General features: G+C 41.8%; 1 protein-coding gene across 1 annotated transcript; it reads right to left on the reverse strand.

Annotated features, from left to right (window-relative positions):
• Positions 1 to 24,380: 24,380 nt before the first annotated feature.
• NETO1 (neuropilin (NRP) and tolloid (TLL)-like 1) lies at positions 24,381 to 83,060 on the reverse strand. Its single transcript, XM_006892748.1, has 6 exons — positions 83,024 to 83,060; positions 82,779 to 82,906; positions 64,045 to 64,273; positions 31,710 to 31,823; positions 25,469 to 26,027; positions 24,381 to 24,464 (listed from the first exon to the last, which is right to left on the reverse strand). The coding sequence occupies exons 2-6, from the start codon at positions 82,851 to 82,853 to the stop codon at positions 24,404 to 24,406; spliced, it is 1,038 nt and encodes a 345-aa protein (XP_006892810.1). The 5' UTR covers positions 82,854 to 82,906; positions 83,024 to 83,060; the 3' UTR covers positions 24,381 to 24,403.
• Positions 83,061 to 123,829: the final 40,769 nt, after the last annotated feature.

Here is a 123,829-nt window from a genome sequence, read left to right on the forward strand (position 1 = left end):
CCCCCTACCCCCAAATATAATCCACTTTACAGCAAGATACAAAACAGAAGCTATCAGAGCATTGTAGCCACATACAAACTACCTGCAGAAGGGTGGCAAACTCACGCAGAAGGAGTGAGATGTTTGCATGAAAAGTGAGGGCCCAAAGTTGGTACTGGGGTCCTGGTCTACCTTTCCTTTGCACTCTCTGAACTTGAGACTTTGGCAGCCACTGACAAGCATGTCACCCTTGTCACCACTTGGGTACTTCGCTGTCCAGTCTAAGAAGTATTCTGTCCTCACGTCTGTCCCCTCAGCCTGCAAAATCAGGACATCCCTCGGCTTTCTAGGACTGCTGACAGGAAACACTGGCAGGCTGGCTCCACGGAATTTACAATAGCACAGCACTGTAGGACATCGTCCAGGTGGCATCACGTGAATCCGTGGCCTCCTCACGTGTTCAGGTGGCATGGAGGAAGGACCTTGTGACTTCATTCTAGGACAGCGTGGGTGTGATGTGTCCTTTCGTTCATTCAGTTGTGGTGATGGCGGAGCAGGGAAGGAGGGATGTCCAAGTGGAAGAGGCACCACACTGAATCCATAGAGTAGCTGAATGCAGACAGTGTGTGGCCCGTCTGGCCCCAGATAGACACTGCCTGTGGCAGGAGGGAGGCCAGGAAGCAGAGCGAGCCTCATCAACAGCAAATTTCCCTCCTCCCAGATCAGAAAGCTTCGCCCTTCTTAGTTCACAGAGAGAAACTCTCTACATTGTAAGCACTACCCCCAATGTCCCTGCCCTGAGGTATCCCATGACCTTGAACACAGGTCTAGACAGAGCAGGGTAAGGCAGCCAAGGCCATGCCTGGGGATTGTTTGGGAAGTAGCATGGACTGGATGTGGAGCTTCTCCCCTTTTACTGAGCATCCTAGGATCATCTTCGGGACATTTCACTTCACACCGAAAACCTCTGCTGCAGCCACCAGCCTCTAAGATCAGCCATAATCCTATTTCCCTGACAGGTATTCCAAGATTGTGCAAAGTCAAAACATAATCACATCCATAACTTAGAGAGCAGTTAGTCCCATGGAAAGAACATTCACCCTGGGTACCCTTAAAATACCATTTGGTGTCTGTTGACCAATTGAGGGACACCAACAGCCTGTAAAGCGAGAGCAGATGCCAGTCCGGCTCACTGAGGATCTTGCGTTCTTTGCTAGCCTTCTACTTTCCCCATACAATTCTGTTCTACCAAGGACTGGCGACATGCCACAAGTATGAGATACAGCTCTACCAGCCTTACCTCTCAGGAGCACCCTGGCTGCCCTTCCTCCATGTGATCAGGCTGGACCTGCCCTGACGGGGCTCCACGGCTGTCCTTTGCAGAAGCGGAGCCTCAGCTCCTAACTTTATTGGTTACAGCTGAGCGCGTATCATGCTATTTCTGGAGTAAAGAGCTCGACCTGCTCCCAGGGCCGTGAACTCAGGGGGAGGTGGAATTGTTCCTTCTGAGTCCAAGAGAGATTTTCTTTTATGCTCTTAAGAAGAAACGGAGTTGAGGGGATGGAGGGAAGACTCAGAAGAGGAAAGGGCAGGAATCATAGTACGGGAAAAGTTGTGAATATCTCCAACTTAAAAGTTAAAATGACATAAAACTCCTGTTATGTGATTTTAAATATGTTCAACTTCTTGTGATTCTTTCTTTTATCATGGTAGATTCTTTTCAAAATTTGAGTGCATTGTTTTCAAGACCAGATCTTTCCATTTCTCCCACCCCTACCCATCAAATAATACATCCCCATGATTAACCCCCTCTCCCCTCACACATCCTCATCCCTCTGTTTCTCCCCCCCTCCCCTGCCTTGGCTCCTCATACACACCCTACAATAACGGCTTTATACAATATTTGTCCTTGTGGAACTGAGTTAGTTTCTTGTGACTCTTAACAGCTACATAAATTTATTTCACCTGCTCTACTTACTGGTGAGTCTTAACTGCTATGTAAATCTGTTTCACCTGGTCAACTTACTGCTTGTAAGTCTTTGCTCCCCCCTAAGTTCATTGCTGGGGAGTCTGAACCAAATCACAGCTCACCCCCACTGGTTTCTGAGGCTGTCAACAGGACAGGGGGACATTCCTCAGCTTCCCTCAGAGGTGCATTTGAACATCCAGAGATGCAGTCACTGCCTTTGAGTCAGCAGGACAACTCCCTACCAACTCCACCAGCCAAACTCTCCAGTCGCTCAGTAAGGTCTACTCACCTGCCAAATGGGACAAGAAGCTGTGCTGTAATCTCGAAGGCACATGGTTCGAGGCCACCAGCTGCTCCACAGGAGAAGGATGGGCAATCTCCTTCTGTGAAATTAGCTGCCTCTGAAAACCCGCTGGCGGGTCATCTGTGGGTCCCTTCTGCTCTGACTCTATGGTACACTACAACAAACCACAACAATAAAATATGGTCTCAGGACTGGAATCTGTTTGCTGTTGTGTCACAGTTGACCTGTTCCCTCCTGACAGAGGTGCTGCCGTTGGACTCTGACGTTCTGTATAGAGCTCCCCGCCAGCAGTCACTACATGGAACTGATCTTTCTGCTCTGTTGAAAGTCTCCGAGGACATCACTTACACTCCCTGACCCTCAGGCTGTTTTGATGAAGCCCAAGTTGGGATAAGGCGGCCTCAGACTATGTTCAGCTACCATCACACCTGCTGCCTATGGTAAAGGCGTGACCCTGCACCCTCCAGTGCAACAGGAGAGTAAAGCCTCACACACACCACGCAAATCATTTCATTTAGGTTCCATTTAGTAAAAGGCAAAACTGAGAGGTCAGACAATTAGATAAATGGAAGTGAAAGAGTTGAAACAGAAATATGAAGAAAGTTGTCACAAAATTTGAAGCATGTTGGTAACGTCTCTGACCTCGAACCTGCTGAAGGCAAGCATGTATGGCCGTGCGTGTTCCTGGCAAAACTAAGATATTGAAAAAAATAAATAAAAAGAAAATAAAAAATAAATACAATAAGATGAAAGTTTCATTTAAGTCCTGAAAGTGTCAGGTGAGTTCGTTTTTATTGTTCAATAAAATTGCATGGTTTTAATGCATCAACAAATGCAGCCTTGAGAAAAACAAGGGGGGAAAAGTATCCCTTTAAATAATAGCCTCTCCTAAAGCAGACTGAGAAACAATTGCTCAAAAAGAAAGCAAAAATGTGAACCTGAGTATGATCTGGAATAAGATCTTGAAGGGATGTGATTGGACACTCGTCAGCAGCCTGCCACCTTTGCAGGGTTACCTGGGGTGTGCGTCCCTGCATGCGTGAACACGTGAACACACTTGCATACACACAGGCAAGTATCCAGAACCACTTACCCTAGTGTCAAGTCCGATTCCCAGGGGTCCCTGCAGAGAGGTGTGTGCTCTGTATTGTTGTCAGTGACAGCTTTCTAGGAGGTAGAGAAGTATTCTTTTCCAAGGCATTTATTTAATGATGAACTAGAAACACCACCGTTTCAATTCTCAGTTGCATGCGTTAGCTAGTGATACCACCAGGAGACTCCTGAGCGGCACACATTGTCGTTGTTGGGTGCCACTGAGGCACTTCTGACTCACTGTAAACACTGCTCAGTCTGCCCTGTGCTCACGTCCGTCACACACACACACACACACACACACACACTCACTCCCGCTGCACCTGAGCTGTCACTGCAGCCACTGCTCTTCATCCCTCACCATACACTTCACCACACCTCTCACCTTCCTCCAGGGATCAAGCTCCCTGGATGACAGACCCTAAGGACGTAGGACAAAGTCTCACCAGGCTCACTCTCAGGAGGACCCTGGCTGTACTTGGAAACCGTCTAGGCTTCATTCTCAATAGCATGTGATTATGCTTCATTCTGGGATGTGATGTATACCAGAGCAGGGCAGGGCGAGATCCAGGTCTGTTGTTGATAGTTCCTGGTAAGTTGTGGGTGACTCGATGGTACCTAGCAACAACTGCATGGTGTTAACGATGCAGGATTCCAGGCGGCTTTCTTGGTAACGTGCATTTTATCCATCCCCAGGAATAAACAGGTACATACTCATTCCTGATGATAGATAAAATGTACTACAGATCAAATGCCCATATACAAAATATTTGTGAACTGGATGTGGTAACTCTGAGGTGTAGCAAGGTGGGGATTTGGGGCCCAAGAAGAGATTGTGAAAAGGTAGAAGTTACTAAGAAACATCCCAGGATTATTTATACTTGTCCTAAGAAAGAAATGGTAGTAAATGATCAATATGTGAGCCCTACATTAATGAATTAGAAGATTAAATGGCTTTTCTAAAGGAAAGAAGAATGCTTTCATTTTCTTGCCCCTTTGTGTCATAGATAAATTAATAAAAATGAAATAAATTAGTAAAAATAGAAAGGAGTCATATTAATAATCCAAGGACCTGAAGATTACAAGTTACTAAGAAAATTACTTCCATTTTTCATTATTTTTTTTTCCTTCTTCTTCATATCTCGTTCAAGCTGCATCCTCTGAACTAGGAGTTTGGGTTTGTTTGTTTGTGGTCCAGATTCTAACTATGTTTACATAAAGGAATGTTACAAATTGACACTCATTAAAATTTCAGCCACGTGGGGAAAGCATTTGTAATTGAAATTCATGTTCTTCTAGCTGGAGAGTCACAGTTCCAAAAGGGAGGAGAGACCTCCTTACTTTCATTTTGGGGACACTTCATCACACAGGGACAAACAGATGCGACAACTCCCTTCTGCCCAGAGATACAGCTCAGACAGGTTCATTAAATAAACTGCTATTCATACATACTGCAGGGCGATTACTAATACAGTCAATTTTTTTCACAAAGTCTCGCCTGTTTATTACTCAATCTTTTAATGTGAATGCACAAAAACAAATGTTTTCCCTTGAAAGTGATCAGATCGTGACAAAATTTTAGTCTTGAAATGGCAGCATGTCGGCCAAGTTGACACGGTGCAACACTAAGGAACTGAGGTGGGTATGTGTCACCATGCGTGCGATCCAGTAGAGTCCCTGCCTGGTTCTTCTCCAATATCTGCTCTTGGAGTTGTACCTGGTCTTACTGCCAGTTTTCATTCTAATCCATTGAGAATGGGACTGTTCTACTTTTCTTTCTTGGCCAGGAGCATCTTGATCCATAAAGACTCAGTGAAGATGGAACCATGGCACATTCATATAATGGCAGAGAGAAAGAAAGATATAAAGAGCAGTCTGTGAAGAAAAAGGCAAAAAAATAAGTCACCTAGTAAAATTTATATATGAAAACTATGTGTAGACCCAACTGTGTCTCCCCAGAGTATGTGACAACTTGGGAATTACCTTTTAAAGGCAGAATACAATTTAGATTGTTATGAGCCAATTCCTTTTGAGATACAAAAAAAAAAAAAAAAGATGAGATGAATCAGCAGAGAGCAGAGGGTCCTACTCCTGCCCCGGAGAAGAGCTTGGAATGGCGTGCGTTCTTTGGATCCCGTTTCCTTCGCTGAGAAGCTCCTGTGCTCAGAATTAGATTAATGCCAAAGCACATGGGTGTCCCAGAAGGGGATTGGGCCCCTGGACACTGAAAGGAGTGAAGGACCTTCCCCAAAGCCAACAGAGGAAGAAAAGTGGTGCTCTGCTTGTAGACTTAGAGCCTCCTAAAATGTGAGAGAATAAACTCCTGTTTGTGAGAGCCGCACACTCGTGGTACCGCTGTTACAGCAGCACCAGAGGAAGCAGACAGACTGAGTGAAGGAAGTTTCCTTTCTCATTTAAAAGAATTCATTCGTAAATTCTGCAAATGCGTGTAAGACACACTCTGCAACTTTGCAGACAAAGCCCTCTTGCCATTAGAATATTAGGAGATAAAGAAAGTCTCTGTGTATATAGATATGGCAATTTCATGAAATAAGTAGCTCCCAGTAGCATTATGGATAAAGAGGTGTTTTCCCCAGAGACAAGGCTAGACTAGAATAAGAATAAATATAGTCTAGGAGGGAGCAAGGGCTGTTAATCTCCATTTCCTGGATAATGATGGATAGGCTGAGTCTCTTAACGGTAATTGTGGTGGACACTTAATAGCAGGTTTCTTTTTCAAAGGAGCACCTGCATTAGTCTTTATGTCAGCAGCATGACAGTGCTATCATTTCATACATTTGGTTTTGTCTACTCTGCACACGGAAGGGCTTTGTTTCCCTTACGTGGTAATATGTTTCCACAGGGTGCTCAGATTGATGCCTTATGTTTATCACAGCGACTGCAAAACCGAGACGGTGGAGATGGATGCTCACCTGCGAACCATATTTGCACAGTTTTGCACCAAACTTACCAGGACAAAAAAAGCGTGGCTTAGAAACTCGAGGGAGCTTCGACGGCAGAGTCCGCAGGCGGCTGTGCTGCTGACACAGGCTGAGCCTCCCGGCTGGCTCTAGCCCTCCGGCAGCTGTGCAAGAGAAAGGCGGGACATCTCCTCTCCTGCAGATTGCATCCTTGGAAATGCAGCGGAGGGTCAGCGAGGAGTTGGTTCCACCTCGAGAGCTTGGAGTGTGTGAGCTTAAATTGTGCATTTACTCAAGTTTCACTCATTTTAAAAACAATGAAAGAAGATTCTCTAGACAGGGTCACATTTCCAAAAAAACCATAATATAAGTATCACTTATTGACTCTTCCATTGCTGTCGAGTCTGAAGTGACCCTTAGCTGACTAAAAAACCTTAGTAGGTTTTAGGGGACACTGTCCATCTTTATTCTGTGGAACTGCTGTCAGATTTAAACGACCAGAGAAGGACCATGTTAGGGTCAGCAGCCCAACACCCTTCCAGACTGTACGTCAATCCAACACGGATCCAGTTAAGTCCTTGATCGGAATATTGACTCAGTTTCTGTTTTCTGATGTTGAAGTCCTTTCGCACATGAGTTTGCAGCCCACTCACCTCAAAATCAATTCTGGTCATTATTCTTTATTCCGAAATAAATGCTTGACCAGGAAAAAAAATTAGGGCTTATACATTCATCTATTATTCTACATTTCAATCCACATTTTTATGATTTCTCAGATCCTTTCTACCCTTCTCCCCATCATCAACTGCATAGAATTAAATATAGTATTTTTTAAAATTTTTATTCCACATGTGTGTCATCCTATGCCCTTTCTCTTCCTTTTGGGGAGGAATCACAGCACCTGCACCAGTGACTCCAAATTTAGATCAGGGCACAGGGCACATTTTCATTCTGTGTCAGAATTTCTACAGTCTTATGAGGATAAGGGACTGATGTTGTTGTTAAGTGCCGTCGAGTCGCAGGCGACTCATAGCGACCCTATGAAGGAGAGTCCTCGACACTTGCATGACTTTCATCCTCTCTCCAGGTTCATAGGGTTTCAGGAGGCAAGCTATTACAGAAGTGGATGCCACTCCTGCTTCCAAGCTTGTTTTAATCGGGGAGCTCCACCCCAAAGGGACTGATACAAGAATTAAAGTTCCCACAAATGTGGGAGGAGCTGAGGGAGGAGAGTTCTGGAAGGCAGTGACTAGAAGATGAGAGAGACAGGACGAGGGGGCTTTGACAGAAGCAGCAGGAAGAGCAAGGGACTTCCAGGAGATCTGTCTGGTCACTGCCATGGTACCATGTCTGTCTCTGGGTGCCTGAGCGCCAGGCGCTGCTATCAAGTAGCCCAGCCCAGACGTTGAATGGACTGAGAGTGTTCCTGTGAAAGAAGCAAAGAGCATCAGAGCAGGCTCTCAGGGCTTTGTTGGCCTTGCAAGGCTGCTGTTGCAGACGCACCATACCCAAAATGCTCTGTCAGACAGCTTTTTAGGATTTGACAAGAAGAATGATCTGTCAACTTAGAAACGATTATACTTAGAAATGTAAGTGCCTCTTACAAGGAAAAAGAAAACCAGCGTAACGATTCAATTATGCTTGGGGAACCAGGAGAAGAATATAAATCTCTAACTCTTTTTTCCTGTAAGTCCATCATGAATAGGTGAAAGATTGTGATAAAAAAAAACCCCTAATTGTAAAAAGAATATGCGGAAGATATTTTGAAGCTACTCTAAGCCTGGTTATGCACCACACACAATTTTTGCTGTCAGTTCTTATTTCTCCTGAATATTTTCCCCTCCCTCACATCTTCCTCTGCAAACTCATTCAAACTCTGATTACCATGTGAATTCCACAGGGTCATTTCGCTCATGTTGGCCACATGTCCACGCACTTGTTCACCTGTGTGACTGTGCTAGCACCCAGCAGTTTGCCCAATAATGATCCTTTTAATTTTGGGAAAAGTTTTTCATTCATTCAGGTGTTTACTATACATGCAGAATACTTCAGGAATGATGCTAGAATCTGTCGATGGAAAAGGATTTCCACTAGTCCTCAAAGAGTTGGCACTAATAAGAAGGATAGATATCAAAGGTAATGAAGGAAAGAAAGAATGATTGAATCAACAAATACAATTTATTTGAAGTAGATGCCTGCTTACAAAGGACACCTTAAACATTTTTATTTTTTTTTCCTTTCTGCTTTGGTCTAATGAGTGAGAAGTTGCTATTCCAACCGAAAGACAATTGGTTTCAATCTACCAGCTATATCATGGGCAAGCTCTGTCAGTCTGATTGACAGCCTCTGAAAAACCACTGGAGTTTCAGATACAGGTTTGTCTCAGCATGATGGTACAACACCAAGCCATTAAGTGATTAATGACATCTAAAAAGATTTCACTTAGTGCTGGGGGTGGGGAAAAAAGTTAATTCCACCTTTTAAAAATATTTAGAAGGTATACAACATAAAAAAACCCCCAGAAATACAAGTAGATTAATTATCAACATCACAAGAGAGAACATATTTAAGTTGCCAAGGATTTTTCATTTTAGTTGCATCCACAACTAATACCCATGGAAGCAGCAGTCAAGCAATGGAGTAACTGGGAAAACTTGCTGCAAAATTCCTCTTTAAAATGTGTGGGAGCAAAGAGGTCACTCGGAGGACAAAAGTAAGGCTGGCACAATCCACAGTGTGTTCAAGTGTCTCATACATGGAAAAGCTGGACAATGAGTAAGTTTCAACAAGTGATTCCTCTGAATTATGGGTTGGTGAATAATACTCAGTGCACTACAGACAGCGAGAGAAGGAACAGTGTGTAAGTACAGCCAGAAGCATCCATAGAAGGGAGGACAATAAGCCTTCTTCTCATGTATTCTGAACATATTGTCTGTCTGTCTGTAGTGTAGAAATCATATGCTCGTCCCATTCAGTCTCACCAATCTACAAGGAGATCGTCTAGTCTCGCCAATAAATTGAGCAGCTCTAGCAGTAGATTAGATCTTCCCCCACCAGCAAAGAAGAGAAGAAGCAGTAAGTAAATGCAAGGTGCTCTTCAGAACCAGACATTCTTGCTCCAGTCACACCTACAGAAGCAGCCCCCAGAGCCAAAACCGAGGACCAGATCGATCTGACAGGAGATGGAGCTGGCTGCTATCCTCCTCCACGGACAGAACCAGAGCTAAGCCAAGAGCTTTTGTCCAAGTTTGCTGGACAATTAGGGATGGAGGTAAAGAGAGCCAATATTGGCAGGACTGAGAACTTTGCAACACTGGTTTAAAGCCGTAAGAGATGCCAGTGTGTACATTTCAGAAGCTGTCCTGACTGTAGTTTATTATGAATACAGATGATAAGCTTTTAACTTACCTAACATGGTTCTGTGTGGTCTGTGAGCTATCACATTGGATTTCGGATCCAGTAAAGCAGTTAAGATTGGTGTTGCTACAAGTAAAAAAGACGTATTGGGGCATGGGGACATGTCTAACTTCATAGGAACTGATTTTGTTGTTGATTCTGTTAACGGGAATAGTTGCCTTTTGTTAAGTTTATAAGTGTCAGATAGAGACATTCCCATGTCATCCTCACTCTTTTTACAGGTGTCAAATATGGATTTAAATACACTTAAACTCCTGACGTCTTTATTTTCCCACACCCCGTTTATCATGATGTTGCATATTGTTCAATTATGAAGATGTTTATTTTCTTGATGTTGAGGCGTAATCTGGACTCAACAGTCCTGCATGCTCAGTATTTCAACTCCTCTTTGTTCTCAGTCAGCGAAGTGGTGTCATCTTCCTATTGCCACTGTTGTTAGGTGCCATTCAGCTGACTGTGACTTAGAGCAACCCTGTGAATAATCGATAGGAACCCTGCCCTATTTCGTGTCATCATCCTCCTCTCTATTACGTGCAAGACTCTACTGTAGCCACTGTGTCAATCTCTCTCCTAGAGGACTTTCCTCTTTTTCGCTGACCCTCAATCTTTCCCATAATAACATCTTTTTCTAATGTATGTGAGACACAAAAACCAAAGATTTCAGTTTAAAGACTAAGGTCAACTTGATATAATGAATGGTATTTTCAATTGCTTTGAATGTATCTGAAAGTCAGGCATCTACCTATGACAGGTTGTTAATGAGTTCTGCTGCCTCTTCAGGCTCCATCTCATACACATCTAATTCAGATGCCTTGGTCTTATCAATATAATCTAAGTTCTCAAGTTATTTGCTCAGCAAACACATTAAATAAATATGGTGAAAGGATATAAATTTGACACATATTTTTTTTTATCTTAAGCCATGTAATACTGTTTTAATTTGCTCATTTCTCTATCTATGCTTTCATCTCTTACATTAGGAAAATAAACAAGATTTATCCACATTTCTCCAATTACTTTTTTATCCTTTTTGTAAATATTTAATTGGATCTGTAGGTAAACAACCATTAATATACATTATTAGTTTTTTGAAAAAATATAAAATTGGTTACATATGCAAAATATTTATGTAAAAATTGTGTAGTCTAACCTTCAAATTTTCAGAGGGTTGAAGATTTTTCTGGGATGGTCTAACAAACATACATGTAAAGCCAATCGTCAAAAGGCAATAGGGAGAAATAAAGATGTCTTCACATTAAAATCTGTTTCCCTTACCCAGCTTCCCTATGGTCCAATTCTAGCACTGACATGCTGATGCAGACATCAGCTGAAGCAATCTGCTACATGTGAGCGCTCCGGAACACAGCTTATTCATCTTGTTATTTACCCAAGTGTATCAAAAGGACCCAGAATAGCAATCAAAAGAAGGCACACATAATTATCTGAGTGGTAAAAATGTAGTGAAGAGTGCGTCAAAGAAAATGTCATCAATACATTCATTGGGGCACCGTCTACACCTACCCTTTCACACATACTTCCAACAACAGGTCGAATTATTTATACACAGAAGTACACTTAGGCTTGTTACATTTAGACAGAAGTGTGAAAGAATCAACTTTTTTAAAATGAAAGAATAATTGATACACACATTCAAATTGAAGCAAAATGAACAGGTGACTTTTATTTAAAGGATGAGTAAAACATGAGGTTGTTAGGTGCTGTTGAGTCCAGCAGAATTCATAGCGACCCTATGAACAACAGATCTGAACCCTGTCCTATTCTGTCCCATTCTCATCATCTCTGACACACTTATGTAAATTGCTGCTGACACTATCAACCCACCTGGCTGAAGGTCTTCCTCTCCTTTGTCATTTGTTGTCATTATGTGCTGCCAAGTTTGTACAACACCTCTGAACCCTGCTATATCTTGAGCTAATTTTATTGTCTCCAATACACGTACCCTCATTACCCCAGTCACTGAGTCAATCAATTCTCATCCAGGGTCTTCCTCTCTTGCACTGTCCCTCCACATTTCCAAGGATAATGTTCTTCTCCAAGGATTTGTTCTTCCTGGTAACATGTGCAAAGTATGTTAGGTGGAACCTCCAAATCCTTATCTCCAAGGACCACCCTGGTTTTATCCTCCCCAGGATGGACCTGTTTGTTCTCTTAGCAGTCCATGGTATGTTCAATACTCTTCTCTAACACAACTCTAAGGCATCTATTCTTCTGTCATCTTTAGCTATTGTCCAGATGTCTCATGCATAGTAAGTGAGATGACGATGGCTTGGATCAGGTACACTTTATTCTCTACATTGAAACTGCTCTTCAATACTCTTGAGAGGTCTCTCACAGCAGATTTTCCGGATGCAATCTGTCTTTTTATTTCCAGTCTGGTGATACCAAGTGTGTTGATTATTTTTCTAGTTAAGGAAGAAATGGAACACACCCTTTGCCACAGGTGAAATCAAAGTGAGGGAAGAGGAAGGAGAAAGAACAAAAGATAGACTGATACCTTGAGTATCATTACAAATCAAACCCATTTTGTCAACTTGATTCCAACAAGGGCACTTTTCTTTGGGTACCCAGGGCTGTAAATCTTCATAAGAGACTGCCCATCTGACTCCTTGGATAGGAGCACAGTACAAACTACTCTATGCCACCAGTGCCCCATTGAATGTTACTGCTGTAATCCACATGTGTGTGGCAACAGGATTAGAGGTGGACTCACCAACAATCTGCGTCACGCAGATGACACAACCCTGCTTGCTGAAACTGAGGAGGACCTAAAACACTTGCTGCAGAAGGTCAAGGACTCCAGCCTTCAATATGGATTGAAGCTCAACATCAAGAAAACAAAGATTCTTTCCACTGGCTGATAGGCAGCATCATGATAGATGGTGAAGAGATTAAGATTCATCTTTAGTTTGCTTGGCTCCACAATCAACACTCTTGGTACCAGCATCCATGGACTACTAGGAAAAAAACAAGTTCATCCTAGAGAGGGTGAGACCCTGCTGCTCCTTGGAGGCAAGGATTCTGAAGCTTCATCTGACATACTTTGGACATGTTGCAAGGCGAGACCAGTTCTTGGAGAGGGACATCATGCCTGGGAGGGTGGAGGGACAACACAAGAGGAGACCCTCCAGGAAATGGACTGAATCAGTGACTGGGATAATGGGGGAGGGTGTGTCAGAGACAGTGCGGTTGGCACAGGATAGAGCAGGGTTTAGGGCTGTTGTACATAGGGTCGCTACGAGTCGTGGGCAACCCGATGGCACCTAACAACAACAACAATCCACGCATGACTAGTTATGAGGTAATTCAATGGAACCTATAATCTAGTTGAAAATGTATGCAAATACAATTATTTTCTTCTTTACAAAATGATTTTTGAGTCATAGAACAGAATGTATGTTTAGTTTTTATTCAACTTCAACTAGTCAAGAAATATTGTCTGTTTTCCCACCTCCACTTCGTGGTGGTGACGCTGCACGTTCCTTTGACAAGCCCAAGTGGGTGACACTACTTTTAGCACGATGTGCTATTTTTATTACTCTGGTAAAAAAAAAAAAATTAAAGCAGTTTCAAATTCTCCAAGATAAATCTTGTCTTGATGACTGAAATTCTAAAATATGACATCAAAGCTCAATTAGATCTTAATTGATCAACTAGAAACATCTGAGCATTCCTCCTTCTAATCTTCATTATTAAGGGGTTTGTTATTAATTATAAATAATAGATTGAAAAGAATGAAGAATTCTGTCTTGGAGAAAGTGGAGCCAGATAAAGCTTTGCCTCACATTCCTCTAGGAGGGGCTAGTCCTTGGAGAGGGACACGATGCTCAGAAAGGCAGAAGGTTGGTGAAGGAGAAGATGACCTCTGTCCAAGTGGATTGACACGGTGACTGTCACCATGGGCTCTAGGGTATCAGGAAGTGTGAGGATGGCACAGGACAGGATGGGGTTTAGATCTGTCGTTTATAGTGTCACTATGCATCATACCTGCCTTGACGGCATCTAACAACAACAAGAGGAGACTGGAAGTAGAGTAGAAAGTACTGAGGTTCCAGGTTAAAGAAATCTACTTTTAGAAATGATTTTTAAACTATTACTTATGTATTTGTGAGACAGAAGTGAAATGGAAATATTTAGTGCCAGATTTTCAGTGTGAAGGTGACTGCCACCTCTACAGGTGCACTGCCAATCATCCTGAGTGAAAGAGCAAAAGAGGTGACGGAATATAGTCAGTTACATTTTCCCCTTTTGTTCCCGGGGGAAATTGAGTTTGCACAGCACTTTTAGATTCTGCTGTATCCGTGATACAATGAACAGGGCGTGTGCTTCTGCCTGTAAGACTGTCAGGCTGTCCTCTCAGATGGTTCTGTTATAATGGTGACTTTATCAATGGTTTGAGCAGCGTATTAAGAAAACATCTGGTAACACTGTAAATAGAAATAATTAGTATAGCTCCATAGCAGTTCAGAATTTAGGAATCCATTCTGGCTGATGGAAAAACTCCCATTGCAGAGGAAATGTAACCCTGCAGTAATTACATAGAGTAGTTACACAGGGCAGCAAGACACTTTTAGGTGGTAACGTTATAAATAAGACTCCCATATAATATACTTTTTTAAAACTGTTAAACATTCTTTATTTGATATACACAAACCACACTGAAATGCTTTTAGTTACTACTCGGCAACATTTTTGATACAGGGAGTTTGAATTTGATTAACATAATTAAAAGCAAAATGATAAAGTCTTTGCTACTTTTTCTCCAGCCCTTGCATTTAAACAAACTGATAAAAAATGAAGCAGGTGAGTTGTGTTCTGTTCCATAAGACAATTAAGAGACATATCAGTATTTAAATTAGGCTCATATAATCAGTTACAGCAGCCTAAATATAAAAGTCACCTCCTGTAGACTGTGAGACGGCTTCCATCATCTCTGTTAAAATCTGGGTATGACTAATCCATCAAGCCTCAAGTCCAGTCATCTCTTTGGGAGGGAAAGTAGAGACTAACACTTAGTGAGTGGAAATGACTACCAAATTTTTAAAAGTTTGATCATAATCATTGAAACAGAGTAATCTTACTAAATTCAGAATTGTCTAACAAAAATATTCTATGACCCATTCATGATCTAAACTCTGGTATGAGGTCAATTTAAATATGGTATGTGAAAAAATGTCACCAGACATTTGCATTTTGTAATAAATAGGGCAGTGGCCAGCTATGGCACTCATCGGTAGCTTTCTTAAGCTACCAACTCTGACCTTTCTGTCGTCTTCTTAATGCCAGCAAAGAACATTTTTGTTCCAGGGATGTATTTCTTGGGATTCTGCAGACACTCCATCAGTGGACTCTCTCTCCAGGAGATGTCTTTGTTCTTATTGGCATCTGCGTCGAAGAAGCCAGGGCCTTGACCAGTCTTCTGATCAAATAAACCACACAGATTCGGCCCAGTCTTGTGCTTGTCGCCCTTTTCCGAAGTGTGGCACTTGGTACACTTCTGCACAAAAATGTTCTTGCCCTTCTCAGCATGACCAGTTGAATTCACTCTGTGGTCCTGTACAAGTTCAAGTTAAACACTAAGGAGCTGATGTCCTCTCTATACGACACCTTTTGTGAATTACTGCCTTTACATTTAGACTCTATCAATTACTGATATTATCCATTAGAATTTTGCAAACTGATAGCTAAATATCAAACTATTAATTTTTTTAAAAAAATCTTATTTTACTGTCAAAATTTTGTCTTTAATAAAAAATAAACAATATTGTCATCATTCAATGCTGCATCTACCTCTTGTCTAGCATCAAACTATCACTTTTAAAGAGGTGTGAGAGTTTTCTTCTATTCCTTAACACCATATAAAGAAAATTTAAAAAATTTAGTATCTATTTAAAACATTTATAAAGGTAGAATTTAATTTACTGTGCTTAAGCATAACTTTGTGAAAAATAAAGCTGTATTTGCTTTGAGAATAAAAAAGATGTTACATATATACAAACATTGCCAAACTTTTTAAAAGTAGAGAACAAAAATTCAGAAGGTTAGCATTTCAAAGAAGTGCATACCATGATTTTTATTTTAAAACAAAGTCAAGAACTCGATTTTTTTAGAATAATTCCTTCTCTATGTCTTTGACATTAACAATTATTAATTTCCCATTTTGTTAACAATTAGTTAAAAATAGATCCATAAATAATACAGGAAATATGTGCGGTCAAGTTGACTGACTCACAGAGACTCTGAACAACAATCAAAACCGTACCGGATCCTGTGCCATGCTGTCTCCATCATGTTCAAGCTCATTGCTGCTCTCTGTGTCGGTCCATGTCACTGACAGTCTTCCTACTTGGCTGGCCCTCTCACTTTTCTAGGTTTGATGTCTCTTCCGAGGACCTGCCCCTCCTGACACCATGACCAAAGTAACAGCTTAGGGATCTTATCCCTGCAGTTCTGCTTTGTCCTACCTGGTCCTACGGGTAAGAGCAGACTTGACAGCAGTGTGGTTTTTGCTTGTTTGCTTTTTTTTAATGGCCACATGACTTGAATACGTAGGGATCCATTTCCGTAAGCACCCACTTGTGTGCCAACTTGTGAATAGATAGAAAAACGGTCTGAGATTTCAAAATAGGATAGGCTTTCATGTGTTGCTGTTTTTGCATACGATGGCTGATTAGGACTTTGGGGTTTCATTTGGAGCTGCGACGGCTGGTACTATTAAATAAGATGATACAGTAGAATATGGGAGAGCCCGTCATCCACATGGAACCAGAATCAGCAGGTTCTGGAGGGTGTCCACTTCACCGTAAGCTTCAGAGTAGGGTGATGTCATTCTCACATCACATCTCACATCAAACAAATCACGTTTGCTCCAAGAAGGTGAGAAAATGAAGTTTGCACATGTTTTTGGAAAAATATAGTTTATTTTCATAATGGGCTGTAATACATAAAAGTATCTCCTAATGCATTGTTATTTGATCCTCACAAACCGTAAAGAGAGGGAGGGGCTCCAGTCAATGTTTTTATGGAGGCAGAAACCAAGTCTGAGGAAGAATTCACTTCTCTCAGTGAGGGACACTCTGCTGAATTGTGCATGGGCTGTGTCCTTCTCTCTGGTTAAGTGGGCTGGCTGGCTCGGAGGTGAGTCAACCCGAGTTCAAAACTAGACCCATTCCTTCCTCCTGCTCATCTCAGAAAGGTAAATGAAGCATCCTCCAGCTTTCTCATTTGTAAAATGGAGTACTGACAACAATACCAAATATAATAACTGGTCCTAGTATTGCCAAGAAGATTAAGGAAATGCTCACCAGTAAACTAATCCAAATGATGTGTGCTAGCTGGTCTCCCACTACTGAAACTATACACCAGAGTAGAAAATATGGAAATGACACATGTTGTTGTGCATCTCTGATAATCCATCAGTAATTAAAAAAACAGCAACAAACAACACAACTTTGTTTCTGTACTGTTTTGGTTTCCTTCTTTCTATGCTAGTCCCATTTACGTGTTTCCACTCTTAAGCCACACTTGGATTAGACACTAAAACACATGCTTTTGGGAACTTGCTTTGGCTAACAGTCAATATTCTCAGATATCATGATCTAAATCCCAACTTAATATTTCAGATGTTTCTGATTATTCTACCACCCTTATTCCCCAAAGAGAAGTTACTTTTCAAGCCTATGCTCCATCTAGTTCCTCTGAAAGGAATGTACCCTTCCACCTTTACTGGGAAATGGTCAGACCTGTCTTATTTACAAGAGCAATTCACTAGGGAGCTCTGGTGGCCTAGTGGCAAGAAGCTGTACTGCAATCCCAGAGCTATGCGGTTCGAATCCACCAGATACTCTGCTGGAGAAGGAGGGGCAATCTCCTCTTATACCAGTCAGATCTGATTTGATGGTACACACACACACACACACACCCCAAAATAATAAAAAATAATAATAAGAGTAATTCACCATGAAACCATCCTACAATCCTTAGGGAAGAATTGCCCAGCTTCACACTACTACCTTCTCTATGATGAAACATATGTTCTGCACGGTACTCTCTTTTTGACCAACTGTGTTTTATCATCTCTACTAGATACTAGACTGTGAAAGAGTTAGGACTGGTCATCAGGTTTTCAAGACAGTCAGTAGTAAACAACCTCCAAGTTCCTTTTCCTGATTTAGCTCCGTGAAACACTTCCCTTCTCAAGTCTCTTGGACTGTTTCCCCCTGGACTTGTTTTTTCTGTGCTCATCCCTCAAGAAGGAGGCCTGAGAATCAAATGCACTGAATCAGAAAGAGGGGGCTACACTGGCAGTGAACCCAGCTGAAGAGAAAATGAATGAAGAGCAAAAAAGTCATAATGTGTTACACACCATCATTTTATGTTAAGTGGCTTACATATTGTGTTTCCTGTTAACTTTCAGTGGTAAAGAGTTGCACTGCCAACCCAAAGGCTCGTGGTTTGAACCCGCCTGCTGCTCTGAGATAGAAAGATGGACCATCAACACCCACGTGAACTACAGTCTCTGAGGATCTACTGGAAGGTCAACTATGAGCCAGTCTAGCTCAATGGTAATGTGCTGAGTTTGAGCTGATAAAGAGAAAGGCATACAAATAATTTTCATATAACCAATCACTGAACAACGGCATGTTTTGGAGGCTGGAGAACAAACGGGGCATGCTGCCTACATGACTGCCCTTCACATGGTTACGAAGCAATAGCTGGACTAGAGCGTAACAGCAGGACAGGGATAAGGACCTTACAGAAAACCTGGTCAGTTAGGACAGTACCTGGGACAGGCAGAGTTTGTAAATCCTACTGCTGGGGGTTGGGGAGCAAGGCTATTAAAAGTGCATTTGCCTCTTTAACTGTATTGAGACTATGAGCAAAAATAACAAGATGCTTGATGTGCTAGAGGTCTTGAGGACGGCACAGGATAGGGTAGGTTTCAGGTCAACTGTTGACAGCATTGCTGTGAGCTGTGTTTGACTTGATGGCACGTAACTCCAGCATACACATGCTCAGTACGTAGGTGAGTTACTCTGCTAATGAGACAGCACCTCTCCGGAGGTTCAAAGGAACCAGAGGCTCTTTGGGGGGGGGGGAAACATGGATCGTCTCTTCCTACATGATTTACAGCCTCAGAAACCAAGTAGAGTCAGTTATGATGAGTCACTTCTGACTCCATGACAATAATGAGTGTGTCCACCACTCACTGCCCATACTCACTATAAAATTAGTCCTACTTATGTGGATACCGTTATTCACTTAAAGGACTCTATTGCCATTGTTGTTAAGAATCATGGAGTCAGAATTGACTCACAGCTGGTTTTCTAGCGGGTTCTCAGGGGCAGTAAATCACACATGAGGTGACTGCTCACCCTTTTCCTCCAGAGCAGCTGGTGGATTTGGACTGAGTACCTCCAATACTGCAGCACAGCTTCTTACCACTAGACCACCAAAGCTCTATAGTGAAATTAAAACATATTCACTACTTAGAATCAATCATGATATTCCTATGTTAACAAAACCTTCAAGAATTACTAGAAGAATTGGCTCAAGCCCTATTCTTTCACTTTTCTTTTTAATGGTGGGTGCAGTTATCCCAGGACTGTGAAAGACAGAATGGGCATAGGGAACAGAAGGGGTGCACACATGACTTGGACTCTAACTTGCCTCAGTGAAGCCAGTCAAACCTTGGTTGGGCTCAGTGTTCAAATGAGACACATTTAGGATTCAGAACACTGAAGAGATGTTGTGTGTCTAACTTCCCTCCAGAGCAGAAATCCAGCAGGATGTAGTATTTCCCTCAATGGACAACATACATTTAATAAGAGAAAAGCTATCTATTTCCCCTGTAAAACATCAATAATCCACCATTCCATTAATAACATGAAACCAACTATCATATTTTGTAATTTATTATACTGTGAGGTCAAGGTAAATTCAAGCATGGAATTTTAAAAAATTTATAAAATTAGAAGAAAAGGCACTTCCCTAAGGAGGAAATACAGAATAGTTAGAATGAATTTTTTAAATTATGTTGAAAACTTCACTTCAGTAAACACTGAGAATCAAGCTGATGTGATCTGTTGGAATTATTAAAATATTTTTAATAGGAAAGAAGCAAAAATTTTTTTTAAAAAATTAGCATCTTAGTGATATTTGACAGTCAAATATCACTTTGACAACTCAAATGCACTAATTTGCAATCATGTCTTTAGCTGTGGTATAGGGGTGGAGTATTGAGTTCTAGATAAAAGGCCTGTGTTTTCAATCAGCCACTCTGCAAGAGAAAAACTGTTCTCACTTAAAAGATTTGCAGCCTCAGGAGTTTCGCAATCCACTCTCATAAAGTCTCATGTTGTTTTTGCTGTTTGCCGAGTTGGAATCAACTCATAGCTGACCCTCCAGTGGGTCTTCAGAGGTTGTAATCACACAGGAGGAGACTGTACATCCATCTCCCATGGAGCCGCTGGTGATTCTGACTGCATGCCTTTGAGAAAGCCTCAGAAATTTGGTGTGAAGTCCAATAGAGGGTAACCATGGGTGGGAATCAATTTGATTACATGTAATCAAATCACGACTCGACAGCACATAACAACAACAATCAAATCAAAATCATGGTGATTCAAATGTTGCATCTATCTTACAGTATTAAGCATACATATAAGGGGTCAATCAGATACAAATCCATCTGACTTTTAATTCATCACACCTAGCTCAAATAAGGTTATTTTGTTGATGTGGTCACATTAGGCCATAGGATGCAAATAAATGAGAAAGGTGTAAAATCTTTAATCTGGAGTTTAAAAGGCATTACATGTAAGTATGACATCCTTCAAGGCCTTGAAAAGTGACTTAAAATATAGTCAATATGAAAATAACATTAAGTTACTACTGTGCATTAATATAACAACTAGTTAGACTGATTTATGGAATTAAGGGACCATTTGCATATTAGTGGTATTTGAATTGACTTCCTCAAATCAATGGAAATAACTCTGGACAGTCTTGAAACTTATTTATTCTTCATGTATGTTTGCCTTGTCATTTCAGTGCAACCCAAAGGTTCAGGTGAGGTGGTTGGTGGAGCCAGGGGACGACTCCATTGGAATCTATCAATTTATCGTGTTGGTAGACTTCAAGGCTGGCTTTTAGACAGCCACACTCAGGACCCATTATAAACCTCTTCTAGGTTCCCTCAAGGTTCTTCCCAAGACCCAGAGCTCAGAGTTCTTCACAGGACCATGGGGCATCCTAGCACTTAGTTCTAGCACTGCCACCATCTTCCTTCCTAATTAGTGTCAATGTTGCATGATTTGTTGTCAAATGTTCTTAGTATTATCTGTATTATCAGTAGCATCTGCCATTTATTAGCAACATCCTTGCCACCCATAGAGATGGTGTGAGAGTTGTGTCTTGAATTTTTGTAAGCTACTTCTCTCCACCATTATATTTTCCTTATTTTGGTGTACTTAAAAAATAATAATTTGTGACTAGGTGGAGAAAAGCTCTCCAAAGCAGAGAACCGGCAAGCTCCAGTGGGATCTTAGGCTTATTAGGACATTTTAGTAGGAAAGTCTGCACAGGGAGTTCTGCTGCTACCCCAGGAGCCACACCTTTCTGCATGCTTGAATCACCCCGCAGATGCAAAGGAGAAAGAGGAGTAATCTCCAGTCATGGGATCTAGTCTCAGAAAGCCACCGCGGCGCCTGCTAGGAGTCGCTTCCAATTCAATGGCAATGGGAAGGAGGGAGGCAGAGAAGCAGCAGAGGAAGAGCATTTAACTAGTCAGGAAAGAGGGGAGGCCCTGGCCAGGCTGGGGCAGCATGAGGAGGAACGTGTTGTCTGAGATCCCCTGATCAATGAGGAAAGGGTCTGATGGTAACTTCCAAATAGAGAAAAGGGCATAAAATGCGCTTCCTCATTTCCTAAAATAATGCCTGGCTACTATAGCTTTGAAATAAAGGGAAGATAAGTTAACACGGCAACAAGGAAACCAGGCAGCTCCAAAATACAGGTGAATATTAACAGTAGCAAACTGTACAAGCGGAAAAACAACTTTACGAATTCATTAGTTTGTCAAACTCATGGGATGGTTAAGTGACATATTCAACGTGGAATATTCAGAGTTGATAAAGCTCTTTTTTGCATTTCCATTAACTTGTATGTATGTATACGTATATGTATAGTGTGTGTGTGTGTGTGTGTGTATATATATATATATATATATATATAGAGAGAGAGAGAGAGAGAGAGAGAGAGAGAGAGAGAGAGAGAAATTACATTTCTAACAAGGAGCTGTATGTCAGTAGTTGATAAGTTTGGCTTATAATGTCTGTTTGAGTTACAAGGTTAGAACTGTGGTAGTCTAGACTGCTTGGTTGTTTGAATGAAAAAATTCTTACAAATGGCAGAATTAAGTAGTTTTGAAAATGTTAGTAAGGGTATATACAATGTGTCTGTTTTCTAAAAATGTATTTCTTAACAACACACATTCAGTATGTTTAACAAGTGCCCACTGACTTAAATGCGACTTGATAGAGTGTATACATATAATTCAACAGCAATTAAGTATATTAAAGGATTTACTTTATTTATATGAAACAATCATGATCAATATACTTTCAGTGCCACATGTGTGCCTGTGTAGAATATTGATTCAAAATGAGGTTATTTGGGTCATAAAAAGAGTTTGTGGTTGTAAAGTACTTAAAAAACCCCCACTATTTCAAAATGAAAACAAGTCCCATAAAACTAAGTATTTGAGGACATATACCTCAATGTTGGAGACTATCTGTTCACCCAATAGGTAAAAAGTGCTTTTATGTATGTATTTCTGATAGGTGCTTTTCTTTCTATAGGGAAAAAAAAACCATTTCTTTAACTCAGGTTAGGAAATTATTACACATTTTATATATCTTTATATAAAAAGTTACAAGTAGCAAGCATATGACATAAAGAAATGGGAGAGTCACAGCAGTATCTGAGAATGCATGCTTTTTACAATGTCTAATAAAAAGGATATTTTTCCCAACTCAAATACCCAGTACTGACATGCAGGGAGTTTTCTCAAACTGTCAAGTCACTCATATTGCTAAGTGCTGGATCAAAAACAACAAACAAACAAACATACATTCCCACTGAAGGGCACTGATGACAAAGTACCTGACTTCAAAACTATTTCTGAAACTCAGTTTCTTTCCTTGATATGAAACAAAAGTGAAAAGAATTTTGGGGTCTACCAGAAAGACAGAAAATTTGTCATTGTTTTTCTTATTGCAATCTAGTCATTTTACTCATTACTTTTATCTCCATTTAACCATTATATAACCATAGATGTTCCTTGTCCATAAACCCTGTAGCTGAAGTTTCCATGGTCCATATTTTCAACTTTCTCTGTAGCGTGTTCATAATCACACAGGAACTTACTATTCCCAAGCTGTCTATACAATAAAAACAATGTATTTGAAATGTAAAGTTTATCCCCAGACATATTTTTCTTTCTTTTTTCTTCACATCTCACAAAATACAATGATATAACAATGACATAAAACAACATAGAAACAAAAGTGGAACTGACTGGAAAAATAAAAGTTGGGGTAGTCTTAATCAGGAACTAATTTCTTCTTCAAGTTTCCAGTAAATCTCAAAGCGTATTTAGAAACTAAGGAGCACTTGGTGACCAGCAACCAAATTACAAAATGAACAGATCACTGCGCAGCGGGGATGTCTTGCCGGAGTAACAACAAATGTCTGTGATTCTTACGTTTGGATAAAGGCAGTGGAATGGATTTAGAAATACGTCCACTTTTCATAATTCACTATAGAATGTCCTTTGTCACAGTCCCCATGTTTGTATAAACAGTTCTTCTCTGAAAATAAAACACAGTTAAAACATTTTCTCCCAATGAAAACTGCATACAAATACATCAATTTATCAAGGTAAAGATAGAGCATGGAAATGCATTCACCTAATTCAAGAATAGTTGATAGGCTTGAAGAGCTCTGAAGAAATTAGCTGTCAAGCAAATGTGATTGGAGACAAATTAGTCTTATGAAAGACTATCATGTGCAAAAAGTAAAGCCATTATGCTATCCAAGGATAAAATAGGTGTACACATAGACAGCCGGCATTAGAAATATTTCATGTTATCACGCATTCAAATTTTATCTGATAAAATTTGACATAGCATGCTGCATTTAATTTTGATGAAAGAAGCTACACATCCATGCAAAAATAAGAGCACACACTACAAGCTCTACCAAATACTGAGCGTAAGAGTTACGTCAAATATTGACAAAATACATCCATAAAGTAACTAACAGTATTAAGTCCTGACTTCAGTTATAGTAAAACTGAATAGTCTTTATTTTTGTTTTCTAAAATGTTGGCTTCATCTGATAATTTGTTGAAGAGTTCACTCTTTCTAGTAGGTTTACTTTTAAAAGGTATGCTATTATGAGGTCCTTGATGGTCAGATATCAAAATTCATTTCAAAGACCTGCACACTGAGACTCCTCCCTTACAGAGGAGGTCACTATCGCTCCAGTTGTGAAATGCCACGACACACCACGTATTGGAGCAAAGCAATGGGTACAGAGCACATTCCCTTCAGACTACGGGACAATTGCAACAAGACAAACAAACAGGGAAGACACAGGAGGGAAGGGATCAAGGGCATTTGCTTACCTTGAACGTTGTTTTTAGACCCTAGTTGTGTTGTATTCTGATTCATGTTTGCTTAGAGACCCAATGAGGCAGAACCTGGAATGTTACGGCTAGTTCATTCACCAAAGCAGTATTTGCACAGAAACACATATATGCATACAAATATTTACTTAAAAGCATTCTTGAATTATTAAAAAAACCCAAAACCAAAAAACCTAAAAAAATAGATTTCCTTTTCCCATCAGCATGCAAACTATATGGTCAAGTAAAATTATTTTAGGTTTTGAGATTGCATAAGTGCACTGATAAATTATGGGAAATTAGAAAACAGACTAAATGCTAATAAACATGCAGAACAAAATATAAGTAGGCTGGATATTTGAAATGTAAAATAATGTTACTCATTAATTTAAATATTCTTTCACCAAAACTTTTATCATTTTAGTGCTCATGTGACAACACAAGTAATTATTACTTATGAACTAGAGAAAAGAAATTAAACTTTTCTATTAGTTATAGGTACATTTAAATATTGAATGATTAATATTTAGCATATTATGGCACCAAATGCAAATTTAATTGTAAGATTTTTGTTACATGTATTAGAAAAGTATTTTTATTCTAGTACCAAAAAAATAAAATGTTATATTTTTAAAGATATTATTTTTATATTAATATTATTCAGTAAGATGGGCTAACCATCTTGATAAGGCAACTGTATCCAAATGTCAGGTGATGTCTTAAAACATGGATAAGGTTGAGAGTGGTATCCATGACCTTTTTTAAATCTTTGAAAGTCATGTGATGATAGAAAATTTGTATTGCCAGCTACAATATGCATGTTTTGTAGGAATAAATACAGCATGCCGACAGAAATCAGCATCTTTGGTCTGTGTGTGTGCTTGCTCATGCATGCGTCCACGTCGTGTGCATCTGTCATGTTTAGGAGGAGTAAGGAGAGTTCTGAGAAGGAAAATGCTAAGGCACCGTGGCTAAAAACACTAATAAACTGAAAGGTGAAGACAGACTAGTACAAGACACTGTGGAAGCCCTTCGGTCCTCAGGTTATAGTTGTCATCAAAAAATCTAGGGATACTGACCGCTGGACGGCTTTGTCATGTCTGGACAGCCTGTGACTCGTGGTGGGCACCTCCTCGATCTCATCGATTTCACAGGCGTCTGCAGCGTCTTGGGAGTAGTTGTGTTTCATGACCAGGATGTTCCTCCTGTTCATGGGTGGGAGGAGGGGTTTGACGGGCTGGGCGGGCATTTCCGTCAAGACAGAAGCATCTCTTGTGCTGAGGTTGCCGCGGCTGCCTTTCGTGCTGGACAGCTGGGATCCACAGTGATGGTCATGAATGCATTTGGAAGACGACCTCCGCAGTTTATGGTAGTTCTCAAAGTCGTCCGCGACGTCTGCAAAGTCGGCTGTGGCCCCCGGCCCTCTGAGAGTGCATAGCTCATACTGTGGAGGCTCAAACACCTCCTGGAACACCGTCTGATCCAAGTCCAGCTTCCTCTGGACGTACTTCTTCCGAGGCTGCTTGATCTGCACGATGACAGAGACGATGATGAGGATGATGACGATGCAGGAAGTCACGCCGATCACCGTCCCACTGGTGTTGGTCAGCTGGTCCAGAAGGTTGGCTTTCCGCTTTTCTGCAGTTGGGGAGAGGGGGGACCACAAACGGGACAGAACAGAAAGGAGCCACCGCACGTCAGACCTCATCAGCAAGGGGACTCTTCGGAAGTTTCAAACAATGTGGGTTGAGCATAGATTGTACAGACTTCAAGCCCCATGAATAATCATAATCATAACAGTGAATCTTTACAATTCTAGCCTTGAAAATAGACCTTCAGTTGTCCAACACCTCTACGAGAAAACACACACACACAAACACACACACTCACACACCATTTGGAAGAAGTTTTGTTAGGATTTTAGAATGACATTTGGGGAAGAGCTGCTCATCCTTTGAAATAACAAATTATTTTCTTTTCCTAGGAATAAGAAAATTCCTCAACGTCATTTCTTGAAGTATCTACATATACTTCTGTATCAACAGAACACAGGCAGAAACCACAAGGTCGTCTCAAGAGACACAGAAGATGCATTTTAAAAAATGAATATTCCTTCATGATAAAAATATTTTTTAAAAACTAGGAATAGGAGGGACAGCCTCAATGTGACAAAGGACATCTTTTAAAAAAACCCATAATCGGTGACAGAATGTTTTCTCCCTCTGGTCCTGAACAATCAAGGATGTCCACTTTCATCACTTCCATTGACACTGCACTGAAGGTTCTACTAGGACAAAGTAACATCATGAAACACATTGAAAAAGGTGTAAAGCTATTTCTATTTTCAGATGTGATAACACTGTACAGAGAAAACCTTAAGAAGTCCACTAACTTATTATGGGAAGTCATATATTAGTTGATTATGGTTGTAGGATACACAATCGGCAGCATTTCTCTAGCTTACCAATAAAAATGCAAAAATTAAGAAAACAATTTACAGGAACATCAAAATTATAAATACTTAGGGATCAATTAACAAATGATGTTAAAGCTTCTGCTACCAAGCCTTTGACAGAGATTTAAAAAGACTTAACCACATGGGGAGGCATTTCCTATTCATGGATCAGAAATTTTAATATTAGTAAGGTGCTAATTCCCTACAAATTGATATCCACATTTAATGCAACCCTTTCAAAATTTCAGCTTATTTCTTTGCTAGGATTGACAAATGTAATCTCAAATTCTGCTGGAAATTCAAAGGACCTAGAATCACCAAAATAATTTATGAAAAGGGCAAAATTTAAAGACTTCCATTTCCTTACTTCTTTATTTCCTACTACAAAGTCACCATAGTAAAAAAAAGGGGGGGGGAACTGTCATAAGAATAAATATACAGATAAAGAAATATGGTTGAGAGCTTAAAAATGAACCCCCACAACTATGATCAAGTGACAAGGGTTCCAAGACTATTTAAGAGATAACAAAGAGTCTCTTCCAAAATGATAATAGGACAGGTGTGTATCCTCGTGTGAAAGAGTGAAGCCGGATCCCTCTTTCATACTGTGTACAAAATACGTGAAATTATAAGGACAATTCAAATGTAACCACTATATACTTGGATGAAAATTGCAGCATAATAGTTTCTTAGATGTAACAATGCTTTCAGAAGTAACAACAATAAATAGGTAATTTGATGTGCCGTCTCATCATCTCTGACACACTTGAGTCCGTCCCGTCACTGTGTCAATCCATCTCATTGGGGATCTTTGTTTTGCTGACCCTTCACCTTTCCAAGCATGAGTCCCCTTTCCAAGGAAAAGCCTCTTGGCCACCTGATAACAATCTCTCCTTGCCGTCAGCTTAGAACTAATAGCTGACCGTCCAGCAGGTTTTCAGAAGCTGTAAATCACACCAAAAGAGATTGTCCATCTTTCTCCCTCAAAGCTGCTGGTGGATTTGAACCACCAGAGATGGTGCCTTTGCATTTACAGGGTAGCTCCCTACGGATTATTCCCCCAGAGTTGCCTAGATCAATGTCTAGGAACCAGAATACATAAATACTCTACAGCAAAAAGGCAACCAATTAATAAATATTCAAAGGATCTAAACGGTTATTTCTTTAAAGAAGAGCTAGAAATGGCCAACACGCACATGGGAAGATGGCTGATGCCTTTAGTCACTGTCCAAATACAAGTCAAAACTGCGGAGAGCTGACCTTCACCCCATCCCAGCTATCAGCTGGTGCTGTGTGGATTCTGACATACGTGTCAGGGTAGAACTTCGCTGTGCTGAGTCTTCAGTATCGCCTTGAGGCTGTTACTCCTCTGCCCCACCCTGAGCATTTCTGGGGAGACTCACTCTCCAAACTTTCTACGTGACCCAGGGACACCCTACTTCATCCCACTCAAATAACCACAATAAAAAAAAAGTTCATAATGAGGATTTAAAAGGATGTGAAAGATCTGGAAACCTCATTCTGTTGATGGATATAAAAAATGCTGCATCAGCCTCGGAAACCATTCTGGCAGATAAAACAGGAGAATTTATATAGACAGCTGCCAGATCGCCCTGCAAATTCACTCCTAGCTTTACGTCCACAAGATAAGGAAAGAGATCCACACTAGAATGTGAAAATGACAGATACACAGTAACCCCAAAGTGAAAACAGCCCAAATGCCAGTCAGTTGATGAGGGGGTCAGCACACAGGATTCATGTTGTACCCATCCAATGGACTATTATTACACAGCACAGAGAAGGAATTGCTGATGCATACTCCAAAATGTGAGACCCTGGAAAACATTACACTAGGGGGGAAAAGCAAGTCACACAAAAACCACAACAAATACACCTACTTTATGATGCCCTTTACATGAAAGGTGGGGAACTCTGGTGGCGTAGGGAATTGTATGGCTAACTCAACAGTGGCACCTCTCAGTTGGTTCAGATCCACCAGTGGGTCCCAGAGGACACAGGCAGTCTCCTCCCATATGACTTACTGTCTTGGGAACTTTTTATGCATCAGTTCCTACTTGACAGAATGAGGTTTTTGGTTTAAGTCACAAAAAGGTTCTTAAGAGGCAAATCTAGAGAGATGGAGACCCATGCATTGGCTGCCTGTGATTGGGCTGAAAGTGGTCAGAGAAACGGCTTCTGCCAGTGCAGGGAGCTCGGGCTCCTGGCAGCAAGGAGCTGTGGTGCCGGCCAAAGGCAGGCAGCTTGAACCCACAAGCTGCTCTGTGCAAGAAAGAAGGGCACTCGCTCCCGTTCAACTCACTGCCTCTGAAAACCCAAGGAGCATCAGCTATGGCTTGGCTCTGACTGACGGTGCGTAACAACGGCTTTGAATTTCTTCTTAGGGTGCTGAAATATTGCAAAATTACTGTGCCAGTGATTGTGGGTCCCTGAACATACTAAGAAATACTGAGTTATAGCTTTTAAATGGGCAAATTAGGTAATATATATATGACATCTCAAGAAAATGGTTCTACGTCAAAATGATACACTATTAACCACGAATTTTATGAGTATCAGCATCATTCACTCATTATTCTCAGCCTTTTTTCTTGGTTCTCACGGAGCTGCCCCCACTTTCCTTTTCTGCTCTTCCTGGAACCCCATAACTGGCCTCTTCCTCAGCCTGCAGGTGGCAAGGCATTCAAACAGAATTAAATGAAATGGAATCAGCTAGGGAGCAACAAGTCTAATCATAGGTTATGAGGACATTCTGCTTTCCTTGTATTTTTTTGCAGTAGAAATATGGATTGGTTTCTCCTTTGTATATTATTATTTGATTAAAAAATTAGTAAGAATAGAATGCATGAGGAAACGTTCCCTGTTTGAACTGAATTACAATGTGGCTTTGCTCTCATTTCGAGGTTGTTTTTCCACGTCAAGTGTCAAGTGTGTAGTTTACATGGATTTCTGCCCTGGGACCTCCCCCCACCCCAGGTTTGCTGTGTGAAGAGGAGCAGAGGAGTTCACGATGCACTCAAACTCCCTGCGTTTGTTCATGAGGTTCTCCTGCCAGCTAGGCTCCACACCCCTCAGGAGCAGCATCGTGTCAGGGGACAAAACAAACCTCAAGGCTCACTAATCTTGAGTGGATTTTGACTCCACAGCAAGCCAGCAGAGGGCAGGGCAGGACTCAACTCGAGAGTGCCAAGGCTAGCACTACAAGGTAAATGCTGGGCTGCCACCTAATAGGTCAGCAGTTCAAACTCATCCAGAACTCCACGGGAGAAAGAGGAAGCAGTTACGGCCTCAGAAATTCAACGGAGGGTACTTGTGAGTTAGCGTCCACTCAATGATGCCAGTGGGGTGGGGTCTGGATTAAGTTCTAAGGATGCAGACTGCTTCACCTTTGTCCTTCAGAGTGTATATAGCAGGTAGATTGGAACTGATCATTTAACCACTGTCACTGGGACTCCTTCAAAAAGCAGCTGTTGTTGTTAGGTGCCACTGAGTATGACTCACAGGAACCCTCTAAACAACAGACCCTAACATCAACAGTGCTGTAGTAAGATCTTTCACAAGCTGATTTCCTGTACAATCAGAAATGTCTCCTTGGACACAGAGCTAACCAACCATCACCAGTGGCTAACAACGAACATAGTTGAACAAGGGTCTCCTTTCCTTGAAGGCCTGAAACCACACCAATTGCTGCAGTGCTTTTCCTCCACAGAAGGCTTTCAGTGGACAATACTGTGATCTGTAGAGTTACAGCCCATTCTGCTTTCTTCTAAAATTGTTAATATTGGCACTTAATACAAGGATATCTCTGACTCTTCCAATTTAACTGAAACACACAACATTCATAACCTAACCAAGAATCCTTGTCCACATAAACATACTTTTGTCTTTGGCTGAAGAAAGAAGGAACTTGGAAATGATTTTCACTGGAAAGAAAACTGTATTTTTAAAAGGCAATTAAGTTAAGAGGCTGCAAGTTCTGTAACTCACGCGTGTTCCTTGCATACACTTTGTCTTTAGAGGGTGCACGATGCCTGACAAGGACAAACAGACATAGAGGAGAGGGACATGGGGACACAAGGGAGAATGTGCCTGGAGGGGAGGGAAGTAACACACTCTCCTGATGCTCTCACTGCCCCTCCCTGGAACAGAGAAAGCCCTCAGTGGTAAAGACGCTGAGCTTCGTTTCCTGGGCACTAATCTGGGGAGAAACTTCAGGAAAACTAAAGGCAAAGAAATGCTTACTAATTGACCAAAAACACCTAGACCTCAAACCATTTTACACTATCATGTGGAAATAACACTTTCATTTTTTTAAAAAATAAAATTAAAATGCAATACCCCCAAATCCATTGCCACTGAGTCCATTCAGACTTACAGAGCAGAAGTACCATGAGGAGTTCTCACACTCTTATCTTTAGGAAATCAGATGGTTTTGCTTTTCTTAGCAGGAGAAGCTGTGGGTCTCAACTGCCCACCTTCTGGTTAACATCCAATTCCTTAATCACAGAGCCACCAGGGCTCCTGGAAAGGGACACGGAGCTCATAAAGCTCACTCCTGCTGTGATCATCAGATGTGATTAAGGTGATTCTGACTCTGAGGCCATGTGAGAGCACAATCACCCACTGTGGCAAGTTTGCAACCCTTTGGGGAGCAAATTTCTGGATCCGGCTCCCTTTGAGCTGTTGGTGGGTTCAATTCACCAACCTCTCAATTAATAACAAGGTGCTCACACCATTGCTTCACCAGAGCCCCTTTAACAGTCTTTATATACTGTTTCTAAGAACACTCGTTACACATAAGTATTGGAACAAGCTTTCCTCCCACCCCATGGAGGAATCATTATTACCTTTACAGTGATTTTCATCCCATGGATACACGCAATTCTGGTGTCCATTGCAGACCAATGTATTGTTAATGCACATGTTACTATGGCAGAAGAAGGTGTTGCCTTCACAGGGAGCTAAGAACAACAAACAGAAAAAGACAAAGAGGGGATAAAAAAAGTATAATTGAGGCTCAGAAGCAAGTCCTTCTTATTTCAAATCTAAAGACAAAAGCATGAGAATGGCAGTTTGCCTTTAAATTGAGATAAAACATCTGACATGAGGGTATCTAAGGTGCCCAGCTATGGTGTCCGCTGGCTTCCTCGGGCGGTGCTCATTGTATACAGCTGGTAGTGTGTGCTTCCCATAGTAGAAATGATGCACATTATCCATAAAGTTGGGCTTTTTAAAAAATAATGCATTCATTTAGCAAATACTTCTCAGTGCTTACCACATGCATAACATTATGCTTGGCACCGAAAGTCTGTATGCACACAGTCACGATCACTCTGCCTAAAGATTTAATGGCAATATTGCAATAATGTGGAAACACAGATTCGCCTGCCAAGTGCAAATTAAGACAAGTATATATTAGATCAAACTCTACAATATCCCCTATGTGTATCAAACAACAAATACAATGAAGAAAATTCAGAACCAACCAAATAGGCATCCTGAATAAAACAAGAAAAATCTCCAATGTATTCATCCACTGAATATATGCACAGTAATGAAATTAACTGCCTTTACATGTATTTCACATAGTCTACCAATTTCAGGCATAATGGTTCCCAGCTCCGAGGTTACAATGCACATTGAGGGCTCTAGGAAGAAAAATAAGGTATGCAATCTGGTTAATAATTAGCAAAAAAAGGGAAGAGTTAATACAGTAAGATTCAGTATTAGGAAAATCAAGTGTCTTTCACTATCTGAGTAACAGGATATAGAATAATATTGCACTGTGACGGAAAACTCAGAGTACTGGAATATTAACTTGTGTTAATATTAACTTGTGTTTTCTCTTTGCCATAACCCCATAAGTCTTATTAAGTATAACCTGCAGGCTTTTGTTTTTCCCTGCTATGATGTTGGGTCACTGTTTTCAGCACAGGGAATATTAATGGCCTCCTAGTCCACACCAAGTGATGCTGCTAACAAAGGCCAGTCCTCTTTGGAGGGTCAAGTCCACCAGCGGCTCCGATTCATGTTCAGCTGTAGGAGACAGAGATGAGCAAACTCTTCTTACATGATTTACAGCCTCCAAAGACCTGCTGGAGGATCAATTTTGAGTTGTGTGCCATCAAAGGTATTCTGGCTCACTGGGAACACAGAGGGACAGAGTGCAAGGTCCTTCCTCAGCTGTTACCCTGGTGGGAGCTGAATGCCAGGACTTTTCTCCTGTCCCACAGCTGATGTAGTTAACTGCTGATCTTTTGATTAAGAACCAAACATTTAACTACTGCTTTCTAAGATTTATTAATGATCAAGATTAACACTTCAGTTATTCCCTGACTCCTCACTGTGCAGTGGTTAAAGTACTTGACCACTAACCACAAGGTTAGAGATTTTCTTTTACTAGGAGTTGTCTATGGAAGAAAGCTGTGACCCTCTGGTTTTGTAAAAATTACATTCTTGGAAATGCTATAGGGTTGCTATGAGTCCTACCTCACCATATAGCAGTCTGATTTAGTTTTATTTTCTAACTGTACCATTACATACCTTTTCAATCTGTACACAGAACAGATCATTTGGGAAGCAGGCCTTTAGAAAGAGGACTGTAGCATCAAGACTGGAGGAAGACTCATCAACAACCTATGTTATGCAGATGACACAACCATGCTTGCTGAAACTGAAGAAGGTCTGAAGTGCTTGCTGTAAAAGATTAAGGGCTATAGTCTTCAATATGAATTGAAGCTCAGCATTAAGACAGATTCTCACCACTGCTCCAATTGACAGCACCATGACAGATGGAAAAGAGATTGAGGTTGTTAGCAATTAAAGCTTGCTCAGAACCACAATCAACACTCCTAACACCAGCAGTCAGGAAATCAAAAGATGAATTGCATTGGGAAAACCTGCTGTTATGGACCTCTCCAGAGTGCTGAAAAGCAACGATGTCAGTCTAGAGACAAAGGTGTGCCTAATCCAGGCCATGGTTTCCTCAATTACTCGTTATACTTCAAAGAGCTGGACAAAATAAGGATGACAGAGGAAGATTCAATGTCTTCGAGTTGTGGTGCTGGAGAAGAGTCTTGAACATACCATGGACTGCCAAGTAAACAAAATTAAGTCTGAAAATTAAAATTAAGGGTGAAATCAAGTCTCTCCTAGGAGGCTAGGATTTCAAAGCTCTGCCTTATATACTATGGGCACACGGCCAGGAGCGACCGTTCTTTGGAGAAGGACATCATGCTTGGAAGGGTGGAGGGACAATGCAGGAGAGGAAGAATCCAGATGAGATGGATTCATACAGTATCTGAGAAAATGGGGATTTGGTGTATTGGAATTAGTGAGACTGGCTCAGGACAAGGAAGGGTTCAGAATTGCTGTACATAGGGCCACTATACCTCTCAGGGGACTCAAGGATACATCACAACAACAACATACTAATTGGTTGGGTTGTTGTTGTTGGGTTTGTTGTTTTTTTTTTTTATTTAAGCCGCTTATTTAGAGTCACTAAGACCTTGAGGAGGGCCTTTGTATTTAAAGTCGGTTGTTATATTTGGGAGGAACATTCTTCTAAGTGGTACAGCACTCTTCTGTCAATATGCTGTACTGAGGTAACCTGGGTTTGCTCTGATGCTGAACCTTGTGCCACTGGGGTGTCAAATGCCATCATGGTTACCCATTGTGGACAGTGTTTGATACATCTTCCAGTTTTAGAAGCAGTAGTGGCACCCACTTCCTAAACAATATGCCGCTGGAAACTCGATGAACTTTGATAAATGTCAATTAATTATATAAAAACCTTAGGCTCAATAAACACCTCTTCGGCCACCAAAAAAACAAAAACAAAAACAAAAAACAAAACAAAACAAAAAAAAACTTTAGGCTCAACTCGACAGCAATCAATAACAACATACTATAACAGATTATTCACTTTAAAAATTATGTACTAGAAAGTTACTTTGCTTAATGCTTAATGTACTTGTTACCTTAGCCCAAACTTTCAGGAACACACTTAGCACATTTGTAACACCACAAAGAATCCTTTAAAAAAAAACCAAACAAAACCTGAAAAAAAAAAGTGGGGGGGGGGGAAGGTAGCTAAGTCAGGCAAAAGCAAGCCTCCTGCCTTCCCACAACCTCTCTTCTCCCAACGCCCCTCGTCTAAGAGAATGGCTTCTTTTCTTCTGTGCTGGTCTGATTCCAAGTTCCCGGTTAGAGTTTGCTATTGTGGTAGAAAGTTTGGGGGAAAAAAGGAGTGAAAATCATGGTAACTATTTAAAAAAGAAAAGTATCACAGCTGACACCTTCCTGGGTTAATGGTTTGTAAAACACTGCCTAAAACACAATTTAAATGCTGACAATCCAATATTGTATTGAAAAATATGCTGTTTAGTAAGGAAGGAAATTTGCACTTTTGTAGTTAGTCATAATAGCTTTTGCAGAACTGATTAGTGCAGCAGATGATGAACTGTTGAAATATGCACATCTATTGTTGCAAATAGATGTAAATGGCTGCAACATATTTGAGCTAAAACTTCTAAATTATCTGATAACCTTCTGTGGTTTTGAAAGTTGTTATTTAACAACTAGAGAAAAGCTTAAAAAGAACATTCATATTAACCAATCTTCCACAATGAATCAGGAAATGACGTGGATGTTGTTAATGTTTTCCCATTGACTATGACGCTGCAAACTCTATGAACAATGGCTTGTGAAACAGTGTGAAGGTGCAAAAACATAAGGAAAGGGGCTTGGCACATTATAAATATCATTTTAGAAAAGAGTCTGTAGGAATCATGAAGCTTTGGATTCCAAATGTAATATTTTACCCACTTTTGTTGTTCAGTAATTATGAAAATGTCTTATAAACTGTACAACCGTGTAAGTTTTACACAATTTTGACATTAATATGCTGACTGGGGATGTAACAGACACACTATAAAAGTTGTATATTGCAAATTTTATAAACAGACATATTATTTTAAAATATGCTTCTTTATAGGGAATTTGCAAAAAAAATTTGCATATCTTTTTAGTCATAAAAGGAAGGCAATCAATTATCTCCTTGACCCACTTCTTGGTATTGAATGCCAATGTGCAAAATGGACTCATCTCAATTTTTTCTTTTATCTTTCTAGATACTGTTCCTAGCTTTTATCCCTTACTTTTGCAATCTCGAGGGTTTCTATGAAAAATGACAAGTACACAAACAACAAAACCCACAAGCTCTGATAAAGACAAACTAGTGAACGGTGAAATGTTTGTCTTACAAATATTTGTGGGACCAGCTATTTTAATAATTTTTCTTGATAAACCTTTTTGCAAACCTTTAATCTAGACCTCTAGTTGTTCATTTTATGAAAACTCAGTCTCACTTTCTAAACTGAAACATCTGTCTGTGATTCAATGCGTGATTTTACATCAGTTCTGCTATCAGAAGAGGTAGCACACTGACAGGTAATATGACAAGTTAATTTTATAACTTAGATAAATGAAAGTTCAATCTTTTTACCTTGTTGTTATGTGCTATCAAGTTGCTTGCAACTCATGGTGAACCTATGTACAATAGCTCTGAGCCCTGTTCTATCCTGAGCTGGTCTCACTGATTCCAAAACACTTAACCCCATGACCTCAGTTACCATCCAAATCCACCTTATCTGAGGTCTTCCTCTTCTGCACTGTCCCTCCCACCTTCCAAGCATGATGTCCTTCTCCAAGGACTGATCCCTCCTGCCCATGTGTCCAAAGTATGTGAGATGGAGCTTCAAAATCCTTGCCTTCATGGTTTCATCCTCTCAAAGACAAAACATATGTTCAATATTCTTCTTGAGCACCACAACTCCAAGGCATCAATTGTTTTTCTGTCATCCTCAGTCCCTGTCCAGCTCTCTGATGCATAGCAGGTCACTGTGAAGACCACGGCCTGGGTGAGGTGCACCTTAGTCTCTAAACTGGCATCCTTGCTCTTTAGCTCTCCGGACAGCAGACTTCCCCAATGCAAATTGTCTTTTGATTTCTTGACTTCGTGGCTAAGTGATTTCTCTAAGAGAGTATATTCTTTTCTACACTCATGTTTAGTGCAAAATATCATTAAAAGCTCAATTCTTAAAAAAAAGAGGAGTAGAGAACTTAAGAATACTGAGCCCAACGACAGATGCCGTTTCTTCATGTGCTCGTATCACGCACTCAGAGGAAGGATGCAGATGTACAGTATTTGCCTGCCGTGTCCTCTCCAGCAAGACCAAAAAGATGGCGTGTATCTTTCATTTGCTTTTAAGTAAAATTTTTCTTTTATACTGGTTTGCTTACAAAGTTCATAAACATTGCCTTTCACACTGGATTTTTCCCATTTTCTCTCCTCACCCCTCCCTTCACCCATCAAATTGTACAACCCTATGATGACACCCCTGCCCATTCTCATCCCTCTGCTCCCCACCTCCCCTCCTTGGATCCATGTATGTGTTTTACCAGTTATCCTTCTATTTCTACAATAATGCTCTTATACAGTATTTGTCCTTATGGAACAGAGTTAGTTCACGCAGCATAATGCTCTCCAGTCCCTCCCAAGTTAGGTAATGATGTTCAAAATCATTGCTCCTGCGAGCTGCATAGTGTTCCATCATGTGAATATACCATGATTTCTCAATCCATTCGATTGTGGTTGAACATCTGGGCTGTTTCTATGTTCTCTGCCTGCATTTTTTAACTAACCATTTACGATATATAGAGAGAAGTCTGAGTACTGAAATGGAAGCCGTACGTAGACATGCACCAGTCTCGGCCTTCTGGCCCCCACATAATTCCCTGAAGTGTTTCCCTAAAGTCTCTAGTGACTGTATGAAATCAAGACTTGGGAAAAAACAGCACAATGCTGTCTCAAAGCTGTGGCACAATTTTTAGAACAGAGGAACATAATGCACTGAAGTAGATTCTGTGATTATGTAAAGGTGGTGTTCTTGTTGGTGTTAGGTGCTATCAAGTCGAGTGTGACTCACAGAGACCCTATGAACAAAAGATCTGAATCCTGTTCTCTCCTGCACCATGCTCACACTTCCCGACACACAAGAGCCCATTGCAACAGTCACCAGGTCATGTCAATCCACCTGACTTGAGGGTCTTCCTCTCCTTTGCTGACCCTCAACCCTTCCCAGCATCAATGTCCTTCTCCAAGAAATAATCCTTCCTAGCAACATGCTCAAGGTATGTGAGGTGAAGACTTACCATTCTTGTCTCCAAAAAGCACTCAGGCTTCACCGTCTCCAAGACCTATCTCTTTACTCTCTTGGCCATCCATGGGATGTTCAGTGTTCTTTTCCAACAAGACAGCTCAAAGGCATCAATTTGTCTTCTGTCATCCTTATTCACTGTCCAGCTCTCAGATGCATAGCAAATGAATGGAAAGATTATGGCCTGAATCAGATGCACTGTAATCCTCAAACTGGCATCATTATTCCCCAATAATTTGGAAAGATCCCTAAACGAAGATTTTCTGAGTGCAATTTATCTCTTTATTTCCTGACTGCTGGTACCAACAGTACAATTGTGGGTCCAAGCAAGATGAAGCTGTTGACAGTTTCAATCTCTTCTCCATCCATTATGACTTTGCCTATCTGTCCAGTGGTAAGAGTCTTTGTTTTCTTGACATTGAGAAGCAATCCATACGAAAGGGGCCACATTCCTTGATCTTCTACAACAAGTGTTTCAAGTCCTCCTCACCTTCAGCAAAGTTGTGTCATCTGCATTAACACAGGTTATTGGTAAGTCTCCTTCCAATCCTGATGCCGCACTCCTCTTCACAGAGTCCAGCTTCTCAGATAATTTGCTCAGCATATAGACTGAATAGGTATGGAGACAGAATACAACCCTGACACACTCCCTTCTCAGTATTAAACCATGCAGCATTCCCCTGCTCTGTCTGCACAACAGCCTCCTGGTCCAGGAATAGGTTCTGCATGAAGATAAATATATAGTTTACTATGCAGGGAATGAAAAACAGAAGAACAACGGCGTTGTATTCATAGTCAAAAAGGCAATTTCAAGTTCTATCCTGAAATACAGTGTTGTGAGATACACATACAGGGAAGACCCATTAACACTACTATTCTAGAAATATATGCTCCTATGTCTGGAGCCAAAGAGGAAGAAATTGAGAATTTTTAACAAAACTTATAGTCTGAAATGGACCAAACATGTGATCAATATGTGCTAATGACAACTGGTGTCTGGAAGGCAAGAGTGAGAGAGAGCGAAGAAGGGATAGTAGCTGGAAAAATACGGGCTTGGTGACAGAAATGAGGCTGCAAATGCAATTACTGTATTTTGCATTTACCATATTTGTTGCAAATACCTTTATTGAAAGACACAAATGATGACTTTACACATGGATCTTACCTAATGGGCTGCATATATTAGTGGAAGAAATTGCTGAAGAAGCTTAATATTAGCCATCAAAACTAGGTCAAGTGTGGACTACTGGTCAGACCTTTTACATGGAAGTTCAAAGTGAGGCTGAAGAAAACCAAATCAAGTCCACAGCAACCAAGATATGATCTTCAATCAATTCCATCTGAATTTTTTTTTCCATGTGAATTTTAAGATCATCTTGGGAATAGGTATGAGGCATTTAATACCAATTATTGAAGACCTGGTGAACTGTGGTATGATATCCTTGATATCATCCTTGAAGAAAGGAAAAGGCCCTTACAAGAGGAGAAAGAAAAAATTAAAATGGATGTCAGAAGAGACCCTAAAAATTGCACTAGAGTATTGAGAAGGCAAAACAAAAGAAAGGCATGTCGAAGCAAGAGCTGAACATAAGATGTCAAAGGGCAACTCGGGAGACAAAGCAAAGTATCAGAATGTAAAGGCTTTAGGGGGCTGCAAAAAGAATTCAGGGTTTTGACTGCTTGCTTTTTATGCAGTATTTCATGTTAAGTCTTATTACCAAATCTTAAGTGTCATAGATGGTTTACGTCCCCTGACAATCTGCTGGATCATCAGGTAGGAGCTGGTCAGTTCTGACCTGGTGGCAATGGGCTATTTATGGGTCACTTTAAACCTCAGTTCATACTCATTCTGCAATTCTATTTTAGTATAAACTGCCTTTTCATTATTTTTAGTATACAGAACATCAGATGTCAAAACAAGAGATTCACTAAATCTCCTTTTACAAATTCAAATCTGGCTACACTGCAGCGGCGCCAAGCACAGCTTGGAATCATTATGAGGTTTGGGGCGAGGGAGGTGTCAATGAATGCACTAAACAATGTCAGTTTCAAGACTTTGCCGCCATCAACTAGAACTCTAAGATAAGGAAGGTCGTAGTCGGCCATCGAAGTCGACAAGGATCTGCTAAGGGTGACAATGAAAGCTAATCCCTCCGTGTCCTTCATTCTGCAGGTGGCTGGAATTAGAAGCAAATTGGGAAGGAGAGAAGTTCCACAAACACACAAACAGGATGAAAATGTAAAAAATCACCTCTTTGAAGTCTTCTCTGTGCTCCTTTTACAGAAGAAGATCAATCTGTTTCTGGGTCACATCGTAAAATTTGATGAAAAACAAATCCTTTACAGCACAGTGGTCACGTCAAGATGAAGCACCAAAACATTGTCCCAAATGGAATTTATGCCCAAAGGACATGTATGCTGTGTGGTCGGCAGCTGAGTTAACCCACTACCACTTCTTGAATCTGGTGAGCCCTTTGCATAGCACAGGTAGTACAGCAAAGAAATGCACCCAAATCTGCAACTTGTACTGTCAACAGCATAGGTTCGACCCTCGCACACAGCGCTAACCACAGTGCTTAGAACTAGCACTCCAAGATCTCGGGAACCTGGGCTACAACTCTGCTGTGTCCAGCACACTCGCCGGGCCTCTGCAGCTGACCACTGTGTCTTTAGACCAGGACACTCACCGGGCCTCTCTGCAGCTGATCACTGTGTCTTCAAACCCTTCAGCAGGTTTTACAGAAGAAACCCATCAATAACCAACACCGTTAGATAATTTGTCAACTCCAGAGCACTGGAATTTCATGCTACTGGAATAAATACATTTGTGTCTTCTTGACAAAGATGTGTAGATGGTAATTTTGATTGCTGTTGTTGTTGTTGTTGCTATGTGCCGTCGAGTTGCTTGCCACTCATAGCGACACTATGTACAACAGCCCTAAACTCTGCTCTGTCCTGTGCCAATCGCCCTGTTTCCAACACAGCCATCCCAATTACCCCAGTCATGAAACAATCCACCTCATAGAAGGCCTTCCCCTCCTGCATTGTTCCTCCACCCTCCCAAGCATGACGTCCCTCTCCAAGGACTGGTCCCCTCCTTACAACATGTCCAAAGTATGTTAGACAGAGCCTCAGAATCCTTGCCTCCAAGGAGCCACCCAGTTTAACCCTTTCCAGGATGAATCTGTTTGTTTTCTTGGCAGTCCATGGTACCCTCAATACTTTTCTCCAGCACCACAGCTCAAAGGCATCAATTCTTCTATCCTCCCTAGTCATTTTCCAGCTCTGTTGCATAATTTAAACCTCCATTATTTTTGTGACAACCTAACATACTTCAGTTAGGTTTCCTTTAAGATTTCTGCATTGCGTTTCTGCAAAGATTTAATAACAGATTCTTTGGAAACTTTATCACAGCACTTCTCTATGAGGAGGAACACGTGCTGTGTGAACCTGTTCCGCAGCTGCCGTCTGCTTCACTGAGCCTCAGGGCACAGACCCATTAGAGGGCCCAGGACAGACAGTGGTGACAAAACACCTTTCAAACCACAGCCAAAACCTGGGAAGGGCTGACACAGTGATCGCAATTTATTGTAGAGGTAGAATTCTTAAGAAAACATAAAATTTGCATCTTATTGCCAGTGATTTGGGGCATTTCTTCTTGTGTCTGTTTGCCATTGGAATATATTCCTCTGTGAAAATTCTCTCCATGTCTTTTGCCCATTTTGTAATTAGGTTATCAGTCTTTTCTTTTTCTTGTGGAGGCCCAGGAGTATTCTGTAAACTTTTGTTATAAGACTCTTGTCTGAGATGGTATTACCAAATTTTTGTTCCGAGTCTGTAGGTTTCCTTTTCACCCTGTTAGAAAAAGTTTTTGATGCACACATGAATTTAATCTTTAGAAGGTCCCTTGCATCAATTTTATCCTCTTCAGATTGTGCATTTCTGGTTGTATTTGGCAGTCACTTTATACCTTGGACTAGCGCTTCTAAGTTTGATGCCAGTTTGTCTCTTATGAACGTTATGGTTTCGGACTTTACTCCAAGTCTCTGATCCACCTTGAGTTGATTTTTGTGAATGGTGTGAGATGTAGATCCTGCTTCAGCTTTCTGCAGGTGGAAGTCCAGTTCTGCCAGCACCATTTGTTGAAGAGGTTGTCATTTCCCCATTTGATAGCTTTTATTTTCTTGTCAAATATCAGTTGAAATACTATGCATCACACAGGAGCAATGTTGTTGTTGTTGTTATGTGCCGTCGAGTCGTCTGAGACTCATAGCGACCCTATGTACAACAGCCCTAAACCCTGCTCTATCCTGTGCCAATCGCATTGCCTCTGACACACCCATCCCGATTACCCCAGTCACTGAATCAATCCACCTCATAGAGGGTCTTCCCCTCCTGCGCTGTCCCTCTACTCTACCCAGCATGATGTCCCTCTCCAAAGACCTGTCTCTCCTTACAACATGTCCAAAGTATGTCAGATGAAGCCCCAGAATCTTTGCCTCCAGGGAGCAGCCTGGTTTAACCCTCTCTAGGATGAATCTGTTTGTTTTCTTGGCAGTCCATGGTACATTCAATACTCTTCTCCAGCACCACAACTCAAAGGCGTTACTTCTCCTTCTGTCCTCCCTAGTCATTGTCCAACTCTCTGATGCATAACAAGTGATTGCAAAGACCATGGCCTGTAACAGGCGCACCTTAGTCTCCAAAGAGACACTGTTGCTCTTGAGGAGCAATAACTTTGTAAACTTTTACCTAACTTCGAAGGGACTGGAGAGCATTATGCTGAGTGAACTAACTCAGTCACTTAAGGATAAATATTGTATAAGACCGTTACTGTAGAATGAGTATAAGGATCCGGGGGGTGGGAGAGGCTGGGAGCAGAGGGATGTGGATGTGAAGGGGAAAGAAAGGATTAATCATTGGGTTGTACAATTTGATGGGTGGGGGATGGTGAGGGAAACTGAAATAATGTGTTTGAATTTGTATTAGAATTTTGTAAATAAACTAGTAAAAATACAAAATTAAATCTATAAAAATATTAAAAAACAGATGCTAAACAAAGAAAAGTGAATGATGGTATTGAAAAGATTGAAATTAAAATAGTCCCTATAGTTCTCAGCTGAATTAAACTCAGGTTTCTATAGTTCTCAGCTAAGTTAAACTCAGGAATTTTTAAAGCCCCACACCCAGGTATCCAGGGCAACAGTATTTCAAGAATAGCTAGCAGAAGCGCAGAGCAAACAAGCAAAGATTGTTTCTCAACTGATAACCCATGTGCCTTTGTTTCCCGACTGATAACCAATGTATCTTGTGCTTTTCCGTTGCCCTAGAGTTTGAACTCATTGTATACTTAAGAATTTGTGACACCACCATATAGTTAAAGATCTCTCTAACTGCTACATGTGCTACATGACTGCCGCAAGTGCTACGTGCAAAAATGCTGTGTAAACCCTGAGCGAACACTGAACCAATGAATTCAAACTGTGCTTTCATCACCCAATGAGAAGCTGATACTCAGTTGTATCCCCCTAAAGTGTATAAAAAAACCCAACTTTGTCTGCTCTCAGTTGGCTCCTCTATCTCTTGCCAGAGATAAGAGTCGGCCCGGAGCTCCGCAAATAAACCTCTTATCTCTTGCTGTTGCATCAAGCCGGTGTCTTGGAGTCTTGGGTCTTCGCCGTCCACTCGGGACAGAACAGGACCAGCGGTTCGGGGGTCCTTCAGTATAAATAATAATAAATTTTTAAAAAATTTAATAAAAGGTTGTCACCTTGAGGATGAAAGTGTCACTAACCTGAATCAACATACTTCAATCACCACTTATGTGTGTGAAAGCAGGAAAATAAGACAGAATTTGTGCCTTTGAATCTTGGGGTTGGTGAAGATTTTAAGCATGTCGTGAACCACCAGAAGAAAACAAACAAACAGCCCCCACCCAACCCCAATCTGTCTTGGAGGAAGTCCAGCCAGAAAGATTCTCAGAAGTGTGATGGTGAGACTTCCTCTTGCTTAATTCGAACACTTCTTCGGGATGTGCCATTGCTGGAGAATGCAGCCGCCCTTGAAACACAGAGTATCAGTGAAGAAGAGGAAGACCGTCAAGAAAATGGTCTGACACTGGCTGCGGGGGCAGGGAGTGCACTCAAGTCGATTCACACTGCTTTTCTGGATCCAAGTTTCATCAGCTTTAAAGGCACTGACTTACTAAAACTCTCTGATTCCCAATGTGCTCTAGAGGCTTTGACTGAGAGATGAAAACACTTCTCAGAATGATAAATATGTAAATGTGGCTCCTATCTCCATACATATTTCTGGTAATGAATTCTCATTGGCACCCTTCATAAGCGACCCTTAGGTGACCCTCTAGAAGGAATCACTCATAGAGTAGAACCTTCAGAAAGGTTCTACGTAGCCTTTAGGTCAATGCAACTCCATTCAGACTGCACCATCTGAACTCTATAAAGCAGTTCTGATTCCAAGACAACGTCAAGAGTGGACTCACATACAGTCATTGTGGTAGTGACACAGGAATGGGCAGTATGTCCTTCTGTTGCACCTAACACCAAAAGCCACCGCCACAGAGTCAGAACCAACTCATAGCTGACCACTCATTGTTTTTACAAAGGCTGAAAATCACAGAGGAGGAGATTCCCTCCCTCTCTCCATGGGAGCAGCTGGTAGATTCAAACTTTGCACCTTTGGATCAGCAGCACAATTCCATACCCACTAGACCACTAGAGCTTCACATGGGACTAAATACATAGGAGTCAACCAGATGGCACAAATTAACTTACTACTGTGGTTGATTGCCTTTGAGTTGAGCTTCACAGCGACCCTATGAACAAAAGTCCTGAAGCTTTTCTACAACTATTGACATGTCTCAAAGTTCATAGAATTTACTATAAACTAATTAATTTGCTATAAAGATCATTAGTGACTTTTAGGAATCATTTCCACCAATGCCACTTGATTTTTTTTTTTTTGCCACTTGATTTTTATTTTTAAGCACGTTTGCATTCCAGAGCTGGTCAGAAGAGGGCGAGCTGATACCAAACTTCAACAAAATTACATTTCCAACTTTCAACCAGGAGTGCACCTTGGAAAAATGCTTTTGCTTATGAATTTATTACTGATCTTTTTTTAAAAAAAATATTTAGAAGGAGTTGGAAAGAGGATTTTGAACATATATTAAGTAAAAGAAGAAAACAACGACACCCTCAAGACAAAAATAAAGGGTTTTCTGTGTTTCTTATTATCATGTCTGCTTTTGTCCTTAGGTGACAGTGGCTCTATCTTGAGTCATGGCGCCCAGATGACAGAACCTCCACTGGGTTTACAGGCTGTAATCCATACGAAGCAAAGCAGTAGGTCTTTCTCCTGGGAGGTCCACTGTTGGTTCCAGGGACCAGCTCAGCAGCCAAGTGCTTCAACTCTACACACCCCCAGAGCTCCTCTGTTAATGAGCAAAGATGGCCCATCACTTCCCAAGCTCGTTTCACACATTGGTACCTTTGTATTTAATTTGGTAATTAAAATAATTTTCCTTTTTAATTGCTGTTTTAATGCTCTGAACATTACAGCCTCACCTTTCCTCAGCTTCAGTCAATACAATACCGCTCACAGTCCACCTCTCAGTAGAGGAACCATCACCATTAAAGAAAACCTGGAGAAACAGTGATGCTTCCTCACGTTTTTCTTAAAATGGAAAAAAGCCACGCACTTTGTCCCACTAACAAAGGGCACAGCTTAAGGTTAGGCCACCCCAGCACACACACATGCTCACACGCGCTCTTCCACTTACACGTGCATTCACACACACACACTTAGGAAGCACTTAAGATTCATTCAGCGACACCTTCCCACTCTCACACCCACTCACAAGCTTACACATTCAATTACACAATCATGCTCTCACATACTCACAATCATTCACAAATGCACGGACTCACACACACTTTCACACTCAAATTCCCATTCCCATACGCTCATTCATGTAGTCAACGTGTTCACTCACAAATGACTCACCCACACACATACATTCAAACACACACTTGGATACACGCAATCACAAACTAACACACACATACACACACGCATTTCATACTCATTCAGATAAACACACTCAAATCACACAAATATCCACAAATACATTCTCGGAGTCTCACATAGATACCACAGACCAACCCCCACCCCCACCCCCACTGGGGGTTCTCTCTCACCACGGCTTCTTTCACTCCTCACTGCCCCCCATTTCACTTTCCACAGAAAGGCTCACAGGACTGTGGACACTGGAAGGGGCGGAGCGCACACGAGTATGTTCTCACTTCTTTTCTGGATCCAAGTTTCATCAGCTTTAAAGCCACTGACTTACTAAAACTCTCTGATACCCAAAGTGCTCTACAGTCTTTGACTGAGAGATGAAAACACTTTTTAATCATATTATAAATATGTAAATGTGGCTTATATCTACATATATATTTCTGGTAATGAATTCCCACTGAACAGCAGAACCTAGCAAAACTGAACACTCAGTTACTCTTATTCCCTGAACATTTTGGTCCACTCAGGTGACAGAGACGGCTCTCTAGCTGCTTGGCTGGTGTCCCTGAGCCTGCAGCCAGCCCCTCCAGGTGGCCTTGACTCTCCTCTGTGTCACAGCCTTTCCTGGTGTTCTCAGGTGACTCAGGGACTCGACAGTCCGTGACTCTTGGGCTTGTCCTTCCAGCCCTGCGGCTGCCCTGGGAATCAGTCTCGCACTGTGGTTTTCTTCCCACTGGGCGCCTCTACAGAAGTCAAACGAACATCTGAAACACGATGTGCTGAAGGGACTTAGTCAGCAGCACCTGATGACAACCCTATCCTCTCAGCCAACACCCCCCACGTATGTTCTGCTGCCTCAGGACAACAGGGGGCATCACCCCTGCACTTTTCGGGGTAAAGGTTCAGGGTCATCACTGTTCCCAGGCACCAAGCTACAGACTGCTCACCGCTGGGACCACCAGCTCAGCCTCAAATCCACACTCATGTTAACACCTTGTTATGGTCGGGTGGTGTCTCCTCAAGCCCTACCACTCAGAGCCTGGACTGTGACCACCTTTGGAAATGGGTCTTTAAGATGAGGTCATTAGAGGGGCTCAGATGAGGTGCGCTGGTGGCAGTCTGGAGGGAGCTGCACTGCTCACCCCAATGCTGCCCATCTCTGGCAGTTCCAATCCCCACAGGCCCTCAGGAGAACGATGGGCAATTTCCTCCCTTATGGTTCAGTCCCAGAAGTCCACGGGACGGTCTACTGAGTTGGTTCTGACTCGATGAGTTTTGAGATTTTCTAATTTCATACGGCTGTGAACTTTTAAAAAGAAGAAACAGCCACACCTCATTTTACTGCACTGCACTTAATAGTCCATTTGGGGTTTATTTTGTTGGGTTTTTACAAATGCAAAGTTTATGGCAACCCTATGTGTATAGGAACCATTTTCCCAACCCCACGTGCTCACTTTATCTCTTTCTGTCACGATTTGGTAATTCTCACAAACTTCAACTTTTTCTAGGTGCTGATGTACAACCTGTAAGCTAAGGTACAGGGCAAGCAACTCTTAAGTGCTCTGGGAAACAGAAACAAACAAATGAGACTTGCTAAATATGTCAGTTGCATATTTAGTTTACTGTGGTGGTCTGGAACCAAACTCATGGCCTCTCCAGGCCTGTGCAGAACAAATACTCATGAGGAGAAGACGGTGTGAACAGAGTCAGAGGCCGGACTGGGGCAAAGCAGAGTCAGGACGCTGAGCGGTGCTGGCCACACTGGAAGTGGCAGAGAGAAAGGCAATGCAGCCTTCACTCGAGCCTTTAGGGCAAGCCTGCCCTGCACCCTGATTTCACACCGACAGTCTCCAGAAAACTAGAGAGTAATGCCTAGGTTTTAAGAATATTAGGGTTTTAAGCAATCTGGTTTGTGGGACACCTTCATGCCATGCTAGTCACAGGAAACCCAAACACAGCTATGCAGACCAGGACTCCTGACCACTCACTCCCATCTGTGCCAAATGGGTCTCCTACATTGACCAGTGACACCAGATGCCAGAGGGACGATGGATGTTTTAAAGCTTAACTCAGACCACATTTTCTCCCTGTGTTAACAGAGCAAATATTTCCCAGTGAAGTTAAATTCTAAGCACATTAGCATCCTTCAAACACGATTTCTTCAGAGCTCCAACCTCAGGGCCTTGGTCTACCTAAGCCAAAACCATCAGGAGCCCTCCTCCTGTGTCACATGCACCCACCACCCACAGCACAAGGGCTTGTCCCTCACGGCAACACTCCCTACCCACGTCCCCCCACAACACTGGTCATCCACAAGCCCAGAGCCCAAGGGCCTTTCCCTCACCACAGGACTCCCTATCCACATCCTCCCCACAACACTGGTTGTGATTTGAACTCTTCTTTGCTTTTGTGTATTCCATTAACTTGTATTGGTTACTAGGTAAGTCAAAGGCCTAGTTTTGTTCACCAGTTTATCACTAGTGACAGGAAGAACATTATTGTTCTTAGTGCCACTGAGTTGGAATCACCCACAGCCCCACAGCTGACCCTCCTCGGGTTTTCAGAGGCAGTAAACGGCACAGGAAGTCACTGCTCGTCTTTCTCTCACAGAGCAGCTGGTGAATTTGAACCGAGTACCTTTGACTTGGCAGCACAGCTCCTTATCAACAGGCCATCGGAGCTCCCTCAGAACAACACTGTTTAATAAGTATTTGTTGACAGACTAGTATCAAAACAAAAATTCAGCAACAGTAAGATATATCTACATCTCAAATGTCATATCCTCACTAAATTCTTACAATTTTAATCTCTAAGAAATAGCAAAACATGTCTTAGCTTGAAAAGGTAAAATAATAAATAAAGCATTAAAGAAATCAATTATGATTAGAGAAATTAATTAGGAGAAAGCTGAGAATTAATTTAAAAGGGCAGAGGTTTGCTGTTAAGTATTATTTTTAATTCTGTTCTTGTAATTACAGAGCAGGAAATGGGAAAATTGTACAGAATTTATCCAGCCATCAGAATTGCTCTCAACTTAAAAAGATTTTTTTCCCTCAAAATGAATAGAAGAGTCACCTCTGCCATTATTCTTTCAGCTTCAAATGACCTTCAAGCTATGCAATGAGAAGAAACAACATTTTATTTGGAAAAATGCTGACTAAATTTAAAGCTCAAAATAGATTTGTGTCGTTTCTCTTCATCTCTTTCATCATCTTTATATATTTTCTGAAAGTCAGTATCTGCTTCCAAAGCTCTCCATTGCAAAGCACTCAAATTCTACAACAAAATATCCAGCATTATTGAGGAATTGTTAGTTAAGTCCTCAATAAATATAAATATATTGAGCACTATCTAGATATTTTTTAACACAAGAAATTCAGTTCACAAATTTCACTTTGATCTCATTCACATTTATTAGATTTCCCACATCTGCTAAGCTTGCATATTATTAGTATTCCGACATCGTTAGGGAAAAGGAAATGACGTGCAGTGAGACTCCATTTCTTAGTGACGCTTTCTTTCCTTATGTCGGAGAATGACATCAAGATGCATGCATCCTTCCTTGATTCGCAGTTACCAGCTTCTATTTCATACTTCCGGAATGCTGCTTTGGATTACTGTACAATGATTCGCTTTGTCTGAGCAGACATGGGCACAGAATAATATGATGGAGTTTTGTGTGTTTGGGGTCCACTCTCTGCTTACTATCAGTTCTGGGCAGACGTCGCAGGGTTTCTTACTCATCTGTATGAGTTTGTGTTACAGACTGTTCACACCATTGTCATGCATGCCAAGAGCAAAGAGATAAAGATTTGAAGCCAGCATCCACACATCACTATAACATCAAATATGTCTGGACTACTATGACACCTTGAAACCAGTACGAACATAAGCAGGAATATAGCACTACAAAACATGCAGCTCATGGATGGTTTTGACTCCAACTGCTTTCAGACCAAATTTCTATGAAGACTATGATGCCAGTCAGCCACACGGAGGCAGTCGATCCAAACCACCATGGGCCATCACATCTCTGGACCATTCTCTTTTTCCCACTGCTGTCAAGTCAAGACCAACCTGTAGCTCCAGTGGGGTTCCAGCGATATAAACTGCTTGGCAGGTCATGGCCCATCTTTTTACCACAGAATGACTGCTGGGCTTTAACTACAAAGAGATGCCTTTGAATTAGTAGTGCACTTCCTACAGACTATGCTACCAGAGTTTCCTATGAACCATTCAAGACCAACTATCCATAATCTGATTTGACTCAAAATACGTATGGACCACGACTAATACCAAGTTACCACGACATATGTTAATACCATGACATATTAATACCAAGTTACCATGACTTTATGACAGCAAATATTCATGGGCCACTAGAACACCAAGCGTCCATGCATCACCATAATACCTAGCTTTGGTGGACTGTCAGAACGTAGAGGACCAGACCACTGAGCTCTGCGGATCTCCGTCACATCAAACATCCACAGAGGTCTATAATACCAAACGTTTTTGAACACTATCAATACCAAGTATCGGTGAATGCTACAACACCAAGCATTTGTGAGCCTCTTTATTAGTTTATTTTTTTTTAATTCAATAATTCCTATACACTTTGTCTTATAATATCAGTTACAATTGTATAATGCCATTATTTACCTCTTGTTATTGAAACTTCTCTGTACCCTCCCTTTTCCTTCACTTTTTCTATTCATTTGCTAATCACTGTTCCTTCTCCTTCCATTCCTATGGTCACCCTTCCACAATTGTTTCTATTTGCTGAGTCTGTCTCTCAACCCCATTTATCACCCATGTCCTATTCCAGAGCGGTAACTGTAATACACCAAATCACATCTGAGTCTCCAGAAGGCTCTCAGAGGCTGTAAATGACACAGAAGGAGAATGCCCATCTTTCTCTAATGAAGCAGCTTGTAAATTTGAACCATGTACCTCCGGGCTGGTAGTACATTTCCTTACCACTAAACCACGAGAGCTTCCTATAATATTTTTTTTTTTACTCAGGCTATTTACTTTTTCAAATTTCATGAACTTATAAACATAGACTTATATTTTTCTTATATACACTCTTTTATGTCCTGATTTAAGAGTCATATTCCAAGATGATGAAAATATTCAGCAATTTTCTCCACAAATTTTGTGTACTATTGATCCACAAATATATACCATCTGGTATTTATGATACCATATGGTATACAAAAGTAAATATTTCCTATATTAAGAAAGTGGTCTTAATCTTTTTTCAAAACAGAACTCCTAATGGTGAGGACTAGTTATCAGTAGCACACCCGTTTCATTTTCGTTGCTATGAATTGCACTGTATCTGTACTCCTTTCCCTGGCCCCACCCCAAATGTGTGACATAAATCCGAACTCTCATACCCAAGGTTAGAATACCACTTAGGAATGAATTTTCATATTCTGTGTGTGATCTGAGTGATAACTTATAAAGTATATTGGGTTTTAATTCAATTATTCAAACACATTTTGATTTATAACATTAATCACAATACCTACAACGTAATCACACTCTTCCCACTTCTTGTGTGATTCTCATGTCCATTATTCCTTCTATCTAACCCTGTCCTACCTTCTGGACTTTACCCTTGGGCAAGTGCTGCTCTATTCACCTTAAAGGGCCTCCCTGGTGTTACTGGTCTATCCTTTGGCAAAGCTGAACCACATGGGTTGTTTTAGTTCCAGGTGTGAAGGACCTTAGTTTTAGCTTTAGGGTTTCACCAGTCTCTACAGGACCAATAAGCCTGAGCTTTTTTAAATGTTTATGTATTTTTTTTACGAATGTTGTTCTACATTCCCTACACTCTGGGGTTGTCTTTGTTAAGAGGTCATATCAGAGTGGTTGTAGTTTTTTACAGTTCACTTTTGAGATGTAAAAAATGGGCAGGCTAGACTAACTGAAGCAAGCAGACATGGAGGAAGACAGAAGCCACTCCATGTAAGGATCATCAGGGAAACAAAGAACAAGGACCTCCCTTCTCTATCCCACAGGAAGAAAAATGCTTTGCCCATGAGCCAGTTCCCTGAATTCAGACGTCGAGCCTCCTGCATGCAAGGAAAGAAACTCCTATCTGTCACCCACCAACCTGTGGCAGTTCTGTTATGGTGACATTAAACTAGCTGTAGCTGGTAAAGCTGCCTCCTTCTGCACATAAAACTCAGTTCCTTCATGAAATACATCATGTACAAAATCCTCTGATATTAGCATTACCTGGTACTAGCAAGGGCACATTATTGTCCTTGCTTGTTCCAGAGGGAAATTATACATTGTAGCTATGAAAAACGATTACTTTTTTGCCTCCTTTCTCTTTGTGATTCTATCCCATGAAGTTTACTTTTTACTATATGTTAACGCTTGCCTAGTACTGAAGGTCATCTTCCTTCTCAGTGTGAGAATTCAGAAACGATCATAGTTGTTTATTATCTGTATATCCTGTTGTGTATTTTCCAAGGTTTTAGAGGGGTGGGGTTTTGTTTTGTTTTTTAACTGAACACACAGCACTTTTACGTTAATATTCAACCTGCCACCTATGGTTGTTTTTTTCCCTCTCCTCTCTCTCTCTCTCTCTAGGAACCATTAGCTAGAACTTTAATGAGATAATAAGTCTATTCTGCTTATGCATTACAAAATCAGGAATTTGTGGTATCCAGAGCAGAATGATAATTCTGTAAACACAAGACAGGTGGCAGGCCACACACAGTGCTCCAGGAAAAGATATTAAAATCACACAGTGAAATAATGATCAATCATGGTGACAGAAGAACAGAGATTCAGCTGATGGAAATCCTAGAGAAACACCACTACCCGATGGGAACTAGGCTCCTGGAATAAAATGCTTCAGTAGGTAACTGACTCAAAGGAAGTGAGGAAGTGTGTGGTGGGCGTGTGGAAAAGATGCCAGATAAACCCAATGTTTTCTGGAAGTGACTCAGAAGCTTGGATTTAATGTGAATGGGTGTGGTAGTGCCTTAAGAGGAGCAACTGTCTCATTCATCTCTGTACCCTCTAGTTCCTGGTTGTGATAATGTTCAGTGAACGAAGAAATCTATGCACTAAAGAATATAACTAATGATGGAAAAGAGACATTTCTTAGAATCCACTCACTCACTCACTGCTGTGAATTCAGAACTGACTCACGGCTTACCCTCCAGTGGGTTTTCCAAGGCTATAAATGAAATGAGAAGAAAATGTCCATCTCTCTCCCATGGGGCAACTGGTGGATTTGAACCATGGGATTCTGGTTTGGCAGCCCAATTTTAACCACTAGACAACAGAACTCAGTTTTGCAATTTGTAGAGTTAAGCTCATATTGGAGAGTTTTATTTTCCCTTGAAGTTTCATCCTATTTCTCCTAAAATTCAAAATTATTAATAAGAGTAGTAATATATGAAAACTGGCATTTCAGTCATCATTGGGTTAACATCCCAAATCATTACAAGATCATTATTCATTTTCTACTGCTGAGTAAGTCATGGTCACAAAGATGGTGGCTTAAAGCAATCAATACCTAGAACATCTTAAAATTCAGGAGTTTACACATCTGAGGGGACTCTGTTAGTCTCTTTCTTTGTGGCAACATGAAGTTTTATAAATGAATGTGTTGGTCATGGTTGTTTCTCATGATGGATTTTCCAAGGTCATTCAGGTTGTTGGTGAAATCCAGCTCCTCAGGGTATAAAGCTGAACTCTCTGCTTTCTCAACAGACACCAACTGAGGGACATCTTGGGCTCTAGTCTGCCGTACTTTTCTGCCCTGTGGTCCTCGGGTAGCATAGCGAATTCCTTCAAAGTCAGGAGAAGCATTTGCTGTTGTTTAGTATCCTGATGGAATCATTTGTCCCTGACCACAAAGACATCTTCTGAAAGAATTAAGAGTCAGTGAACAGCTGTTGATTATGGGAAGTTTGGAAGCAGACATTGAGGATGGTTGCCCAGCATGAAGAATGTAATTGATATACTGAATATATAGGTGAAAATGTTGACTTGGGGGTGTGTGTGTGTGTGTTTGAAGGTCAGCAGTTTAAATATAATAGCTGCTCCTTAGGAGAAAGACGGGTGGTCTTCGCCAATACAAATTTATAACTTAGGGCACCTGATAACAGTGAAGTTTTTATCTGTTTAAATATAAAATACCTATATATTTATGTATATAATAATATCTGTCTCTTGATATATAAACATACATATATATTTACATTATATATGATATATACACAATAAAAATAAATGGAGGATCTGATTTCATGGATCTACTCAGGAATCATGCCGCCTAGCTAAAGGCACATGGTTCGAATTCACCGGCTGCTCTGGAGAAAAATGGGCAATCTCCTCCTGTGCAAATTCACAGTTGCTGAAAACTCACTAAAGGGTTATCTGTGAATCACTTCTGACTTGACAGCACTTGACAGCACTTGACAACACCACCACCCAGGACAAGCTCCTTTTTAATTAACGTCAACTGACTGTTGTTGTTGCTATGTGCTGTCAAGTCAATTACAAACCCTGCTCCATCCTGAGCCAATCTCACTGTCTCTGACACATCTACTCTCATTACCTTAGTTATTATACTAGTCCATCTCATCCAGCAGGGTCTTCCTCTCCTGCACTGTCCTTCCACCTTTCCAAGCATGACATCCTTTCCCAAGGACTGGTCCTTCCTGACAAGGCACCAAAAGTATGTGACATGGAGCTTCAAAATCGTAGGCTCCAAAGAAAAGCTTGGTTTTACCCTCTTCAGGACAGACCTGTAAGTACTTGGTATGTCTAATCCTCTTCTCCAGCACAACTCCAAGGCATAAATGTCATCTTTGGTCATTTTCCAGCTCCCCAATGCACAGCAAGTAACTAGAAAGACTATCACCTGGATCAGGTGCACTTTAGTCTCTAGACTAACATCATTGCACTTTTTAGCACTCTGGAGAGGTCCCTTAATACAATTTGTCTTTTGGTTTTCTGACTGCTGGTGCCAACAGTGTTGACTGTGGGCCTGAGCAAGCTAAAACTCTAATAATCTCAATTTCTTCTCCTTCCATCACGGTGCTGCCAACTGGCCCAGTAGTGAGAATTTTCATCTTGTTGATGTTGAACTTCAATCCATATTGAAGACTACAATCCTTGACCCCCTGCAGCAAATGCTTCAGGTCCTCCTCAGTTTCAGCAAGTGAGGTTGTGTCATCTGCATAATGCAGGCTGTTAATGAGCCTTCCTCTAATCCTGACGGCACATTCCTCCTCATAAAGTCCAGCCTCTGGACTATACAGAGATCTACTATATGTAGATCTAGTCTACATACAGATTGAAAAAGTATGGAGACAGAATGAATTCCTGATGCACTCCTTTCCTGATTTTGAACCATGTGGTCTTTCCTTGGCCTGTTCTGACGACTGCCTCCTGGCCCAAATACAGGTTTCACACTGATTAGGGACCAATTACATCTTCATCAAAAGGCCTTACAATGTGATATAATCATGGGATAGTACCACATAAAACACACAGATTTTTCTTGCAATAAAGGTGAGCAGTTTATAAAAGTCAAATCCACTTGGGTGGGGGAATACTTAGCTTATCTGAAAATCTTCTCAATCACAGCCTACTCTATGACTCCAAGTTCTCCCTTTTGAATACACAGTACATTAGTTCTTGAGTACCCTTCCCAGGAGCCTCATGCTAGTACAGGATCAACTTCAAATTCATTTTTTTTTAAATTATCTCAAAATTCAAAGGCTCTCATTTAAACCTGATTCAAAGGAGGGCCCTATTGAACATACAATACCTGGAATATAATTCCTCTCTACGCGTTGACATGAAACTCGGAGAAAATTATCTAACGCATAATAGTGGGTACAGAGTAATTGCTATAGCCATTTTAGTTCAAAAAAGTGGAGATGAAGGAATCACTGGTTGGAATTTATCAGAACAAATGTTTTCTTAATTTTGTGTATGCTTAAATGTTTTTCCTTAATAATAATAATGCATGGTTTTCTTAATTATGTTTCAAGATACTGATAAAATCCTTGTGGTTTTCAGCCATTGACTCTGCGCTCTTTATCTATCCTCTAGCTCATTCTTTATTTCTCCTACCTTTTTTAATTAAAATAGCATTTCTGCTCTCATTTATTTTCATTAAAGGTAGCATGCACTAGTCACTGATTTTATCACACCACTTTGTCCCATTAGATTTTTTAGACTCCAATACTCCCCTCTTTTTTCACTCTACCTCTCTATCACCGTCAATCCAGTATGGCTGCACTGCTGACAGAGTAACTTTCCCAAGACCGCTGTGAGTCGTACTTGGACTCCATGTAGCATCTTTTCTAGTTCCTTCTGAGTCCTCATGGGCTGTACCCTCAAAGTCCAGATCTCTACTATCTGTTCAAAGCAACTTCCTGACCTGACCAATTCAAAATTAAATCCCCATTATAGGACATTCTTAACCCAACACCTTGCTTTCTGGTACCAAGACCCGCATTTGTTCTCCATGGTTGTGTAACCAGTGGTTACACTCCGCTGTTGATGTTATGCATCATCGTCGTCTCCAACACAACGGAATGAACTGCACAGTCCAGCTCTGTCCCCACGGAATGCACTGTCCTCCTCACCTCTCTGCTTGTGGTCACGGTGTAGTCACAGCATCGATCTACCTCTGAGGACTTTCCTCTCCTTTGCTTCCCTCTCCTACTACATACAGAAGAGCCTGAAACGTTGCCCATCTCCCAGTTCACATTTTCTCTTGCAAGTTGGAAGTCTAAGAACTTCTTGGTCTGAATTTCCTAAGTCTGCATTCACTGCTGAGAATTCTCAGATTGTTGGCAGAACTCAACTGTATGAAGGATGTTCCTGTTTTGTCACCCACTACGGTTGGGGAACTTCTCTCACCTCCTGTAGACCACTACTCTAGAAGGTAAGCAGTTCGCAGCACTGCCATTTCTTTTCTGCTTCTAGGATAATGGATGCTGTGACTGATGACTCACCCTGCTTTACAAGGTTCACCTGATTAGATCTGGCCCACCCAGCCTGCCTTTTCATTTCCTAAGGTGTGATTCTTTTCATTCAGAAAGCAAGCTTTTAGCCCATAATGTGACAGTCTCAGTCCATTATTCACTGGGTTTGTCTTATTTAAGAACAGGTTACATGATGTTTCTAAACCAAGAAGAGGGAATCGTACAGTTCACCTCAGAATTCAACGGAACATCACAAATTAACTCTTCTTTAACTGTTTTTGGTTCAGTATGAACGTATCTATTATAAAATAAATCCATAAATCCATAGCTGAGGCTTACTAGTCCTTTTTGAAAACAACTAGCCACATTATCTTTTTCTAGGGAATTATTATGAACAATTTTCCCACAAACACAAAACAGAAAGTTTGTTTTCTGTTTCTGCTTGCTTGTTGGCCTGCCTGTTTATCAGAAAACTGGAAGTCTTTGAATGGATTCACATGGATCCAATCAAGATCAACACAGCAAAGTAGAACAGACTCCAATTTGTAAAATGTAAATATATACATATTAAGAAAATGTATAATTTTCTTAAAAGAAAAACTTAGAAAATATAAACCAAAATTTATACTTAGAATTTTTTCTTCCCTTTGGAGTACTCATCTCCATGATCTGCTCCAATGGACTGAACATTTCATGTTCTGGAAATTCAATCTGCTACAGAGACTATTAAAAAGGCCTCATAAAGTAAGAGTGTCCTGATGATACTTTGTTCTAGTTCTAGATTTAACAGTTGCTTTGTAGCATTTGAATTGTAGATACTGCTTATATTGGGGGTGGTATTTAATGAGGAATACCATTATGCTCCCTGGAGGCAAGGCTGGTGAAGCTTCGTCTCTCATATTTCGTATAGCATGGTTGGAAAGATAGAAAAGAGAGAAGACCCTCAAGGAGATGGCTTGACACAGAGCCTGCAGCAAGAGTCTCAAGGAGACGATGAAGATGGCACAGGATAGGACAGGGTTCATTCGGAAACACCAGTGTCCCTTAGAGACGACGATCGGGAAGCTTCCTCTCACATACATACTCTGGGCTTGTTGTCAGGAGGGGTTGATTTCTAGGAAAAACAATATGCTGGGAAAGTCAAAAGGTCAGAGGCCGAGGAAGACCTTCAACAAGATGGACTGAAACAGTGAGTGTAAAAATGGGCTTGAGAATATCAGAGATCTTCAAGATGGTACAGAATAGGGCAAGATTCATAGCTGTAGTCAACTCAGTGGCACCTAACAACACAAACTGACACAACCTTTAAAAATACCCCGTGGTCCCAAGATAAAAATGATATCAGGTATCAGGATATTGTTAAATATTCCTAATCTTTTACTGGAATATTATTCAGTAAACATAGTGGCATGAAAAAGGTTATCAAGATGGATTTGACCAAGACAAAGGAGACCACTCCCTTCATATTTACTCCATGTGCACACACTACTCCCGTTTGTATGCCAATCAGCAGCAACAACAACAAAAACAAACAAGGCAATGGAGAATTTCTCTAAACTTGACATCTTTAATAACACTCTCTGGGGAAACGGAAATTCTTTCTAGTCTATCAGAGAAATAGGACTTCCTGCTTTCTCATTTAAGACCCTGAAAACTATTGTGAAATGCCTAATTTTTAGTTAGCATAATTTAATGGAGTCTACTGCTTGTTGTTTTGAAAACTGCACTTTTTTTTTATTTAGGTTGTTTATTTTTCATTTCAATGAACATCTACAGAGATTTTGGGATTCCATTCATTCATTGTTGCACCCTTCTCCTCGCACAAACCCCCTTCCCCCTCCCTCCCCTATTTGCTCCTCTCCTTGAAAAGCAAAAGAAAAACTCCCTCATTGGTACACAATCCCCCCCCCCCGCACCCCCAAACCCCACCCCCTAGCCCCAAATATAATCCACTCTACAACCCTCATTGCATACTCCTACGATAAAAATAATGCCCTAAAATATAATACTTTTAGACTATTCTCTCTCCCATAGATAACTGCACTTCTTGTCTGGAAGGCTTGGATTTCAGTGCAGGGAAGACTAAGTCTGTCCCTATGTTCTCAGCACAAAATGTCTCGGAGCTCTAGCTCCGACTTCTTGTGTCTCACTGAGTCAGAAGCAACTCTTAGCTGACTCTCCGGAGCATTTTCAGAGGCAGTGAATCGCACGGAAGGAGACTGCCCAGCCTTCTCCTGTGGAGTAGCTGGTAGATTTGAACCATGTGCCCTTGAGGTAGGAATGCAGTCTCTTACCCATTAGACCACCCTGCATATTTCTTAGTAAAGGCAGAAATATCATGGCAAAGCTTTACAGCAGAACTCAGAGGATACACCTTGTTTAAGTCAGAGATTTGTATGAGTTTATGAGTTTAGGCCACCACAGGTAATGCCACTGCATATACGAAATGCTCCGACAGCCGTGAGAGTATTTTAAACCCTGTGTGGAAATATAAAGATTTTCTTCCCTTATTTAGGAAGAATATGTAGGGGAACATAAAGAAAATATTTTTTCCTCCTTGTTTAGGAAGAATAACTTATTTTTCTGGATTTTTTAGAAGTTCATCTACATTAATGGCTTAAGGAGATAATTTAACCGCAAACACTGAAACTATGTTTTACCTCAAGTAGCTATATTATTGTACTGTTGTTGTTGTTGTTTGGTGCCGTCAAGTCGTAGGCAACTCATAGCGACCCTATAAATGAAACGTCTGAGCATTTTTCATAGGGTTTCTGGAGGCAAGCCATTTTGGAAGTGAATACATATTATTGTGTAGGCAATTTATAAGGGTAGCTCGGGAGGACAAACCAAAGCATTATAATAATGGAATATGCAGAAAGCTGGAATTGGAGAATAAAAAGGGAAGGACTCACTCTGCACTTCTCAAATCAAAATAACTGAAAAACAAATGGAGGCCTCACATTGTAATGTTGAAAGATGCTATGGGCAATGTATTGAATGACCCAGAACACATCAAAAGAAGTTGGAGGGACTATACAGAGTCACTGTACCAGAAAGAATTTATTTACACTGAAAAATTTCAGGAAGTACCATATGAACAGGAACCAATGGTAATGAAAGAGGAAGTACAAGCGGAATTGAAGGCACTGGCAAAAAAAATAAGGCCCCAGGAATAGATGAGATACCAATTGACTTGTTTCAATTAACAGATGAAGCCTTCAATGCACTTGCCAGTCTATACCAGGAAATTTGGAGGACAGGTGTCTGGCCAATGGATTCAAAGAGGTCCATATTTGTTCCTATTCTCAAGAAGGGTGATCCAAGTGAATGTGAAAATTACAATATAATTGCTATCACACGTTAGCAAAAAACTGCTCAAGACCATTAAAAAATGGCTGGAACAGTGCATAAATAGGGAATTACCAGAAGTTCAAGTGGGATTCAGAAGAGACCATTGCACCAGGGAGGGATATCATTGCTGATATCAGATGGATCCTGGCTAAAAGTAATACCAGAAGAATATTTATTTGTGCTTTACTGACTAGGCAAAGGCATTTAACTGTGTGGATCATGACAAACTGTAGCTGACATTGAGGAGAATGGGAATCCCAGGGCACCTGACTGTGCTCATGAGGAACCTATACCTGGATCAGGAGGCTGTTGTGCGAACAGAGAAGGGGAGCACTGCATGGTTTGGAATTGGGCAGGGAGTGTGTCAGCGATGTATTCTATCTCCATACCTGTTCAATCTACATGCTGAGCAAATTACCCAAGAAGCTGGACTCTATGCAGAGGAGTGCGGCATCAGGATTGGAGGGAGACTCTGTTATGCAGATGACACAACCTTGCTCACTGAAAGTGAGGAGGACTTGAAGCACTTGTTGCAGAAGATCAATGAATGCAGCCTTCAGTATGGTATACATCTCAATATCAAGAAAACAAAGAGTCTTACCAGTAAATCAATAGACAGTGTCATGATGGATGGAGAGGAGACTGAAACTGTTAACAGCTTCATCTTGCTTGGATCCACATTAACACCCTTGGTACAAACAGTCAGGAAATAAGGAGACACATTTCACTAGGAAAATCTGCAATTAGGGACCTTCCCAAATTATTGAGGATTGGTGATGTCAGTTTGAGGACTAAGGTGCATCTCATTCAGGCCATAATCTTTCTGATTATTAGCTATGCATCCAAGACCTGGACAATGAATAAGGATGACAGAAAAATAATTGATGCCTTTGAGCTGTGGCATTGGAGAAGAACACTGAACATCCCATGGACGACCAAGAAAACAAATAGATATGTCTTGGAGAGGGTGCAACCAGAGTGCTCTTGAGAGGCAAGAATGATAAGGCTTTGCCTAACATAGTTTGGACATATTACTAGGAGGTGCTGTTCCTTGAAGAAGGACATGATGTTGGGAAGAGTAGAGGGGCAGCGAAGGAGAGGAAGACACTCAACCAGGTGGAGTGACAAGGTGACTGCTGCAATGGGCTCTTGTGTGTTAGCAAGTGGGAGATGGCCCAGGAAAGGACTGGTTTCACATCTTTTGTTCCTAGTTCACAGAGTCGTTATGAGTCATACTAGACTCAATGGGACCTACCAATAACAACAACAAGCTATATTATTAAAATACATATTTTCTAATGTTATGTGCACATGATATCACTTGTGATTTCTTATAATACAAAGACTTTTTTTAAAGGCTCAACAACTTAAAACATTTTAGAATTGAAGGAAACCACAGCGGTTACCCACTGTTTCCTGGTCCACAGACATTTCCGCACACATCATTCAAGCCAGATGATAAAGCACTTTCAAACCAAATCACTTTGCCACCCACAGTTTATATCCTCCATTGCATTTTTAAAAATCACAGCTCTTATGAGTTTGACATTTTCCCTAAATTGCACTCCAATGTCCCCCTCTAATTTGCAAGCATTTCTCTTTTCTGCCAGGCATTACTCCTAGAACAAGCAATTATCACATTTGGAACATAATTAATGTTCTTTATGAGGAGTGCCTTTTCTCTGCTCTTTTCTCTTGACTCCTGATGCATCTGCATCATAATCAACCTCTTTCAACCAATGACCTTCTTCCTTATTTCTAAGACTAAGAAGAGACGAGATGGTCATGGGCACTGTGACCAGTGTGGCTCGTCTGACTGTTTACAGTGGTTTTCTTCCTAAGAGCTTCTCAAGAGGCTACAGCATTGTAACAAAAAGACTGGCTCATATTTTTGAATGAAAACCTTCGGAATGCCTAGGAGTCAGTGTTCTAGAACATTCTTTTTGGCAAATATATGAGATAACAAATTACATTTTTTTTCATTTACTCTTTTTTACTGAGTAATTTTTATTAAAAATGCAAATGTCTACGATATTTTAAAATACTTATTATATCCTCTCCTGCATATGTATGTTATTTAAATTACATAGGAGTTCTCAATGTATTATTCTAAGTCTGATAATAATACTGAGCCCTTAGTTCACTGAGGACAGCGGTGCAGGACGTGAAGGAAACGTCACCATCCTGTGGTCGGGACCCTGCAGCTTTCTGTCTTGTAGTGGATATCCTGTGGCTTTGTATACTGTTGTCAGTATCCTACAGCTTTGCCATCCTGTAGTACGGATTTCTTCATTTTATACTCAAGGCAGTGACAAGATCTTATTTTTTTATTATTCCAAACGCCTTGCTGAAATAGAGATGTACTACCACTAACATTTTAAGCAACTACTGAAATGAAGACATAGATAGCAACATGCCATTCAAGCTTGACACAGAGCTAGGAGAGATTTAACACGTCGGACGATGGTGTCAAGATTCTGACAGATTGAGTGGGATTTGGTGCCCCAGAATTCTGCAGCTGAGTAATAAGAAAGAAATTTAGCCCTAATATACATATTCATTATGTAAGAAAATTAATGTAACCTGTTTACTATTTATTATGTTTTTAAAATTTCTGTTTGCTCCACTACTGACAATCATATATATTTGAAATCCCAATAACTGTTTCACTGTCATTTTTATTCAAACAAAAAAAAATAAATGCATACTTTCAAAACTTGAGTTGCCAAGTCCTTAAAGCAAAATGCCTCTGGATTCTTCCTCAGTAGCATAAATTTGGAAAACATGAAATACTCTGCATTTCTAAAGAACACTCCAAATATATCCATTAATGACTCATTCTTTGCGAGAACATAATTTACTAAGATTGCACAGCTTTGCACCTAATTCTGAGTCTCACCCATTGTTCTATTTTACATACACTCGGAAAAGTTTTCTGGCAATCACCTTCCCCAGCCATTCTCTCTCTCCCTCTCAGTTTTTCTGGAGACCGGGTAGCGGGTGCCTGCTAACCAGAAAGTTGGTTCAGACTCAACAGTTCCTCCATGGGAGAAAGATGTGGCAGACTGCTTCCTTAAAGACTGAGGCCTTGAAAATCCTAGTGTGAAATTCTATCCTCCCATCGGGTCCCTAGAAGTTGGAATCCATTGGACAATAATTTGTGGGAGTTTATTACACTTTTAATGGAGACTGTAGCCATCACTCTGTAGGACATAAAAGGATGCAGAAGCAAGAGAGCTTATTAAAGAAAGCCTACCACATGGATTTATGCAGGTTTTTAAGATTTAAAGTCAAGCTTCACCAAAAGCTGCTGCATGAGCGTCCGAAGATTCCTAAGAGTTACCCCAAGACAGAAAGCCACTTTCCGAGTTACAGTGTGGACTCCATCAGGCAAGGCCGTGATGTTGGCTGGGCTGAAATAAACCATCAAAATGTAGTACGGGCGCTTGTCTCAGAAGCAGAAGAAAAAGGAAGTGATTGCACCCCTGTAGGAAGAGAAGCCTCCCCAGACTCGGGCCCTAAAATGAGGGAAACAGTATTCACATCTCACAAGGCTGCACCCTAGAATGCGCAGGCAGTACAAAGGGCCTTACGTTCTTGGAAGGACGTGAAGAGCATCTGGAAGCGGCTGTTCCGACTGCCTTCATCTGCCCACATGCGGATCACCCCCAGGCCCGTGCGCAGCATCACGTCGTTGGCCACCGTGCTGCAGAACTTGGCTTTCAGGTCCTCCACGGAGCTGCTGCCATCGTACACAGCCACAAAGTTCCGCTTGCACTCGTTGGAATTCTGCATCTCATAGTCCAAGAAGCGCAGGTAGATCTGAAAGACAACAGCAAAGGTGGAGTGATCTCACTTGACTGAAACGAGAGTTGTCTGGGTGAGAGCTGGCCTTCCTGCAAAGGTGGTGTGACTTCACATAACCAAAACGTGAGCCGTCTAGGTGGGATGTGAGCCGTCTGGGTGAGATGTGAGCCGTCTGGGTGAGACGTGAGCCATCTGGGTGGGATGTGAGCCGTCTGGGTGGGATGTGAGCCGTCTAGGTGGGATGTGAGCCGTCTGGGTGAGATGTGAGCCGTCTGGGTGAGACGTGAGCCATCTGGGTGGGATGTGAGCCGTCTAGGTGAGACGTGAACCATCTGGGTGAGACACGAGCCGTCTGGGTGAGAGCCGGCTTCGAACTTCTCTATAGGTTTCACAAGTTAATTCTGATTTCAATCAGCCTCATTAATTTCTGTAGGTGTGTGAACAGCAGGGTGCAGTGACCTACACGTCCCCTGCTCTGCTGTCCCTCTGCTGTCTGCGGTTATCGTGCCTGCTTTAGCTCTGTTGTTTCGTTTGCGTTGTATTGGGTTTTGTTGTTTGGAGTTTTGTGTGTGTGTGTGTGTGTTTGGTTGTGTTTTTTTTCCATTTCACTGTTCTATTTTCCAGAGTTGAATATTTTTTATTCAAATGAACCATAGGTCTTCTCGAAGCTTATTACTTATTTTTGCAAATACAGACGCTCTTAATAATTTTAATTGGTACACACATTTAAGGGAGCTCTGGTGGCCTATTGGCAAGAAGCTGTGCTGTAATTCCAAAGGCACATGGTTCAAGGCCACAAGCTGCTCCATGGGAGAAGGATGGGCAATCTCTTCCAGTGCAATTAACCGCCTCTTAAAACCCACTGAAGCGTCAGCTATGGCTCAGTTCTGACTCAATGGTACACAACAACAGCACCACACACATTGTCTGACACTTCTAAATTTTCAGGGCTTCTACTGGCAAAAAGTATGTGTGAAATTAAATAATGTGTTGTTGCTGTTGCTGTTGTTGTTGTTGATTGTCTTCAAGTTGAGCACGATTCATAGCAACTGTAAGAACAAAAGGCCTAAAGCCCCTCTACAACTATTGACATTTATCAGTTTGTAGTTTCCGGAGGCATGTTAGTTAGGAAGTGGATGCCAATGGCAAAAATGAAAATGGTATGCAGGGGGAAGTTTTGGATTTTTGTTTGGTTACTTATTTCACATAAATCACAGCTTCTTATAAAGTAAAAAAATATTAAACCAAGCAGAGAAAGCCAAGCCCATTCTCACCTAGCACAAAACCTAACACTATTAGTGCTATTTAGAAAAGTAAATTAGCATTTAATGACTAAAAGGTACAGTGCAACTAACACTCACTCTCTATCTATCTATCTATCTATCTATCTATCTATCTATCTATCTATCTATCTACCTACCTACCTACTTACCTATCTATCTACATCTATCTATCTATCTATCTATCTATCTATCTATCTATCTATCTATCTATCTATCTATCTATCTAGCATCCATCGTCTGTCACAGTTCTCCAATAATTTCCAGGGCTACCAAAAGACTATTTTGGAAGAAGTGAAGCCAGTATATACCTTTAAGAGGAGCACAGTGGGATTTTATCTCACATATTCAGAGTATGGCATCAGAAAGGCTCTGACTCTGGGAAGGACATCCCACATGGGGAAGCTGAGAGTCCAGGACCAGAAGGAGAGCCTCGATGAGATGGACTGACACAGGAGTTTCAACACGCCTGGGGCACAGCAGTGCCTGCGAGGAAGGGGCAGGACCTGACAGTGTGTCATCTTGCTGGACACGAGTGGCTGTGAGTCAGAACTGATGTCAGGGCATTTGACACAATTACTACACACAACTTCTCACTGCCTTGCCATAGACAGATGAAGAAACTCAGAGACATGATACAAATGGGAAATTAGACAGTAAGTTGCTCTAGCTCCCTGAACCATAATTCTTCCAAGATACTAAATAGAGATACACTGTTTTATAATCAATAGATACTATTTGCCTTTGTACCAAAGTGCTTTCAAAATTATGTGCAATTGACTGAGACTACAGACAAGTCTGTAGAAAGGGTGCATATCAAATCATCTATCCCTGTAGAACTAAGGTATCCAAGCAGTGTCTACACTGTTCCTGGCAATAGTGATACAGCAGGAAGAAGGGGTGACAGACGCCAGGTGAAAATAAGTGTCAATTAGATGACGACACAGTAATGGGGGTCAAACTGTAAGAAGAGACATGAAGTCAAAAGAAGTGGCTTGCTTAAGGAGAATACCCAGAAAGGTTCTGAAATAAATAATATAGTTCTCTAAGTGCCTTGTTTTATTTTTTTTAATAACAAAGACTGTGCTATTTTTGCTTAATAGCACTACTTAAAAAAAATCCCACGTAAACACAAATAAGAAAACTAACAGTTTTAATTCAACTTTAATGTCAACTTTTTCTATCACCTTAAGAATACCTGGGGGGCAGTGATTTTTAAGGTACTGGGATGCTAAATGAAAGGTTGGTAGTTCTAGTCCACCCGCTGCTCCATGGGAGGAAGATGGAGCCCTCTTCCCATGACTCGCAGCCTTGAGAACACAGTGGCGGGTCATGAATTTTTCATCACTTTATATGCAACTTCCTTCTTTAATTCATTAACTGTGAGTCTTTTCCAAAAACTTATATATATACATGTCATTTCTGTCTAAACTCTAAGTTTTACTATTTCAGTTAAAAAACAACAAGAAAAAACCCAATTCTGGTTCTTTGCCATCCATGTTCTCATTGAATAGTAACTGTGTCAACTGGTTTTTAGGACAGTCATTTCTCATCTTCATTGCTGCTTCCAGGAAAGCAAGGGGACAGTCACTGGGGAAACAAGAGTGATCGTCTCCCATGGGATCTGTAGCCTCTGCAAACCAGCCGGAGGGTCAGCTACAAGTCATCTCCAACTGGACAGCACACAACCACCAGATGACGGGAAAGTGTAGAGTGCTCGCTGGGGGCAAGGTCTAAGTGGTGCTCCCACCAAACTTCAAGCTAAAGAGACTCTGAAGAGAGGGTGGCACCAGCAGAAAGATCCCGTGCTCTCCTGTCATGCTGCCTTGTGCCGGCTGTGCTCAAACAAGGCGTTGGTTAAGCTTCATGGACAGAAGCGAGCCAGTGTCCCTCCCCTGCTAGTGACATCCACAAGGGCACATACCATTCCTGCCATACCTTGGATACCCCTCTGAGCACTTCAAGGATGTGTCGCCAATTTCCTTACTGGACTGAGTTTTATGTTTCTATTGTACTAATATATCTAATAAAGAAGTCTAAGCATCACATTATTTTAAGCATCACCTTACATATTTGTTTTCAAAATGCCATTCTTTCAGCTCATGGCATTCACTTTGCATGGAATAACCACTCTTCATGTTATTTCCAGAAATGTCCCTCTGATGACTGAGGACGAAGTTCAATTCTAGCAACACCAACTGAGATTTTTCCAAACAGGCAGTGCTCATTGTACTCACTCAACTACATGAAGCAGTTTGGAAGATTATCCAGCTGATCAGAAAGGCTCCATAGTTGTGCCCACTCCAAAGAAAGATGTCCTCACAAACTGCGGCAATTCTCAAACAGCGTTAACAGTAAAAAGATGCTGGAGGTAATTTTAAAAAGGCTGGAGCAGAAGTGAACAGAACAAGGGCCGGTCATTCCAGCAGAATAATGGAATGCTGCAGGATTGAAAATCAAGCACAGTGTCCTTTACAATTGGATCCTATCATCACACAATCTGCTGAGCAAAGAGAGAAGTCAGATTATACAAAGAATGCAGTGCCAGGTGCGGAGGAAGTTGCACTACCTGTGATATGCAGGTGGCACAACCTTGGGCTTGCTGAAAATGAAGCAAACTTGAAGCACTTCCAGATGGAGATCAAACACTACCATCTCCAGTCTGGATTATGCTTCAGTGTAAAGAGACTGAATGTCCTCACAAAATGACTGCTACACAGCCTCAGAGAGAATATGGACTTTACTGAGGGTTTCCTTTTGACTTGGATACAGAATCATTGTCTCTGGAAGCAGCTGTGAAATAAGTTACTGTCTTGGGAACATCTGTTACTAAAGTCCTCTTAAGACGTTAACAAGCAAAAATGTCACTTTGAGGATCAAGGGGTTGCTGCCCCAAGTTATGCATTTCTAGTAACACAGACCATACGTGATGACCCTGGACAATGGTTCATGAAAATCAATGCCTCTGAATCACACTGGTGGCAAAGAGTTTTAAATATACCACGAACTTCCAGGAGAACAAACAAATCCATCGTGGAAGAAGTGAGGCAGAATGTTAAGAAGTGAAATAGGGACACTTTATCTCGCATGCTGTACATGTTGGCAGGAGGGAATGGTCTCTGAAGAAGGATATCACACCTGGTTAGGAGAAGGTCAGTGAAAAAAGATTAAGAGTACTCATAAAATATTATTCAAAATGCGTGACCCTGGAGGACACTATGTCGAGTGAAATATCTCCGTCACAAAAGGACAAATACTGCATAGTTCCACTGTTGTAAAACAGGACTGGCATTGGGGTTGCGGGGAGACTAAGAAAGATGGGGTAAATTATGTATACTGCATTGAAAAAGATGAGGGAGAGAACTGTTTAAAAGAGATAAGTGATTAGGTATTGTTATCATGACAGGAGTCCAGAACAAAGGCTGCATAGTGGAGTGGACTTTGGTGGAGGGACTGTATAACAATGAAAGAATTGTTTTTTTATTTTTTTTTTTACTTTTCAAAGAGAAAAGTAAATTAGGGGGGAAGGGGTGGACAGGAAGAAAAGTGCAACAAGGAATAAATGGAAATCCAAAGTCTCTGTAAACTTTCATTAAAATGAATTTAAAAAAAAAGAATAAGAGTGTGAAAGCAATGGACTGACATAGGTCCTGCAGCAACAGGCTCAAACACAGCAATGACCATGAACGTGGCGCAGGGCCGGATGGGGATCACTTCTGTTGTACAAAGTCAGTGTGAACATGGGACGCTCCAGAACCTCACAGGAGCAGCAACAGTTAGCTGTGAGATAGTCAGTGAACAACTACCAACGATCCCGCAGGCCAATCTCAGCTGGATTCTTTTCTCCCCTCCGGTGTGAACGTGTGGAGCATTTTCAGCCTTGGTTGCAGGTTATATATCCTTTTCCCCTAAAAACTAGGACAATGACAAGTGTTTTCATATCCCAAGCTCCAGTGGTACTGTGCATAAACAAGGCATCCCAGAGATATTTGTGCAAGGATGTCCCTGTGAATGACTAAATGGAAATGTTCTTTATGACTTCATTTGTTCAACATTTATCAAATCTTTCTTGGACACCTGGTGCCAGACAATAGTCCTGGGGTGGTGCAAACAGTTAATGGGCTGAACTGCTAAACAAAAGTTCACACGAGGATTTCATCTCTGGGGAAGTCTGGCTTTGTTTTCACTCGCTGCACCTTACAAGTCTGAGAAATGCTGTCTGACATTTTATGTCATCATTAAACTCTGTATCACCAATGAGAAATATTGTTTATCATTTTTAGGGCAGCTACCAACATTAAACTCATATATGTAACCATCATTCATTTTTAGAACTTTAAATAATGTCTGTATATAAAACCAAGCACAAATCAGGTCTAAGTCTGGCCAAACACACCTTGGGAGAAAGGTCTAGTGACCCACTTCCCAGACATCAAAGAAAACTCCAAAGAGCACATTTCATTCTGGCACGTGGGGTAGTCAGGATCAACTGACCTTTCTTCTCGGACACGTGGGGTAGCTGGGCGGTGGACCGACTCACAGTTTAATACGCAGACATTATTTCAGGACAAATATGTGCTGGAGGTAGTGGAATCAGGGTTCTCCTTCAAGGCAAGGATGGTGGAACTGTGCCTCATATGCTTTAGGCCTGCTGTTGGCAAGGTCCAATGGTGATAAATTTTATAAAACATAATGTATGAGAATGATTGTATGAAACACCATATGAATGAAGAACAGTGTAAACACAATGCATACAAGCTTTGTAAACAAATCAATGTATAACAAAATAAAAACAAGAACATCATGACCGGGAAAGTAGAGGATCAGCGAAAGAAAAGGAAGCCATCAATGAAATGGACTAATTAACAGTAACTACAACAATGGCATGAGTTAGACGGGGACTGTCAGGACGTCGGGACGGGACAGAAAGGACAACATTTCTATCTCTTGTTCTTTTGGTCACTAAGTTGTTGTTAGGTGTGGTGAATTGAGTTATGACTCAGCAACTCTATAAACAACAGGTCCGAACCCTGTCCTGTCCTGTGCCATCCTCGTCATTTCTGACACACTTGAGCCCACTGGTGCAGTCACTGTGTCAGTCCATCTGACCACCGGTTTTCCTGTCTTTTGTTGACCCTCCAACCTTCCAAGTACGTTTTCCCTCTTTAAGGATGAGCCTCTCCTAGTAACATGACCAAAATTGGTGAAATGAAGTTTTAGGATCTTGGCCTCCAAGGAGCACTCTGGTTGTTCTTTCTCTAAGACACAGCTGTTTGTTCTTTTGGCATGTCTAGTACTCTTCTCCAATACCACTGTTGAAAGGCATCAATTACTCATCAGTAACTCTTATTCATTATCCAGCTCACAGATGCACAGAAAGATTGAAAAGACCATGGCCTGAATCAGGTGTACTTTAATCTTCAAGTGGGTATCATTGCTCCTCAGTAATGTGGGGAACTGTTGGACTGCAGACTGTCCCAAAACAATCCATACACTGATCTCCTGATGGCTGGTATCAAAGGTGTTGATTGTGGATGCAAGTAAGATGAGGTTGTTGACAATTTCAATCTTGTATCCATCTATCATGATGTTGCCTATTGATCCTGCCAGAAGAATATTTCTTTGTGCTTGATGGACCATGCAAAGGCAATTCGACTGTGTGAATCATAGCAAATAATGGCTACCATTGAGAAGAATGAGAATCTCAGAATACTTAATTGTGTTCATACAAAACCTATATCTAGACCAAGAAGTTTCTGTGTAAACAGAGTAAAGGAAAACTACATGGTTTAAAATTAAGAAATGTGTGTATCAGGGTTGTATCCTCTCTCCTTTCCTATTCAGTCTCTATGGTGAGTAAATCATTCAAGAAGTTATGAAGAAGCATGTGGCACCAGAATCAGAGAAAATTATCAAGAACCTGCATTATGCAGATGATACAACCTTGCTTGTTGAAAGTCAAGAGGACTTGAAGCACTTGCTGCAGAAGATCAAAGACTACAGCCTTCAATATGGATTGTTGTTGTTGTTGTTTAATGTCGTCGAGTCGTAGACATCGAGTCACAGCCTGAGCACTGTTCGTACATAGAGTTTCCAGATCAAGAAAAACAAGAAAAGGTGGGGAGCTCTTGTGGCCTAGTGGCAAGAAGCTGTGCTCCAATCCTGAAGACGTGGTTAGAATGCCCCAGCTGCTCTGTGGGGGAAGGATGGGCAGTCTCCTTCTGTGTGATTTACAGCTTCTGAAGACCCACTGGAGCGGCAGATACACAACAACAATTGTGTTATCAGAGAGTAATAATATATAAACCTCTTACCTAGTTTATTTTAAAAAAGAATAATAATTTTACAAATTTGGATGCGATATTTTCCTAAATAGGTTATTTGTGATATAGATTTCAACCATAACATAAAAACGACACATATTATGCCCCAGATTTGTAAGATGCAGTGAATGAAAATAAAACAAGAATTCCCAAGGGAGAAACTCCTCATATAATTTTAGGAGACAGGATAAAATTAGAGGAGTGTGGGGATGCTAACCAAACGCAAACAATGGGAAGCACTTGAATTTCATTACCTCTCTGTGGCAAAACAGTTCTCGCGGATCTAGGCAATTGGTAACACCACAGTTGGAAACGTTTCTATAATTTCAGAAACTTTGATGCAGAATTTAATTTTGCCACGTTCTCTAGAGCTTCAAGAATCCTAGGTCCTGAGAAAACCTGTACTGTTCTCATGTCCGACGGTCACTTTATTTTAGACCATAGAGAATTCAGCTGTCCCTCAGGTAGTCAATCTGTGATCTACTTTTCCCCAACAAAAATATCACACATGTGAAATTATCCAGGTAACTTTCAAAGTGTTCATTTTGACAAGGTATCTCTGAAAATGTTAATCCTTTCACATTTTCACTAATTGATGTGTGTCTTCTTATTTACATGGCGTCCTAAAAAAATAAAGATGAAGACTTCTTTCTGATGACATGCAATGCAGTTTCATCCAGCAGAGGGAGTGGGACCACCCTCGGTTTCCAACGCAACAGAACACTGTAGCTTTCCCCATGTTTTGAGCTCCCGGCTTGACCCTCCAGTCCTTCCATAAGTAGTCAAACGACTTGACAACTGAGCCATCAGCACTCCCTAAACCAAGCAACAGTAAGACGGAAAAGTTCAACCCCCAGTTAGAGTCTTCTCTCACACCCTACACTGCTGTTTTCGTAACTAAAGCAAATTAACAGACAAATACAGACGCTCCAAGGAACTTTAGTGGCAAAGTGCACTATGTAACGGAAGGATCAACGGCTCAAATCCACCAGGGGCTCCTTGGGAAGAGTCTTCTGGAAAGATCTGCAGCCTGGAGAACCCAGTGGGCAGTTGCTAGGAGTTGTAATTGACTCAGTGGGTTTGGTTCAGGAGCAGGAGGCCATAAAAGGAGCTGGTTGCTCAGGTGTTGAGCATTAGTCTATTAAGAGAAAAGCTGGCAGTTTGAAACCACCCGTTCCTCTAAGTGTGAAAGATGTGAAGCTTGTGCAGCAGAGACTGTGACTTGGAAACTTCTGGGGCATTTCTACCCCACGTCCAGAGGATCATGGAACATTAAAAATGTAAATCCAAGACCTTGGTAATCTTACAAGATAATAAACTACCGGAGGGGAGTTTAAAGACAAAGTGTGCATTACATATATATTTTTATAGAATTATACAATATATATTATATAATAATAGTATATAATTATATTATATATTTATATAATTATAATATATAATTATATATTTTATATAATAAAAGACTCAGCAACAAATCCAACAGTTATCAGCTCTTCAAAGAAGATGCAGTTACAGCAGTAAATGTACAAATAGAATTGGCATCATATTGGGAGGAGTCAAGATGCCATGACTAGGGTGATATGAAAAGTCACTTGAGAGTATAAAATGAAGTAAGCCACCCCTCAGTGTCTGCACAGTTATGGAATATCAACCTCGTGTCCTGCAGAAGGGAAAGCACTAATAGTGGCCAATTCATTCAAGGAGGCCACTTCCCCGATGCTCACGGACAGAATGGACGAGGGGCTCTAACGTGTGTGAATGGTTATTTCAAGTCTCCTCACACTGCATTTCTAAGCAAACTAAATAATTGATTATTAATTAGAGAACTTTTGCAGGGCACAATGACAATAGTTTGAGACACTGTGCTATTGTATTATCTTGGGTCAAATCTCTTTGAAAACCATTAACATTTGTGAAAAGAAAGCTGAAGAGGAGAAAACAGCAGACAAATGACCTATTTCCCAAAGTGGCACAGGTTCATGCCTAACACACCGGTCCTGAAAGCTGACGTGTCTGACATGGAGGCCTCATCATCACACCGTGGAGATGCGGACAGGATCCCACGGAGCTCTCACACTCATGCCAGAGGAAAAGCTGTGTGCTTCAAGCAACCAACAAAGTACAACTAACGCCATAAACTGATAAAGAGAACGAGCAAAACAATTTCCATTTTCCCAAAGGAGGAAACCAGAAAACAGGCCAACTATACAGATAGAAATGAGACTCACAGAATGTAAGTGTATCTCCAGAAAGAAACAACTGGCTGAACAGACTTTCAGAGTGGGACGCTTTTCTAGAGGGTGCTGGTGGGTCAGAAGGCAAGCTGCATATCCCAGCCCTCACTTTTCACTTGGCAATTCTAGAGAGGGGCCGAGTTTTCCATCTGATGTACTCTGCCTCTATTTGCAAGTGAAACCACAATGAATATTGTCTAAATGGCTTCTTTATTTAAAGGTCATTCTTATTATTTAGAATGCTATTTGTAGGAGAAGGGAACAATTACAGTCATTAAAATGTACATAATCACTTAGAAAGCGTTCAAGGACTTCCTGCCATTTTCTTGAAATCCTTTAGAGAAAGAAGGAAACTAAACCAATGAAGTCTCCGGTGCACTGGGCCCTGCTCAGTGGGTACAGAAACGTCACATGCCAGGAGCCAGAGTGGTGATTAGCCCTCCCCAATCTAGATGCAGGGCCAATCACAGAGAAGACCCTCCTGTGTAACATTCAAACAACTATCTTGTCAGCTTAAAACAAACACCTTAATCATACCAAGGAAAGCAACTGCCATGCGACAATATTTCTATTTAAATCAGAAAGCAGCAGAAAGCTCTTTGGTCCATGTGTCGAAGAAAAGGGAAAATGAAAAGTAGAATAATATATAACTGCACGAAAGCAGGCAGACTGGGGGCTCTTCCCGGTGCATCATCTCTACGCATTTTTCTTTTTAATCAATCATCAGGACTTCGAAATGACAAGGTGATTTATTAAACAGGGCATAGGAGGCTTCAGACAATATAAGCAATTTCTAGCATATCTGCCTTCCAAATCACACTAATATGGAAAACAGAACCTTAAAAAAATATACTCGAGTAAGAAAATCCAGTCACCAATTTACTAAGGAATATATTGACAAACACATCACAGCTACTCTCCAACCTGGACCCTCCTGTCACGAAAGACAGATGTGCAGATATCCAAACTGCAAGGGAGGGTTATTTAATTATCCCTGTGATAAACAGTAGTGTAACAATTAAAGACACCATGATAATTGGGCAATGGGATTAGGTGTGTCAGTCAGCAAGGTTGGCTCAGGACAGGGCAGGGTCCAGAGCAGTCGTATGCAGGGTCACTATGAGCTCAGGCCACTCATCGGCACATACCAACAACAACCACTTGGTCTAAGCAACCACTAGACAATGTTGCTGGGAATTGCCATCCACAGAAGTTACAAGCCGACCCTTAGGTGGTGCTTCTGTGGGAGTTTGGATAATCAGCTGATGGACTTCTCCGCTGAGAAAGATGGGCCATCTACTCCCCAGCTCTGTTCAGCCCCTGAAAACCCTGCTGGGGGGTCAGCTGTGAGTCAGTTCTGACTCGATGGAGATGAAATAAGATGAGACAACTTACAGACAAAACTGTATTCTAAAAAGTGTGTTTCCAGCACCTCACTACATGGAGGTACTTGGTGAACTGGGAGAGTTTTAAGCAAGCAGCCAATTGGGTTAATCTGCGGCTGGCTGGCTGTCCTGCTAAGCAAAGCCCCAGCTGTCTCCAGCAGGTGGAACAGTGCTGAGTTACGTAAGCAGCTCACTTGCTAACCCAGAGGTCAATGGTTCAAGCCCACCAGCTACTCTGCTGGAGAAGGATACGGCCCTCTGCTTCCTAACAACTCAACACTTTCTATGGTCGAGACTGACCCTCAGCATTGAGTGCCCCAGGCTGGAGACCATAAAGGGGGAGGTGGGTGACCGCCTATCTTCTCTCACAGAGCCAAGGGATGGATTCCGATCCAGAAAGACAGCACCGGTTGTGTCAGCATCGTAACTTGCTATGGACCATCAATTACACCAACAGCTTTGGGAACTCCACGGGTCAGTTCTACTCTGCTGTGTAGGGTCACTTGTGAGCAGGGCTTGCACTGATTCTGCTGCAATGGATATGGGTTGTTTTGGTTTTGCCTGTTTGTTTTTGTATACCCTTTAATTGGAGCTTAATATAATGGTACAGTTGTGCTGTTAACCAAAGGCCAAGGCCTCTCTGAAAGTGTGAATCCCCCACTGGCTCCAAGGAAGAAGGGTTGGCATCTCCTCCTCCGCTATTTCAGCCTCAGAACCAGCGGAGGGGCAGCTGGGAGCTGTTCTGACTCCAGGAATAAGGTTTGTAAATCTGAAAAGGGAGCTCTGGTGATGCAATCTTTTCTCACCCAAAGACAGTGTATCTTAACTCAGTGGCTGGAATCCACCAGTGTCTCCAAGAGAGAGAGATGGACAGTCTCCTGGACCCAGAAACCCAATGGATGCCACTCCAAAGCAGAGCCGGCTGCAGGGGCGTGAGCTTTTAAAGGTTGATTTAGAGGAGGATATCAGAACACCATCTTGCTTTCTAAAGTGGTTAAAAAATAACACCACCCAGAAAACACAAACCACCGCATACCATTTGACAAAACCCTGAGGCAATATTAAAATGGCTTTCTGGTTTCATAGACAAATATGAAATTTTAAAATCTGACAGTACAAAGTATAATAGTTCATTAAAAAAGCCAGAAAACTCACCCTCTTTGCCGGTAGTTGTTTGTTAGGTGCCATCGAGTTGGAACAGCTCTCACCTGACCTTCCCGCAGGTTTTCACAGGTTGTAAATGGCACGTGAGCAGCAGCCAGTTCATTCAAACAATGCGCTGTAGGTTTCATTTTGTTCAACCAGATGTATGCCTCAGTTTTAAGACAGTGGGGGCAGCCTCAATGATTAGAAGAGGGACTATTTCCCACTGAGTTTACCTGCAGTCACACTCCTTCACTAGCTTAGGAGCTTTCCGTGGCTCTCAGGCAAATGTGCACACCCTCAGCAGATCTGACCTCACTGGTGATCGCAGAGCTCCGCAGGGTGGAGGGCCTTGGGAGCGTGACTGTTGTCTTTTCAGGGCACAGGAGGCTTTACGGATGGTTCAACTGAGACTCCTTCTCTGCTGGGGCCTGGCAGATTCTATGCACAGATCCATCCAGGTTACACCAATCCCAGTTCTCTGCTCTTCTGGGTCCACTCCCTGGTGTCTGTCTACAAGGATCCTGGAAAATCTCTTCAGTCTCAGCTCGCTCGCCCTCTTTGGCCCCTCTCTCTTCCTGACTTCTCCCTCCACTCTCAGACAGAAAGGCAGGAAAGAAACAATCCAAACCAAGGGTCAGACGGATTACAGGTCATAGGGACACTGTGTGTATCCGGGTAGACCAGTGCTCGCCGGACAGCTCAGTGACTGATTGCCACATGATCACCCGAGCTCCCACCAAGGCTGTCTGCTGCCAACATCTGGCCAGAAGTGCTGCATCCTCCACAGAACTGAGGGGCGGCAGCCGGAGAAAACTGCCTCCGCAGGACTTGGAATTGCACTAGGTCCCTGGATAACCTCCTTTTGATTGTTATTGCTGGGTTTGTGACAACACCAGGTGCAGTAGATGGAAACGGTGCCTGGTCTTGCCATCCTCACATCTGGCTACGTCCTGGACAATGTTCCGGGATGATCCCTAGGGGTTTTGTTGCTAAATAGTGCAAGCTAATCATCATCCCTTTCTTCCGAGGGCCAATAAAAGGGCCACTGGCACAGGCCTCCACTGACAGACGGTGGCAGCTATGCTTGAGGGGACCGGCTGGGAATCCAACAAGTATCTGTGGTGGCAGGCAGGGCGGGAAGGCTGCCATCGACCACCAGGGCACCCTAATCCAGTGCTGCTGCTGAGAGAAGTCAAGTCAACACTGACCCACAGGAACCTGGGCATCCTCAGAGCTCAGTCGTCGCCTCCAATTGTTGTTGACCTCACCTTCAGCCTGACTCCACCTCACAGATCGCACTCACCATTTCTGTTCTGCTGCAAATTGGATTAGGTTCAACTCCACTGGATAATTTTTCTTTGATTAACACATTTACCAATTTACAGTCATTACATCAGCAGAATCTTTTCTGCCAAGTAATTTAACAAAAGCGGGACCGATAGCTGATCAAAACGTTAGGCTGAGAATCCAAGCACTATGTTGAGATTCTGCCTACCGCAACAGTTTTCATCACTGTAATTAACTTCAACACGATTCCATTCTTATAAAACTACTGACATTGTATTTGGTGGAATTTTATGTTTGATTTATTCCACTTTTGACTCAGTACATCCGAGAGAAGTAATACAAACTAAGTTGACTGGAAGTAGTAAATGAGAAATAGATATTAAAAGTAGAGTTTGATTCTTCTAAGACTGCACTCCTTAAGTTTTATCTTCCTTTTCTGCATATTTATGAGTATTCTGAAAGTCTTGCCCTGTCTGAATAAACTGACAACCTTCCTCCATGGCACAGTCACGTGACTTCACACTGGCCTGGGGCAGGAACAGATCCCACTCCAGCTCTGTTGTTAAGTGACTCAATGTTTGGTCAAGGCACTTACAGAAGAGTCATAGGCTTACAGGATTTGATTCAGAAAGTATGTTACCATCACCAATGGGGGGGGGGATCACTTGACTTTTTAATCATCACAGACAATTGCTGCCAAACCCTGCCGGCCTCCCTGTGTGGAATGTCATTGGATCAGCAGACGATCCGTTATTTATAAATACAAAACACCACTTTCCCTGTATTGTATCAAAGGCGCATTTCACTGGTCTCAAAGCTCCAGACCACTTGTGGCTTGCACCACTGTCCAGATTGAGTTTTCTTTGTTACGACAATGAAGTCTTACTTTCCTTTATAGAGTTGAAGAATGCTAGGGTATCTTTTCTTGTAGTTATCAATGAGTTTATGAGTTTTAATTGAATACAATCAAGTGGCATTGGGTCTCTAAGGTCAACAGAGTTAGCACTGAAACAGTTCTCAAAATTCCCTGCTCCATCCTCGTCTTCTGGGCCAGATTCAGAGCCCAACACATACCCTCCTATTGCACGCGATTTTGAAGCTCAGCCTTCCAGAGCTCTCGCGTAAGGAGGCCAATGTCCACATCGCTGCGTCACTTATTTTGAAAGGATCCTCCCAACTCAGCTTATCCATCTGTTAAGTGAGCTAACCAGCAACAGAATTTTACTAAAGATTTCCATTGACCTTCCTGCCTTTCTCTGAAAAATCTGGATTTGTCACATTCTAGTTAAAACTGTCCAGTCTACATTACTGCCCTCAAACAGAAGAAGTACCAGACATTCTATGTACTATGTGTAAGAAGTTGAACATGTAATTGAAAAGAATTTTAGTAACACCCAAATAAACAATTTAGTATACTCTGTAGTCAATTAAGAGTCAGTAATCAATTATCATTTTAAATGTTCACCATGGGTCAATTCAAGTTGAATTTGAGCTATGACAATTATTCTCCTGAGCAGTGACAGGAAGCCCATAAGAACAGAGAGCACCCACAGGCACGGGCACCCACAGGCAAAGGCACCCAGAGGCACGGGCACCCACAGACACGGGCACCCAGAGGCATGGAGGTCCAGTTCTTGCATTTCTCCAACTGAATTTTATTCAAAGCCACTTCCTCTTCTCTAACCTCTAACTTAACAGAGAAAGTTTATCACAATAGAGTTATCATTGACTGGCTCTGTGGGTGGTTTTCCTTTCATATCACAGACAGGTCCACTCAGTACTTCTGTCAGGGTTTCATAGAAGTGAGTCTCTTGGCAGCTGGGGGAGGAGGTGTGTGTGTTTACTCTCACATCCCACCCCAAACCCCCTTAACACTGCAGTGTGGTTATAACAGGAATGTGGAGCTCACCTGCCTCCTGCTGAGAGAGAAGCTTTGAAAAACCTTCCATTCATGGAGTTTGACAAAAACAGGTGGCACTCAGTTGTGTGAGAAAATGCAGCCCTAGGAACTGTGGCTGGCCCCTGCAATGCACTCAGTGGACTCACCATTCTCTATGACCCACCTGGGGCTGCCACCGAGCCCATTCTCCCTCTGTGACCCCACCTGCGCAGGTTAAGTTCCATGGGGTTTTGAGTGCAGGAGCCTAGTGTGTAGTGTATTATGTGTTCAGTTGGATTCCAAAAGCAATTAAATAATGGCACAACCATTTCAATCCTAATAATTCCCTGCAGTTCTAATAAATTAGTGCTGCTTTGTGGGAATTAAACCTTGAAAATGGGAGGGAGTAGATGGGAGGAAGATATGAAAATATTACATATTTTTTATCAGGAGAGGTACAGGCAAAAATGGCTCATCCCCAATATTTCCAACTCACCCCCCAAATAGAAGTGTTTCCCAAATCATGCTCTGAGTGTGAATCTTGCCCAAGCTTTGCTTAATTTAGTCCACGTATTTAGTTCTAATTTAAAGATGCATTGTTAACCTTGTAAAAAATCAAGACAATCCACGTAAGAGAGGTTTCTGATTTCTGGCTTCTCACAGGGGAGAAATGGAGGATTAGTTCATGCTTGGCTCACATTTTTACCTAATAAAAATTTTTAAAAAGCGAACTGAAGAACAGATTCAAACCTAGAGTTGCTGTAATCAAGGATGCTCTGGGCAGAATATTAAATGATCCAGGAAGTATTAAAAGAAGATGGAAGGAATATACTGAGTCATTATATAGAAAGGAATTGGCAGATACAGAGGAATTTAAAGAAATAACATATGAGCAAGAGCCTATGGTGATGAAGGAAGAAGTTCAAGCTGCTTTGAAGGAAATAGCAAAAAATAAGGCCCCAGGAATAGATGGTATACCAATTGAAGTATTTCAGATATCAGATGTTGTCCTGGATGTGCTCACCAAACTATGCCAAGAAATCTGGAGAACCACCACTTGGCCAACTGACTGGAAGATATCTATATTTGTTCCCATTCCAAAGAAAGGTGACCCAACTGAGTGTGGAAACTACAGAACAGTGTCATTGATTTCACATGCAAGCAAGATTCTACTGAAGATTATCCAAAAACGATTAGAACAGCACATCAGCAGAGAACTGCCACAAGTCCAGGCTGGGTTTAGAAGGGGTCGTGGTACTAGGGATATTGTTGCTGATGTTAGATGGATCTTGGCTGAAAGCAGAGAATACCAGAAGAATGTCTATCTGTGTTTCATTGATTATGCAAAGGCATTTGACTGTGTGGATCATAACAAACTGTGGCTGACTCTGAGAAGAATGGGAATCCCAGAACATTTAATTGTGCTAATGTGAAACCTGTACTTGGATCAAGAGGCAGTAGTCAGAACAGAGCAGGGTAACACTGCATGGTTCAAAATTGGGAAGGGTGTACGTCAGGGATGCATCCTGTCTCCATACCTTTTCAACATGTATGCAGAGCAGATTATCCGAGAAGCTGGGCTCTATGAGGAGAATTGTGGCATCAGGATTGGTGGAAGATCTATTACCAATCTGCGCTATGCAGATGACACAACCCTGCTTGCTAAAACTGAGGCGGACCTCATGCACTTGCTGCGAAGGGTCAAGGACTGCAGCCTTCAGTATGGACTGAGGCTCAATGTCCAGAAGACAAAGATTCTCGCCACTGGACCAATTGGCAGTGTCAGGATGGATGGTGAAGAGATTGAGATTGTTCACAGCTTCAGTTTGCTCAGCTCCACAGTCAACACTCTTGGTACCAGCAGTCAGGAAATCAAAAAGCGTATCGCGATGGGAAAGCCTGCTGTTAGGGACCTCTCAAAGGTACTCAGGAGCAACAGTGTCTCTCTGGAGACTAAGGTGTGCCTGATACAGGCCATGGTCTTTGCAATTGCTTGTTATGCATCAGAGAGTTGGACAATGACTTGGGGGGACAGAAGGAGAGTGGATGCTTTTGAGCTGTGGTGCTGGAGAAGGGTACTGAATGTACCATGGACTGCCAGGAAAACAAACAGATTCATCTTAGAGAGGATTACTAGATGCCCACTTTTCCAGGGAGAGAGACAGCAGTCTCCTCCTATCAGGATTCACAGGCTCTGAATCGAGGGAGGGTCATCATGAGTTAGATACTCCTTAGTTTTTACCCACTAATACTTAGAACCTGGAGAGAGGATGAAAGGCACCCAAGCGTTGAGGACTCTCCTTCATAGGGTCGCTATGAGTCGCCTGCGACTCGACGGCACTTAACAGCAACAACAATACTTAGAATAGGGGACTCTGGTTGCCTTGTGGTAAGAATCTGTGCTGCAGTCCCAAAGGCATGTGGTTCAAATCTATCAGCTGCTCTGAAGGAAAAAGATGGGCAGTCTCCTCCCGTGATTTACAATCTCAGAAACCCAATGGAGATCACTATTAGTAAGTTCTGACTCAACGGTAATGAACTGAGTGGAAAGAGTGGCTGGCTGTCTTCTTTGGAAGGATCCTGACTCTTCTGGGGCCTGCTCCCTCCCATCCCTACCTCGTCATCCATTTATTTCACATGTTACACGTTTGAGTTTGTTAGCCTGGGCAATTCCCTCCCTAAGTATGAGTTCAGATTATGAAAACAAAAACTACACCGATATTGACTATACTGGCATAAATGTAATGATGGCTAGCTTATTGCATCTCAGCCTATTTTTCATGACGGTAGACTTATTTTTGGTTTCCAGCTTGGTTTATACAATTATCTCCACAGTATTTTGTATGTAATGCAATATGTGGGACGGGGAATGACACATTATATTTGCATCACTAAAAGCAGTTTCAGTTGGCTCAAAGAAATGCAAGCTCTAGACACGCTTCAAGTTGATGATCAAATCCATCCGGTTCACCTTGGGACTGACCTTGGATCGCGGTGGGGCTCGGATGTACCATTTGCAATCCACAGCCTCGCTGGAGGAAGCTTTGCCTTCCTTCATAATTTGCAGAGACTCCACGATTCCTTCGGGGCCGCCCGTCTCAAACTCACAAGCTAAATAACAAAATGCCAAACAAACATACAAAACGGAGCTTGAATAATAAACCAACAGTGTATTTCATAGCAGAAAGCAAAGGTCTCTGAACATTATTAAATATTTCATTTACCAACCTGGTAAAGGCTTCAAAACGCCAAGGTCCTTAAAGTCAGGATCTTAAAATTGAGAGAAAAAAAAGCCACAATTAGTCCTACTATGCATTTATCCCTATAATAGTGTATTATATAACAACCCATTAAATTGTTATGGATCATGGCCAAAAATGCAAATTAAAGAAAACAAAATTGTTAATAAAAAGTACATGAAAACGGTATGCCTGAAACGTCTTCAGAAGAAGCCATTTATAAAACAACAAAAGGTCCAGAGTTATTCCATGATTTGTTCATCAACAAAAACACATCCTCAATATCTGGAACTCTGGAATTGGACAAAAGTGAAAACCCCTTCCACCAGTTAGGTAGCATTGAAATGAACCTTCATGTGGTCTAGATATGTTTATTTTTGTCATATTCAAAAGAGGATTGTTGGAACACGAGCACCAACAGAAATACTAGAAGCGTAAGGTTAAGACACCCATTCAGGAGTTCCTGCAGGCCCATTTCCTGCACTCTCTAGTCGGAGTCAAAGCCTTTCCCCTGACTGGGCTCACTGCCAGCTTCAGTGCATTTCTCACGATACAGGCAGGTTGTTGCTGCTCCTGTTCTATATCCTGTGATGGAACCAATTTGCAGGTGATCCTCCAGCGGGTTTTCGGAGGCAGTAAATCACATGGCGGGGACTGCCCATCTTTCTCCAAGGAGCAGCCAGTGGATTAAAACAGTGTGTCTTTGTTGTTGTTTTTGTTATGTGCCATTGAGTCACTTGCGACTCACAGCGACCCTATGTACAACAGCTCTAAACCCTTCTCTATCCTGTGCCAATCGCACTGTCTCTGACATTCCCATCCCGATTACCCCAGTCACTGAATCAATCCACCTCATAGAGGGTCTTCCCCTCCTGCGCTGTCCCTCCACCCTCCCAAGCATGATGTCCCTCTCCAAGGACCGGTCCCTCCTTACAACATGTTCAAAGTATGTTAGATGAAGCCCCAGAATCCTTGCCTCCAAGGAGCTGCCTGGTTTAACCCTCTCCAGGATGAATCTGTTTGTTTTCTTAGCAGTCCATGGTACCCTCAATACTCTTCTCCAGCACCACAGCTCAAAGGCATCAATTCTCCTTGTATCCTCCTTAGTCACTGTCCAACTCTCTGATGCATAACAAGTGATAGCAAAGACCATGGTCTGTATGAGACGTGCCTCTACGCAGTGGAATTCCTTAGCGCAGGCAGGCCATTAGAGCTCCCCTCCACTGGTTCACTTCAGAGACAGTGAAAATCCGGTTTCCAGGTCACCCCAATAAAACTAGTATCACACAAAGCAAGTGATACTTCTTTTGTTTCCCAGTGCAAATAAGAGTTAAATTTACAGTGGTCTATAATTTGTTATTAATGGTGCATTGTGATTGTTTCTATAAGGTGCTTTTGAATCAAATATGACTCCCAGAGACCCTGTGCACGGATCTGAATGCAGCCCTGACGATCTCCACCCATCACAGGCGCCATGGCCATCTCTCTCCTTAACTCTTCCTCTCTGTTTCTTACCCGCTTTTTTTTTTTACCCGCTATCTTTTTAAGCAAAATGGTTTTTTTCCAAAGACTGGCCTATTCTGATAGCACACCCAAAGTACGCGAGACAAAGTGTGCGATAGCATTATGAATAAAATGTGAATTTTGTGAGAACTGCCGAAAATGTAACCAATAGACAAAGAGTGAGTCATTGGAAAAATGGCATCAACAGACTTGTTCCATGCAAAGTAGCCATACATATAATATACACATTTAACTTGCAAAAACCCCAATCAAACAACAACAAACCCCAAAAACAAAGCAGAGCGCAGGGCACTATCCGCCCAGAACAGTGAAATGCTTGCGTCCCTGCGTTCGGCTACCAGGCATCCCCAGGTTCCTTCCACCAATCCAGGCTCTGCTCGCTGGCGTTCTCCCAGGAGCTGGCTGCTTCAGGAGCCTCAGGGCAGCAGGTTTGTTATAAGCCTACAAGAGTGGCTTCTCTCGTTCTCCAGAATTGACTGTGACACAGGTATGCAGCCAATGACGCTGGAAGGGAGGTGTGTTAAGAGAGTTGTGACAAAGTACTCCTTTGGTTGAAACTAGACATCTCGGGTTTTTCTGGCACAGGGTGTAGTCCTCTCTGGCTTCCTTAGAACCAGCTGCCACCATATGACGCCATCAGCACAGAGGTTCTGGGAGTTCTGGGGAATCAGTGGTGTGGATTTACACTGCCAACCCAAAGGCACATAGTTCAAATCCAGCAGGTGCTTCCTGGGAGAAAGCTGGGAAATCTCCTCCCATCTTACACTATCTCCATGATTAGCTCTGAAAACCCCCTGGGGGATCAGCTACAGTCAGTTCTAACTCAGCAGCCAACAAGGGCAGCAGTGACATGTATTTCCTCTCCCCTGAGAAGAAGGACAGCGTGGTGGCCGCATCCCTGGGTGTCAGAGGGCATCACAGAGACTGACTGGATGCACACACCTGAGGGACTCAGCTCTTCCCTTCGTGAAACACTAAACAATCCTATATCATCAGCCGCTTCACATCACACTTTCCTTTTCTATGACAGCACTGATGGCCGTGTTTCTATCTTGGAGATATTTAATGCCCAAATTAAAAGAGGATTGCAAAATTTAAATTGTTCAAACTACTAACATATTTATCATGAATTAAGTATCTTAACGAAGTAGAAATATATTCCAGGGCAGACAGTTCAGCAACGGTTTGGGATGGAGTAACAAAAGGCGAGCACTCCGCAGAGAAGGGATCCCGGGGCTTGTGAAGATCAGGTGTGCTCGCTGGAATGTGCGAGTGGATCTATGTGCATCTCCGAGTGTCCGGTGTCTCAGCGCGCTACACACGACGTGCAAGCTGACCAGACCACGTAAGTTGTCTTTCATCACAGATTTCTCACTCTTGCTATCAATCACTGGCATATTGAAACTGAAATATCTACACCATTGAAGCCACCACCTACTTATGCCAGGTATTTGGACTCATTTTATGACGTTTTATAAACAAAACAACAAAAAAGGCCCTGTCACTTCTGCGTTGGTACCCACTCATATTGACACCATCTGTTTACGCTGTATGCCATAAGACATTGGTAGAGCACGTTAATAAATGAAGCCAGACAGGAAATGCTAGGAAACTAATGTTCTAAAAATAATGTGAAGTGTTCTTTTTCAAACAAAGGAAAAATATGTGTGTGCAATTTCATTTAAAAAGAAGTAAACTGTTCTCCCCACCCCCCAAAAAAGCGTGATTGGCTCTTGAGCCTTTGACCAAGGGTGGAGGCACACTGTTCCATAGTCTTGTCAAATACCATAATGGTTACACATTATGTACAATGTTTGGATGCGCTTCCAGAATGATTCATGCTGGGAAGCAGGAGTAGCATCCTTTTGCTAAACTAGATGTCCCTGGAAACTCTACAGACTCTCTAAACTCTATAAATGTACAGAAATGATGTTAGTTATAGAACAGAGTTCAAGTCTTTCGTGCAAAGCTTACTCTGAGTCATATCCGACTCGAGGATACTTAACCACTGCTAAATGAGACTAGTGCCGTTCTATCTGGAGGAACACTCTTCCACTTTGCACATCACTCTTTGTCAGTGTGCTGTATGAGGTAACCTGGTTTGCTGTGATGCTAAACCTTGCATCATTGGGTATCAAATACCAGAATGGCTTCCCATTTTGGACAGTGTTTGGTGGAGCTCCCAATTGGAAGACAGGTTTGGAAGCAGGAGTGGCATCTAGTTCCTAAACCACATGCCTCTGGAAACTCTGTGAACTTGGAGAAATGATGATAGTAATGGAAAGGCATTAGGTCTTCTGTTCATAGAGTCACTATGAGTCATGCTCAACTTGATGGCAAACAACAACAACACTCAGATTGGGGTCAGTATTTAAAGCTCAGTTACTGACATTGAAGAGACCTATCTGTGTTGTCCTTATTTTTACATACAGCTTCTCCATCTAAAGAAGAAAATCTTTTTCCCCAAGTAATTATATTCTTTCTACTCTTCTGCATACTGTTTAATTATGCTCATTATTACTGCTCATTATCTGCTTCTTGATTAGGATACTTTGGCTTTCTATGACTGTTCTTATGATTCCTGTGGAAACGTAGTTGGTATTCTATTTCCTGGTCTGAAGGCTAACATTTTTCATTTTTATAATTCATGCCAGACAACTTTGAGAGAAATGCCAGTTCTGGGAATTGAAAATTTATTTTTGTCTTTGTGTTAATGATGAGAGCGCTGATGGTTAACAGGAAAAACCAGGGCCTGGACGGGGGGATCAAGTGTTTCTGCAATTCCTTCTGAATTAGCATTGCAAGAATAGATGACCTACAGCACTTGCAAAAAGCAGCAAATAACCAAATAGCAATAGAAGAAACAAATTATGTTTCTTAACTTCCTTTGCAATTGCATGTGTTCATGCAGCTAAGTTAGGGACGATGAAATATGAACAAAAAGCTGGGGGAGGGGGCTATGCAGGGTAAACTCTCGTAAGTTCCTTAAAAATGCCCCTGCGCTCTCTCTCTCTTCCATGGCCAACCTCAAGGCACAAGTGCATGGTGCAGAACTCCGTCATGCTGAATTCCTCAGCAAGTATGTAAAGTACAACGTTACATAAAGTACTTGAAGCATGTAAAAGTCGTCTATTCTCTGTGTCAAGGAAGAATTAATAGTAATGTGAAATTACTGAGATCTTAGGAACCCTCATGACACTATTTTGAGCTCTTCACTCCAACTAAAATGTTGGCGCTCACCAGCAGCTCCTTGTCGGCAAGACGTGAAGAGGAGCTTCCATGCTCACCTGCCAGGAGCCTCTAGAGGGCTGTTCTACAAGGTCAACAAGGTTCTACACAGTGATGCAGCGTCACTCAAGAGCAGCGTGCAGCAGAGGAGGAGGCTGTTCAGATGATGCTGTAATCATTACTGCTTAACTCTGAGAAGCATACACATGGTCCTGAGATAAAGACGAGAAATCTCGCGCCGTGAGATCACATCTCATCTACTGTGAGATTTACAGCCTCCGAATCCCAATGGAGGGTGGCTGAGTCAGTTCTCACTGGATTTCTGTTGGAGTTTATAAATATCTATCTTGGAAATGCTTCTAAATTTCACACTTATCTACAGCTACTGAGGGCACAGCTGTCTGGAGTGACACTGTTGGCTCAAAAGCGGTGCCTCCTGGGGCAGTTTGACTCCAGCAGCAGCTACTTGAGAGACACAGACACTTTCCCCCTGAGCACTTCTCCATCCGGAAACCTGCTGGAAGGTCAGCTATGAGGCAGTCACTTGATGAAATGAGCCTTTGGGTTTTGAGAGACTATGGAATTGAGTAGTAGTCTCTCTTAAATACGATGAGTCAGTAAATTGAAATGTCATCCTTATCACGTTAAAGGAGCATTCTGATTGCATTTCTTTTGAGACTTCAAAGTCCATTCTACCGGCAGTATATGGCATATTTACTATCTTTTGCCAACAACACAGTTCCAATACCTCAAGTCTACATCTGTCAGCTTTCTACATGTTAATATTTTAACTTGTTGTTAATATTTTAACTTGTTGTGATTTAGGCATAACATATTTGAGACAATTTTATTGTGGCAGCTTAGTGCAGGATTGTTTGGCGACAATGCAGAGGTTTTGTGTGCTTGTTTTAAGGATCAGGTGTTACGGCTGTAGATACAACTAGCTAATTAAAAGTCAAAACCCATTTCAAAGTAGGAACCAGAAGGTCACTGAGACATCTTACAGAGTCTAGGATCATACTGCACTGGCTGGTAAAGCACATACAGCGGCAGGGAAAACACTACACTGAGCACAGCCGCCACTGCTCAGCTCCTGCCAGACCAAGAAGTAAGGAAGCTGCCAATTTCCAACTCTCAGCAACTCTCCAATGTCAAGGCTTAGCTTGAAAAGTGGAGGGAAAGTTACTATCACATCTGCAGAATTTGTCTTCTAATAAATAAAAGAACTTACACATGTGACTGGCTTCTGCATTTTGTTTCTATAGTCTAGGGGCAGCAAGGACGTAGAACGATGGTGAGGGCTAGCTGTGGTACCTGGCTGACATTTGTGTTGGTAACATAAAACCAACAGTGGACAGAGCTGCTGATGTCTAGGGACAGATCAAAGCAGTGACCCCAAGATATTATCAGTGGCATTCCCTATATAATTAAAAGAAAGCAGGAGAAGATGTAACGGCTCCATGTCTTTGAAAGATTTAATACAAATTAAATGTTAATAATGCTTAAGGCGGTTCTGCTGCCGGCAGAAACAGATGTAAGACATATTTGTGATTGCTAAATTAAGTACAGCACTACTCACTTTTTTCAAGAAACATTATGAAAAATCTTTTTTTTTCTCGAAAGAGATGATTATTATGATTTTGGTATTTGGCAGTCATATTCTTGAAAATTAACCAAGCAGCCGTGTTCACTTTATGGAAACAGTGCGTAATATTTTTGGCACTCGTGTGACGTAAGCTCCAAATGGGAAGTTCTCTCCAGTATACCTGACAACTCCCAAATATCCAAATACCTTTTAAATGAATTGCTGGTGAATGAATAAATGTTTTTATACAGAATGATGCAGGAACTCAACAAGGAAAGAACACTGCACGTCACCATACCCTACTGGCCAACCACCTACTACATGGGATCCACAGCCACGTAGGGAAATGGGTCATTAGATGGCGAGAAGAGTCATAGTCATCAGTGCACTGGGATATGAAAAATCCACGTACAGACTTGCAAATTTCTCATTGCAACTAAATTTAAGGAGCCATCAGCACTTGTTGTATTTTGTTGTAACTTTAAAGAGAGATAGCTATGTTTATCTCTTAAAATACTCTTGTTTTCTCCAACTACTTATTTTGGTGACACTGGATTTTCTCCATAGACCCTGGTAATAAATCCCAGCATACTTAATAAAGAAGAAAAAGTAAAAATTCCATTATCTTCTAATGTGTCAGACTAAAAAGAAATTTGCAGAAGTGGGAACAATGACATTGTTGTAATTACTATTAGTTACATAGCCAAATTAATGTTATAAGCAAGTGCTATTATTAAATTATATTAATTTGTCAATACTTTTGACCATTTCAATCGCTAACATAATGAATATCCAAACATATAATAATATAAGGTAAAACACATTGAGGTCTTCAACACATTTTACAAGGGAATAATAATTAAAGACCAAAGAGTTAGAGATCTTTTTTCTTAAGCAATTCTTACTTGTCATGATATGTAGAGGCATCCTACCAATGTAACACTGTTACCACTTAGTAATTCAAGCCTATGCCATGGTTTTATGTCATTTTTCCATAGCCAAGGAAGTTTCTACGCTAGCCATATCACAGGTGGATTCTCTCAAAGCTCTTATTTAAGCTCTTAAATAAGATCAGAAGTTCCTGCCTCTTATAAACAAACAAAATGAGGACTGAGCAACTTTGGAACAATGTAGTCTATTTTCACCTAAAACCTAGTTGGTTGCAGATTTAGTTATGAAAGAAAATGTTTCTAAAATTTAACTGTTCTCAGCTAGAATAAAAATGTTGTTGATTTTATTCTTAAGGCTCAAGTATGCCATTCTACCACAGGACATGCCAGTATTCTGAGAATCCAACAGTTTAGCAATAGATGTAATCACCATCTAGGCCATGAAATTATTTCTTCAAAACCCTCAGATCTGAAAACTCAACTGTGATATGATTGTAGTGCCCCTATCAGCTACCTGGCAGGTTACAACTTCCCTAAATTACCACACTGGCAAAACTCCCCAATCCTACCACTCTCGTGATGACCCCTCTGTGAAAAACAGGTCTTGAAATAACATGAGTAAAAGTGTCTAGTATTTCCGGAGATTCCTAAGAATCTCTACGCTTTGTTGTGGCTTTGCCTAAATGGCCACACTTCCAGCATGCCCTTCAAACTTTCATATTCATGAAAAGCACATTTAAAATTGGGGAATATTAAGGACAAGTTATAGCACTGTTTACAAATCTTCAAAAATCTTCTGAAATAACCTAGTGACAATACTTTATAGATATCCAAATCCAGTCACTAACTGCTCATCAAATTGATCCTCCTCTTCCTACTCAGAACAGAAGACCACTATCTGTGCCTCTTATGAAATGAGTTAACTGAAGATGAACGGATATTCTAAGTTAAATGTAAAGATTAACTTGAAAATGTTACCTTACTATTGCTATATGAAACTATCTTGGGTCATCATCGTATCTTTTTTTTAGGGTTCTGCATTTCTTGTTTGTTTTGCATAAAGGTTTACAAATCCTATTGGGTTTTCACACACTCAGTTATAAATATTTTGTTTTAAAACATTAACTTTCATTGATTAATATAATTCATTAAATATAATGTCTAATCAACCTTATGGGCTATTCAATACTCTTTTCCAATACCACAGCTCAATGGCATGAATTCTTCTTCTATCATTTGTATTCACTGTGCAGCTTTCAGATGCACAGCAAGTGACTGAAAATACCATGGCCTGAATCAGGTACCACCTTAGTCATCAAGCTGACATCATTGCTCCTCAATAATTTGGAGCAGTTTCTGATTACAGACTTTCCCAGTGTTTTATGTCTTCTGATTCCTGACTGCTTGTACCTCAGGTATTGACTGTGGATGCAAGTAACATGAAGTCGTTGACAGTTTCTATCTTTTCTCCTTCAATATAATGTTGCTGATTGGTCCAAAGGTGAGAATTTTTGTTCCCTTGACATTGAAATGCAATCTACATCCAAGGTTGAATTCTTTGATCTTCTGCAATAAGCGTTTCAAGTCCTTCTCACTTTCAGCAAGCAACATTGTGCCATCTGCATAATGAAGGTTATTGATGAGTCTTTCTCCAATCCTGAAGCCATAGTCTTCTTCGCAGAGTCCAGATTCTGCAATAATTGGTCAGTGTGCAAACTGAATAGATCTAAATATACAACCCTGACACACTCTTTGTTAATTTTAAACCATATACTGTTCCCTTGCTCTGCTTGTATTATGGTACCGGAGAAGTCTTGAATATCCCGTGGACTGCCAAAAGGACAAAGAGACACATCTTGGAGGAGGTACAGGCAGAGTGTTTCTCAGAGTTGAAAATAACAAAGTTTTATCTCACATATTTAGGATATGTTGTTAGGGGAGACTATTCCTTAAAGAAAGACATTATACTTGAACAAGGTTCAGATCTGTTGTTCACAGTATTGCTATGAGTTGTATTCAACTCGACAGCACCTAACAACAACAAAAATAACAATCAACTCCAATTTATTTCAGTGTTATCTGACAGTAACTTTATTCTATTATACAATGATGTGACTATATTTTAAGGGTACACTGTTATCTGCACGCACTGGATTAGAAATTACAACTGATTATTCTCAGTTTATTTTGCTCAGGGTCTGGACATAGACACAGAATTTACATCCCAGAATTTTTTTTATCGGTTTAACATAAATATAATCTGTTATGCAATGAACACTGACATTGTACTGCCTTGGAGTCCTACTTATCGAGACCTTCCATCAGGTTTTCCAAAATAAAAATTTCTAATGCATGAGACATGAACAGTATCCCCAAAATATGTAATGGGACGGTTAATTCCTATATCTGTAGGCATAATCTAATTTGGAAGCTGAGTTTCCCTTTGTTATGTTAATAAGGCTCTGTGAGTGTACAAGGTGTCTGAAACCCATCAGTACACAGGTTCTAATAGAACTTCATGATGCTCAGACCCTTCCACAGGTATGAAGATGTGAATCACAACCATCCCTCTGCTTTCAAAAGACACAGAGGTCTGGTGCAGTGGGGTGAACTGCATGCACTGAAGAGACAGGCTCAAATAGTAAATCCTAAGAGTTTAACCTTATTTTGCAGATGTCATCAAGTTAAATGAAGTCATGCTGGGCTGGGGTGGGCTCTCTATCCTCTAACTCGTGGCCTTACAGAAAAATAGTAACAGAGGCATATGCAAGTGAGATGAAAATCTGAAGACCAAGGAAGAGAGTGGAGTGACATGGAAAAAACCCAGAAGTAACGGAGCCACTCAAATCTCAAAGGCTCTTCCTGTGAGCACCCGAGTGAGAATGATCCTATTGATAACCTTGACATCACACCAAGAGTCTTGGAATCTGGGTGAGAATACATTACTGCAACGGTAAGACACCCAGACTGTGGAGTTACGTGGTGGAAGCTACAGGAAATGAACTCAAATTTTCATATCAAAATCAGACGTGACCACAGACACAGGGACACAGACACACAGACACACACACACACACACACACACAGAGTGATGTGAGGATGCTAATTTTAAATGAAATGGACTTAGAAAGCAAAGATCACATATTTTAAAGAGTACTAAAAGTAAGTTAAATAACTCATTAAAGATTTAGTCACCTAAAATGTTTACCAATCTTCGACCTGTATGAATGTACCAATACTGAAAATGTTACTCAAGAACGGACACAACAGCCTCACCCGCAGCTCTGGGTACAAACCCAAGGGCAGGCAAATATCCAGTAGATAAGAGATGGAGAGATGGAGTATAGACTGGCTAATCAGCAAAGAGAGGAAGATCCCCAATAAGGTGGACTGACACAGTCACATCCACAACGGGCTCTAGCGTGATGGAGATGGGACAGATGGCACAGGATGGCAGCGTCCAGGTCCGGCATTCACAGGGTCACTATGCAATGTACTCGATGGCACCTGTCACCACAACTAAAACTCAACTCATTGCCATTGAGTCCGTTCTAATGCACAGTGGCCTTTTACACCCACCCGCTGAAAGGTTTCTGAGGCTATAAACCATCACAGGAGGAGACTGCCCATCTTTCTGCCATGGAGCAGCTGGTGGATTCATACTCCCAAACTTTACGTTATTAGCCCCACACAAAATGTGCAGCTCTGCCAGGGCTCCTTAAATTACAAACTATGTGAATCCGTTATCCCATCCATGAAGGACTCACAATTTTAGTTTCTTAGGCAATAAACTGATAGAAAAACCTAGCTCAAACATTATACTGACAGCATTACTGTTCTCTCATAACTACTCCTTTCTCAATCCAATACTGTGTCCGTGTCTTCACTCTTTTCTGCACACTTCACTTATTTCCATTAGATGGTATTTAACTTTGGGATGAATGAAGAGTTCATTCTGCCTTTCTAAATGCTAGAGTTCAGCTGGAGACTTCTGGCAGAAATTCCCAACACTGTTCTCCAGCGCGCTTACAAATGTGCCAAGAAAGCTGGACACCTGGCAAACAGCCAACCTTCCTTTAATATGTAACAGCATATACAATGTATAAAACCTCTTCTGGTCAGTATATTTCTTAATTATACAAATTGTGGATAATGGTAAAACTGAGCTAATCAAAACATACATGAAGCTATTTAAAACGCATTTGGTCTAGTGCCTCAATTTGCAAAACAAAGTCCTTTCTGAGCTGCATGCACCTCTGAGTGCCTAATGGGGTGCTGCTTATTTGCCACTACTGGGAAACCTGGCTGCCTCTGATGTGAAGGGGAAGCAGTGATGACCAAAAAATTCCGAATATTTCCACTCCAGCTCTTTTATCTCTTTCATCTCTCTGTTACTCATTTTCTCAATTATTACAGTGATTCAGAAAGCTTGAAAGGATGACAAGAACCAATATTTTTTAATAATCATTCTACTTCAAAATGTAAGTGATCCAACCCAGATGGCTAATTTGAACTCTAGGCAGAGAACGTCAGTGCACACCTCCTTATGTCCTCTAAGAAAGAAAAAAGTCCACATAAAGGCATCTCATTGTAAAAATGTCAATATTAACATAATTCACAACTCCGTGCTCTCAGGTCAGAACCGACACTTAGCTGACCCTCCATCTGGTCTTCAAGGCTGCAGGCCACAGAGAGGGAGACCGTCCGCGTCTCTCTCCTGAACTCCAACTGCCAGAGGCTTGGCCAGCAGTCAGCAGGGCAGCTCACCAGGGACGGCAGCAGGCAGTCTCATCTCACCAAAAGCAGCCCACACAACGCTATCCCTATGCAGGTGTCAACATCATTTTACAAAGCCTTGGAAAAAGAATCACCAATATGGAAAAGGAAGAAGTGAAGAAATCCTGAAGAGGAAAAGCAAAGCAGTGCCCCCACACTCTGACAAAAAAAATCTACTTCACAGTCAGCGTTGTTGTGCCATGGAGTCAGCCATGACCCACAGCTCACCCTCCAGTGAGTTTTCAGAGGCAGTAAATCCCAACAGGGGAGACTGCTCACCCTTCTTCCACAGAGCAGCTGGTGGCTTTGAACCATATGATTGCTGCACAGCTTCTTACCACTGGATCATCAGAGCTCCCTACACCAAGAAGTATAGTATTGTACAATGACAGGTACACTGACCAACCACAGAGAACTAAAAACCCAGAAATAAGTTCATCCTTCTATAGAGAGTTCATCTTCAACAAGGAAATGACCTAAGTGGGGGAAAGATAGCCTCTTTAACAAATGGTATTGACAGAACTGATATATATTTGCTGAAATTTGAAACAAGACAGATAGACAGACAGATACATATATAGATAGAGATGATAAAGATATAGAGATAGATACAAAAACCAACCCAAGATGGATCAAAGACCTCAGCATCATAATCAACAAAGAAAAAAAATTGAGACAACCAAGAATATTTCCTGGAAACAAGAATGAGGCAACCTTGACTCACTGACTCCCATAGCTGGTCAGAAAAATGAAGAAAATCCTCAATGATATAGACTGATACAGCCGCCAGAGAAATGGGCTGTAGCAGATCACTGGCGATGAAGACAGAGCACATGCCACTCGGTATGCACAAGCCCTCATGACTGGGGACTGACTAACAGCCAACTGCCTGCAACAGGTCCTGGGGCTCCAGAAAGAACTGGACTGCCTTGGTCCCTAGTATCTGATGCTAATGTCACCTAAGGATTCTAAGACGCAGTAACACTTTCATCTTCAATCCAATGCAACTCTCAATGTGTACAGAACTAAAAGTTCTCAAACGTAAACAGTGAGATATTGACATTTCTTTCCTTTGGTATCCTAAAAATATTCGTGTGGTTGTCCAGATGGCATCACTGCACTATGAAATGATTTTGGAATGGTTCATTTGCCCTCACAAAGCAGCTTAAGATGAGGCTGCACATGAAGACATTTGCTCAATTTGCAGCCTCTTTCCTCATTTTTCTGAGCCTCAAATGGAAGGGCGCCTGAGGTTATTTCATTAAATGGTGTGAAAAAAATCCAAGGCTTCCCCTAGAGCAATAGTCTGAATAACAGAAATCAAGAGCATCATTTTACTCCATCATGTTGGAAGGAAAAGAACAGATCTTCCTCGTTTAGTCAGCTCGGGAGATGGATGAGGTCCCTCCAGCCTTATTCCCTCAGACTTTCCATTGTTTTTGTCTTCTGATCACCTAGACTGAGAACTTCAAAATCAACTTGACTCTTAAGTCTTCTTTTGATCAGAAAGATACCAACAACTATCAATTACTCTTTGCAAAGCTGCTCATGGCAAATTCCCTTTCCAATCAGCTATGGCCTTTGTAGAACAGTGTTCATCACCTGGAACACGAGTATACTGACAAGCCCCCTCGCCTTCCTTAGCCCCTGCCCACCCTCCCATCCACAACAACCTGTTACCTGCCCAGAGCCCCTCACTGGCCCACCTGCTCATGTGGAAGGCTTCACATTCTCTTAACCCCACACCCATGAGTAACCTCTAGGATCTCATTCTACCAATTACCTTTACTGTGTTTTCTTATATTCACTGCTCCATTTTCCAAGGGCTGTTTCTCTCAACATGGAATCTCTCCTACTTCTTCATCCCACAGAAACATGCATCACACAGGCTGAAAGTTGGAATAATTTTATTTCTGTACTAAAATTCTTTCATTTTAGTGGATTGCACAACAAATTGAATTTCCCTTTTTATCATCATCTTTGGGTACTTGAAATGACACAAGAGAGAGAGATGATAATTGTCAATAAATGAGTGATAAAAAAACTTTATTAGGAGATCCATGAATTCAGTCCTGAGACGTCTGACCACTGACACCTTCCTCTAGCTCTTCTTAGCTCCCATGTCTCCACAGGAGACACGACTTCCAATTGCATGCTGTAGCTATGCAGACGGCACTGAGCCAGCAGACCGTCGGCAGTGAGAGAGATGGCGCCCGCGAGGAGGCTGGGACACTGAGACTAATCAGATCTGCAATCCTAGTGGTCATCTTTATAGAAGAACCACCTTAGAGAGGCCTTGATAATACATATGTTATTTCAGACTAAAATCATTAAATGAAATAGTAATGATTATTGTCACTCAACCTAGCACAGAAATGAGGCTTTTTATTTTTGTTGTTAGATGATCTCATGTCAGTTTTCACTCACAGTAACGGCATGTTCAAGAGGAAAAATACTGCCTTGTGCTGGGAATCTTCATAAGCAGTGCCGCAGGGTGCATACTGTAGACTACCTGCGGGGTAGAGTCTGCCTATACACAGGCTTTGTGTGGGTGGGTACCACTGAGTCGAAAAAGATTCAGCAACTCTATAAACAAGGGGTCAGACCTTGCCCTCACCTGTGCCATCCTCATTATCTCTGACAGATTTGAGCCCTCTGTTACATTTACTGTGTTACTTCATCTTGTTGTGGGTCCTCTTCTCTTTCATTGACCCTCATGACCCAAGTCAATGCACCTCATCTTGGGTCTTCCTCCCCTGCAGTGTCCCTCCACTCTTCCAAGCATAATGTCCTTCTTCCAGGAACGGTCCCTTTTGGCCACCTGCCCAAAGTTTGTGAGATGAAGCTTCAAAATCCTTGCCTCCAGGGAGCAGCTTGGTTTTCCCCTGTCTAGAACAGACCTCTCTGTTCCCCTGGTAGTCCATGGTATATCCAATGCTCTTCTTCAACACCACAACTCAAAGGTATGGATCCTTCTTCTACCATCCTTAGTCACTGTCCAGCTCTCTGATGCACAGCAAGCAATTGTGAAGAACAAGGCCTGTATCAGGCACTCCTTAGTCTCCAAACAGGCATCATTGCTCTTCTGTACTCCAGAGAGGTCTTAACAGTAGACTTTCCCAAAGCAACTTTGATTCCTTGACTGCTGGTGCCAGGAGTGCTGCCTGTGGAACCAAGTAAGATGAAGTTGTTGATAATCTCAGTCTCTTCTCTGTTTATTATGAAGCTGCCGACTGGCCCACTGGTAGATTTCAGATATTCATGTGCACAACATGAAAAGAAAAGATAATCTATAAACATCATAATTAATAACTGAAAATACTTCTGAAGATTAACATGAAAATTCTGCTGAAGATAATTTAAAAAATAGCTAGAACAGTACGTAGACAGGGAACTGTTAGACGTTCAAGCAGGATTTAGAAGAGGCCATGGCACAAAGGATATCATTGCTGATGTCAGATGGATCCTGGCTGAAAGTAGAGAGTAACAGAAGAATGTCTAATTAGGCCTTACTGACTATGCAAAGGCATTTGCCTGTGTGGATCATAACAAATTATGGCTAACACTTAAAAGAATAGGAATTCTAGAACACTTAATTGTGGCTAATATGACACCTGTACCTAGACTAAGATGCTGCTGTACAAACAGAGCAAGGGAACACTGTTGCTGTTAGGTTCAGTCAAGCCGAGTATGACCATTAGCAACTCTACGAACAACAGACCTGAACCCTGTCCTACCCTGTGCCATCCTCACACTTCCCGACACACTGTGGCCATCACTGTCGATCACCTGGTGAGAGGCTTGGCTTCCTCTCCTTCACCAATGTCAGAGAGTGCTACCAGATCCAAGTCACCTCGTTCTTTGAATTAAATAAATATGCACGCTTTGCACTTTAGTACAAAGTGATAGTAAATCAACTTAATATTATTATCAGCCATCCTCCCTCTCTGAACTTAGTTCTCAGGTGTGGGGCCTGTGTAAGCCACCGCTTACTTACAGGCTACTGGGGAAAACAAAGTTATCTCAATGGCTCAGGGACTTTTGTTTGTTTTTCCAGAAACCAGAGTCAAAGGGCCAAAGACAAGTTCTTGGACCCATAGTGCTATTTCCTCCATTGAGGGTTCTTGTCCTACTCCATCCTGAATCACCAGGGGAACAGCTGAGCAAGGGACCTCCTGTGGCACTTGTTCTCAGGTACCGTCAGGTATTGTCTATGTGCTTCTGACTCACAGCGAGCAGACGGAGGAGAGATTGAAACTTTCTCAGCTCCTGCACCGTCCTCACAAGCTCCACTTAAGGCCATCGCTGTAGTCACTGTGTCAGCGCCTCACTGTCTTCCTCTGTAATGTTGTCTCCTTTCAAAGCATGATACACTTCAAAGCTGTTTTCCTCCTTTTTTTTTCAAATTTTCGACTATTTACAAAGTTCTAACACACCCCATGATTAATTCCCCCGCCCCCTGCACATCCTCATCTCTCTGCTGCCACCCTCTCCCACCCCTCTTGGATCCTTATCCTCATTCTACAATTTATGGTTTTAAACAATATTTATCCTGTGGGACTGAGTTAGTTCACTCGGCAAAATGCTCTCCAGTCCCTCCCAAGTTAGGTAATAATTTACAAAGCCATTGCACATGCATTATGCAGATGACACAACCCTGCTTGCTGAAACTGAGGAGGACCTCATGCACTTGCTGCGAAGGGTCAAGGACTGCAGCCTTCAGTATGGACTGAGGCTCAATGTCAAGAAGACAAAGATTCAAGCCACTGGACCAATTAGCAGCGTCAGGATGGATGACGAAGAGATTGAGAGTGTTCACAGCTTCAGTTTGCTCGGCTCCACAGTCAACACTCTTGGCACCAGCAGTCAGGAAATCAAAAAGCGTATCGCGATGGGAAAGTCTCCTGTTAGGGACCTCTCAAAGGTATTCAGGAGCAACAGTGTCTCTCTGGAGACTAAGGTGCGCCTGATACAGGCCATGGTCTTTGCAATCGCTTGTTATGCATCAGAGAGTTGGACAATGACTAGGGAGGACAGAAGGAGAGTGGATGCTTTTGAGCTGTGGTGCTGGAGAAGGGTACTGAATGTACCATGGACTGCCAGGAAAACAAACAGATTCATCTTGGAGAGGATTAAACCAAGCTACTCCTTGGAGGCAAGGATTCTGGGGCTTCGTCTGACATACTTTGGACATGTTGCCAGGAGGGACGGGTCCTTGGAGAGGGACATCATGCTTGGGAGGGTGGAGGGACAGCGCAGGAGAGGAAAACCCTCTATGAGATGGATTGATTCAGTGACTGGGGTAATCGGGATGGGTGTGTCAGAGGCGGTGCGGTTGGCGCAGGATAGAGCAGGGTTTAGGGCTGTTGTGCATAGGGTCGCTATGAGTCGGAAACGACTCGACGGCACATAGCAACAACAACAACATTGCACATGTGTGCTGCATAGTAGTCCATTGTGTGAATATACCATAATTTCTCAATCCATTCATTTGTGGTTGGACATCAGGCTGTTTCCATGTTCTTGAGATGGTGACTATTGCTTCTATGAAAACTGGTGTACAAAATCTCCATTTCTGCCTCAGTTCTCATATTTTTAGGGTATATTCCAAGTAGTGGAATAGCCTGGTCATATGAAATTTCTATGTTCAGCTTTTTGAGGAAGCAAAAAACTGCCTTCCAGAATGGTTGCACCATTTTACAATCACACCAACAATGTATAAGTGTTCCTCTCTTGCCACATCTTCTCCAACATTTATTACCTTCTGCCCTGTTAAACTTTGCCACTGTTACTGGAGTGAGACGGTACCTCATTGTGGTTTTGATTTGCATCTCTCTAATTGTCAATGATTTGGATGTGTTTTCACGTGTTTGTTTGCCATTCATATATCCTCCTCTGTAAAAATTCTTTCCATGTCTTTTGCCCATTTGGTAATTGGGTTATTAGTCTTTTTCTTGTGGAGGCCCAGGAGTATTCTGCAAACTTTTGTTATAAGACTCTTATCTAAGATGGAATTACCAAATGTTTGTTCCCAGTCTGTAGGTTTTCTTTTCACCCTGTTGGAAAAAGTTTTTGAGGCTCACAGAGATTTAATCTTTAGATGGTCAATTTTATCCTCTTTAGGTTGTGCATTTTTGGTTGTATGTGGCAGTCTCTTTATACCTTGGACTAATGCTTGTAAGCTTGATTCCAGTTTATCTCTTATGAACATTATGGTTTTGGGCTTTACTCCCAGGTCTCTGATCCATCCACCTTCAGTTGATTTTTGTATACGGTGTGAGATGTGGATCCTGTTTCAGCTTTCTGCAGGTGGAAGTCAGTTTTGGCAGCACCAGTTGTTGAAGAGGTTATCATTTCCCCATTTGATAGCTTTGACTTCCTTGTCGAATATCAGTTGACCACAGATAGCTGGGTCCTCAACTCTGTCCATTGGTCTATGTGCCTGTCATTGTACCAGTATCCTGCTGTTTTGGTTACTACTGCTATGCAGTAGGTTTTGAGGTCAAGAAAGGCTATGCATCCAACCTCACTTTTGTTTCTCAAAACCTTCAAAGCTTTTTGAAGTGGCAATTGATCTTTACTGCAAGGCAACTAGAAATACATAAAAATGTGTATGGACTTTATTCTGCCAATTCCATTTTTGAGAATCTATCTTACAGTAACAATATGAAAGACATAAAATTTTACCTTGGGCAAAGCTACAGAGACAATGAAAATATCACAGATAACCGGAGGTTCAGCAGGAAGAGAAGGAGGAAGAATGAGAGAGCAAAGGGCATGCTTAGAAAAGCGAGGTTCTTCAGTGTGAGAATGCAGAGGTGGGTGCATGGCCACGTACTAATCAAAATGCACAGGTCAGAACATCACAAGCACTGCACCTTAACACAAAACATTCATGTTGCCACTGTTGTTAGATGTTACTAATTTGTCTCTGACTTATGTGATTGTTATCGTTGTGTGCTGTGGAGTTGGACCCGACCCATAGCTGACCCTCTGGCCAGTGTTCAGAGATACTCAATTGCACAGGAAGGGACTGCCCATCCTTCTCCCCCAGTGTAGCTGATGGATTTGAACCTTTGGGACTGCAGCACAGATTCTTACCACTAGACCACAAGAGTTTCCTATTCTGTTAGTTAATTAAGATGGGCAGATAGTGTTCATTTTGAATCAGATAGGAATATGTTCAACTCAGCTCTGAAGGAAGGGCCACTCTCATCTCTCATTCTGTCAATATTAGAGGAAAGTTTTTTCTTTTCACAGCTATAAACCAGACGTTCCTTGAAGTTCAGTAAGCGGCCTCGCCTCGCCTCCAACAGGGAGCTTTACACAGAGCCGAGTCCGGCCGCAAACGCTCTATCCCTGATGATTCCTCAGCGGTGGTGCTGACAGTCCTCCCAGCCCCTGGGCTGGACAGAATGGAATACTGTCTGGTCCTGTACCGACTTGAGAACCACTGCTCTGCGTGTGCCCACGGTCACGGTCAATGTGTCAGTCCATCTTGCCGAGCATCTCCCTCTTTTTCACTGACCCTCTGACCAAGAGGTCTTTCTCCAGAAACTGGTCCCTAGTAAGAGTATGTTCAAAGTACATGATGTGACGTCCTGCTATCTTCAAAGCTAAGGGACATTCTGACTGCTCTTCTCCCAAGAAATATTGGTGTGACTTTTTGGCAGTTCATGACACATTCAATGCTCTTTATCAACATTATAACCCATTCCTCGGCAGCTATCCGTACTCACTGCCCAGTGACTGCAGGCGCATGAGGTGACTGAGATAGCAGGGCATCACTCAAGGTCATCTTCATCCTCAGAGGAACATCTTGGTTTCCTAACATTCTGAAGAGTTACTGTGAATCATATTTGTCCAACATAATAAATCATTTCTTTCCTTGATTTTCCCCCCATAACTGTCTATTGTAGGTAAAAGACTGCACAAGTAAAATGAAATCCTTAACATTAGTCGGTGTTTACTGTCATGTGGTTTATTGTACGGAGTTTTGTTTTCTCCACGTTTAGGGACAACCCACACTGAAAGCTGTGGTCTGTATCAGTAAGTGCCTGCATTAGTACCAGCTCATCACTATCAGTAAACACAATACACAAATGCATGCAGCACCAAGGGAAGCTGTATGTTACAGGAAGGAGAGAACACTGGAGCTCTCTCGACTTTCTGATACTGTTTCTGTGTATCTAAAAATGCTCTCAATAATAATGTGCCTTAATTAAAGAATAATTAAAAATTCTGCCTTGAAATACCATAATATACTTTAGGAAGAAAAAAAGATTTATCAACGTCAAGTAAATGCTCTCGCTGGCCACTCTATTTATGAGATGAGATGAGAATAAAAATTACAGAGCAACATTAACTCTATGTCCAAATAAAAATAAGTTGTTTAAAAAGGCTGACTGACTGAAGACACCACTGACTGGTACAGGATCAGGAGGACTTTCTTTTTTCGAATCTGTTAGCTGGGAATTTGGTAAGGTCATTTCACTGTAAATAACGTAACTCTTTTAAATAGTTAATTGAAAAATATTTCTCATTAGCAGGTTTAGTGACCTAAAGGTTATGAGGAAATATCAAGCCAAATAAAAGTAAAGGTAAAAAACCCAAGCATTAGAAGAAGAAAGGCATTCAAGTGGCTTTTGTCCTGAGGGAATTACTGCATGGTTCATGAATCTGAGCTTTGGTTTCTAGGAACTCACCTGTCAGGGGATACAATACAAGGCCAAGGATCTTTTTAAGAAGCCCTGATGCTTCAAAGTTCAAGGACTCAGCTATTAACGCAAAGGCTGGTGGTTGCACCCCCCCACCCCAGAGGCACATGGGACAAAAGGCTAGGTGATCTCCCATAAAGGTTACAGCCTACAGGATGCAGGAGGACATTCTTCTCTGCCTTTTTGGGTCACAGTGGATTGGGATCAACTCAAGGGCATCAACAAGAGAGCGTGGCCAGAGTCGACAACAGTGTCCATCATTTACGTAAGATGAGTGAGATGGGACTTCCATTTGTCCTTATTCCTCATCCCACTCCCAGAGTTTAAATAAAAGTGAAGAATAAGTTTTGCTTCTGAGCAGCATAAGATACAAACACTTTTGAATGAGAAATTTTAACCAAATTGTCTCACTCCAGGAAATTTTCCAGCCAAACATGCTACCTGGATGCTCCAGATACATTTAACCAATCATTTACTTTTGCCATGGTTACAGATGGGTAAGAGTTCCCAAGGAGAAAAACACAGCTGCCTTATGGAGAAATGGTGCTTCTCAGTAAGCCCCTCAGAAATCCCACAAATTATTTTCCAGGAAAAATGAGCTACTTATAGTAAAAAGTCAGCCACAAGCACACACGACACGAAAAGCAGAAATAAAAGTACCAAAAATAGACATACAGAGACTCTGGAAAATGGAGCTGCCAGACACAGGCTAGGAAATGACTATGAAAATTTTGCTTGAAAAAAAGAACAAATAACACTGAAAATATCTACAGGGCACAGCAAACTATGGGAAAGAAACCCCAGTATGTTTGAAAAACAACCAAACAGGGATTTAGAAAGAACAATGACAATAAAGAAAATGAAAAACAACACTCATTTAATAGGAGATAAAAATTTTTACACCAAAAGATACCAGACACATTGTCCAGTTGGCAGCAAAAGGGGAAAAAGTATGAGAGATCTGAGACGTTAAGGGAAAGTACCACACAGGGTCCATTAGCAGTTTTTCAGAGAGGAAACGAGAGGACGTTCAACAAGTAGGGATGATTGCTGAGGATTTGAAAAACTGTAGAGAGAGGACAGTTTCCCAAAGAGGAAGAGAAAAATGCCTGCAATTTCTTCAAAAGAGCACCATTAGATTGATATTTGAGTTCAATAAAAAGCCAGAGAAAAGCTGAATGACATATTTAGCTACTTAGATATGAAATACTGATGCTAAACACTTAAAAATAAATAAGGTGAACTAAAGACAGATTGAGGCAAAGAATGTTAAGATTACTTGTTCAAACATCATTTTCATAAGGATTTTCTAGTGGCTTATACTTCTGGTAGAAGAGTGTAAACACAGGAAAGAAAAAAAGCAATAAGGGCACAATGACAGAATTAAATAATAATAGTGAAACAAACACAGCCTATAAATCAGGGGAAGAGAGCCAGAGATCAAAAAGTCCTCAGGCCCTGGTGTTTTCCAAGGAGAAAATAAAAATATTCATTAGCTTTAAATTTTGACAAGATCATGAACGTGCTCTAATTTCTCTGATAAAATTCCTGACTTTTAAAAAAGAATAATTTAAAAAAATAAAGGTAAATAATAATGAAGAATAGTGTGAAAATTTCCATGAACTTTGTAAGCAAATCAATTAAAAAACAATATAAAGTAGAATGTATATGAATGATTCTATGAAACACAATGCAAAGGAATTATTATTTGAAAAACAATAAAAATAGTAAAAACATAAAAGTAGAAACCAAAATAAAAGACAGAAAGAATATGAGTAATCACACACACACTCTTACACACACACACACGCACACTATGCACCAGTCAAAAAAATTCTCAAAGAAGAGTTCTCATTTAAAGAGATATATACTACATAAGGTACAGAAATACTAAAAATGCAGTGTGTGAAAATGAATTATCAAGGAAATCCAAAGCAAGACTGGAGTGTCATAAAATAATTTTATAAGGCTCACTTACCTAAGAAATATATTGTCCAGTCACTAAACTAAAGACTGGCACCTCGCACCTCACAGTCACCCCCCAGGAGAGCAATGCATGAGCAGGCTTCTGTGAACTTCCCAGCACGAGGTTCCCTACAAAGCAGAACTGCTTCTCTGGAGGTGGGTTTGGCTTTGGGTTAGGACTGACTAATTAGAGTAAGAACAAAGTACAGTTTACCATGATGGGGCATCTATTTAAACAGTGTCATAATCCTGGGTTGTTGCTCCCAGGTGCCATCACGTTAAACATGGTCACAACGACCCCAGAACAACAGGCAGAAGCTGGTCCTCTGGAGCCTGGTCCTCACACGCCCGCCACGCTCATGCCCACTGTCGTATTAACCGTATCACTACCTTTCCTTGATGACCTTCCTTCTTCTGCTCGTTTCCTCTACTTCTCCAAACAGAATGTCTTCTTCCAAGGATGGACGGATTATTGACCACACGGTCAATAATCTTTTACATTAAAATAAAAAGGTCAACACCAAGGCCCATTACTTACATAAGTCAATTGAGACAGGCCTAATGGAATTTAATTAGCGGAATATATAAACAGAAGTTAAACAGTGGTGGTGCAGTGGTTAAGTGCCCACCCGCTAAACAGTTGGCAAATCTCATGAGACAGTCCTAGTCTTCCCTACACTACAAGGTCACCATGAGTTAGAATCAACTCAACAATGGGATTTTTAATGATAAAACCACACAACAGATCTATTTTAAAACATCTCCAGAATCCAAAGAGAAACAAAAATCTACCATTTTGGTGACACATTTTAATAGGGCAAAACCTTTACAATCATATAGAATATTTGAACAGGTAATGAGAAACAACTGATGTTTACTGAAAACATTATTCCAAACTACTACAGAAGAACATTGTTGTCAAGCATGCATAGATGATGCAAGTAGCACCTCAAAGCTGAAAGGACAGAAATGTGGACCATACACAGACCTCAAGGAATTAAACTAGAACTCAACAAATTAAAAAAAAAAATAATAAAAAAAGAAACAAAAGGTTATCTTTGGAAATTACCAAGCACATGTCTAAATAACCTATGAATTATAAAAAGGAAATATTTCAACTATTTTGTCTGGATAATTTTTTATGTATATGAAAAAAAGAAAAAACCACCACCAAATTCCCACTTCACTGTACACACCAGAAGTGTCTAAGGTATCTGGACTATAATCAAGAGGAATAGCTTCATGATTTTCACAGGAAAAGAAGCCTTAAACAACAAAGTAAAACTTACAAGTGATAAATGTTACAAAATTAAAATTCCTAACTCATGCTCATTAAGTCAGAACCAACTCACGGCTAACCCCCCCTTGGATTTTTGAGGCTGTAAATGGACTACTGGTGGACCTGGATGACCAAAGAAGCTTCAAGTGCGTAACATGGTAGCAGTGCAACCCCCCACAGATGACATGTCAGAGCACAAATGAAAATTAGGAGATTTTGGTGGCCTAAAGGTAAGAATCTGCATTGTAAACCCAAAGGCACATGGTTCAAATCCACCAGCTGCTCCACTGGTAAGTAATTTACCATGCAATTATTGTCTCTGAAAACTTGCTGGAGGGTCAGCTATGTTCCAAATTGGTGGTACACAACAACAACAATTACGAATGGTACAATAATGAGAGTAAAAAAAGTCATACACGACAGAAGACATTCCAGACATAAAAAGCTTCAGAATGTTGGTATTGAGAATATATTAAGACTTACTATAAATTAGCATGTAAAAGAGAAGCAACACAGTATAAGATAAACGAATGTCTTCAATCAGTATTTAAGAAACAATACAAATGTCTAATAAACATCTACCATTTAATCTGATTAATAATTCACAAAATGCTAATGAAAACCACATTAACACAAACTCAAAGGCTGAAAATAGTCACTTATTTACATTAAAAAAAACCCCAAAAAACCAAAAAGGAAGATGCAGTCTACTTAGAGAAATCTTTATTTGTGACCATTCCAAATGACGGTGATCAAGGTAATGTGGAAATTATTAAACAAGGCCATTAATATAATATGCTAATAAATTACTGCTGAAGAGAACTGAAAAAGAGAACAATTGTCACTGACAGGAAACTCTCAGAAGTTAACAGCCAGATTTAGAAATCAAGCAAAGAATATAATTGCTAATGTCAGATGCACCTTGACTGAAAGCACAGGATACCAGAAAGATCCTCACCTGCTCTTATCAAGCACATGAAGACATTTAGCTGCGGAGAGCATAACAGAACGAAGATAGGATTAAGAAGAAAGGGATTCCCACACCACTTCATTTGGCTCGAGCCAATCCAGCCTGGACCAAGGGGCAAAGCTTCAACCACATGAGGCAGTGCTTCAGAAAAGGTGTGTTACGAGGCTGCCTCGTTTCCCCTTACTTATCAGTATGTGTGCTGGGCCACAGATGATGGGGCCACAGGTAGGAAAACATTGGCAGCACTGAGTGAGGAGGAAGACACACGGCCAACATGAGCTCGTCACTGAACATGCAGACGTTTAAAGAAGCTTCTGACTGAGAGCAGAGCAAATTCTCATGACGAGCTGGATAAACAACTTGCTGTTAAATGAAGAAATTAAAACTGCCAATGATTTCAGTATACTTGGGTTAACAATCAGTTTCCATGGAAGCAGCAAAGAATCAAATAACATCCTGCACTGAGAAAATAAGTTGCAAAAAACCCTTTTAAGGGGTTAAAAAGCAAAGATGGCACTTCAGGTTAAAAAGCTGACTGGGTGTGAATCACAGTCTTCCTAGTGCTTTCTGAAAAGTGCACAAGGAAAGAGAAAGCCCAGTAGAGGACTGTCGCCCTTGAGTTGTGGGGCTGGAGACGCCTCCTGAATGGGCTGTGAACTCCCACAGAATGAGCAAATGTGCCTTGAAGGAAGCAGAGCCAAAATGTTCCTTCAAAGTGAGAACGGTGACGCATCCACTTTGTTAGTTTGGACATATGACCAAGGAACTTCATTCACTAGAAAAGGACACTGTGTACACTTGAGAGTCACTGAAAACGTGGGCAAGTCTCCACAAGACTGACCGGCACAACAGCTACAACTAAGGGTTGACCATAGGCACAATGTGAGTCAGCGGTGCTTGGCCGGTATCAGGGAGCTGGACAATGACTAAGGATGACAGAATTACTGATGCCTTTGAGCTGTGGTGCTGGAGAGAGTGCTGAACATACGATGGACTGCCAAGAGAGCAAACAGGCCTGCCCCAGGGAAAGTGAAGCCAGGTTGCTCATGGGAAGCAAGGGCTTTGAAAATCTATCTCACATACTTGGGGCATGTTGCCAGGAAGGACCAGTGCTTGGAGAAGGACATCATGCTTGGAAGGCAGAAAGGTCAGCGCAAGAGAGGAAGACCCTGGATGAGACGGATTAGCAACCAAAGTATAACAATTAGCAACCAAAGTATAACAATGCTTCTGCATTTGTTTCCAAATCAGAAGAAAGTAAACAATGTTTCATACTAATATTAAACAAAAACAGAGACATCAAACACTGCCATTGCATTCATGTCAACTCATAGTAACCGCCTCTGGACACCTAAGTTTGCAGATCTTAATGGAAGAAGACAATTCACCTTCTTCCTAAAAAACAGCTTGTAGATTCAAACCCCTGACCGTCTGGCCAGCAGTGCAACACATAAAAATCAAACATCTAAGTTGCTCTAAGAAATGGCAGAGAAGATGGCTCATTAGAACTCATTTAGTTTATATCAAGACCACAATGGAAAGATAAATGATCTTTACTTTTCATGTTTCAGGGAAAAATGGTGGTAAATGTGTGAATATTAACACAGCTCTTCCCAACGTATCACAAATTACAGCAATTAAATGGAAACATGAACATGTTGGAGACATAAAGCTGGAAAGAAAATTTAATCACAGAATGCCTCGATGTTGTCTTCATTAGGGTTTTTTTTTAATCTTGCAATCAAACGTCTCCCGTCTGCACACACCCTGCTTCTCTCCCTGGTAGAACCATTAAACATCCACTCAGCTTGTCACAGCCTGCAGAAGACAGAGGAAGGCACGAAGCCCTCACGATCTGCCCTGGATATCCCCTCTGCCTGAGAAAGAACCCCACGTCCACCTTACCCTCTGGTTCCTCAAACAGCTTCTTCAGCTCAGAGATTCCATTATTAGTTTTCCCTGAGTCAGCTCTGACTTACTGCTACCCACTTGCGTAACACAATGACACACTGCCTGGTCTCGAGCCATCTCCATGTCGGTATTTTTGAGTTCCCAGTTGCAGTCTCTGTGTATTTTGAGCATCATTCCATCTAGGGAGCTCGGTATGTTCAGCAATATTGAACTCACTGTTGATCACACCGCATCACCACACTGAACAGTATTCCTTTTGACTCACAGGGTCTTCACCAGCTAATGTTCACAAGTAGACCACCCCTCCTCCTTCTGGTCTGGCTTAACCTAAAAGCTCCACTGCAACTTGTCTTCCCTGGGTGACTCTGCTGCCATCTGAAACACTAGAAGCAAAGTTTCCAGCATCACAGCAACTCCCAAGTCAACACAGCACAAGTGACAGCGAGCTTCCATCGTTCTGTGCCCATGAACACAGCCTCTGACACACTGGTGCCTGTGCCCTCAAAGTCCCTCTCTTCTACACCCATCAATCAACGTCGAAGAATTGTCCCTAGGAAGAGCATACAATATTTAGTAAGCTCTTGATACACGCCAGGGCCAGTGCTTGAAATTTTAACACTGATTATCTCATTAATTCTCAGAATAATTCCTCTCTCCCAGCGTGGTTATCTTTCCAAGTTTCCAAGTGGAAGAAAACGAGACTAGGGGTTAATGAGAAAATTGGTGAAGGTCACAGAGCTAGCAAGGGGCAAAACTGGAACCTGACAGCAGGCAGCCTCATTCCTGAGCCCAGGTGATTAAGTGCCACATTATTTACCAAAAGCCAAGCCAAATTCACTCTCATCCAACTGACCCGGCTGAGCGGTGACCCTACAGGAAAGACAGAACAGCCCCTTAGGGGTTTCAAAGCCGTAAATCTTTACCAAACCAGAACGCCATCACGCCTTCCTCCTCCCGAGGGGCGGGCAGCTCTGAGGTAGCTACCGAGCATTTTAACCCTTTTCCACACGCTGCAGAATCTGTCTGAGAGTTTCTGTGAAGGAGCTGTACGTAACAGGTGATATGAGGCATCAGGCTACTCGCCTGGGTCGCTCTCTGCTGCCCCTCCCTCGGTGGCTCCGCTCAGCCTTCACAATTATCCCATGAGGGGAAGGGAGGGGCCTCTGCTGAGGAGGAGGAAGCTGACATTTGCAGCAGTGTGGGATGTGCTGTGCTGCTAACGGAAAAGTCAAGGGTTCGAATGCACTGGCTGTTCGACAGTACAAAGATGGGCAGTTTCCTTCTGTAAAGACTCTGGAACATAATAGAGGGTCACTCTGAGTCAGAACTGGCTCCACAGCTGTGGTGTGATGGGATGTGGAGTGAGATTTCCCATGGACACCCATTTCCACAGTTGCTGGACCAGCCCAGTGACAGCTGGGGTGAGAGGCAGGGGGGCTTCTCCTCACAGCTGGAAGGGACACAGGAAGTGGCCAGGAATGACCAGTGCACTGCTGAAGCCAGCTGTGAGCCTGACTAGAGCACAAAGATCAAAGGGCCAGGCAACAGGGGGATAGCTGGCAGAGAAGGGACAGGTGCATGCAAGGGGTGGGGGCTGACCTGCAGGCTATGAAACTGTCACCGAGGGGAGCAGGTGTGAGCACAACCTCAGTGTGAAAACAGATGCAGGGACAGTGGGTGCACGTGACCAAGAAGCCCTGCTGGGCACCCCCAACACCCTGCTGTCCACAGACATCCCAGAAAGAAGCTGCACAGTAGGGTCATTTCATGCGGACACTAAGAATCAAGTTAGCAAACTCTCAATATAGGGCTCCTGCAAAAAAAAGGGCAGAAGCAAAATTTACTGAATAACATTACATTTTCTAACTGCCTATGAAAACTAGGAGCTCAAAGTCAAGAAAATAACTTTCCTTTATATGAGTGATATTATTCCATGTCTGTGTTTTGTGGATCTGTGACAGTAAAATATATAATTGTTCTATAATGCAGATGGTGTGAAAATCAGAGAAATAAAGCCTGGGCAGGACGGTAGAAAGTACTACACTAGGAACTCCTTGGAAATCATTGAACTTGCACAGTATCATCACAATTCTGGGAAAAGAACCAAAAAAAGATGGCCAAAGTCATAATAAATTCAAACCAACAACCAATAAAGCAGATGCCTGGGATGAGGAAGATATGTCTGTACGAACACGGACCTGCACCGCGCGGACACGGGCCTGCACCACGCGGACAGGGGCCTGCACCACGCGGACAGGGGCCTGCACCACGCGGACAGGGGCCTGCACCCCGCGGACATGGACCTGCACCACGCAGACAGGGGCCTGCACCGCGCGGACAGGGGCCTGCACCACGCGGACAGGGGCCTGCACCACGCGGACACGGACCTGCACCACGCGGACACGGGCCTGCACCGCGCGGACACGGACCTGCACCCCACGGACACGGGCCTGCACCGCGCGGACACGGACCTGCACCCCACGGACACCGACCTGCACCGCGCGGACACGGACCTGCACCCCACGGACACCGACCTGCACCGCACGGACACGGACCTGCACCTCACGGACACGGGCCTGTGCCCCACGGACACGGGCCTGCACCCTGCGGACACGGACCCACACCCCGCGGACATGGACCTGCACCCCGCGGACATGGACCTGCGCCCCACGGACAGGGGCCTGCACCCCATGGATACGGGCCTGCGCCGCATGGACAGAGCTGAAGGGCACGCAGTACGTTAAGGGCTGAGAAGCTGGCAGGCTTGCCCCATCCAGGAGCTTCATGTCCTTTATCTATGCCTGCCTGTCTGTCTGTCTCTCATTGCCGCTGAGTCAGAACTTGCTCGGAGATGACCCTCCTCTGTGCTTCTAAGGCTATAAAGGACATGAGAAAATGTCTCACCTTTCTTCCGTGGAAGAGCTGGTGGATTCAAGAAGGGAATGGAATAATAACGGAATATGTCAAACTGCCATAAAAACAGAGGAAATACAAAAAGCTAGGGGAGCACAAAGACAGCCAAGCTTTGTTGCACAGTTTTGTCCCAGCTGTCAGGATTGGTCAGTCCTTGGAGAAGTCCATCCTGCTGGAAAAGGCTCATTGAAAGACACAAGACTCCTCCTGGGGTGGACCATACATGGACTACAACAGCAGGTCTCCTGACGGAGATCGTCATGCGCGATCAGGAGAAGGCAGGGCTGGACCTGCTGGTCAAAGTCTAATCTGTAGGTCAGAGCTGGTGTGAGTCACAGTGAACTCAAGAGCACCCAGCAATAAATGCTTTCCTAAGACAATGATCTGGTGGTTTGTTTCCATAAGGCTTCAAGACCAAGAATTCTGGGGAGAAATTCTACTCTGTTACGTGGGGTCTGTATGAGTCAAAGTGGACTCGATAGCTCTCAACACCAACACCAAAATACACTGAGCAGAAAGGATAGAGTGACTATGTGCACGTGAATGCCTCACACGGATGCGGGTGCAAGGCGGTGGGAGGATTCCTCGTGCTCCATCATGGCTCTCTCATGACTTCAGAATCACGCATTTGAAAACAGACACACAACAAATAATTCTGTATGCATTAGTTTTCCTTCAAGACTTAAGTGGGATCTTGCACTGTAAGTATAAACAAATGCATATATATAGATGTCGTTATGCGCAATTGAACTGGAACCAATTCACAGCCGATCCACCAAAAGATTTTCAGAGGCAGCAAATCACACAGGAAGAGACGACCCATCTTTCTCCCATTAGCTGTTAGTGGATTTGAACCTCGAGCCTTTGGATTGACAGCACATCTCCTTACCATTGAGCCATCAAAGCTCCATATATACTTATTATATATTATATATAGTAGGCAATCCCAAAGGCACATGGTTCGAGGCCACCAGCTGCTCCATGGAAGAAGGATGGGCAATCTCCTCCATGCCAGTTACCTGCCTCTGAAAACTTGCCAGAGGGTCCGCTGTGGGTGGGTTCCGCCTCTACGGCTCGCAACAACTCAATATGCATAGAATACATATAACATATAATGGAACAGAAGCTGTTGTGGTGGTGTTTGGTATCATAGAGCTGAGTACAAGTCCTAGGGAGAGACCCTATAAACAAGAGGCCTGAGCCCTGTACTATCTATGTCATCCTCATAATTTCAGACACCCTTGAGCTCACTGCTCTAGTCACTTCATCAGTTAAACTCATTAAGGATCTTTTTCTCTTTCATTATCCTCCATTTTTCCAAGCATGATGCCCCTCTCCAAGAAATAACATCTCCTAGCAACATTCCCAAAATATCCCTGGTGTCAGGCTCTCATCTAAACCCAGGCTGAACTGCTGGCAGTTCTCTATGTAATCTACTAGCCATTTTTGGATGATATTCAGTAGTATTTTGTTTGTATGTAGTATTAATGATATATAATAATACATACTTACATTAAGGGATCTCTGGTGGCTTACTGCTAAGGCAATTGCATTGTCAACCCAAAGAACCATGATTTGGATCCACTAGGACCTGAAGCGCTTGCTGCAGGGGGTCAAGGACTACAGCCTCCAATATGGATTGAGGCTCAATGTCAAGAAGACAAAGATTCTCACCACTGGACCAATTGGCAGCATGAGGATGGATGGTGAAGAGACTGAGATTGTTCACAGCTTTAGTTTGCTTGGCTCCACAGTCAACACTCTCGGCACCAACAGCCAGGAAATTAAAAGGCGCATTGCAATGTGAAAGTCTGCTGTTAGGGACCTCTCCAAAGTACTGAAGAGCAAGGGTGTCTTTATGGAGACTAAGGTGCGTCTGATACAGGCCATGGTCTTTGTAATCACTTGTTATGCATCAGAGGGTTGGACAATGACTAAGGAGGATAGAAGGAGAATTGATGCCTTTGAGCTGTGGTGCTGGAGAAGAGTATGGAGGGTACCGTGGACTGCTAGGAAAACAAACAGATTCATCCTGGAGAGGGTTAAACCGGGCAGCTCCTTAGAGGCAAGGATTCTGAGACTCTGTCTAACATACTTTGGACACGCTGTAAGGAAGGACCAGTCCTTGGAGAGGGACATCATGGAGGGTGGAGGGACAGCGCAGGAGGGGAAGGCCCTCTACGAGGTGGATTGATTCACTGTGTGGGGTAATCGGGATGGGTGTATCGGAGACAGTGCGAATGGCACAGGACAGAGCAGATTTTAGGGCTATTGTACATAGTGTAACTATGAGTCGCAGGCGACCCGACGGCACATAACAACAACATCAAAGTTATTCTGAAGAAGAAAGATGAATCCTCCCGTGCCCTTTACTGTTCCTGAAAGCCAGCTGGAGGGTCAGCTGCGAGCTGGTTCTGACTCAGTGTTTCCTAACACAAACATACATATGTGTGTATGTGTGCTGCAGTCATTTTCACTTTCTTTCTGGGAACTCTGTAGATGAGTTCATAGTCCTGCTAACCCAACAAGCATGACTCTCAGTGGTTCAAATCTGAGAGGGAAAGATGAACAATCTGAGAAATCATGTCCTGGTTAACTCACAGCCTCAGAAAGCCAGTGAAGGGTCAGCTATGCGTCAGCTCCAAATCAAAAGCGACAATAGAGAAGGTGCTTCCGATCTTTTTATGTTGTTGTTGTTAAGAGCCGTTGACTCTTAGACGACTCATAGCAACCTTATGAACGAAAGACCTGAACGCTTGTTTAACTTTCATCACTTCTCCAGGTTCACACAATTTCTGGAGACAAGCTATTTCTGAAGTAGATGCTACTCCTGTTTCCGAGCTTGTTTTAATTGGGGAGCTCCACCCAACACTGTCCACCATGGGTGACCATCATCACATCTGGCACATCAGAGTCACAGTGTTTAGCATCACAGCAACCACAAGTTACCTCGATACAGTATCATTATCTTTTTACTGAATATTTTATAAGTGCTATACATTGTTGTGGTCTAGCACTGGTCTGTGCGTTGCTGTACAGAGGTTACTCGTGGTTGCTTTGATGCTGAAGCCTGTGACAGTGATGTGCCAATCGTGGTAATGGGCACCCATGGTGGACAGTGTTGGCTGGAGCTTCCCGACTAAATCAAGCCTGGAAGCAGGAGCGGCATCCACTTCCGAAATGGCTTGCCTCCGGAAACTCTATGTACGAACAGTGCTCAGGTTGTTCGTTCATAGGGTCGCTATGAGTCATCTACGACTCGACGGCATTAAACAACAACAACATACATTGTTCTAGTCCTAGAGATTAAAACAAATTAGCATTTCAGGATTGATATGTGGTTTAAAGAAATAATTTAACATATCAACGATATGTTGTTGTTGTCGTTGTTATGTGCCATCGAGCTGTCTGCGACTCATAGCGATATAGCTCTCTAAAATATCCTAACAAGTAATAAATATTCTGGGGGAAAATACTGTTAGCTGTTCAGTGACAGAAATCCTACACTCCACGCAAGAGACATGGGCTACGTTTTTCGCCAATGTGCCTCAAACACATACATCGTTCACCTGTGAGTGGAGGTCTGAATGTAGCTATGATGCTACAAAAGCTTCACAGAGCTTCCAGGCTCCGGTGTACTGAAAGTCTGGCCATCTACTTAAATAATTTTCAGTCAATGGAAACCCCAGAAGGCACAGTGCATGGATCTGCCACCAGTCATGGGGATGATTCACGGAATAGAGTTTGTTCTCTTGCAAAAGCAACTGCAGGAAACTGGGAGCTGACAAGACAGCACTGTGAGTTGGGACTTCGCAAAGAACTGAGGAGCAGTAGGTGGGAAGTGTTGCTCTTTTCTATGAGAAGGGGGATGGAAATGCCCCTGAGATGGTGTGACACGTGAAGGGAGATAGGAAAGAGGGAAGGATTAAGGCTGAAGATAGCTACAGGAAGAATGAGACATGCGGCAGGAAGGGTACATCCTAGGCTGGCTCGGAAGACAGAGGGACAGGGTGCTCAGTGAGGCATCTCTTGGGGAGCAGCTCAGACAATTCTGTTTGCTGCCTGCTTATGTGCAAACTCTGAATTAAGAAGTATCTCTATATTTTTCAACTGGATTTCAAAAATCTACAGAATACTCTTCTATGATATGAGATTCTATGACATTCACGTTCAGTGCCTATGAGTAAAATTTTATTGGAGCACAGTCAAGTCCATTCACTGATGTGCTGAATGCAGCTCCTTTTCACCAATAAACCATTATTGGAATGCAACCCTATCCATTCATTTGTGCAATGTCTGTGGTTCCACTTCATCAATAAAGTTTTATTGGAAATCATCCAGGGCGGCCAGTTATGCACCTGCTTTCCTGCTCCAAGTACAGAGCAGAGAACTTGCCACAGAAACCATACAGCCCACTGAGGTGGAAAGATTTACCACTTTGTCGTTTTGTCATCTTCTGATACGTGACCTCTTTGGCCAATGTAGAATTCTGATGCAGTGAAGTACCACTGAGTGAATTTAACTGACTTACACTTTTTTAAAGATTCACTCTGGCTGCTCCATGGAAAACATTCAGTGTGAGAGGAAAAGGTTTGAGTTTATGATAGAAAGTTGTTTCTACAATATACCATTTTGTTCTACAATGACCAAGGTGGATAGAAGGAGAATTGATGCCTTTGAGCTGTGGTGCTGGAGTGTTGAGAGTACCATGGACTGCTAGGAAAACAAACAGATTCATCCTGGAAAGGGTTAACTGGGTGGCTCCTTGGAGGCAAGGATTCTGAGGCTCCGTCTAACATACTTTGGACATGTTGTAAGAAGGGACTGGTCTTTGGAAAGGGACATCATGCTTGGTAGGGTGGAGGGACGGTGCAGGAAGGGAAGGCCCTCTATGAGGTGGATTGATTCAGTGACTGGGGTAATCTGGATGGCTGTGTCAGAGGCAGTGCGATTGGCACAGGACAGAGCAGGGTTTAGGGCTGTTGTACATAGGGTCGCTATGAGTCGCAAACAACTCGACGGCACATAACAACAACAACATTTATAATGATTAGTCATCCAAAACCCTATAGAGTGTGTCTATTTGCAGTTTGGATGGAGTTAGAAGGGGGGGTTTTGTTGTTAATTTCAGCAAATACTTTTCTTAGTATCCCAAACATTCACTGGGAACTCATGAAATACAGTCTCTCGTGACTCCAGGGTGACTGGTTGCAGGACCTGCTGCAGATACAAAGACTCCCGGATGCTCAAGTTCCTTACTAAAGGAGGATAGGATTTGCACATAACTTATGCACACCTTTCTGTGCAAGTTAAATAATCTCTAGATCACTTATAATACTTAATATGATGCAAATATTATATAAATAGCACTTTATGATCCCTCTTAACCTTTGAGGGATTGCTTTGACTACTTAATTGCTTTTAGGACCATTTTTTAAAAAACATTTTTGATCTGTGGTTTATTGGTTTAATCCACAGATGAAAAACTCATGAATATAGAGGACCGAATGTAATTGTTAAAGAGCTGCTGCACACAAATTATTTGCTAGGTCTTGGCTGCAGGTAACTTTTTTTTCTAATTTCTTTTCCTTGGCATTGTACTATTAATATGGTTCCTGTCTCATAAAATTTTTGCGAGTCTCCATCTTGGAATTATGTCCACAAATTGAATTTATAATTATCTGGCTCTGTGTACTGGGTGCAGATGAATAAAATGCCCCATTTGAACAACAGAAAATGTTTTGGAAAATATTCACTATAAAAAAAAAGTGGGGGCAGCCTGGGGATGACCACATCTGCCCTCCATTAACTTCCCAAAATGGAACAGTTCCCATCAGCAATATCTACAATACAAAAGCAGTTCCCAGAAGAGCAAATGCAGTCCCCCTGCTTCTTCATCTACTTCCACTAATTCTAGCATCAATCACACTGCTCTATTCCTGGTCCTAAAATCTGTTGCAATGGGCATACAGATCTCATATTAACCATCCCCATGGATTTGAGATTTATTAGGAAGGTAACACGAGTTTTATTAGGAAAGTAATAGGCTATAGTTCAGGTTTGCAACAGGACATAATTTCTTAGTTCAGACAGCTAATCAAGTATGGTCACAGGCCCTCTGACCTTCACCCTGATGGCTTAGGTCAGTGTTCTACAGTTCTCTTAGTCCTGTCAATTAGGCATCTTCTGTCAGACCTCTAACAAGCGTGAGTGGAGGTCCTTGGCTCTGGCTCTGTGAGGCCTCAGTATCAAATCAATTCACCTCACTCTGGTCTCTGATTCTCTGTTGAGGCTGTGCTGCTCTTCTGTCGGTCCTGGTTTGATGGGCTCAAGACTCTCTGATCCTGAAGGATGGGCACTGCACTTTCTGCATCCTCTTCCCTGCTGATAGTGAGATTCCCACCTTTGCTGCTCAACTTGCTCAATTTCAAGCCTGATGGGGTGAGAGAAACTGACCAGTCCCATAATGATTAGTTTATATACACTCCATTTCAGGTTTCTGCAAAGTCCCATGGTCAAAGTCAAAACCAGTGGCCAGGAAGCCATTCTGAACCATAAATCACACTAAGTGCTCACCCTTGGAAGCAAGGATAATAAAGTTCCATCTCACTTAGTTTGGGCATATGGCTAGGAGAACTAGGACAGGCTGCTTCACTGCTAAGAACAGGACATCATGCTTGGAAAGGTGGACAATGTAGGTGAATGGGACGGGAAGGTCTCAGTAAGATGACACATGACTGCAGCAATGGGCTCACGTGTGTCAGAGATCATGAGGCCGGCACATGAGAGGACAGGGTTCACGTTCATTGTTCTCAGGGTCATTAGGAAGCATACTTGCTTGGTCAGCACAAAACAACAATACCAGTTGCTGAGGATATCCTCACACGAGGCCAGTTCTCAAACACTGCTTTTCTTTCGTGGTATAAGAAAAGCAACTTAAATTACATGGAAAGAGTATTGGACTAAATATATAATTACTTCTTGAATTTAAAATCGCAGACAAAAAAAGTTGCTCAGTATCTTATGGAAATCCTTGTTGTTATGTGCTGTCGAGTCACTTACAACTCATAGTGACCCTAGGTACAACAGCCCTAACCCCTGCTCTATCCTGTGCAATTCTCCCTGTCTCTGACACACCCACCCCCATTACCCCAATCACTGAATCAATCCAGCTCATCAAGGGTCTTCCCCTCTTGCGCTGTCCCTCCAATCCCCTCCAAGCATGATGTCCCTTTCCAAGCACTGGTCCGACCTGGCAACACATCCAAAGTATATCAGACAAAGCTTCAGAATCCTTTCCTCCAAGGAGCAGCCTGGTCTCACCACCTCTAGAAAGAACCTGTTTGTTCTTCTAGCAGTCCATGGTATGTTCAATATTTTTCTCCAGCACCACAGCTCAAAGGCATCCATTCTCCTTCTATCATCCCTAGTCATTGTCCAGCTTTCTGATGGATAGCAAGTAACTGCAAAGACCATGGCCTATATCAGGTGCACCTTAGTCTCCAGACTGATATTATTGCTCTTCAGTACTTTGGAGAGGTCTCTGACAGCAGACTTCTCCAATACAATTAGTCTTTTGACTTCCGGGTTGTTGGTACCAAGAGTGCTGACTGTGGAGGTAAGCAAACTAAAGCTGTTAACAATCTCAATCTCTTCACCATTCAACCTGATGCTGCCAATCAGCCCAGTGGTGAGAATCTTTGTTCTGTTTTGTTTTGTTTTACTTGAGCTACAATCCATATTGAAAGCTGCAGTCCTGACCTTCCGCAGCAAGCACTTCAGGTCTTCCTCAATTTCAGCAAGCAGGGTGTGTCATTTGCATAACGCAGGCTGTTGATGCATCTTCCTCCAATCCTGATGCCGCATTCCTCCTCAGCTTCTCAGAGGATCTGTTCTGCATATAGATCTAAGCCATCAAATCAAGGGCTGGATGAGAGGAGGGAGGTGCTGAATGGGGTGGGCGGGAGTGGAGGTGGATGCCGGTGGAGCAGGAAAGGGGTGGGTCAAGACACACTGGCCAAGTGTGGAGAGCAACACTGACCCATCTTAACTTTGAAATATTTTGGCATAAAATTGAGCATAAAACTCCTTGACTCATTCCAATATGGTTGTAATTACATACTACAATGTCATTAATATTATTTCCTTTCCTTCCTGTAGTTGCCAATTAACTTTTATAGACACTCTTCTGTGAAAGCACTTTGGTCGTATTCTTTCATTTATTTGTTTTAATTTATCAATTTCTGCTTTTTACATATTATTCTTTTATATTTAAAAAGCCTGGAAGCAGGAGCAGCATCCACTTCTGAAATGGCTTGCCTCTGGAAACTCTATGTACGAACAGTGCTCAGGCCATTCGTTCATAGGGTCGCTGTGAATCATCAACGACTCGACAGCATCAAATAACACCATATTTAAAAAACTGTGGTCTGCTTACTTTCTAACTTCTTGATATAATGCTTAAATATTAAATACTTAGTTTAAATGTTTAATTTCTGTCATTACATTTTAAAATATATTATACACAGCATTTTTATTAGCAAACAATTGTTGATATCTTCTCAATTCTACTTTAGTTTCTTCTTTTAACAGTGTATTTGCTCTTGATCTGAAACAGTTCATGTATAAGTTTTCAAAAAGCAGAATTTACAACAATCCATTTTTTCATCCTATTTCATAAAATAAAAATCTTATAAAAGAGCTAGTTGTTTTGTGAATGTTCAAATCTTCTCTACGACAAATACAGGGTAAATTCTTGCTTCACTCTTGAAAATAATACAAGTAATTATTGCATCTAACATTAGCTATAATATCCCTAGTACCATGGCCTCTTCTAAACCCAGCCTGAACTTTAGGCAGTTCTCTGCTGATGTGCTGTTTCAGTCGTTTTTGGATAATCTTCAGCAGAATCTTACTTACATGTGATATCAATGATACTGTTTGATAATTTCTGCACTCTGTTTAGTCACCTTTCTTTGGAATGGGAACCAATACAGATCACTTCCAGCCAGCTGGTCAGGTGGCTGTCCTCCAGATTTACTGGCCTAACTTGGTGAGCACACCGAGTGCAGAGTCTGCTTGCTATGCACCAGAAAGCTGGACAATGACTAGGGATGATAGTAGGAGAATTTTGATGCCTTTAAGCTGTGGTGCTGGGAAAAAGTATTGAATATACCATGGACTGCCAGGAGAACAAACAGGTTCTTTCTGGAGAGGGTGAAACCAGGCGGCTCCTTGGAGGCAAGGATTCTGAAGTTATATTTGACATACTTTGGATACGTTGCAAGGCAGGTCCAGTCCTTGGAGAGGGACGTCATGCTTGAGAGGGTGGAGGGACAGTGCAGAAGAGGAAGACCCTCTATGAGATGGATTGATTCAGTGTCTCGGCTTACGGGGTTAACTGTGTCACAGACAATAAGATTGGCACAGGATAGAGCAGGGTTTAGGGTACATATGGCATATGGTTGCTATGAGTAGCAGGCAACTCAAGGATACATAACAACAATCATTTCATTGCTTTAAAAGCTTAAAAAATACTATTTAACACATAAGTTGCTGTTATAAAGTCTTTAAAACACACTGCTAATTTGTATCTCCTTAAATCATCAACTACAACTTTCCCACCTACCAAAAGCTTACTGCTATCAAGCTGATTCCAATTCACAGTGACTCGGTGGGAAGCAGAAGTGCTACACAGGGGGGGGGGGTTGTCCAAGGCTGGAAATCTTTAGGGCAGCAAATGGTCTCATCTTTCTCCCACAGAGCAGCTGATTGGTTTAAAAAGCACTGACATCTTGGTTAGCAGCCAACAGTTTACCTCTGCACCACCAGAGCTACTAATTAACATGTGCTAAGGCTCCATTCTTCACAACTGAAAGCTTGTTAGTGCTTTATTTGAAAACTGTTAGCACCAGTATGTAGCTACTTCCTTAGTCATTATTAACGCCTTCTTATCTTCCCTTTTAATTGGTCTGATGTTAATTTCATTTGTAACAGCTTTTCTTTAGTGAATGCTTCTCTTATGATTTGATGCTCCTGAATTTTGAATCTCTACATGTGGGTCTTTTGATGTTAGAAGGATTTCTTCTGACTATTATACTCTTGGGTTTTGATTTTGGTTTCTTCCTTTAACTAATCCACTTCTTTCAGTTTTGTAGTTGATGAGGTTAGTCTCTTTGCTCTAATTAGCACTATGTTTAAAGTTTAGTTTTAAAACCGTATTTTGTGTTCTTCTTACACCACCTTTCACTTCCCCTCCATGTTTTTTCCTGCCTCTCATTTAAAAGACAAGAGGAACACACAGTAATTCTCGGTCGGTTTCCAAGCTGCGTACTGTATCTCTACGTATCCAGTGTTTGCTCTCAAATGTATAAACCTCACTTAATGCTGATCTTTTAATACTTGAAAATGTTAAGAAGTAGATTAAAATACTTTTCTGTTTATTATTTATATTTTGTTGTATAAATAATTTCTCTGTAATAAACAATTACATGAAACGAACATCTTTTGCTTATTTTCACATGAATTATGAGCTCCCACAAACATTCCTGTTAGACACACTCACATGCTCTTACACAGACATTCACTCGTACATACACACACTCTCACCCTATCATACTCGCACACAAACTCTAACATACACTGTCTTTCACTCACATTCTCACCCTTCACCTACTTAGACTCTCAAACACACATACACTAACACATTCTCCCATCATTACAAACACACACACGTTCTCACATCCACTTATACACACAAACACATACCCACTACTACACACAGATGCACATACACACTCAGTCTCTCTCACACACTCTCAGACACTCAGGCTCTCTCTCACACACACTCTCTCTGGCGCTCACTCATTCTTATTCTCACTCTTGCTCTCTCTCTCGCTCATTCTCTTTCTCTCTCTCTCACTCTCTTGCTCTCTCACTCTCACTCTCGCTCTCTCACTCGCTCGCGCACTCTCACTCTCTCACTCTCACTCTCTTACTCTCTCACTATCTCTCTTGCTTGCTCACTCTTAGTCTCTC

The sequence above is a fragment of the Elephantulus edwardii genome, unplaced genomic scaffold (assembly GCF_000299155.1).
Source record: "Elephantulus edwardii isolate Elephantulus edwardi_28Jun2011 unplaced genomic scaffold, EleEdw1.0 scaffold00118, whole genome shotgun sequence".
NCBI classification, from domain to species: domain Eukaryota; kingdom Metazoa; phylum Chordata; class Mammalia; order Macroscelidea; family Macroscelididae; genus Elephantulus; species Elephantulus edwardii.

What these genes read in the sequence shown, in the direction of transcription:
- NETO1 (XM_006892748.1), bottom strand. Translation starts at nt 82,853, where the DNA reads ATGAAGGAAGGCAAAGCTTCCTCCAGCGAGGCTGTGGATTGCAAATGG. An exon ending in GAGCCCCACCGCGATCCAAG is followed by an intron (nt 64,274 to 82,778) that starts GTCAGTCCCAAG and finishes GTTGTCTTTCAG; the next exon opens with ATCTACCTGCGCTTCTTGGA. An exon ending in CTTCACGTCCTTCCAAGAAC is followed by an intron (nt 31,824 to 64,044) that starts GTAAGGCCCTTT and finishes TGTTGTTCTTAG; the next exon opens with CTCCCTGTGAAGGCAACACC.